Source organism: Delphinapterus leucas, chromosome 2 (genome assembly GCF_059928025.1).
Source record: "Delphinapterus leucas isolate spDelLeu-1000000601 "Yukka" chromosome 2, BTC_Dleu_Yukka2, whole genome shotgun sequence".
Lineage (NCBI taxonomy): Eukaryota > Metazoa > Chordata > Mammalia > Artiodactyla > Monodontidae > Delphinapterus > Delphinapterus leucas.
Genome location: NC_143130.1, coordinates 64,414,817 through 64,556,515, shown reverse-complemented (window position 1 = coordinate 64,556,515; position 141,699 = coordinate 64,414,817). Strand labels below are relative to the sequence as shown.

The 141,699-nt window shown below is 47.5% G+C and overlaps 3 protein-coding genes, 1 long non-coding RNA gene and 1 pseudogene across 10 annotated transcripts; 3 read left to right on the top strand and 2 right to left on the bottom strand.

Annotated features, from left to right (window-relative positions):
* Window positions 1-5,492: 5,492 nt before the first annotated feature.
* LOC111177813 (ubiquitin-like protein 7) lies at window positions 5,493-19,570 on the bottom strand. 4 transcript variants are annotated; one of them, XM_089907015.1, is made up of 11 exons: window positions 19,203-19,570; window positions 17,272-17,480; window positions 15,644-15,763; window positions 12,112-12,194; window positions 11,022-11,106; window positions 10,410-10,467; window positions 9,551-9,684; window positions 9,242-9,291; window positions 8,828-8,995; window positions 8,123-8,245; window positions 5,493-5,737 (listed from the first exon to the last, which is right to left on the bottom strand). In XM_089907015.1, the coding sequence occupies exons 1-11, from the start codon at window positions 19,328-19,330 to the stop codon at window positions 5,600-5,602; spliced, it is 1,296 nt and encodes a 431-aa protein (XP_089763141.1). In that variant the 5' UTR covers window positions 19,331-19,570; the 3' UTR covers window positions 5,493-5,599. The 4 variants fall into 4 exon arrangements, with proteins under 4 accessions (XP_089763141.1, XP_022435721.2, XP_022435722.1 ...); XM_022580013.3 differs by having other exon boundaries at window positions 17,272-17,484; window positions 19,291-19,561; XM_022580014.3 differs by having other exon boundaries at window positions 17,272-17,484; window positions 19,241-19,336.
* Window positions 19,571-27,636: 8,066 nt separating this feature from the next.
* LOC111177605 (ubiquitin-like protein 7) lies at window positions 27,637-29,525 on the top strand. The gene is made up of 4 exons (XM_022579472.2): window positions 27,637-27,704; window positions 27,964-28,013; window positions 28,260-28,427; window positions 29,010-29,525. The coding sequence occupies exons 1-4, from the start codon at window positions 27,674-27,676 to the stop codon at window positions 29,151-29,153; spliced, it is 393 nt and encodes a 130-aa protein (XP_022435180.2). The 5' UTR covers window positions 27,637-27,673; the 3' UTR covers window positions 29,154-29,525.
* Window positions 29,526-56,503: 26,978 nt separating this feature from the next.
* On the bottom strand, window positions 56,504-57,075 carry LOC111177606 (large ribosomal subunit protein uL11 pseudogene; annotated as a pseudogene).
* Window positions 57,076-70,058: 12,983 nt separating this feature from the next.
* Window positions 70,059-123,522, top strand: ARID3B (AT-rich interaction domain 3B). 2 transcript variants are annotated; one of them, XM_022580016.2, is made up of 9 exons: window positions 70,059-70,190; window positions 72,778-73,420; window positions 101,620-101,691; window positions 101,901-101,973; window positions 114,663-114,846; window positions 116,097-116,377; window positions 116,496-116,750; window positions 118,178-118,279; window positions 121,032-123,522. In XM_022580016.2, exons 2-9 carry the CDS (start codon window positions 72,857-72,859, stop codon window positions 121,193-121,195), a joined length of 1,695 nt encoding a protein of 564 aa, XP_022435724.2. In that variant the 5' UTR covers window positions 70,059-70,190; window positions 72,778-72,856; the 3' UTR covers window positions 121,196-123,522. The 2 variants fall into 2 exon arrangements, with proteins under 2 accessions (XP_022435724.2, XP_022435723.2); XM_022580015.2 differs by having other exon boundaries at window positions 70,060-70,190; window positions 118,181-118,279.
* Window positions 123,523-126,203: 2,681 nt separating this feature from the next.
* LOC111177815 (uncharacterized) lies at window positions 126,204-140,126 on the top strand. Of its 3 annotated transcripts, none has more exons than XR_016392049.1 (4): window positions 126,204-126,431; window positions 128,248-128,324; window positions 132,482-132,688; window positions 136,321-140,126. It is a non-coding gene; the product is annotated as an uncharacterized LOC111177815 (long non-coding RNA). The 3 variants fall into 3 exon arrangements; XR_016392047.1 differs by having other exon boundaries at window positions 135,776-140,126; XR_016392048.1 differs by lacking the exon at window positions 128,248-128,324 and having other exon boundaries at window positions 126,205-126,431; window positions 135,776-140,126.
* The last annotated feature ends 1,573 nt before the right edge of the window (window positions 140,127-141,699 follow it).

Genomic DNA, 141,699 nt, shown 5'->3' with positions numbered 1-141,699 from the left:
GGGGTCAGAAGTAACTCTCAGAGGTCATTCAGTCCAACCTGGGAGCCCCTCAAACAGCCCTTTTGGACGTCATGTAGCCTCTGCTAACGTACCTCCAGTGGCGATGAGCTTAGCCACAAGGCAGCCTTGCCCCTCTTGTTTAGCTCTGACACAAAGTCTTCTTCCCCAGTGGAAGACTTCTACCCATCGGTCCTAAACCTATCCTCCAAGGCTACACAGACCACGTCTAATCCCTCTTCCTGGAATAGAGCCCTTCAGGGATTTCAACACAGAGGTCATGTCCTTCTAAATCTACTTCTTTTTCAGGGTAAATAACCCCAGTTCCAACTAGGTCCCTCGTGGGGCTTTGCTTGGTCCCTCTAATCCTGGTTGGTTCCTAGGACATCATCAGCCAGTCATTTAACAAACTTCTGCTGAGACTGTCCTAGGTGCTAGGCAGTCTGGTTTATGACCATCTCCTTCAAAGGTCGGTGTCAGATCAGAACACAGCACTTAGAAGAGAGGTGGAGGAGTAAAGGGCTGGAAAGACTTCTTCGCTCCTATTACAGCCCCTCCAAAGGCACTGCCTCCTTGGGCTGAGACACCGGGCTGTTAAATCCTGTTGATCTTAGCCTAGGGTCATCCTTGAGCCATTCCCATCTACCAGCAGTGGCTTTCTGAGATACTGGCTGAGAAAGATTGAGCGTGAATCTGGGTTCAAGAGGGGAAGAAATGAGACCCCATCCCGCAGAAGAGCAAATGGTTTTCCAGTTCCCACCACAGGACCTCGGTGTCCCTGTTCCTGTCCCTCTTGCTAGGGACGCCTAATTGTCAGGATCCTGACTCTTTCGGTCATCTAGAGCATTCACCAGTCCAGCTCTGAGTGCCTTGGCATCTCAGATATACACGTTGTCAACATCCACTTATATAAATTGAGGAAAAATATCAAACAGGACACAACTGAGGCTCCAAGAGGTTAGGTTCTCTGTGGAAAAGAGACCTACAGCTCAGTCAGTCTGACTTAGAAGCCTGATTTCCCTCCAGGACTCAAGCTGCCACTTCCAGGAAGGATGAGTGGTGAACAGACCCTCAGTCCCTCTGAGTAGCTTCCGACCTGCCAGCCAGGCACAAGGTCCCAGGTGGGTGCACTGATGGAATTGTACTGATACAATCCCACCCAAGTCCTAGAAAGACCAGTTTCCCAGCACAGTCACGTCCGGTTAACAGGAAGCACTCATCTGTAAATGGGGATAATAATGTCTACTTTTCAGGGTTGTTATGAGGATCAACTGAGATGGCATATTGATGCCTAGCTCAATGACTGGCACAGAGAGGGTGCTTGATAAGTGAGCACCATTGCACTGCATTGCTGTGAGCCGCTTTTGCCAAGGTAGAATAGGGCAGTGCCTGGGTCTCTGCAAAATGCATTTCAAGCATAGAGGCCGAATTCTGTCACCAGCAACTGCAGAGGCTACAGGAGCCAAACGCGGCTGGGCCCAGGGAAACCAGGGCCACAGCCAAGCTGACCCGACCCCAGCCCAGGGCCAGAGGGGGTTTGCAGAGGCTGGGTAAGCAGATAGAGGGAAGCCTAAATACCCCATCCCCACCCCCACCAAACATTCACTGCCAAAGTCTGTGGCAGAGGCAACAAGAGGCCACCTCAGGGTAGGACTCAGAGCTTGGTCGGGGGCCCAGGCCATATGGGGCTGAGGCAAGGAGCAGAACCAGGGCCCATGTGCCCAGCAAGCTGTGCCAGCCCAGCCCATGCCAGCCCAGCCAAATTTGAGTTATATCAGGAGAAGGGATCTGTTCAGAAAACTCACCCATCTCTGCATATTTGCATATTCTATTTTGGGGTCTCTTCCTTTTTTTTCCCCTTAGCTTCCTAGAAAAGTTCTCGTGATCAATTCCAACTTCACCTCTGCTGAACTGCAAAAGCTCACTCTCAATCCCATCTCCCCTCCAACTACCCTCTCACTGGAAAGGTACTCCAGAGTTCTCTGCCCTCCCTGCCTCCACTGCTCCCACCTATTCAAGGCCTCAACCCCTGCAACTGAGCTCTGTGATACGTCCCCAAGGTCACCATGGCTAAAGGAGTCAAGTCAAAGGTCAGCCCCTGGTTACGTTTCTCTGTGGCATTCCACACCACTGACCATGCCCCACTGTCCAGTTCTCTGCACTCCGTCAGCTCTGATGACCTCTGCTCTCGCCTTCCCAGAGGCAGCACATCTCCCCCTTCCACGCCCATGCCCATCAGGCACTATCTCCTAGAAAGACCTAACTCCTTAGTGGGCATCCCTTTTCCTCTACCTTTCCCCGGAAAGTTGGATTCCCTTTGCACTTGACACAGGCCCAGCCTTCAACTTGAAAATTCCTGATCATTATCTCCATCCTAGAAACTTCCACCTGTCTACAAGACATCCCCACCTGGCCGTCCCATGGCACCTCAAGCTCAGTATCTCCAAAACTGGTCTTGCACTCCAGATCCCACCCCCACTCCCTCATTCTTGCTGCACCACCATCTACCCACTCACAACCTGCCTGCCCCCCGATCGAGTCCTTCACATCTCACCTCCCTCTCCTCCTCCCAGCTCCCCCACTGCAGCTCTAGTCGAGACCCCCACTGTGTCCCATCCGGAGGCAATGGGCCTCCTAGCTGGTCTCCCACTCCCAATCTCACTTCCTACAAATCCAGCCTCCACGCAGCTGTCAGATTCTCTCACACACGAGTCTGGTCCTCCACTGCCCTGCCTAGAGCCATCCTAGGGGTGCTCTTTGCCTTCAGGATGAAGCCCAAGCTCCTCAGCCTGATGAGACCCACACACCGCCTCCCACTTCTCCACACTCAGAAGGCAGCAGCGGGAAGGGTGCCGCCTCTGGAGTAAGACAGACCTGAGTTTCCAAGGCCGATTTGCCCACTGCCCCACCATGAGACTGTGCACAGTTGATCTCACCTCTCCTCCTTGGTGTCTCCATCGGATAAATGGAGCTAATCATAACACACTCACCTTTCCCAAGATGTGCTATCAACACTAACTCCTGAAGTCTCCCCGCCCCCCAACTCTCCTCCCCAGCTGCCACACTGCCCGTCACACACTGTCAGTTCTAAGAGGATCACAGCTTCCTCGCTGGTCTCCCCTCCTCAAGCTCGCCCCACTCCCCATCTATTCACACACAGCAGCCAGCTGCCTTTCTAAGATGCAAGCCTGACTCTCTCCCCTGATTCAAATTCTCCTGTGACTTCCCACTGTCCTTAGGATAAGTCCAAACTCCTTGCATAGCTGAAAGTGATCTAGCCTCTGCCTACCTTGAAGTCCACCCTCACACACAGGGCTCCAGGAGCTGTGTCCTCTCCTCTCCCAGCCCACTCTGCACGTACACCTCCCTGCCCAATTCCTCCTCACCTCCTGCAGGTCTCAAGTCAGACGCCACCTTCTCCAAGCAGCTCTCCCTCACACACAGCCCCACCCTAACCCAAGTGAGTGCCCCTTCCTATGAGCTCCAAGCCCACAGGACCTGCCTGGCCCACTCTCATCAGGCTTTAGTGTAAACACCTGTTGGTCTGTCTTCCCAATGGCATGGCTCTGTGAGAGCAAGGACCTTGTCATGTTTACCTGGCACAAGGCAGAGACTGAATGAATGTTTGTTGAAAGGGTAAAGCAGACAATGGCAAGGAAGGAGTCCTTGGCCCATGGAAAGCCCCAGGCTCGGTGGAGGAACTTACCAGACTCAACATATATTATTTAAAACATGGCTACAGGAAGCAAAGCCAACATGCCAAGACCCTGGAGGAAAAAGCTGACAAAGAAGGGAAAGGGAAATCGTGGGGACCGTTCAATTCTGGGAAACAGTATAACTGGTATTTGGGAGTCAGTTCCAGGGACAGGGCAAGGTCACCCAAGAGTTTCGCAGCATAATGGGCCGGGGGAGTTAAGGAGCCCCAGCACAGTCCCTGGGGGCAGGGTACAAGTTGCCACAGAATGGAAATCAGCCCTAGGCAGGCTGTATCACGGGGACGGGAAGGGCTGTGTCAGCCCCATTTGACCACGGCAGGCCTGTGAGGATGGAACTAGCCTTTGTTTCCATCACAAACCAGAGACATCAGGTTCAAAGACAGAGCTTCCTGGTCTTTGCTCCTGACCACGAAGAGGCAGCTGGGTTCCAGGCAGACCACTGAGACACAAAGAGACCTGGCACCAAGAAGCCTGGTGAGCTCTGAGTCTTTTCAGCCAATTCAAACACCCCTCAACGTTAACTCTAGGATGGAGAGGGAAATGTGGAGACTTCACATTTTCTGGCAGGCCACTATTCCAGATATGGCCTGCGGTTCAGGCCATATCTGGAATAGTGGGGCGTCCCAAGTACCTCTCTTTAAGAGTATCACTGATAGATTGGTGGTCATCCAGAGAGAGAAACAGGACGTGCTGGGGACCAAAACCAGGAGGACAGGTCAAAGGGCAAATGAATTGCTACCACTCTCCTGAACTCACGGAGCCCAGCTCACAGAGCAGAGGGAGCAGGCCTGTTCTGTGTGGTCCCTCAAGACAGAAAGGGGGCCAAGGGGTAAACGCTCTGGGGAACAAAGGACAGAGTAGGCAGTCCTTATCAGTGGTAAAACTTTTGTCCCAGGGGGTGACAAGCAGAAGACGAATGACCGTGATTGTGGATGCTGTGGATGAAACCTCTGGCAAAGGGACACAGCAGGAGCAGACCTCTGAGCAACTTCCCACCGAGACACCAGCTGAAGGATTTTTTTCCTGACAAAGTAGTCAAAGCACATGAAACCCACTCGCTCAACTTGGACATGTCTGCGACGTGCCAGGGAACACTGTGCCAGGGGAATGAGAGCTCGGGCAGATGGAGCAGCAGCTTGGGGGTTCGTGCCCTCTCTTCAGTATGAAAGCTGGGCCCTGTTTGTGTTGGTGTTGTTGTTTAGTATTGTTATTTAACTGCTCTTGTATTTACATCTTCAGGAGAGAGAAGAGGGCCCTGCCTCCTGGTATGGCTCTGAGGCCTGGATTCTGGCATCATTACAGAACAGGCCATCAAAGAGTGCCTGGTGAGACTAGGCCAGGGGAGGGACAAGAAATCTTTTGAAAGCCTTTGGGAGAGGGAGTGATGTGGAGGGTGAGCTTCCCCGACCTGCTGCCCCGGAAGTCCACCTGGCCCCTCCTGAGACCGGTCACCTCAGAAGCACAGCCTCTTCTGGCCACAGCTGTAACACAGCAGCCACATGGAGACTGGGCAGCAGTCCTTGGGCACATCCTGAGGATGCCACACCCAAAGCACCAAAGGCTCTGGGGGCTACCACTGGAAACTTCTGCCAAAAAACCAGTGTGGGCATCACGCAGCATATCAGGATGTGGATCTAAAATTCTCCACCCAGGGCCCAGAAGCAGGGACCAGCTGTGCTCCCTGATGCCACGGCACCAAAACCTGCACACCATGCTTGCCCCACTGCCTCTACCAGCTCAGATCAGCCAGAAAGGCCAAGCACTGGGCAAAGCAGAAGGTCGACCATCAGGTGTATTGGGGAGAGGAGGGATGGGGCACCTTCAAGAGTGCTTCCCATGGGCAGCGGCCTTGGCAGTTTGCTGGGGGCTCAGGAGGAGCAGGGAGTTCATGGGGCTCCTCCGGCAAAGATGAGCTCCAGAGCCGCTTGGATGTCCCCCCCAGTGGCTTGCAGGGCCCGCAGGCTCAGCTCATCATCCTGGATGCCCATGTCACGCAGCTGCTGCAGCTGGGGCTGCCACTGGCTCTGTAGAAAGACAGGACAGGCAGAAGCTGTTAGTTAGGCTCCTACAGTGACTTGCTTATGTCTGTCCTTTCAGGGGGAGAGAGAAAGGTGGGTTCCCTCAGTAAAGGTGCTGATGTGAAGTTCCATACAACACAGCGCTTCTAGGAGAACTACAAGAGAGGCTGAGGGTTTAGAGAACAAGTTACAGTAAAAGTCTTTCCAATAAAAAAGGGGAAAATGTAACATAAGGATCAAAAGAGAAAGTACTCAATGTCTAAATTTCAAAAGATTCTTTCTCCTGCTGTATGTATAGACACACACACAAGCACACACAAACGGGTGGGGGGGTACATTTTTAAATTAACTTCGCTTTTTACTATGATACACAGTGAAAAGTCTCGCTCTCATCTACTCCCCTCCCCACCCCGATAACGTATTTTATTTTCTTTGAAGAAATATGAATATATATTCCTATATTTACCCTTTCCTTACACCCCTCCTTTTTTTCCCCCAACATATTAACGTATCCTAGAGAGCTCCCTATGCCAATACATAAAGAACTTTTTAATAACTGTATAACATTCCAACTTGTGGATGTCCTGAAATGTACAACTGGGCTGTTCCCAGTCTTTGCCATTACAAACAACACTGCAGTGACTGATTGTGTACAAATCTCATCCTCTACATGCACATACATCTTCAGGATAAATTTCGAGAAATGGGACTGCAAGGAATTACACAGCTTTAAGGGCCATCTGTACTTCCTTCTTCATGAATAGTCTGTTCATGTCTTTTGCCCATTTTTCTACGGCGTTCTTGGTCCTAAACCACAAGAACTTCTATAGTTCAAGGAGGTTTTGCCCTTTGTCTGATACGTGCAGATTTCTTGCCCAGTTTGTTATTAGCTTTCAGACTTCGCTTGTTTTTTTTGGTTGGTTGGTTGGTTGGTTGGGTTTGATTTGCTATGCAGCAACGTTCACATTTATTAACTCAAAATATCTTTTACTCTTTATACAATGGTTCCTCGATTTTGACTTTCAGCTACGAAAGTCCTTCTCTACCATAAGAGTTTAAAGAAATTTCATATTTTCAAAGCTTCATCTATCTCTATCCCACGCAGAAGGAAGTGCACACCTGAGGGAAAAGGCTGTGTTCACGCTATGGGAAGGAGAAGGCAGTGGGGATGAAATGCAAATTCAGAGAAGTAGGCAGGCAAGGGTGAGGATGTGCTGGGCTTTTAAAAAACCGCACAAACCAACTCAAACTCATGTTACAGGCCAGGGAGACACATGAAAGCTTCTGAGCTGGAGAGCAGAGTGAACAGGCATCAGGATGGGGAAGATGAAGGAACGGAAAAGGCCAGCTGTCCACGGGTCCTGCTCCCGTTCCCCTCACTGTCCACCAGGGCCATGTGGGCTGCCGAAAACCACACGGGCCTGACCCTGTCTCTATCACTTAATGGCTTGATGACCGTGGACAAGTTCCAGAAATGACTTTCATGCCCCAGGCTTAGGAGCAAAGGAAAGAGAGTGAAGCAAACAGCCTGTGCACGGAGGCATGCGGTAGAATGTGAACCCCTCGGGTCACGCACTCAGCCTCTAGCTAAGCTTCCACATTCCGCGAGGCAGGGGAGATGGCGTCACTCGCCGCTCAACACCTTCCATGGCTCCCTGGTGAGCACAGGACAAGACTAATCTCCTCACGCAGGCCCCCAGTGAGGCCCTCACACTCAGGCTCCTGCTCTCCTTTACTCTGGCTCCATCTCAGGATCTTCCCCACAAGGACACCGCCTTCTGGGCTTGCCTATTTGAGTTTTGTCACCTGTACCTCCACATTCACTCAAACAGCTGGCTGGGTCTACCTGGACACCATGTCCCCTCAACCAAACACCCCTTCCCTGCCTGGCTAACCTCTAACTAATTCTTTGACAGTCAGTCCAAACACCCCTTCCTCAGAAAAGGTTTCCCTGACCTAGGCCCTCACCTCAAGCCTGGGCTGGGCTTCTCGCCCTGTTGCTCCCTCACTGCAGTAACTGCCTGGCACCCCTCCATGGCAGGGATGAGCACTGGCTCGTCTCTACCCCAGGAGCTGGACCCAGGCCCGGTATATACGTGCTCAAGGCTCAGTCACCGCTCACAGAATGGATGAGTTGTCTCTTCAATTAAACTGCCACAAGGATTCAAGCCAGGTGGTCAGCGGCGCCAGGCCGTGGTCACTGGGTGCAGGAGTGGAAGCCACAGGGACAACTGCCCGTGCTGGGAGCATCCTCTCCTGTCACACTGCCACGCCCCAGCTGTTCCTGGAGCAAAGCAGGCCAAGTGGGAAGGGCCTCCAGAGAGCAGAAGAAAGCTCAGTGTCCAAAGTAACTAAGAAGCCATGTGAACATCAGGAGTGGGGAAGACTGACCTGAAGGCTGGGCTGCCCGGAGGCCTGCAGCGCATGCTGTAGAGCTTGGCTGAAGAGATCATTGGTGATGGGCGTCCCTGACTGGACGCCGGATGACACCGGGGAGGTCCCTGACGAATGACCCTAGAGACAAACCAGGGTCAGCGCCACGCTCAGAGACACCTCAGTCTCCCAGCACATACCCACTGCTGTCACATCACCCAGGGTGCCCCTGGGTGCCCCACGACTGCCTCCCGGCAGGGGCCTGCATGAGACAACCACACAGAGGTACCCAAAAGCTCTCTATGTGGGCGGGAAAGGTTCTGTTCTCTTTTGCTCCAGGGAGATGGAATGGAGCCCCCGACCTAGCCTAGGACCCAGCACTGGGAGAGATGGCCTTGCAAGCTGGAGTGACCGTCACCAGGAATGCTTAAGCCTGTGATGTCTGGCCACTTTCAGGGACAAGTAAGGGTGTCTTATGTGACAGAAGGTTCTTCCAAAGTGCTGGCAGGAGTTAATCAGGCCCGTGATGAACCCCAGACTTCTAAGCCCTAAAGGCTGGTGACGGGAGGTCGCCTGAGCTGCAGCGGGAAACCCACCAGGGCTCCAGGTAGAGTTCGGCTCAAAGCAGATCCAGCACCAGGATCAGCAAAGGTAAATCCGTTCTACCACTGGGACCTTCTGCCTTAGGGGCCTGGCCTTGATCTTCCCGCCCTCTCTCCATACCTGGGTGCCAGGAGTTGGCGTGTGAGAGCTGCTCTCCGGAGTGCTGGCCAGGGCCAGGGCCGTGGCCAGCTCGCTCTGGGTGATAGGCCGGGGCCCGGCAGCTCCACTGTACCCCAGGGAAGCTGGGCGGGAGCTGGGTGTGCTGCTCGAGGGCGTGGACCTGGCGCTCTGAACAAGAGAGGCACCAAGAATCAGGGAAGCAGCCCTGTGACGTTCTCAGATGAAGCCCACCCCTGCTCCAGGAACAGTTCTTGGGGAACCTCCCCAAGCTGCCAGGTTCAGACAGCAATAGTATGACATAGCTGGGTCACCAAAGGGTCTCCGATCACCTCCCAGCTGGGGCGTGCCAGGTCCCAGGGAGGGGTGCATCCCCAGCGCCATCTCCCCCAAATGGCAGGCAGCCAGGCCACTTACCGGGTGAAAGTCATCCTCATCATCAGAGAGCCCTTCAAACAGGAAGCCACCTGGAGGAGGGAGAACAGATTTCAGGAGGAAGAACAGAGGCACAGGCGCAGCTCCAGAATCTCAGCTCTAGTTACTCTCCAAATTCATATTTTCATCTCTCCCCTTGGAAAATTACAGGACAGATGCACTCCTTGACTCAAATTGAGAGTTCCCAAGGAACGCCCTCTGCCAGCACTATACATAGCTGCCGAGTAAAGCAAACCCCTGGACCACTGCCCGCTCCCGAGGGGGCCTGCGTTCCACTGTCCTGGGGCTCACCTGGCATATCCCGGTACGAGCTGGAGGGCATGCCCCGGGAAGAGGAGTCGGCCCCCGGCAGTGGGGTGCTGCCTGCCACCGAGTGCAGAACCAAGACAATGGCATTGACCAGAGCTGGGTGAGCAGGCACTAACCTGAGATGGGGCAGGAAGAAACCCAAGTGTGACTAAGAAGGAAAAAGCACCCTTGGCCATGACAGGGATTCTGGGTGCCCCTAACAACAATCAAGTCACCCACGCCTGCCCTTCAATTTCCCAGTCTTCAGCACCTCCCTCCAGTCGGCTTGTGCTCCTGCTGCTCTGTCCCCAGGAACAGCAAGGCCTTCACCCCTGGGTCCCCCTGCAGATGCTTCACCTTCCCCTCTGGCAATGCATGATGGGACATGCACAGCCCAGGAGGCTCAGGGGTCAGTTTCTGGTCTGGACTCCACCACTACTTCACTGGGCAATCTTTGACAGGTCCCTCATCATTCCAGGCTTTGGCTGTTTTCTTCACTTGCAAATAAGGGGACACAACCTCTACTATCCCTTCCAGCTCTAAAATTTTGGGATGTATGCACCTGTGTCTTTCCCAGCTTAAAATCCTTCAAAGGCTCCCTAATATCTACTGAATGAGATCTAAAGTGAGCATGGCCTGCAAAGCCACTTCCCTCAGAACCTGCTTCATCCCAACATCTCTGCATGCCCCTGCCCTTGGGCTTGTTACTCCCCCCATAGCCCTTGCTCCTTCTCACCTCCTGACACATTTAGAAGACAGATTTGGGGGATGGGCTGCAAGAGCAGAATCCAGGGCAACGATTAGGTTTCTGGCCCGACCATGAGGAGAGATAGGGTCCCCTTAATAAGATGGGTATACTTACGTATCAAGCATGTTGGGATCAGCAAAGACAGAGAAGAGGTCCTTGTCCTGGAGAACCCCTGAAGGAGAACAGGGCTCACCTCAGAGACTGGAAATTTAGTCAGATCCAGTGGGGAGAAGAGACTTTCAGGCCTCAGAGCAACCGGCTTAACAGGGACGCAAGACTACAAAGCAGCCCTCACGAGAAGAGGGGGAAACAAAGCCCCAGCAGCACAACCACATGCTCTCCATCTTGCTCCCTACTTGCCCCCCGCACTTAGGTTACATGCTGTGTACCACTACACCAGCCTCTTTTCCCCTTATCTCTGGGTTCTTCCCTTATCCATCAAGGGGTGCAGGAAGTCTTCCCTGATGGCTGTGGTTTGGGCTAACAGCTGCCCTCACATGGCTTCCTCATAGTCTCATTTCTGATGTTAGTCAGGCCATATTTTCACTGTGGGACTGACAACTCTCGGAGGGCTGGGTGTATGGAATACATCTGGATTATTCCCCCTCCAGCCACAAGACCAGTGATTCTTCACAAGATGGTCAAATGTTCTTTAAGGTCATTGCCTCCTCCTGGTTTCTCCTTCTCCAACAGCTCCTATTTCCTTAAGCTCAGCCTTGCACTTACCAAGAGCAATGGGGTCACTGCTGAGGCCTGGGGTGGCCACAATGATCTGATCCAGAGATTCCTTATTGCTGAGCATCTTAAAGACCTGCAAGAGAAGTGGGGAGGGCTGAGCACTCCAACTAGCTCAATGCACTCAGCAAATACCCACACTCTGCTGAAGTACTTCCTCCCTCTAAGTGCTTGCACATACACCACCGCAATGGGACAGTAGCCCCAGGAAACAGATGAACCTCTTTTTTTCTCTGAGATCATGGCTTACTGTAGGGGAAACAAACAATGTAAAAGCAAGAGCACAATAAACCTTCAATCTCTGGTCTTTTCCCCCATTTACAGTTCTAGTGCTTCTAAAATAAAAGCTCTCATTAAAAGCCCAATAACAAAGGTTTCTCTAGATCCCAAAAGTCCTTTTCAATCTCCACACAATTACCATTTCACATTTATATATATTGGGAAGTTTGCAGCTGTATTAATCTTTTTTATTTATTTATTTTTTGCGGTACGCGGGCCTCTCACTGTTGTGGCCTCTCCCGTTGCGGAGCACAGGCTCCGGACACGCAGGCTCAGCGGCCATGGCTCACGGGCCTAGCCGCTCCCCAGCATGTGGGATCTTCCCAGACCGGGGCACGAACCCGTGTCCCCTGCATCGGCAGGCGGACTCTCAACCACTGAACCACCAGGGAAGCCCTGCAGCTGTATTAATCTTGATTATCGACTCTCCTATAGAAAGACATCAGTGCATTTTCCCAGTGAGGAAATCCTGGTAAGGAGTGAGGGGCAGGCAGTTCAGCCAAAGTCAAAGAATGAGGCCCAGCAGAAACAGTATATGCACCCTTTGCTGTAACCATATTCATTCCATGAGGCCAATGTCAGGAGAGGTTGTATCATTATCATTAGAGGGAGTCAACAATGCCTAGCTGAGAGCCTCTCTGGGGGAAGATAGGGCTCTACTGAGACCCACAGACATGGCAAAAACTCCCCAAGGAACTCTTGGGAGCCTTGGCAACCGGCTTCCAGCTCCCTCTCTACACCACTTCAACCCCTCTCCAGCAGGCCTGGCAAGCATCTCGCAGGGGGCTCGGCACATACTCACCGCCTCCCTGTAGGAGGAGCTGCTGTGCAGGGCAGTGTGCAGCACCCGGAACTCCCGCAGGGCAGCCACTTTGTCCACAGGTTCTGGGGACAAGACACTCAGTTACCCTACAACCCGGCCCTGCCCCTGCTGCAGATGCACAACATCACTTCAGCAAGTGCCCAGATGCAGGTTCCCTTCCCTCATCACCCCACTAAAAATGGGCACCCGATCAGAAAAAAACATTTATGCCATAGATGTGAAAACTGCACTCTCTTTTAAGTATCTTCAGTAGATAAACAAATTCAAGTTCCAGCAGAGGGGAATCTTACCACATGAAAGAGACTGTTCTGATCAATATCCCACTGCAGGAGTTCTAGGCTTTTCACATTTGAAAAGGAGGAGGGTATAAGGAACTCAGCAGACTTTTGTGCAATGATTTAAAATAAGTGCTGCAAGCCATCTGAACAATATGGAGCTATGTTGACACAATATGTTAAGAGAAAGAAATAGAACATAGTTGTATGCGCATTCTCTAGTAAAACTTTGTGATGTGTGTCAGTGTGCACGTGGGCCAAGGCTGGAAGGGAACAAGCTAGGGTGACAGGATCAGGGGTAACTCTTTTCTTTTGGATATTTTCTTTCAGGCCTCTGTAATATTATTTTGATTAAAAAAAACAAATACAACAATGACCAAGAAAACACTGTACTTCTAGGGTTCTTAACAAACTCATCACATGTCCAAAAACAAGCATGTCACTGGGACTCAAAGCTCCTTTTTGATCTTTGGACACAATGACTCATATACATGGGAACGTTTAGCAGTTGTCTTAGTTTTACTTGGTCACTTTACTATTTAGGACATCAGCCCATCTCACAGGTAAAGAAATTTGGGTAAAAGAAGGGGGAGTAGGCAGGAAGTCCACCCTGGGTCACACTTTTAAAAGTGTGGTGACCCTCACCCAAAATGGCTACTTGTGATTATATGGACTGTGTACTGCCCAAATCCAGCCGCACCATTCCCAGAGCAAGGTGAACAGCATCCCTAGGGTTCAGTGTGGCAACCACATCCTTACCTATAGCTCTAATCATGAGGGTTGTCTCTTTTGAAAAATATTCACCTCAAGTAAATTACCTAATTTATTCATTCAACAAACCTGTGCTAAGCATTTACTCCATGGTTTTGGAGTAAATCTTGTTTTGTGCAAGGCACAGGAATACAAAAAGTGAGAGTCCCTGCCATCAAGGAACTTAACAGTAGGAGAAATGAGACCGAATTAAACACACACACACAATTACAAAATACCATGCTGAGGACTTCAACAGAGGCACGGACCACAGCGAGGGCATTCGGAACATGGAGGCAGACAGCCATTACTGAGAGGGAGGCCCACACAGAGCTGCCTCCCAGAAGAGAACGTTTGAGAGGGATTATTTAAGGCAAAGCAGATGTTTACTGGGAAGAGAAGGTATTCCAGGCCTAAGTGAGAACGAGTGCAAAGGCATGGAAGAATATAAGAGGTGCTTCGAAGGAACAGTAAGTCGTTCTTGGCGGCTGGAGCCCGGGGTACACACCCCTGCTCAAACAGCAGGCCTAAGTGAGATCCTAAAGGAATTTGTAACCCTCTGCGGAGAACCACCAAAAGGATCCAGGTGGGAAGGAAGAAACTGACACCTTTTCCTCCTACAGGATCTAATCTGGTGGGAGATAAAAGAAATGTGCTTCCTTTTGGAAGAACACTCAAGGATAAAACACCCAAAATGCTGTCACAAAAGTTTATTTTCAAATCTAAAAGTTTATTTTCACCTCCCAATAAAAAGTCCGTTTGTTTCAAAAATAAATCTCCAGGCAGAAGGAGGGATGAAAAGGACTCAAAATCTTAAGCCCACAATCAGCTAAGATATGCTTGTCTCTTTAACATCTCTGAGCTAGTTTCACCCTTTGGAAGTGAGAGGCAGCCAGCTCAGTGGAAAGAACATGGGCTCTTGAGCCAGGAAAACCTGGATTCACATCCCAGCTCTTACATTCATTTTCTAAGCAGGTGACCTTGAATAAATACCTTTCTAACCCTCTTTTTCTTGTCTATAAAATGCTAATGCTGTTACCCTACCCTGCTGAGCCACTGTAATGATTAAATGAGATATCAAAGAGAAACAATCTGGCTGGAAGAAGCAACAAATGCTACTTTCCTTCTGTCAATCCCCTCCAGCCAAAGATCAGAGGGGTACACCTACAGTTGAGCAAGTTGCGTTTACTGCTCTTACAGAGAGAATGCCACCACGAGAACCATGGGGCATCTCAATAAGAGGGAGTCAGAAAGAACTTATAGGATTTGGGCTTTGGTTGGGTGACTTGGCGGGTGAAGTTTAAGAAAGCAGGGTTTTGCTCTGGATTAGAGGCTGTCAGGAAGTGGGGGTGATTTTATGATCACGTATCTTAATAATTCTTATCTAGAAGGAAGGAAAACTAGCGCAAGATGAAAGCTGTAATTGGTAAAGAAGCAGCAGTCACTCATAATTGCCAGGATAGAGGGATATTTGGTCATTTTTGTGGTTTGGACAATGTTCATGTTTTTGTCTCTGTTCAGAAATGAGAAGAATCTTGTTTTTGTCTTGATCCATTACAGTCCCAGAGTGAGTGGCCTTGTAGATGTTGGTGACCTGTGAAATTGTTCATGTTTCAAGGCCTAGCTGAAGGCCAGGCCAGCCCCCAAATGTCAGAGACTGCCTTTCTCTTTCTCACTTCCCATCAGGGTACAAAAGAAGATCTTTTTGTCCTTTATGTTTAGAATTGAAAAGAGGAAAAATTTCAAGCTAATAACCAGTCAAAGCAATCGTGAACATTATTAAAATATGTCAAACTGCCCGTTTTTAACAAAGCTAATCTCTTATACAGCTTAGCTTTATCTTTGGGGAGGCTTTTAAAACACAGATGCAAAATTTAAATTCCAAGCAGCACCTTTTATTAATAAGTCAAAAAAGCATTAGAGGCTTTGTATGTTTTCTCCAAGAGCTACTTTCATACCACTCAAATATTTTCAAACTTCAGGAAAATAAATTATCAGTATAGCAGGAGTGAGGTGACTGAACAAATCACCGCCTGCAACAGTTTGTGCGAAGATTTGCTAACATGAGAGCACACTACAGCATTTAGAGGAAAGCAGGGAGTTTCCAGCTTTTTTCTAATGAGAACAACAATAACAAAAATACAAAGTTCACTCCCTAAAGGAATTTAAATAGACACATCCTCCCCACCCCATTAAAACAGTGGGTAATGAACTTAAAAGTAGAGAAACAAATCCCTTTCTGTTAGTGGCATTGGCAGCAAGATCAAAATTGTACTCTGTTAATCAATGTGGTCTAATCCAATAAGTAATAAAGATATCCTCTATTATCATCTCAGTAAATCACCCCTTTGTTCCACCCAGGCCCTTGCCTCAAGAACACACACAGACCCTCCTTCCAGGCCCTTGCCTCAAGGACACACACAGACCCTCCTTCCCTTGTAGATATTACAGAAGCCCTGCCTGTCTAACAGACAGCACTCTCTCACCTGGTTTCTGATCAGGCTCAGGCCAGGACTTGCGCAGAACATGGACTGTGGACCCAGGCTGAATGCCATAGAAGTCAAGGGTCTGATCATCTTTTAGCTTCCGGCCACAGTAGATCAGATCTAAAAAAAAAAAAGAACTGTTCATTTATATTTTGCTCCTCAAAACAATTTAAATGATTTTTGTCCCCTAAGAACCTTATCTTGATTGGACAGATAGCTAGAGAATGATATATGCTTTTAAAAGTACTCTTACTTAATAAATACATTTTTAAGTTTTTTTATTTGGCTGTGTTGGGTCTTCGTTGCTGCACGCAGGCTCTAATTGTGGCGAGCGGGGGCTACTCTTCGTTGCGGTGCGCAGGCTTCTCATTGCGGTGGCTTCTCTTGTTGCGGAGCATGGGCTCTAGGTGCGCGGGCTTCAGTTGCTGTGGCATGTGGACTCAGTAGTTGTGGCACACAAGCTTAGTTGCTCCGTGGCATGTGGGATCTTCCCGGACCAGAGCTCAAACCCGTGTCCCCTGCATTGGCAGGCGGATTCTTAACCACTGAGCCACCAGGGAAACCCAATAAATACATTTTAATAACAACTGTTAGCGAGCACAAACTGATAAAACACAGAATCTATGCAGGAAAACTCTAGAGCTTAACACCATGGAGACTGCTCAATTTAAATGAATGGGAAAATGCAACAATAAAAAAGGATGAACCCCATATTTTTATGACTGAAAACACTTTTTGCCAGCTTATACCATTTTGTCAGTTTATATGACATTGAGTTTATAATATAATTTAATTATATTCACTTTCACTGCCGGGGCCTGGGTTCAATCCCTGGTAGGGGAACTAAGATCCCGCAAGCCACGCAGGGAGGGGAAGGAAGGGAGAGAGGGAGGGAAGGAGGAAGGGAGGGAGGGAGGGAAGAAGGAAGGAAGGAAGGAAGGAAGAAATTATATTTAAATTCCTTCTTCCTCCACTTAGAATGCCCTTGCCATCTGTCCTTTTTCACTGCCTTCCCTCTAACCAACCAACCAACCAAAAATCCTTCTAACCACCCCTTAATACCCAGCTCAAATGCCATATACTGAGGGGCTTTCCCTAGCCAGTTCCTCCTTCCTAACCTAAATTCTTTTCTTTTTTTTTCTTTCTTTTGGCTGTGCCGGGTCTTAGTTGCAGCGCGCAGGCTTCTTAGTTGGGGCATGCGAATTCTCAGTTGCAGCACGCATGCAGGATCTAGTTCCCCGACCAGGGATTGAACCCAGGCGCCCTGGATTGGGAGCACGGAGTCTTACCCATTGGACCACCAAGGAAGTCTCCCTATCCCAAACTCTTGCTCTATCAGAGAAATAATTCAACAATGTCATAGTTAAGGAATGTTGTGATAAAGTAGCTCAGTATAACGAAGGACTAAAATGGCAACAACAGTTTCATTATGATTTGTGTTTCTATTCACCCAACAACAATCACTTCCATTATGATTTGTGTTTCTATTCACCCAACAACAATCAACTCCCTGGAGTGTTAACATTAGGAGACAAATCCCAAACTTTTAATTTACCCTTTAATTCCAGAATTATTCTCCCCCAAAAGAGATCAGAGCAGCAGCCCATCCTTAGTCCACAGAGACTCACCGATCAGTTCGGGGTCTGGAACAGACTCCTGGAGTTTGCCAGCAATGAGCTGCTTCAGAAATGAAATACTATAGCCTCCCAGTGAGTATTCTCCGAGCTCTGTCTCTGGCAACCGAAGAATAGATTTGGGGGCAAGTGGCTGGTCAGCCAGCTTCACCGCCAGGTGCCAATCTGAGAGAGACATCCTCTCTCTTTCGCGCTCTCTCTTTCTCCCTGTAAGGAACAAAGCCTTAGTGGTTAAAGGACAGACCACCACCCTACACCGCCCCCACCCCACCAGGGGGCTGAATGAGAGGTAATTCAGGGTGACAATTGGAAAAGCGCAAGATGCAGCATCAGGAGGCCAGAACTAGAACCTGGGGTCCTCTCTTCACTCATCCTATGACAGACAGCAAGGGACTTCAGCTCTCTAAGCCTCAGTTTCTTCAGCTTTAAAGTGGACATAAAAATGTCATGCCAGGGGCTTCCCTGGTGGCGCAGTGGTTGAGAGTCCGCCTGCCGATGCAGGGGACGCGGGTTCGTGCCCCGGTTCGGGAAGATCCCACATGCCGCAGAGCGGCTGGGCCCGTGAGCCATGGCCGCTGAGCCTGCGCGTCCGGAGCCTGTGCTCCACAACGGGAGAGCCCACAACAGTGAGAGGCCCGCGTACCGCAAAAAAAAAAAAAAAAATGTATTGCCAGCTAATAGGCATGTTGTGAGGTTCAAATGAGATCATCCAACACTCTCCCTTATGTACACTCCGTGTTTCTTCATCAACTCTTGCTATAACTACCACACAGCTTTACAACAAGCTCCCTGCCTCTGGCCTCTCCCTACCAAATATCCATGCTGCCACCCAAGCCATCATTTTATTTTTTATTTATTTATTTTCGGTACGCGGGCCTCTCACTGTTGTGGCCTCTCCCGTTGCGGAGCACAGGCTCCGAACGCGCAGGCTCAGCGGCCATGGCTCACGGGCCCAGCCGCTCCGCGGCATGTGGGATCCTCCCGGACCGGGGCACGAACCCGCGTCCCCTGCATCGGCAGGCGGACTCTCAACCACTGCGCCACCAGGGAAGCCCCCAAGCCATCATTTTAAAACACAGATCTGATCAAGTCACTCCTCTGCTTAGAATCCCTCCAATGACTCCAGACCACCTCTATGAATAAGTCTAAACGTCATAGCCTGGCTTTAAAAAACATTCACAACTGTTCTCTCTGCCAGCCTTCCTCTTCAAGAGCTCTGGGCTGCCCCACCCTCCCCAAGCCTGGATTCAAAACAAAGCTCTCCCCCACTTTATACCTCCGCTCATCTGCTAACTCTGCATGTAACTCCTCTTCTCTCTTCCATCTCTAAGCAAACTCCCATCACGACCAACCCAAATACAACCTCTCCTGTCCCCTCTCTTCCCTCTATTGTTGTCATATTCCTTCATGGCAAAGGGTTACAAATATCTATTTACTTCTCAATCTCCCCCGCATCCCATTCTTAGAGGCTCTTGAAAGCAAAGACCAGAATTTTTGGTCGCTACTGTCCCAATGCGCAGTACTTATGGGTGCCCAGAAAACGAATCAAAAACCTGAGGGAAGAACCCTGTAAGGCAAGATAAGCCCTTGCTATCATCATTATTGCTTCCAAAGTGGCTTCTTTGTTAAGAGGAAAGAAAAGGCTTCAGAGGCTGCCCAGCAGACCCTAAGGCATCCTCAAACCGTCCATCTCCAGGTTTATGGCAGGGAAGGAAATGGGGCTTTTAATCTACCATATCTCATTTAATCCTCACAACTGTTCCCTGAAACAGGAATTCTCATTTACATACTACAGACAAAGGAACCGAGACTCAGAAAGGTGAAGTCAGTGGCCCAAGGTCACTGATAGTTTATATTGGGACAGGGACACTACCTTTTGGGTAACGACCCCACCGCTCCCACGGGACCAGCTAACTAGTCAACACACGTCGAGCCCGCACGACCCAGGACCCAGCGCCCTCACCCGTCCCGCGGAAGGAACCCGGCCGCAGGGCCGCCGGTGTAAACACTCACTCAGGTCCTCTCGCCGGAAACAGGAAGCTTCGCGCTGCATTCTGGGAGTTGCAGTTCCTACTGTGGTCCCCGCCCCTTTATAAATAGCCAGCCTGCAAGTGGCACTAGTTGTAAAGCTTCCGGTTCCAGGGAGGGCGTGGTTCCTCCGCGGTTTGAAAGTTCCGGCGCGAGAGCGTCTTCGTGCTTTCGTCTGAGAGGAGTCTAGAGCTGTCAGTGTTCCAAGGCGCGGGTCACGAGAGCGGGGCTTGGCGTGAGGTTTACAGCCCTGCGATTCCCCCACTGTCCTGGGACGCATGCAGAGTCCTTCGGTTACTCCGGGTCCTTACAGCGCTGCAGGTGGGAACTCCCACTGCCGGGCTCTTGGGCACATCGCGGACCCCGGATCCCCTCCCGCCTCGACCCTTCGCTCCCAGAGGGCCCTTTCCCGAGCGGCCTCTTCAGACACGCCTCAACCTTGCAGCCCTCACCAGAAAACGGCCTGCCTTCGGGTGAAGTCAGCCTCTTCTGTGCTTCTCGCCTCTGGCTTCTCGTGGCGACCCTACCTTTGAGGGCATACCAGGAACCCAGCGATGACTTCCTCCAAAAGTTGGTTCGTAGAGAGAAGTTACCAAGCCGGGTTCCTCTTACGCCCCAGCATGCAATGGTGGGAATCAATTCGGGGAGGGCAATTTCCGCTGAATTCTTAGAGAAACGGCATACAGTAGTCCCTTGGTATCCGCGGAGGCTTTCTCCCAGGACCGCCACCCCCCACGCCGTGGATACCAAAACCCGCGGATACTTAAATCCCTTATATAAAATGGCATAGCACAGTCGGCCCTCCGTATCCTCGGATGCGGAGCCCGCCGGTACCGAGGGCTGACTGTTAGATGCGCGATTAGAATAGATGGTGTTTGCACAGAGGTTAGGATTAGCCAACTATTCTGATTGGACTCTACTCGAGGAATTAATTCAAGGACTAAGGAAAGCAAAAAAACAAAAAAAAAAACACAGGTGAATAAAAAAAATAATGAGGTTGGTCCTAGCAACTAAAGGCTGATCCGGTGTGCAGAAACGTAAAAGGATGACTCTGCAACGTCCCAATGTACAGCCTGGGGCAGCAACTGTGAGCAGGATAGCTTGACTGAGGAGAGCAGATAAACTGCAGGGTTTTGAAGGGCCTGACACTGGAGGCTAGTCACTCCTCTGCTCTTCTAATACGGGAGATTTTCACGAAAGTCTGTCACTGTCTTCTTGCTGAACCCTAGGTTCCTCATAGTTGTCCCCAAAGTAGCCTCTCCCCCATCCTACCCATTTTTAGATATAACCTCTCTTTCAGAAATCCTTCCTAACTATCCAGCCCTCTTTAAGCTCCTTCTTCTCTTATCTACTAAGGTACTTGCACCTGAACCACATACTTTAGTGTTTTATTAAACTTTGTTCAATACTGTGCCTTGACTGCCTGCCGGAGAAGACAGGGACCCTGTCTTCATCTGGTTTTCCTCATAGCAGAACTGAATATACTAGGTGCTTATGAGTTTCTTGTTTTGATTCATTTCATTATAAGCTCCATAGGAGAATAAGCAATGACTATCTTACCCTCCACTTTATCTTCAGCAGTTGACCAGGACCTGGCACATAGTAGGTGAGCAATAAATATGTGTTGAATAAAGAATTCATCTACCAAATGTGGCTGTCTTGCTGTAGCTTGTTGCCCCCTGGAAAGGAGGTACGCCTCTCTGAGTTCTGAATTGTACATTGTAATGATAAATTATTAAATGAGTAAATGAATGAAGGAATAACCCAGGACCGAACAGGTTCTTTGGGAACCAATTTACCAAATAGGTGCAGTGGCCAGATGCAAGGGTCAGGTTCTAGATAAAATTAGAAGTCTGGACACAGGACAAATGACCAGACATGGTAAAAAAGAAAGTGTCCAGGCCCAGTCCTTCCGTCAATCCATATTTGGAGACTTATACCCTCATTAGCTTTCTCTGAGAAAGTGGTGGACAATTTCTCATTAAACCTTCAAGAGACTATTTGCCCAATCATTTGCTATTGGAAAACAAATTATGAGAGTGCACATTTGGGCTTCCCTGGTGGCGCAGTGGTTAAGAATCTGCCTGCCAATGCAGGGGACACGGGTTCAAGCACTGGCCCGGGAGGATCCCACATGCCGCGGAGCAACTAAGCCCATGTGCCACAACTACTGAGCCTGCGCTCTAGAGCCCACGAGCCACAACTACTGAGCCCAAGCACCACAGCTACTGAAGCCTGCGTGCCTAGAGCCTGTGCTCCGCAACAAGAGAAGCCACGACAATAAGGAGCCCGCGCACCACAACGAAGAGTAGCCCACACTCACAACTAGAGAAAGCCCGCGCACAGCAAGGATGACCCAACACGGCCAAAAATAAAAGCAAACATAAATAAATTTATTAAAATTTTAAAAAGGGTGTACATTTGCATTTTTAAAATAACTATAAAATTAATATGGGGATTTCTGGGTCTGGCAAGACAGCAAATGAAAATCATCTGTAAGTACTCCTGCTACAAACAAAAATGTATAAAATAATACATCTTAAAAATCATGTAACTGTGGTCACAGGAGAAATAGGAAATCCTCAGATGCTAGAAATGAAGAGGTAACTGGAAAAAAGCAGTGAGCTTTGGAAGCTGATGAGCACCTTTCCAGAGAGAATAGTGGCCCTGGAAGCCTTGCTTGGAGATTTTTCTTTTAACACCAAAACATTGGGCTGGGCCCTTGAGCAACTGAAACTGATACCACTACATAAAGTTGAAACCTTTAAAAGATTTGCATGGTGGTCCAGTGGGTAAGACTGCACTCCCAATGCAGGGGGCCCAGGTTCGATCCCTGGTCAGGGAACTAGATCCCACATGCCGCAACTAAAGATTCCACATGTCACAATGAAGATCCTGCGTGCCGCAACTAAGACCCAATGCAGCCAAATAAATAAATATTTTTTAAAAACTAAAAGATTTGCCTCCTAAGTAAAAGGGCAGAGTACAAAATACCAAAAACCCAAACCCATGCATCAGCACTAAGAGAAGAAAAGTTCTCTGCTTGCTATGAAGGCAGGTCAGTGAAAGGGGAGTTGATGTGTGAAAGAACAGTCTTCCCTGAGAATTTGAAACCCTAGACCTGTACTTTGTGTAAGTTTGTGGCCAAACTTTCCCAGAAATGTCCAAAATTGGTCCCTGGGTCTGCATTTTAACTAGGGCATTGTATTAGATTAAAGATTAAAGATTCAGTGGCAGGAGGAAATGTGTAGTCAGTGACTTTTGGGTGAGTGAAGTTGACTAGCTGGCCTGCTTTTTTATTAAGGGAGAAAAAGGCAAATAACATGTCACTTGAGGTCTACAATTTAAAATTTTTAATCCAGTTCATTCTTTTACAGAAAGCAACAAAAACCAGATCTGTATGAATAAAAAATATAAAAACTAAAGACATGAAAATAAAATAAGTTAGCATGCTGAAAGTGTTATCTTTATTTTGTTTTGGCCATGGTATGTGGCATATAGAATCTTACTTCACCAAACAGGGATCAAACCCGTGCCCCCTACAGTGAAAGCGTGGAGTCTTAAGCACTAGACTGCCAGGGATGTCCCTCAAAATGTTATCTTAGGTATTTTCTCAAGTTTTGTTAAGTCAACTTTATTTAGAAATAATTTACATACAATAAAATGTATGCTTGGGACTTCCCTGGTGGCGCAGTGGTTAAGAATCCACCTACCAAAGCAGGGGACTTAGGTTCAAGCCCTGGTCTGGGAAGATCCCACATCATGTGGAGCAACTAAGCCCATGTGCCACAACTACTGAGCCTGTGCTCTACAGCCCGTGAGCCACAACTACTGAGCCCACAACTGCAACTACTGAAGCCCACATGCCTAGAGCCCATGCTCCACAACAAAGAGAAGCCACCGCAGTGAGAAGCCTGCACACTTGCAACGAAGAGTAGCCCCCGCTTGCTGCAACTAGAGAAAGCCTGTGCGCAGCAACGAAGACCCAATGCAGCCTAAATAAATAAATAAAATAAATTTATCTTTTAAAAAAGTATGCTTAAAAGGAATTGGTCCTGGGGTTCTTGGTAAAGCAAATATAAATCCTTTTTGGAGCAACACTACCAAAACTCATGCCATCCAACAGGAAAGAAGAAAGCTAAACTGAAGATTTCACAAAAAGAATTAACAAATATTCATGGAAGAGAGAGCAGAACAAACAAGTCACAACACCAAAAATGTTAGATATTAGGGAGTCAATTAAAAAAGATGTAAAATAAGAATGAAAAAATTTATTAAAGTCACTGAAGAAGCTATCAGGACTTTAAGAAAGAATAACACATGATAAAAAAAAGAACAGGCAGATTTGAGAAGAACCAAAAAGAACTTTTAGAAATAAGAAGTACTGTCACTAAAATTAAGAACTTAACAGATGTAGGTCCTTGTCAAAAATGTATATTGTGAATATCTTCTCTCAGTTCGTGGCTTGTATTTTTATTCTCTTAATGGGATTTTTAAAAAATTTCTTGAAAGTCTAATTTATGAAATTTTATTTTGATGGGTAGAGCTTTTTGTGTCCTATTTTTAAAATCTCTGCCCTAGGGCTTCCCTGGTGGCGCAGTGGTTGAGAGTCTGCCTGCCGATGCAGGGGACACGGGTTCGTGCCCCGGTCCGGGAAGATCCCACATGCCACGGAGCGGCTGGGCCCGTGAGCCATGGCCGCTGAGCGTGCGCGCCTGGAGCCTGTTGCTCCGCAACGGGAGAGGCCACAACAGTGAGAGGCCCACGTATCGCAAAAAGAAAAAGAAAAAAATCTCTGCCCTAATTATGAAGATATTTTCCTATGCTTTCTTCTGTAAATTTTATCTTTCACATTTAGGTCTATGATTAATCTCATATTAATTTTTATGTATAAAGTGAGAAAGGAATCAAGATTCTTATTTTCCATAGGGTATCAATTGATGAGAACTACTTTTTTTTTAATCCCATCCCCACTGAATTTTACTGGCAGCTTTGTCATAAATAAGGTGACTGTTATCTATTCGTCCATTTCTGACTCTATTCTGTCCCACTAATGTATTTTTATATCCTTATGCTACTAACTGTGCAACTTGATTTCTGTAGCTTTAGAGTAGGTCTTGGCATCTGGTAGCATAAGCCCTCCAAATTTATTTTGCTTTAACATGGCTCTATCACTAATAGAGGACAATTGTTAACTTTTTTAATGTTTCTAAAAATATAATTTTATTGAATTAAATAAATTTTGTATTCAACAAAATTTAGATTATACTGCATATGTTAGTAAACTGCATAATTCACTTAACTTGAATATTTCCCCATGTGCTCAAGTTGTCTTTGAGAATGTGATATTTTAAAATACTTTTATTTTAAAGTAGTTTCAAGTTTACAATAAAGTTGCAAAAATAGTATGAAATAATTCCCTCTTAACCACCCAAAGTCCCCAACTGTTAACATTTTATAACATTTACCTTATCATTTTTTCTCACCCTCTCTCTGCATATATTATTCTCCCACCCCCATCCCCAAGCTGTTTGAAAGCAAGTTGTAGATATGATGCCCCATTACCCTTAAATATTTCAGTGGCTATTTCCTGAAAACAAGGACACACTCTCCTACCTACCACAGTACAACCCATTAGAATCAAGAAATTAATACAGTTCTACCATCTAATCCACAGATGTAATTTAAATGTCATCAACTGTCCCAGGTAGGTGGAGACTGATCACCTCACTGCTGTTTTCATAAATTATTTGCGAGATTTTCACAAAGTTTGTCATATCAGTCATTAATCCAAACAGTTTTGGTTTCTTTTAGTGGTGAATAGTATTTAGAATCCAAGTCTGGGTGTGTTTATTGTCCCTGAGATGTCATTATTTCCAGTTCCTCTCAGTGGATAGACCTATGAAATACATATTTACGCACACAAACCCATTCATCTATATTTCTGTTTCATATATATGTTACATATATGAAATAATATGTATATGTTCTTTTTTTCATTAATTTTGGTTGGAGTATAGTTTATTATATATGTTCTAATACCAATACTTCAAATTCCAATTCAACCCTACATAGTCTTTTCTAGTCTTCCCCTCCTCTATAATTTTACCTTTCTTCTCCAAAATGGCTCCCATTTTCCACAATATATTTACCTGCATTTGCTTATATTGAAATCCATGGTAACCATAACAGTGGAGCCTCTTCAACTTGTGGCTGAGTCATTTTAACACTTAACCTAAAATTTTCTAATCATTGCCTTACTATCTGGCATGACAAGGGTTCCAGGCTCATCTTTACATTTCCTGCCCCAAACACAACAATGAGCCATTTCTTCAAAAAGCTCAGATAGGGACTTCCCCAGTGGCGAAATGGATAAGAATCCGCCTGCCAATGCAGGGGACACAGGTTCGATCCCTGGTCCAGGAAGATCCCATATGCCGTGGAGCAACTAAGCCCACGAGCCACAACTACTGAGCCCACGAGCCACAGCTACTGAGCCTGCGTGCCACAACTACTGAAGCCCGCGCACCTAGAGCCCATCCTCCACAACAAGAGAAGCCACCACGAGGAGAAGCCTGTGCACCGCAAGGAAGAGTAGCCTCCACTCGCCACAACTAGAGAAAGACTTCACACAGCAACGAAAACCCAACACAGCCAAAAATGAATAAAATTAAATCTTTATAAAAATAAATAAATAAATAAAGCAACTATAGGGCTTCCCTGGTGCCACGTGGTTAAGAATCCCCTGCCAACGCTGGGGACACGGGTTCGAGCCCTGGTCCGGGAAGATCCCACATGCCGCAGAGCAACTAAGCCCATGTACCACAACTACTGAGCCTGTGCTCTAGAGCCCATGAGCCACAACTATTGAAGCCCGCGCGCCTAGAGCCCGTGCTCCACAACAATAGAAGCCACCGCAGTGAGAAGGCCACGCACTCCAAGGAAGAGTAGCCCCTGCTCACCGCAACTAGAGAAAGCCTGCGCAGCAACGAAGACCCAACGCAGCCAAAAATAAATAAATAAAATAAATAAATTTATAAAAAATAAATGAAGCAACTATACACCAATTTTTTTTATACCCCAATTTAAAAAAAAATTTTTTAAAGGGTACAGTACACTAAGAGGTCCGAACTGAATTGCATTTCCAGGTTCACATGTGAACAAACCTTCACCCCTCAGTGAACCAGAGATTCTAGGGATCCAACAGGCTGAGGTTAACCCAGGGCCAAATTGAACTTTCAGGGCAGTTCGCGAAGTATTGAGCTTCATAGCCTGAGCATACATCTCTACACGTGGATTAGAGCCTGATCAGCTCTAAAGGGGACGGGGGGTGGGGGGAATAAAAAAAAATAAAAAAATTTAAAAGCTCAGATGGGTTTTAGTGGGAAATTGAATTTCAAGACCACAATCTGGGCACAAGGGATGCTTATTTCTACTGGATTGGTCATTATTTCTAAGCTGCTTCAGTGGAGAGAGCTAGGGAGAGAGCTATATCTATATCTATATATAGATCTATGCTTATAAAGATAGAAATAGAGGGCTTCCCTGGTGGCGCAGTGGTTGGGAGGCCACCTGCCGATGCGGGGGGCGCGGGTTCGTGCCCCGATCTGGGGGGATCCCGCGTGCCGCGGAGTGGCTGGGCCCGTGAGCCATGGCCGCCGGGTCTGCGCGTCCGGAGCCCGTGCTCCGCGGTGGAAGGGGCCGCAGCGGTGAGGGGCCCGCGTACCGCAAATATGTAACCTTTTGTATATTACATGTTTCTTTCCTTTTCCACACTGAGAATCCTAGTTCTCAAGAAAATAGGGGATTCCCACTAGCTATTTTACACATGGTAGTATATTTATGTCAAACCTAATCTCCCAATTCGTCCCACCCTCCCCTTCCCCCACTGTGTCCACATGTCCATTCTCTACGTCTACGTCTCTATTACTGCCTTACAAAAAGTTTCATCTGTACCATATTTCTAGATTCCACATATACGTGTTAATATACGATATTTGTTTTTCTCTTTCTGGCTTACTTCACTCTGTATGACAGTCTCTAGGTCCATCCACGTCTCTGCAAATTGATATTTTGTGTACCAAATTATAAATATATTTTATACTCTGCTATCTGGAAAGGTAGGAAGCATGGCGCAAGTGGCGGGGCGCAAGATTAGATGCTGCCTGGGTGAGTGAGGAGTGTGCGGCGCCGCAGGAAGTGCGTGCAAATGGCTCTGCGGGCCCCGGGCTGTCCCTACAGGGACGGGAGCGTGTGGGTCTGGGTGAGTGTGTGAGTGTGCAAGCTGCCACGCCAGAGAGAGCTGTAAGGCTCAAAGTATGCCGGCAGCCAGTAGTCACAGAACAGGGGTGACTCCTCTTCCCGGGGCATGCCCTCCAGCTCGTACCGGGATATGCCAGGTGAGCCCCAGGACAGTGGAACGCAGGCCCCCTCGGGAGCGGGCAGTGGTCCAGGGGTTTGCTTTACTCGGCAGCTATGTATAGTGCTGGCAGAGGGCGTTCCTTGGGAACTCTCAATTTGAGTCAAGGAGTGCATCTGTCCTGTAATTTTCCAAGGGGAGAGATGAAAATATGAATTTGGAGAGTAACTAGAGCTGAGATTCTGGAGCTGCGCCTGTGCCTCTGTTCTTCCTCCTGAAATCTGTTCTCCCTCCTCCAGGTGGCTTCCTGTTTGAAGGGCTCTCTGATGATGAGGATGACTTTCACCCGGTAAGTGGCCTGGCTGCCTGCCATTTGGGGGAGATGGCGCTGGGGATGCACCCCTCCCTGGGACCTGGCACGCCCCAGCTGGGAGGTGATCGGAGACCCTTTGGTGACCCAGCTATGTCATACTATTGCTGTCTGAACCTGGCAGCTTGGGGAGGTTCCCCAAGAACTGTTCCTGGAGCAGGGGTGGGCTTCATCTGAGAACGTCACAGGGCTGCTTCCCTGATTCTTGGTGCCTCTCTTGTTCAGAGCGCCAGGTCCACGCCCTCGAGCAGCACACCCAGCTCCCGCCCAGCTTCCCTGGGGTACAGTGGACCTGCCGGGCCCCGGCCTATCACCCAGAGCGAGCTGGCCACGGCCCTGGCCCTGGCCAGCACTCCGGAGAGCAGCTCTCACACGCCAACTCCTGGCACCCAGGTATGGAGAGAGGGCGGGAAGATCAAGGCCAGGCCCCTAAGGCAGAAGGTCCCAGTGGTAGAACGGATTTACCTTTGCTGATCCTGGTGCTGGATCTGCTTTGAGCCGAACTCTACCTGGAGCCCTGGTGGGTTTCCCGCTGCAGCTCAGGCGACCTCCCGTCACCAGCCTTTAGGGCTTAGAAGTCTGGGGTTCATCACGGGCCTGATTAACTCCTGCCAGCACTTTGGAAGAACCTTCTGTCACATAAGACACCCTTACTTGTCCCTGAAAGTGGCCAGACATCACAGGCTTAAGCATTCCTGGTGACGGTCACTCCAGCTTGCAAGGCCATCTCTCCCAGTGCTGGGTCCTAGGCTAGGTCGGGGGCTCCATTCCATCTCCCTGGAGCAAAAGAGAACAGAACCTTTCCCGCCCACATAGAGAGCTTTTGGGTACCTCTGTGTGGTTGTCTCATGCAGGCCCCTGCCGGGAGGCAGTCGTGGGGCACCCAGGGGCACCCTGGGTGATGTGACAGCAGTGGGTATGTGCTGGGAGACTGAGGTGTCTCTGAGCGTGGCGCTGACCCTGGTTTGTCTCTAGGGTCATTCGTCAGGGACCTCCCCGGTGTCATCCGGCGTCCAGTCAGGGACGCCCATCACCAATGATCTCTTCAGCCAAGCTCTACAGCATGCGCTGCAGGCCTCCGGGCAGCCCAGCCTTCAGGTCAGTCTTCCCCACTCCTGATGTTCACATGGCTTCTTAGTTACTTTGGACACTGAGCTTTCTTCTGCTCTCTGGAGGCCCTTCCCACTTGGCCTGCTTTGCTCCAGGAACAGCTGGGGCGTGGCAGTGTGACAGGAGAGGATGCTCCCAGCACGGGCAGTTGTCCCTGTGGCTTCCACTCCTGCACCCAGTGACCACGGCCTGGCGCCGCTGACCACCTGGCTTGAATCCTTGTGGCAGTTTAATTGAAGAGACAACTCATCCATTCTGTGAGCGGTGACTGAGCCTTGAGCACGTATATACCGGGCCTGGGTCCAGCTCCTGGGGTAGAGACGAGCCAGTGCTCATCCCTGCCATGGAGGGGTGCCAGGCAGTTGCTGCAGTGAGGGAGCAACAGGGCGAGAAGCCCAGCCCAGGCTTGAGGTGAGGGCCTAGGTCAGGGAAACCTTTTCTGAGGAAGGGGTGTTTGGACTGACTGTCAAAGAATTAGTTAGAGGTTAGCCAGGCAGGGAAGGGGTGTTTGGTTGAGGGGGCATGGTGTCCAGGCAGAGGCAGCCAACCTTAGAAATGGCCTATGTCAGTCCACCTATGACATTCCACCCCTGAGACTAGTTTGAAATCATGGTGTCTGCCACACTCTGGATATTGTTGATGGGGTTAATAATGAAGCTTGGCTTAATGTCTCATCCTATACCTAAATTCTCAGCCAGATTTATCACCCTCAGAAAAGTAATTTTTTTTTTTTTAAATTTTGGCTGTGCTGGCACGCGAGCTTTGTTGCCCCGCGGCCTGTGGGATCTTAGTTCCCCAACCGGGAATGGAACCTGCGTCCGCTGCATTGGAAGGTAGATTCTTAACCACTGGACCACCAGGGAAGTCCCCTCAGAAAAGTAATCCTTATCTTCTTCCTGGTATCATTATCAGAAAACTCTGGTGAAAGTTAATCAGGCCATGAGTCTTAGCTATATGGTCCTAATGTAGCTATGATTTATCTCACTCTCTTTTTTTTTTTGGCTGCGTTGGGTCTTTGTTGCTGTGCCCGGGTGGGGACTACTCTGCGTTGCAGGGCGTGGGCTTCTCTTGTTGCGGAGCACAGGCTCAAGGCACCTGGGCTTCAGTAGTTGCAGCTCTCAGTCTCGGTAGTTGCAGTGCAGGCTCTAGGGTGCAAGGGCTTCAGTAGTTGCAGTGCATGCGCTCAGTAGTTGTGGCTCGCAGGCTCAGTAGTTGTGGCACACGGGCTTCAATAGTTGTGGCTTGTGGGCTCTAGAGCGCAGGCTCAGTGGTTGTGGCGCACGGGCTTAGTTGCTCTGCAGCATGTGGGATCTTCCCGGACCAGAGGTTGAACCTGAGTCCCCAGCATTGGCAGGTGGATTCTTAACCACTGCGCCACCAGGGAAGTCCCTCATCTCACTTTCAGATTGAGTGTTGAGGTACTTTCCACCCCAGAATTCCATACTTGGGTGGCATTTGCTTTGCACATTACTTCTCAATAGCCAAAAGGTAGAAGCAGCCCTAGTGTCCATCAATAGATGAATGGGTAAACAAAATGTGGTATATACATACAATGGAGTATCATTCAACCTTAAAAAGGAAGAAAATTCTGCCACATGCTACAACATGGATGAACATTGAAGACATTATGCTAAGTGAAATTAGCCAGTCACAAAAAGACTGTATGATTCCACTTCTATGAGGCACCTAGAGTAGTCCAGTTCATAGAGACAGAATGTACAATGGTGGTTGCCAGGGACTGGGGAGCAGGGAGAATGGGGAGTTGTTGTTTAATGGATACAGAATTTCAGTTTGGGAGGATAAAATAGCCCTTGAGATGGATGGCGGTTGCACAATAATGGGAGTGTACTTAACGCCACTGAACTGTCCACTTAAATGGTTAAGATGGTAAATTTCATGTTATGTATATTTAACTGCAATATTAAAAAATACATAGAAGACACCCAACCACCACCAGAAAAAGGGACACATCAAAATTTGAATGATTCCACCCATCTCTCTGCTGGAACTCCTCCAACCCTTCGCTTGAGTGGAGCCTATTCTGTAATGGAGATTATGAGTTCACTAAAATGGTTGTAAAATATAAAAATATGTCTTGCTGCATATGTGGGTCTCTTTCTTCTCCTAGAGCCTGAAATAAAAATGGGCGAAGAAGAAATTACTACCTTTATGGCTGAACATTTATTTCACAAATGTTCAAGTGCCTGCTTTATGCCAGGAGCTGTGGAAGGTGTGAAAATGAAGCATATACGAGAAGTTCATGGTCTAGAAGGGGAAATGTCCATGCATAAATTTTTCCGTGAATAATTTTAATATCAGATAAAATATAAAATGTGCCCCTTTCTGCGCCCTTAAATCACCCTGTACTTCTCTCAATTATCATATATGTTTCACTATATTGTCATTAACTTCATTTTTCTTTCTCCCACAAGTTGTAGATTGTGTTGATGGCCCAATTCGTCATCCTCCCTAGATCCATGCCCTTTACCACATAACTGCAGCGCCCGTGAGCGGAGTAACCTGCCTTCCCCTTGACTCTAGCTTTCACCACATGACTTGCTTTGGCTAATGGAATGTTAGCAAGTATGATGAAAGCAGAGGCTTGAAATGGACTTGAACATTGGGAGCTGTCCTTTTGCACCACTGCCATCACCAGGAGAACAGGCCTGGGCTACCCTGCTGGAGGACATGTTGCAGAGCTGAGTCTCCTAAACTGCTCTAGAAGAGGCCAGCCTAGGTTAGCTGTCTATCAGACGACCTATAGACATGTCACTCAGCCCAGCCAAGAAAAGTGTAAAAATTATCATTTGTATAACCAGATGAATTTTTTACAGAGTGTGCACATCTATATAATCACTACCCAAAACAAAAATGAGAATTTAGCAGCACTCAGAAGCAGCTCACAGGCTCCTTCCCAGTCATTACCCACCTCCTCCTCCAGAGGTAACCATTACCTTGACATCTAACCATAGATTAGCTTCTGCCTGGTCTTGAACTTCTTCTAAATGGAATCATCCCATATATAGTCTTTCGTGTCTGGCTTCTTCCATTTAACAGCATATTAATGAGATTCTTCCAGTTTGCTGTGAATAGCAGTAGTAGTTCCTTCATTTTCATTGCTTTATAGTATAACGTGGTTTGGATATAACACAATGTATTTATTAATTCTACTGTTGATGTACTTTTGGATTATTTTCCAGTTAGAACTATTAGGAATAATGCTGCAATGACTATTCTTACATATGTCTTTTGGTGAGCATATGTATGCATTTCTGTTCCATACATAGTTAAGAGTAGAATTGCCAGGATATAGGATAAATGTATGTTCAGCTTAATATATATTGCCAAACAGACTTCCCAGATAGCTGTACCACTTTACACTCCCAGCAGAAATGTTGAGTCCCACTTTCTCCACATCCTTGCCAACACTGGGTATTGTCAAGGCTTTAAAAATATTTTTTGGAACTTCCCTGGTGGCGCAGTGGTTAAGAATCCACCTGCCAAGGCAGGGGACAGGGGTTCGAGCCCTGGTCCGGGAAGATCCCACATGCCGCGGAGCAACTAAGCCCTTGTGCCACGACTACTGAGCCTGCGCTCTAGAGGCCACGAACCACAACTACTGAAGTCTGCATGCCTATAGCCTGTGCTCTGCAACAAGAGAAGACACTGCAATGAGAAGCCCACGCACCACAACAAATAGTAGCCCCCGCTTGCTGCAACTAGAGAAAGCCCGCGCGCAGCAACAAAGACCCAATGCAGCCAAAAATAAATAAATAATTAAATTTAATTAAATTAAAAAAAAATTTTTATTTTTGGCCACACCGTGTGGCTCGTGGGATCTTAGTTCCCCGACCAGCGATTGAACCCAGATCCTCAACAATGAGACTGCAGAGTCCTACCACTGAACTGCCATGGAATTCCCAAGTCTTTTTAATCTTAGCCATTCGGATGGGTATGTAGTAATATCTCATTTTGATTTTAATTTACATATCCCTTATGACTAATGAGCATGAGTATATTTTCATATGAACATTTGAATATCCTCTTGTGTGAACTGTCTGTTCATGTAAGATTCAAGTTTGTACTGCATAGACTCTTCAACTGTAGGATCAAAAGGGCAGCTAGGCGGGTCATGAGGCTCACAGCAAGAGATCCTGAAGATGAAAAAGAACTTTGCATCTGCTCTAACCCAGCCTTTGCATCATTCCAGCATCAGGAATGATACAGTGGGATTCCTGCATAAGACCCTGAACTCTAGGAAACCTCAAACCAGTACGCAAGAAGTAGACAATGGGTTGGACACATGCAATGTGGGGATCTTCAAGGAAAACCCATTGGCTTGTTGCTAATAGACTCACAAGTTGTCAGATGTTCTGGAAACACCAGGACTTCGGGATCTGGTCCTCAGCCACACAGGCTCAGAAAAGAGCTTTTGCTGACACAGTGAGTCAGCAATTAATGAAAAAATCAGAATGCTGAGGAATTCCCTGGCGGTCCAGTGGTTAGGACTCTATGCTTACACTGCCGAGGGCCCAGGTTCAATCCCTGGTTGGGGAACTAAGATCCCACAAGCCGCACAGTGCGGCCAAAAAAAAAAAAAGCAAATTTAAAAATCAGAATGCTGATGTATTAATTCCCATCATGAACCAGAATTGCCAAGCATTCCAGTCTCTGATTAAGATACTCATTCCCTGTAAGAAAACAACTTGGGAAGTCAAATATAATCAGAAGGCTGCATGGTGAGCTGGAGCCAGAGCACCAAGAATGGGAGTGGGGGGCCGAGAAGAGCAGGAGTGTGCTTCCAAGACCCTCACAGTAAAAATGGATCTGCCACTGGAACTGGACAGGATATGACCTTGGATGAGACTTCCCTGTCCCCAGCCAATGCTCAGATGAACACTGACAATGTCGCTTCAGAGACCCTCCTTTTTTTCAGTGTTTCCACTGTTAACTAATCCCCCTTCTGACTGACTCCTTCTTCTTTAGCTACCCTAAGGACATATGTTGGTTGTCTTCTTATTATCCATTTCCCCACCTCCTTCCCCAGAGGTCCCTGGCCCCTTTTCCACAGACCATACTTTTCATTGGGGAATCTGATCCTTGCAGTTCCTGCAATGGTTCCATCCTAGATGTAAGTTTGGAGCTCACCACCTAGGCCAAGCCAATCCGTGCATTCCATCCTCTGAGCTCAGTGATGGGCTGAGCATGTCAGCTACAGATGCTGGGATGCTGATAGTCTATATTTCCCACTGGGCATCAATGAGAAAGCTTGTGGCCTTGGGAGCCATCTGAGGACCACAAGGGGAATCAACCTCAGTTCATTCTGACATGGAGGAAGGCAGAGTGGAGAGCTGAAGAGAAACCGGAGTCTTAGTGATTTTCTTAAGCCATTGGATCAAGCAAGCACAGCTTCCGGACTTTTTAGTTACTTGAGCCAAGATATTCCTTTTCTTGTGTAAAACAGTTTGCATTGGTCTGGCAGAACTAACTGATTATCCAATATCTAGTTTCTCTCTCTCTTTTTTTTTTTTTTAAATATATCTATTTATTTATTCATTTATTTATGGCTGCATTGGGTCTTTTTTGCTGCACGCGGGCTTTCTGTAGTTGCAGCGAGCAGGGGCTACTCTTCCATGCGATGTGCAGGGTTCTCATTGCGGTGGCTTCTCTTGTTGCAGAGCACAGGCTCTAGGCGCACGGGCTTCAGTAGTTGTGGCTCGCGGGCTCAGCAATTGTGGCTTGCGGGCTCTAGAGCGCAGGTTCAGTAGTTGTGGGGCACAGACTTAGTTGCTCCGTGACGTGTGGGATCTTCCCGGACCGGGGCTCGAACCTGTGTCACCTGCAGGGGACAGGCGGATTGGCAGGCGGATTCTTAACCACTGCGCCACCAGGGAAGTCCCTAGTCTCTTCTTCTTTACTTACAGAACCCCCTTTTTATTCATAGTTTAAAAATATTTGTCTCCCCTACTTCCCTGGAGCTAAGCGTGGCAATGTGGCCAAGAAGATACTACTGAAAGTCCCTGGTAATACTTCTGGAAAAGTGATTTATGTCCTGATTAAAAAAGAAAGAGGGCAGATTCAACTGGCACATGCATTGTGCCTTTCCCAAGCCCCTTTTTCCTGCCTTCAAAGCAGGAAGAGTAACAGCCAAATTATGATCTTGAAGCCGAAAGACACACACTAAGGATGGCAGAAGAAGATAGAAGGAGCCTGATTCCTTGAGCAGCTGTACCAGTTCCCAGACTGCCTATACCAGACTCCTTGCAACATGAGAATAGTAAACCCCTTATAGGTTTAGCCACTTTGTTGGGTTTCTGTTAAATGCAGCCAAATGCATACTGACTTAGAGAAGTCAGTACACTGAAGTGGGATGCTGCAAGTAATATAATCTGAAACGTGGATTTGTTGAGTGGTAGAGATGGGCTTTTGGGTTCTGAGTGTACATGCGTTACAGACTGGAATGCCAGTGACCTTGTTAGGCAGTGGTGGAACATTTGGTCAATTTGTTCTTCTATGGGAGATACCCCACGTGCCAATCAAGTCTGTTGTGTTGGGGAAAATAGCTGGAATGATTCAGAATGTTGGCACGTGCTGGTGACTTCGTTCTATTTTCAACAAAGTCCTGAGAGAGACCAATGAGCTAGAGTTATGCAGCCTGAATAAAAAAGGTAAGGAAGTACCGCTTCACTAAGGAAGGCTCTCTGGCTAGGGCCTGCAAATTTCCTTTGAGTGAACATCTCGTAATTTGGAGACTTGCAGGGCTGAAAAAGATCATTGCTTCTGTTCTCCAAATAGAAGATGAGACTGGTATCCTGGGCCTTCCCTAAGCACCTTCCTTTAAGAATCACCACTCCACAGAGGAAGTGGGCTCTGCAAAGTGTTCTTCTCCTCCTAGAGGCTTTTGTTTCCAGTTGTCTCAAGTCAGTGAGCATTAGGTTGAAGGCTAGAAGGATAAGCAGAGCACGGAGGCCAACACGCAATAGAGGAGGGTTTTCAGGTTTACAGACTATGGCTACATAGGAGCTTCCGCTGTGGTTACTCACACATAGGATTGAAGAAGAAGCAAATAGACTGGAAGCCTACAACATTTTTGAGGGAATCATATCACCAGAAATGAAAATTTAAGGACCTGACCCGCAAAACCTTATCATTTTTCAACCCCAGGCCCCCGAACACACACAACAGAAAGGGCATCCACCCCAAAGTTACACTTCAGATATAGTTAAAGTGGATAATGCACAAGAAGTCATCTCAAAAGCAGATGGAACTTGGACCATGGAGCACAATCGAAAAAGTTCCACCCAGAGAGTAGGTTGGCTGAGTAAGGAAATTACTGTCCGGCAGGGAGTCCTGGCTGCTCCTGTCTAGCAGAATCCGGTATTTGCCCATAGCTCTAATATTTGCAGTAGCTTTGATGTGTTTCCCATTCTTCCCTTTCCCATGTGGGAGTTTAATTTTGTTCCTTCTCCAATATTATATATGGGATATGTTGGGGGAAGATAACTTGGCTTTTAGTTTGTAGGTTACTGGACTTTGTATAAGGATTCACATCAGGGCTAAGTGGAGAAAACTGCATATGGGATAGAGACTCTGGTTTTTGAGATGGATGCAGTGTCTGGCTGAGACTTTGGAACTGTCCACATCAGGGAGGGAGCATGTTCTGTATATGGAAGGATGGATACCCTAAAGGGTGGACTGTGGCAGTCACTGCTTTCTTTCTACCCAGTAAGCATTCTCCAAGTCTTCTTTACCATCAGAACCCTGAATTTGTTTAGGAAAGCAACGTGCCCATCTAAAAATCACATCAAAGTTTTCTGACCATTGAGACATAAGCAAAACTCTCCCAAAGATATCTCGAAAAGCTTTGCTTTCTGGTTATAAGTATCACTACTTCTCTCCTTTTCACTTATTTCTCCTTTTCTTGCCTGGAACCAGATGGAAACTTTAATCTTCAGGAAAGAATGCAGAGCATCGGAAATGGTAAATATGTGGATAAACGTCAAAGACTACTCTTCCCTCTTGATTTCTTTAAATTGCATGTGGCTATTTAAAAATAAGGTGGGAGTTTCTTTTTTCTATGCTCTGGAACTTTTTAAGTAGCTTTGAAGGTTTGGTAGATTCTCCTATGAATTCTTCTGGGCCTTGTGAATTTTTGAGGAGTAATTATTTAATTTGTTTAAATTTTTTATGTTTATTAGGGTCAATTTTGGTAAACAATATTTTCCTAGGAAGTTATCTATTTAATCTACATTTTCAGATGTCTTTGTCTAGACTCGTGAAAAGTAGTATCTTAAGATTTTAAATTTTTCTTCTCTTTCAATGGTTATTTCCTCCTTGTCATTTCTTACCTTGCATACTCATGCTCCTTCCCTTTTTTACCTGATTAAGTTAGCTAGTAGTTTGTCCATTTGACTGATTTTTCTTTTTTTTCTAAGAACCAGCATTTGGATTTATTTATTCTTTTTATTTTATTTTTCTGTTTTCAAACTCATTAATTTCTGCTTATATCTTTAATAGTTCCTTCATTCTGCTTTCTTGTGGTTTGCTTTGCTTTTATTTTTGTAGCCTTTAAATTGATGTTTAATTCTACCTAGATATTTAGTGTAATAGTCTTCTAACAACTACTTTTGCAGCATCACATGGATTCAGATAAGCTGTGTTTCCATTATTGCTATTTTATAAAATTCTGCAATTTTGGTTTGTATTATCTTATTAAACCAAGAGTTGCTTAAGACAGAGTTTTAAAATTTTCTAGGTGAAAGTTTCTTTTTACTTTTAATTTTGTTATTAATTTATACTTTTATTGCATTGTGATTGGAGAATGCTGTTTATATTATTGCTCTTTTTAAAGTTATTGAGGGCTCTTCCCTGGTGGCGCAGTGGTTGAGAATCCGCCTGCCAATGCAGGGGACACAGGCCTATCCCGGATCCGGGAAAATCCCCCTTGACGAGGAGCAGTTAAGCCCCTGTGCCACAACTACTGAGCCTGCGCTCTAGAGCCTGCGAGTCACAACTACAGAGCCCACGTGCTGCAACCACTGAAACCCACGCGCCTAGAGCCTGTGTTCCGCAACAAGAGAAGCCACTGCAGTAAGAAGCCCGCGCACTGCAGCGAAGAGTAGCCCCCGCTCGCCGCAACTAGAGAAAGCCGGCGCGCAGCAACGAAGACCCAATGCAGCCAAAAGTAAAATATAAATAAAAATAAATAAATAAATAAATTTACTGAGATTTTCTTTTGTGACCTAATATGTCATCAATTTTCACGAATGTTCTTTTCGATTACCCATTAGCCAGTGCTCTGATCCAGCGAGTCTCAGACCTGACCTCAGTGTTTCCCCTCTCACAATAGGATTTTCTCCCTCTGGGATAATTCTAGCTGATGTTGTGGCTCTGCTGGTTTCAGATATTTCTGTCTCCATTTACATGTAAATTGGGGCTCAAGGTACTCTCCCTCTCCTAGGATGCTGTAGGTGAGGGCTGGGGTGATATAATTTGCTTTCCTTGTTGATCTGTGTGGGTTTTGGAAGATTGTGAAGGGATTTAGGCATCTGCCATTTTTCTACAGGAATCAGGAAGTTCTTTTTTATCATATCTCTGCTGCTTTCTCTTCATTCCTGCCTTCCACTGGCTGAAATTTTCTCTTTTGCCCTTCCCTTCTCATTGACATTGAAGTCACAGTTCTATTTCTGTTCTCTTAGTGGTAACCCTGAAAAATGTAGCGTGCACATTTAGCTTAGCAAAGTCTAAAATTAATCAATATGCTACCTTCCTTCCAAACAATATAAAGACCTTAGAATGCTTTAACTCCCATCAGCGCCCTCTCATGTTATTATTCATTCACCAAACAATTTTGAGTTCCTACCGTGTGCCAGGTTGATATAATAATGAACAAAAAGGTATGTGTCTGGCAGGTGTGGGGCACAGGGGTCCCTTTTCTAATGGGTTTATATTTTAGCGGGGAGACAAACAAGATACAAATTAAAAATATAGTATGTAGTATAGCAAAAACTACTACAGTAGAAGCAAAAAATAAAGCAAGGTAGGGGTATATAAAGTCTCGTGTGTGTGTGTGTGTGTGTGTGTGTGTGTAGCTAGTCATGCAGATATCTTGGGGAAAGAACATTCTAGGCAAAGTGAATAGCAAGTACAAAAACCCTAAAGGACTTCGTGACATGTTTAAGGAATAGCAAGAAGGAGTGTGAGAGGCTTCCCTGGTGGCACAGTGGTTGATGAGAGTCCGCCTGCCGATGCAGGGGACACAGGTTCGTGCCCTGGTCCAGGAAGATCCCACATGCCGCGGAGCGGCTAGGCCCATGAGCCATGGCCGCTGAGCCTGGGCGTCTGGAGCCTGTGCTCTGCAACGGGAGAGGCCACAACAGTGAGAGGCCCGCGTACCACAAAAAAAAAAAGAAAAAGAAAGAAAGAAAGAGTGTGAGGCTACAGTGAAGTGAAAGAGGGGACAAGTGGTAGGATTTGAAGGTCACATGCAGAGCTAATAAGGAAACCAAAGCAGAACCTTACAAGGACTACAATGTGGCCTACAGTACATATTAAGGATTTTGGCTTTTATTCTAAGTTGGGCAGCCATTAAGGGGTGACAGAGGAATGACGTGGTCTGGCATATGTTGTATCAGGATCACTCTGGTTGCTGTATTGAGAACAGATTGCTGAAGGCAGGCCAGTTAGGAGGTTACTGCGCTAACCACATGAGAGATGACGATGGCCGGCCCAAGATACAGCAGAGGTGGTGATGGGAAGTGGTTGAATTCTGAGTGTGTTTTGGAAGTTGAGCTGATAGAATTTGATCACTGACCAGTGAGATTTGAGGAAAAGCAAGAGAACAAGCATGACACCCAAAATGTTGTCCTGGGCCTAATTCTTAGAACGTCCCAAACGCCCCTTGCCCTGGTATAATCCCCTTTGAATGAGCTCACTCCTGTGATTATGTTATGTTATACGGCAAAAGGAAGACTATCTAGGTGGACCTAATCTAATCACAAGCCCTTTAAAGGCACGGGTTTTTCCAACTGGTGGGCAGAAGGGGGAGTCAGAGAGATTCAAAGCGTGAGGAGTTTGGGGGCACACGAAAAGGAGTCCAGGCAGCCTGTAGGAACAGAGAGCAGCTCCCAGCTCCCAGTCAGCCCAGAAACAGGACCTCGGAGTCGTAGCCACAAGAAACTGGATTCTGTCAACAACCTGAATGAGTTTAGAAGCAGCTTCTTCCCAAGAGCCTCCAGGTAAGAGCCCAGCCCAGTGGACACCTTAATTTCAGCCTTGTGGAACCCTGAGCAGAAAACCCAGCCAAGCCCAGGCTTCTGACCTACAGAGCTCTGAGATAATGAGTGGGTGTTTTACGTTGCTAAGTGTGTGGTAGCTCGTTACACTGCAATAGAAAATGAATACACACACAACTCTCAAGGAGGCTGGGAAATGGTGTCTGCGGCGGGACATCCATGTGCATTGTTAAACTTCGGAGGGAGGGAGGGGGCGGGTTTACAGTGAAAGAAAGAGAAAAATGAGTACTGGGGAGATGATAAGATGTCTTTCCACACACTGAAAACCTACACTATCCAATACAGTGGATACTAGCCTCATGTGGGTATTGAGCACTTGGAATGTGGCCAGTCCAAATTGAGACCTGCTGTAAATGTAAAATACCCACTAGATTTTGGAGACCTAGTATGAAAAAAGGTATGTAAAATATCTCATTAAGTATACTTTATATTGTTTACATTTTGAAATGATAATATTTTTGATATATTGGATTAAGTAAAATACGTTATTAAACTTAATTTCAAACTATTTTTTTACTTTTAAAAATTTGCTTATATGTGTAAGTTAAAATTTAATTACATATGTGGCTCCCATTAGAGTGTTATTGGACGGTGCTGCTGTAAACTCTTTTGTCTCAATTTTTCTTTACATGTACATAAATTTTTAAAAACATTATTTCGTTTTCTTTTCAACAGTATAGGTTTAAAGAGGCAATGTTCCCAAAAGAAATAATGGCAAAGAAGGGAGTTCCTAGTCACAGCCAGTGAATCTGTTCTCCCAGATGCCTTAATAAACTAGTTGATGCATGTACGTGTATAGGAGAGGTTGATAGAGGGAGGGTCTTGGAAAGAAAAGAAGGTTATGACATTAGATAACAGCATCATGGAGATGGAAATGGTGCTTATACCATCATGACTCATCCTTTGAGGCTGGGCACTCCACAGTCTCGAATAAAATCAAAAGGGGAGGGGTAGCTGTTATGTAGGTAGATACCACAACCTATCATTATGGGAGGGTGAAGGAAGGACCGGCTGTCACAGCTCCGCCTCACCAGGACACGCATGTAGTGCCCTCTGGTGGACTATGGCGGCACTTGAGTCAGACGGGTCAGAATCGCCCACTTTTTTTTTTTTCTTTTTAGGTTGGCGCTACGCGGCTTGTGGGATCTTAGCTCCCCGACCAGGGATCAAACCTGCGCCCTCGGGACTGAAAGCTCAGAGTCTTAACCACTGGACCGTCAGGGAATTCCCCAGAATCCCCCATTTCTTGCCACCTCTGTCACCCTCGTCCAAGTCACCATCATCTCGAGTGAGAATTATCCTAAGAGATTCCTAATTGGTCTCCTTCCTTCCACTCCTGTCCACCAGAATGATCTTTTATTACCTTCATCAGATCATGTTACTCCTTTGCTCAAAACTCAGGAATCACTTTTCTTCTCACTCACAGTTAAAACCAAAGTCCTCACTATGCCCCAACACAGCTACCCCTTACTCACTCACTGGGCTTCTTGCTCTTCCTCTGATCATATAACACACCAAGCATGCTCCTGCCCTTACGTTTGCTATCTCCTCGGACTGGAATGCATGGATCCCTCCTCACAGCGATACTCAAATGTCACCACATCACCTTATCACCCTAAATAGAAAAGCAACCCTCCTCCCAGCATTCTATATCCCTCTCAACTGGATTCTTTTTTTTTTTTTTTTGGCGATAGCATTTAACACCATCTGATATATTACATATTTACTTGTGTTATGTATTATATGTTTATTACCTGTCTCCCCCTACTAGAATGCAAACTGCAAAAGGCAAGGACCTTGTCTGTTTTGTTCACAGTTTTATCCCCAGCATCTAGAACAGTGCTTAGCATGTGGTAGGTGGTCAACAAAAGTATATGTTGGATAAAGAAATGAAACAAGATCTGAACAATGAACAGGCATTGAATGCCTTCATTGTTTCATTCTTGGGTATGTCACACAAAGGTCAACTTTACAAATTTATGTAAAATTAATAAAATTCCTATATAATCCCCACATATTTCTTTTTAATTGGATTAAATTATCCTAAAATTCATTTGGAAAGAATAAAGTACCTGTGAATAGCCATTAAATGTAGGAAGAAGTACACTAAAGGTGCACTTGGCTTACCAGATATCAGAAGACACTATAAAGTTACCATAAAAAAATCCATATGATAGGGATAGACAAATGAACCAGTGTAACAGACTAGAAAATCCAGGAACAGATATCTGATTATAAGAATATAACATATGAAAGATGAATTTTTAATTCAGTGACAAAATGATGATTAAATAATAAACAGTGCTGGGCTTCCCTGGTGGCGCAGTGGTTGAGAGTCCGCCTGCCAATGCAGGGGACACGGGTTCATGCCCCGGTCCGGGAAGATCCCACATGCCGTGGAGCGGCTGGGCCCGTGAGCCATGGCCATTGAGCCTGCGCGTCCGGAGCCTGTGCTCCGCAACGGGAGAGGCCACAGCAGTGAGAGGCCCACGTACCGCAAAAAAAAAATAATAATAAACAGTGCTGATACTATTTACCAGCAAAAAAAACTAGACCCCCATTTTATACCATTTACAAAAATAAGTGTCAAGTAGAGTGTAAGAGCTCAAGCAGAGTGAAGGGAGAGCCCATGGTGGGGAGAGGAATATCAGACATAGTCAAGAGTGAGGTACTGGAGTCCAAGCATGAGGAAGGTTTCTACAGGGCAATGGGGATGTGGCAGCAGCCCAGCTGGGAATGTCAGAGTCCAAGCCAGGTGAGGAGAGAGCTCATGAAGGGGCTGGACGGTGGTGACACAGAAGATACAAAGGGATTGATCAAATAAGTAAATGTCTTTAGGATAATGGGAACCACTATCAAAAATGAAAGGACAAACAATAAAGTCCTACTGTATAGCACAGGGAACTATACTAAATATCCTGTGATAAACCGTAATAGAGAAGAATATAAAAAAGAATGTATATTTATGTATAACTGAGCCACTTTGCTGTACAGCAGAAATTAACACATTGTAAATCAAATATACTTCAATAAAATTTTTTTTAATGAAAGGACAAATATTTTAATGGAGAAACTAGAAAAACCCTGTGGTATTGGATTGGAATTGGAATGGTTTTCATTTAATACAAATAGGTAACAATGTATGTGTATGTATGTGTATATAAAACATTTTCCCTAGGTTTATCCACAGAGAGGGACTGGGGGTGGCAACGTCCCAAAGCAAGGAGCCCACTTAGCAACCAGATCTTAGATTCTGAGTGCTAAGAAATTTGGCGGAGACCATCATCATAAAATGAATCAAGTAAACAAAGTTAACATCACAAGGAATGCAACACATTGAAATTGTGCACCCCCCGATAGGATGCAGTAGGAAGAGCACAGCATCCCTTGCACGATATTCTTGCCAAAATGCATCACTTGAATCTAGACATCAGACAAACCCCGATCAAGGGCCATTCTACAAAATAACTGGCCTGTTATCATCAAAAGTGGTCACGAAGGTCAAGGAAAGACTGAGGAAATGTTCCAGACTAAAGGTAACTAAAGAGGGATGAAAAATCAAAAGCAAGTTATGATCCTGGGTTGGATTCTTTTGCAAGGACATTGTTGGGACAATTGTCAAAACTTGAATGGGCTCTGTAGGTTAGATTGTAGTGAAGTATCATTGTCAATGTGCCGGTTCGAATGGTTGTGTTGTACTTCTTGCAATAGAATATTGTGGTTTGTAGGAAATACACACCATAAAGTACAGGGCATATTGCTGGCAACATACTCTTAAATAGCTCAGGACAAACAAAGCTCTGTGTGCTAGTCTTGTAATTTTTCTGTCAGTTTAAAATTAGTTCAAAATTAAAAGAAAGGAAAAATATCTTGTTTTAACCCCTGATCCAATGGGGGGTAAAGAGAAACGTAAAACAAAACTGCACAGGGGACTTCCCTAGTGGCGCAGTGGTTGAGAGTCTGCCTGCCAGTGCAGGGGACACGGGTTCGTGCCCCGGTCCGGGAGGATCCCACATGCTGCGGAGCAGCTGGGCCCGTGAGCCCGTGGGCCGTGGCTGCTGGGCCTGCGCGTCCAGAGCCTGTGCTCCACAGCGGGAGGGGCCACAACGGTGAGAGGCCCGCGTACCGCAAAAACAAAAACAAAACTGCACAGGTACAATTTTTAAAAAATATTTATTTATTTATTTGGTTGCACCCAGTCTTGGTTGCAGCAGGCAGGCTCCTTAGTTGTGACATGCAAACTCTTGGTTGCAACATGCATGTGGGATCTAGTTCCCTGACAAGAGATCGAACGTGGGCCCCCTGCCTTGGGAGCGCGGGGCCCTAACCACTGCGCCACCAGGGAAGTCCCCAAGGTACAATCTGAATTTACATTTTTGTGTACCTGTATACATACTTCAATACAAAATAATTGTAAACTAGAAAGAATGATTTGATGTATTTCTAGAAAGAAAGGAGTGTTGGGCATGGAGAGTCAATCTGTGATCACCAATACCCATGATCTAGATTATCCATTCTAGCAGAATCCCAAACACCTGTGGCACACCACTGTTATATTGATCCAATGCACGTTCTGCATCCCGGAGAGCAGCACCCCATCTTTGCAGAGTATTGCCTCTGCTCCAGCTGTGCCTTCAGCGGTCTGCCCCAAGCATCTTCTTGCATCAGGCACAGCGTAGGACATGACCATTAATACCACGGTCATGGGCTAACCCTCACAGCTCCTTTGCTGTCACGTGGGCCCTGATCTGATACAGTTATGTGGGATCCTAGGACAGTGGATCAAATCCTCGATAAGCCCTGGTTAGTGGCGCTGGCTGAGACCCTGTGGGAAGTGAAGGCAAACCCATACCTGGAATACATGTCTGTTCCTGTGAGGATGAGCCACTGGCCCTTCTGGGATGGACGGGATGCAATGTGCTCTGGGCCTGCTTTGCGCCTCACTCAAAGCTGTCTGCCTTTTTTTTTTTTTTTACCATTGACTGGAGCTGTATCCCTGGGTGTATATTGTGCTGACACTAAAACCTGAAGAGGCCCACCAGGCGGTGTGCTTCCTTCTGTGGTACATGTAAGATGGCAATAATTTGTCTTTTATTTTGGAGGAGAGTCATCACGCCCTTGATGACTGGATTCTTAAAAATTTTATACACGTAGAAGACCGTGAATCTTCACAGCTCCCTCTGGAGTGCATGTGTCTTACCAAGGCCTCCAGGGTACCATCCACTCTTGTTCATCTGGCCTATCATAATGCCATAATGTGATGCATCTGTGTGATGCTCTGCAGTATCTCCTGATATTCGAATCTCTTCAGGCTATATTATAACATAGGGTAAGAGACATAACCCTGGAGGAAAACACTAAGTGTATATACTTGTCCATTCCATATAAATGCAATTGTTTTGTCTTTTTTTTTTTTCTGATTGGCCAGATCAGCGGTTGCATAGCACACACCTGAGGCCAATGTAATATGCTCTAGTAAATTTACCACCTCTGGTACAGCAGCTGCAATCAGGGCTGTAGTACCTGGTTGAGTTCGTGGTAGTCTATAGTCACCCTCTAGGATTCCTCTAGGCTCTGCAGGCGTAAGAATGGTGAATTAAACAGATATGATGGAAAACCAGCATCCCTGCATCCTTTGTATGCTTAAGAATGGAACTAATCCCCACTCATCACTCTTCTGTGTTGACCCTCAGGAGAACGCCAGTCTCAACTATACACACAGGGAAATGACCCTTGAGTGGGTCCAAGAACCCAGTAGACCCAATGTAAGTCAAACCTAAGACAGGATGTCACTTATTACCTGGCCTCTATGTGCCTCCCCAGCCCTAATGGGGAGGGGGAAGATAATACTTGAGATCTCCATTATCAATGTGAACACAGACCCTGTGTCCAACAGACCTTGATATGCTGTATTCCCCCTTTCCCAGTGCAGTTACACAAGTAAATGGCCATAGGTCTCTTTGGGAAAAGACTGGTGGAATCATGTATTCTTGCTACAGTGTTGAGGGTCCTTCCTCCTAGGGACTCACTACCTCTTCAGTCATGGTCTGAAAATTGGCTCAAGTCTGGACACTGGGCAAGGGATTGCAACTTTTTCTTGTGGCTATTGCCTTTAGTCTTCCAGCCATCTCTCCTTAATTTCTTCAGCTGGTATAAGCTGGTGCAGGAGGTAGTACCCTTGAAAATTGCCCATCTATTCTGCCTCTAGGGATGCTTTGCTCTATTAACCATCTCCATAACTCTCTGGGCCAGGTTCTCCTGACTGCCACTCCAATCTTACCAGCCATTATGATAATTGCTATTCCCTAGTTTCTGGAAGTTAAGCACTGTTGCTTGGCCTTTATTGTTTCAGGGTCCAATGATTCCCATTGCTATCGGTGAACCAAGTTCTGTAACAATACCTTTGGGACTTCCCTGGTGGTGCAGTGGTTGAGAGTCCGCCTGCCGGTGCAGGGGACACGGGTTCGTGCCCCGGTCTGGGAAGATCCCACATGCCGTGGAGCGGCTGGGCCCGTGAGCCATGGCCACTGAGCCTGCGCGTCCGGAGCCTGTGCTCCGCAACGGGAGAGGCCACAACAGTGAGAGGCCCGTATACCGCAAAAAAAAAAAAGAAAAGAATCCGCCTGCCATTGTAGGGGACATGGGTTCGAGCCCTGGTCTAGGAAGATCCCACATGCTGCGGAGCAGCTAAGTCCGTGCGCCACAACTGCTGAGCCTGCACGCCTAGAGCCCGTGGTCTGCAACAAGAGAAGGCACCGCAATGAGAAGCCCACGCACCGCAACGAAGAGTAGCCCCTGCTCATGGCAACTAGAGAAAGCCCGCGCACAGCAATGAAGACCCAGTGCAGCCAAAAATAAATAAATTAAGAAACAAACCAGGGCTTCCCTGGTGGCGCTGTGGTTGAGAGTCCGCCTGCCGATGCAGGGGACGCGGGTTCGTGTCCCGGTCTACGAAGATATCACATGCCGCGAAGCATCTAGGCCTGTGAGCCATGGCCACTGAGCCTGCGCGTCTGGAGCCTGTGCCCCGCAACGAGAGGGGCCACAACAGTGAGAGTCCCGCGTGATGCAAAAAAAAAAAAAACAAAAAACCAATTTCTTCTTTCCTCAGCCCTGGTATACAGAGGAGAGCTACCACTTAACTTTTTAAGAGATTCTGGTAGCCTCTCACCAGCAAATTTTTTATGGCCTTGGTAAATAGTGTGTCTTTGGGTTCTTTTCATAGAACATAATTATCTGGCAGGTCTAGTTATCCATAGTCTATTCAGCATTCTCACTTAACTGAGCCTTTTAACCCCACCTCCATCAACTTCCACAGCACCCCTAACTTTAAGCTTCCTTTAGCATGGGTCATCGCTTTTTCCATGCTTCTAGGATCCATCCTAGTGGTGAGTTTGCACCATCTCCTGGTTTTTGCCAGGACATTGAATCTTGCAACTCAAGAGAGGGATCCCAGGTCAATAAACTCTTCCATTTCCAATTTTATGTTGCTTCCCCCTTCATCAAGTACCCTCAGAATCCAGTTCCATATCTATCCTCTCTGGCTCCTGGGTACATGCTAGCTAGACCTTGCTGTTCCTATGGGTCACGATTCCTTTCTTCCCTTATCAGACTCAGCACTTCCACAGCTCGGTTATGCTGCAGCTAACCTAGTATAGGCCAAGTGGCTAGGAAGGGAGTAGGGGCAGATCATGACAGGGGTACTTGTTGCTTTGTGAGGGAGGGGCATCTGCACTGTCTCTCAGCAGAAAGGGAATGTTGGCTCTTACTAGAGAGAAGTGGGCCACTTCTGCAGGCTCAGAAGATTCAAAGGAATTCGCGGAGTTAAAATCTTTAGGGACATCCACCTTGATATCTCCATTCCATGTGCCAGAATTTCAGGCTTTTCCAACCAGGACCCTGACTTTAGCATGAGATGTGCACATCCAGTTGGATTAGCAATAGCCATCCAATCCATCATCCATATAGCACTATTCCCTCCACACATCTCAAGCATCTGGTACATTGTGCCCTCTATTCCATTGGATAGAGCATTCCATTCTATCATTTCACCCTCCCAATTCACCCCTGGTTGTGCTCCACCTACCTCCAGTAATGGGGTCCTCCTTGTCAGATGGGTGGTCATCAGTTTCCAAAGCCCCATCTTATCAACAGCTTTTTCATCCACTTCTGGTACCAACTGTCAAAGGTCAAGTTCTCAAGAAGGAGATGCTGAGATAGAGTTTGGGGTGTAAAATGCTTATTAGAGATCTACACCTGTGAAAGGAAGGGAGTGAGAGCAGGATTGGCAGAGGGAAAGTCAACCTGTGCTGCAGACTCAGAAGAGTCTCAGCCAATCAGCAGCTCACTCTGGAGTGAGAAATCCCATCAGATTTGTCTAGCATCAAGTCTGAATGGTTGGACCTTTATACCCCTACTTTGCTCAGTCACCAGACTCAGGCTGCCCAGGAAGGGGGTGACCTCAGGCAAGGCGGCCGTCTGTAGGCTCTGAGAGAATTAACAGCTGGAGACTCTCTGCTGACCACTCTCGCTGCAGCTGGGCAGCAGGTCCTTCCTCGCAGGGCGATCTGGACAACACACCACCATGCATGCCACAATAATATACATACATAAAAGTGCATAATTCCCAAGTGAACTCACCCAGGTGACCATCACCCAGCTCAAGAAACAGAAATTACCAGCACAACAGAAGCCCCATTTATCTCTCCTTTCAGTCAGTCTCTCCCCCAAGGTAGCCACTGTCCTTCTATCACCATAGGCTCATTTATCTGCCTTTTGTTTTTTTAACTGTGGTCAAATACACGTAACATAAAATTTACCATCCTAACCATTTTTAAGTGTATAGTTCAGTAGGGTTCAGTACATTCACAGTCTTGTGCAACCAATCTCCAGAACTCTTCATCTTCCCGAACTAAAACAACCGATTAAACAACTCCCCATTCCTCCCTCCCCCGCAGCCCCTGGCAACCACCATTCTACTTACTGCTTCAATGACTTTAACTACTTTAGACCTCATGTAAGTGGAATCATATAGTATTTGTCTTTTTGTGATTGGCTTATTTCACTTAGCATAATATCCTCAAAGTTCATCCATGCTGTAGCATATGTCAGAATTTCCTTCCTTTTTAAGCCTGAGCGATTTCATTGTATGTGTACGCCACATTTTGTTTATCCATTTCTCTGTTGCTAGACCCTTGGGTTGCTTCCACCTTTTGGCTGTCGTGAATAACACTGCTATGAGTATGAGTGTGCTCATTTACCTGTGTTTGAGCTTTATATAAATGCAATGAGTTACAGCATGTGTATTCTTTTGTGGCTGGTTTCTTTCTCTTGACATTATGTGTGTGAAGTTCATCTATTTTGTTGTGTATAGTAATAATTTCTTCTCTCTCATTGATATATAGTATTTTGTTGTACGATCACAACTCAATTTTCTTATCCATTCTACCATTGATGGACACTTCCAGGTCTTAGCTATTATGAAAAGCACTGCTATTCACGTTCTCATTCGTGTCTTCTGCTGTACACGTGTATGCCTGTCTGAGGACACATACCTAAGAGTTAAGTTGCCGAGTCATAGACATATTTAGTTTTACTAGGTACTGCCAAATAGTTTTCCAAGTGGCTGTGCCAGTTTACCCTTTTCGAAGCTCTGAATGAGTGTTCCACTTGTTTCACATCCTCAGCGGCACTTGATATCATCAGTCATTTTAATTTTAGCCATTCTCATTGGCATAAAGTGGTATCTCATTGTGGTTTTAATTTGCATTTCCCTGATGACTAATGAGGCTGAAAACTTTTCATGTTTGTCAGTCAATTGCATATCCTCATTTGTGAAGTATTCTTGTACTTTGCCCTTTTCTTAATCGAGTCGTCTAGTTTTCCTCTTATTGATTTTTTGTATTGTAGCATGTGTGTATATTTTTCAAAGGGTGTTTAATTCTCCACTGCAGATGGCATGGGTTTGCTCTAGAACCCCGAGGACCCTTCTTGGCTTGCCACAAATTACACGATTACAGCATCTTCTCCCATCTTCCCCCCACCCCCACCCCATGCATGTATACGTATTGGGGGGTGTGTGTGTGTGTGTATGCACGTGCCCTTGGTGTCTGTTGTCAGATATATGTATTGCATATACATATATGCAATATATGGCTTGCCTTTTTGCTCACTTAATGGAGTCTTTGATGAACAATAATTCTTCATTTTAATAAGTTTGAATTATCAGTTTTTTCTTTATGCTTAGTGGTCTCTGTGTTCCTCTTACAATTTATTTTTTAAATATATACATAAGAATAAACATGTCTTTACTGAAATAAAAATATACTTTTGTGACCCACCTAAGGTTAAATTGTGTAACATCATTCCTTCTCACACAGCATGACGTTGCTAACCCACCACCCTGCCTTTGTATCAGCAGTTCTGGAATCAGCAGCGTGTCAGGGACCAATGCAAAAACTCCTTCTCCTCTTTCCCACCAGAGCCCTGATTTTGTTCAGGTGCCGCCTCCCTCCATGTAGCCCTGTGCTTCAAGGGAAGATGGCCCCACTCCGAGCTCCAGGAGGGGCATCGTGATTGCTTAATCAAATCATGGCTCCACATACCTCCTGCCATGGACATGGGACCCAATTCTGGCTAAGGAAATGTGAGGGGCTCCTGGGAAAGTAATTTTTGCTCCCTTCAGAGAGAACAGGAGAAGTTGGCCCATTTCATACATTGGCTGTTATGGAGCCTGAGGGCAAATCCCATACACTGAGCATAGAGATTTGCCTCAACGAACCCGGGCCTTTGATGACTTCAAGTGCCATTGTTCATGCTATGCCTGAAGAACAACCTGCCATCTACATTTCCTTATGACTGAAGCCATTTTGAGTCAGGGTTCCAGGCCCTTTCAACTGAAAGTACCTAGTGACCTTGGGTGAATGACGGAATGTGGACATCCTTGGTGGATTGTGTGTGCAGGGCCAGCTTCGTGGGTTAGTGGCTTGTGCTGTCACGTGAAGCCCCATGCTCAGTAGGATCCCCTGCTTGGTATAATGTTCTGCTGTTACTGTTTTGAAATTCTTAATAACTTATGAACAAGGGGCCCTGAATTTTCTTTTCACAATGGGCCCCCCAAATTATGTAGCTGGTCCTGGTAATGTGACATTTCTCATCTCTTTGTTTTTCTTTATTTGCCCTCTCAATCTTTGAATCTTCATAGCTTCATCTTCAAGACTCTAGTCTAGATACCTCATCTGCATAACCCACCAGCTTAACCAAAATGAGGAGGTTGGACCGTTCATCAGCTGATCCCTAAGGAGACTACCGGCACTGCTAAGAATTCAGCTTCCCCCATCCCATTTTTGTAAGCAACGACTTTTCAGTAGCCCAAAAGTGACTTTTACAAGGCAAAATCCAAGCCCCCTTGCCTGGCATTCCGTATCTTTTTCTTTTCTTTAAATTTAATTTTATGTATCTATTTATTTATTTGTATTTTTTTTTGGCTGTGCCATGTGGCTTGTGGGATCCTAGTTCCCCGACCAGGGATCGAACCCAGGTCCCCTGCAGTGGAAGCTCGGAGTCCTAATCACTGGACCGCCAGGGAAGTCTCATCGGTACCTTTTTCAAAATCAAAAGATTTTGTCTTTTTCTCGTGTCACTCTTTCAACCTCAACCTCTATTACTCTCCAGTAGGAATCACCCACTTCAGCCAAAATGAAAATAATAATAATAATGAAAATAACGTATTCACACATAAACAATGCAATAATGACAACAGACTGTATTTATACGTATTACAACATTTGATCCTCACCATAAGTCTGTGAGATATAATTTTGAAATAATTACTCTGCACCTTTATTCTATTACAAATACAATTTGATGATCAGCACTATATTTAGAAGTCACAAACTTAATAAGTGTAGTTAGTTACTGGTCACTTTTACAAACGTTTTATTTTTAAAGAATTTCAGACTTACAGAATGGATGCATGAAATGTACAAAGACCTCCCATATACCTTTTATTCAGATTCTCAAAATGTTAACGTTTTACCACATTTGCTTTATTGTTCTTTCTTTCTTTCTCTCTCTCACATATATATGTATGTACGTTTATGTGTATATAAGTATATACATAGATATATATAATATATAACTACTTCCTGAACCATTTGACCATTTGAGAGTAAATTGCAGATATGATGCCCTTTCACCCCTAAACACTTGAGTGTATGTTTCCTAAAACAAGGACATTCTCTTATATAACAATAGCACAATTATAAAATCATAAAAATATCATTGTTACAATAATACCATCTAACCTACAGACTTTATTCAGGTATCATTAATTGTCTCAATAATGTCCTTTGTAGCAACGAGGAAAATAGTATTTTTCTGGTTCAGAATCCAATCCAGGGTTACATATTGCATTTAGTTGACTAGTCTCTTTAGTTCCTTCAGTCTAGATTCATTCCTCAGTCTTTCTTTGCCTTTCATTACCTTGTCACTTGAAGAATACAGGCAAGATATTTTGTATAAAGTCCTTCAATTTAAGTTTATCTGTTTTTTCCTCATGATTAAGTTCAGGCTATGCATTTTTGGCAGGAATATCACAAAAATGATGCTGTGTTTTTCTCAGTTCATTAAATCAGGAGGCACAAGATATCTATTTGTCCCATTACTGGTGATGTTATTTAACTTTTGATCCCTAAGTTAAGGTGGTGTCTGTCGGGTTTTCCATTGTAAACTTATTCTTTGTCCATTTGTAATTAATAAGTATCATGTGGGGAGATATTTTTATACTATACCTTATTCCTCATAAAACTAGTTTCGGTATCCCTTGATGCTAAAGTTAATAATTCCTTGCGTTGAAAAAGTATACATGACCCAATGGTTAAAAAAAATCCAAATAACATACATACTTAATATACAGTGAATATAGTAAATAGTACTGTGAAAAGTAAGTCTTCTGATTTCAGATCCTCAGATTCCCTCCTCCTGTTACCTTTTTGTGTATGTGTCCTGTGGCAGAGACAATGTCAACATGACATTGAAACCCATTTTATTTTCTTCTTCCTGGGCGTGAAGAATGACAATATTTCCTACCCTGCCTTGTAGTGAGGCAGGGCTCATGAGACTAGTTCTACTTCAAGAACTATAAACAGAAGTGATATGTGCCCTGCTGAGCCAAAGCATTTAGTGCCAATGTGTGACTCTCCAGCTCTCTCTCCCCATGCTGCAGCAATTGTGGAGGCCATGCCTTTAGGTGAGGAAGCCACAAGATGGAAACAGCCTGGATCCCTGAGTTACCACATGGGGAACGGCTGCCCTAAAAGAGTTGCCTGTCTCTCAATGGACACGTGTATGCACCAGAAATATAAACCTTTCCTGTGGTAAACAACTGAGATTTCAAGTTTAACATGTTGCTACAACATAATTTAGTCTATTCCAATAAAATTACTCTGGAAATGTTTCTCATGTATTAAAAAACATGTAATTATGTGTAATTTTATTGTATGTAAATAGGTACATTATGAAATGTTCTGTATCTTCCTTAAAAACATCTTTGAGATATTTCTACATCAGAATTTTTAGCTCATTCTTCTTAAGAGTTGGAAAGTGCTCTATTGCAGGAATGTACTTCAATATACACTTAGAAGATTAATTTCTTAAATAGGTACTACATATACATATATAGTTTAAAATTAAAACAGTTGAAAGAGTATATGTGAAAAATTCTCCCTCCCACAGCTTCCCTGTGCCAACAAATTTCCCTCCAAAGGTAACGAATATTTTCTGTTCCATCTGTATACTTCCAGAGATATGTATAGATAAGATGCTTAAATGAACCTCACTTAGTCTCAGATTTGGCTGAGACCCCAAAACAATAAGGTCATATTCAAAGTTAGATGCAAATTCACCAACACAGGATTTGCAGAGGGAGAGTGTAGAAAACCAGTTTTTTACTCTTAGTTCACCACCTACCTCCAGCTTACAAAAGGCATTGGAGAGGCTGAAAAAAAAGATAGGAGAGTCAAGGCTTTTAGAGGAAGCTGTTGTACTTTGTACTGAGTCATTGCCACCATCCTCAACCTCATCCTGAGGTGTGTATGCCCTTTGCCTCACTCACACTGATGTAAGGAATTTTGCTGGGAACACACAGCAATATGTAATATTGCTTCCAATCTGAGAGACATGGTGGCTGATGTCTGAGTTACATTTGGGATATATAAAAGGTAAAGGACTGGCTCAGGCATCCTGTGGGGTAGAGATGAGGCTATGGTTTGGAATATAACAGAACTGCCAACAATAGGTCAAGTGAGCATGTTTTCTCAGTCCAAATGTGGTACATACATGCAAGAGTTCTGGAGAAGCATTGTCTTGGATCCTGCTCAAGAAAGCTGCCAAAAGAAGTGAGTGGACTTCAGCAGAAGGAAGGTGCAGTCGTATCACCAGATGCCTGGGGTCTCAAGAAAGAATTGTAAACAAACAACCACAAAAGCAATGTACTCATCTATGCAAAAGAAAGTACAGAGATGAGATCCCCAAAGATGGAATGATGGAGCTTTAAAGAACTCAGACATACAACCTGCAAAAAAAAAGAGTAAGCCTTAGACCTCTGTGAACCCCAGAGAATGTAGATGCCACTCATGACAGTACTGGTCAAGTACAAACATTACAGTCTCCCTTGTGACTTCCTCCATATGTTCCAACCTTAACAGGCTTCATGGTTGTGTAAGTTATTCGTTGAAAATGGCACCTGACTGTAGGTGCTAATGGGGGCTGAAATCCAGCCTGCTTTCCACTCTCCAAACCATATGCCCTGGCACGGGGTTGTGTCTACTTGGAGGAAGAGTTGCCTTTTTCTACTTCACACAGAGGTGCAGTTCTCTCACCATGGGGTTGCATTCACCCAGAAGGGGGAACATTTTCTAATCTATCCAAAGACACCAGACGAACTAGCAGCCACCCAGCTTGGAAGGATTAGAGACAGTAGCAACAAGATGAGGAAAGTGGAAGCATTGAATGAAGAAAGAATGAAACTGATCGCACACTCCTTCTCCACAGGAGGTGACTCACATCCTAGAGGCCCACGCTGGGAGAGAGGAAGAAGCCTCAGTCTTAAATCAGTTTTAGAGTGATGACTATTAGAGGGGGCTGGGCATTTCTGTTACTTAACTGATGTTGTTTGGGAGACTAGCATTTCAGGAGGAATTTTAATACATAAGAGTAATTAGCAAAGTTGATGGATTTGACCAAGGTGAAAGGGGCAAGGGAAAACCAGCCATAGAGAATAAACTAAAGGGCCAGTGGAAGACAAAAATTAAGATGCTTTCTGATTTACACCCTGTAATGGAGACCTCTAGCTCCCTACTTATATACATTCTGTCCTTTACAATTTGATATAACCTCTAGACTAAATTCTCTGTAATGGGATGTAAGATGGATTAAGGTGTAATCGATGGGTGCCACTTCCAGGACTGCTCCCCCCATACCCACACACAATGAAACTCTTTCTTTCCTCTCCTCCCAGCTGGATGCAAGTGGTAACAGAGCCATGAAAGATGACAGACAGAAGGAATCTTGGTCCATGAATGACAGGGAGGGTGAGAGCTGCCCCACCAAGCTGAACACCTGTTCAAGACTGCTAGGTGAGCAGAATCTAAACTTCTATTTTGTTAATTCGTTGCATTTTAGGTTTGCTTGTATTAAAGGAATCACAATTCTTTCAAATCTAGAAAGAAAAACAAACACACAAAATTATTTATTTAAGAAATTATTTGTTTCCAGGCAAGGGAGAACTGTAAGGAGACAGATAATCTCTGTGAACAAAGTAAAAGATAGGGTTTATATAGGGCTTGGGGGAAATGTGGGGTTTAGGTTAAATATGAATGATTGGCTATGACTGGCTCAAAATGGAGTGGGGTTAGTCGTTGATTAGGTGGATTTCAAGAGCAGACCTATTGTAGCAGGGTTTGATTGTCTGTGGGTGATTCAGCCCAAGACTGATATTGAATGGTCTTTCCTTTTCCCGTTTAAATACTTGAGGACATGAGTAACGTTCTTCAGGCAAGAGTAGAATTTTCTTTTTTTTGGTTGTCAAATAACCCTTTATTTTTCTTTGCAGTTCTTAACTAGTTGGGCATTCCACTGCACCACTGTTGATGTCATCTATGATGTCGTGAGGGTGGCGGCCATCAACATTGCAGCCCACAGACTGGGTGGCCCCCAGGATCTCTTTAATGGTTCCAGAGAGTTCTCTAGCTAAAGATCGATACCGCATCTGTCAGGCAATGTTGACAATCTCATCAAAAGTGATGTTTCCACTGTGCTTAATGTTTTTCTGCTTCCTTCTGTCTCTTGGCGGTTCCTTGGGGCCTTGATGATCAATCCTCAACCTGGGCTTGTCTGTTCTGAATGGTCAGTTTCACAGTAAGCCTCAGACCCTTCCAATCACCAGTTGCCTTGGCGATGTCATCACCAACCTTTTTTGGAGACAGACCCAGGGGGCCAATCTTGGGGGCCAGGGCAGATGTGGCACCGACTTCCCCGCTGGTGCACCTCAGGTGGACGACTTTGATCTTGTTGGGGTCAAACTTAGGCAACATGGTGGCAGCTGGTGTCGGATGAACCCGGATTCGGGACAACTGAAGAAAGTTGCACCTTGGCCTCCTCTGAGCCAAAAGCTGGAAGTCTTTTTTTTTTTTTTTTTTTAATTTTCTTGAAGTATAGTTGATTTACAATGCTGTGTTAGTTTCAGGTGTACAGCAAAGTGATTCAGTTATACATATACATGTATCCACTCTTTTTTAGATTCTTTTCCGATATCGGCCATTACAGAGTATTGAGTAGGGTTCCCTTGTGCTATAGTAGGTCCTTGTTAGTTATCTATTTTATATATAGCAGTGTGTATATGTCAATCCCAATCTCCCAATTTATCTCTCCCCCCACCCTTACCCTGGGTTAACCATAAGTTTGTTTTCTACATATGTAACACTATTTCTGTTTTGTAGGTAAGTTCATTTGTACCCTTTTTTTAGATTCTACATATAAGTGATATCATATGATATCTGTCTTTCTCTGTCTGACTTACTTCACTCCGTGTGACAATCTCTAGGTCCATGCATGTTGCTGTAAATGGCATTATTTCGTTCTTTTTTATGGCTGAGTAATATTCCATTGTATATATGTACCACATCTTCTATATCCATTCCTCTGTTGATGGACATTTAGGTTGCTTCCATATCCTGGCTATTGTAAATAGTGCTGCAATGAACATTGGGGTGCATGTATCTTTTTGAATTATGGTTTTCTCTGGTTATATGCCCAGAAGTGGGATTGCTGGATCATATGGTAGCTCTATTTTTAGCTTTTTAAGCAACCTCCATACTGTTCTCCACAGTGCTGTACAATTTACGTTCCCATCAAGTGCAGGAGGGTTCCCTATTCTCCACACCCACTCCAGCATTTATTGTTTCTAGACTGATGATGGCCATTCTGACCAGTGTGAGGTGATACCTCATTGCAGTTGTTTTTTTTGTTTGTTTGTTTGTTTTTGGTTTTTTTTGCAGTTGTTTTTTAAAATAAATTTATTTACTTTAGTTTTGGCTGCATTGGGTCTTTGCTGCTGTGCGTGGGCTTTTCTCTAGTTGCGGCTCGCGGGGACTGCTCTTTGTTGTGATGTGCAGGCTTCTCATTGCAGTGGCTTCTCTAGCTGCGGAGCACGGGCTCTAGGCGCACGGGCTTCAGTAGTTGTGGCTTGCGGGCTTATTTGCTCCGCAGCATGTGGGATCTTCCCGCGCCAGGGCTTGAACCAATGTCCCCTGCATTGGCAGGTGGATTCTTAAACACTGCGCCACCAGGGAAGCCCCTCATTGCAGTTTTGATTTGCATTTCTCTAGTAATTAGTGATGTTGAGCATCTTTTCTTGTGCTTTTTAGCCATCTGTACGTCTTCTTTGGAGAAACGCCTATTTAGATCTTCTGCCTATTTTTTGATTGGGTTTCTTTCCTTTCTTTTTTTTTTTTTTTGATATTGAGCTGCATGAGCTCTTCATATATTTTGGAGATTAATCCCTTGTTGGTTGCTTCGTTTGCAAATATTTTCTCCCATTCTGAGTGTTGTCCTTTCGTTTTGCTTATGGTTTCGTTTGCTGTGCAAAAGCTTTTAATTAGTTCCCACTTGTTTAGTTTTGGTTTTATTTTCATTACTCTAGGAGGTAGATTGAAAAAGATCTTGCTATGATTTATGTCAAAGAGTGTTCTGCCTGTGTTTTCCTCTAAGACTTTAATAGTATCCGGCCTTACATTTAGGCCTTTAATCTATTTTGAGTTTATTTTTATGTATGGTGTTAGGGAGTGTTCTAATTTCATTCGTTTACATGTAGCTGCCCAGTTTTCCCAGCACCGCTTAAGAGATGGTCTTTTCTCCATTGCATATTCTTGCCTTCTTTGTCATAGATTAGGTAACCATAGGTTTGTGGGTTTATCTCTGGACTTTCTATCCTGTTCCATTGATCTATATTTCTGCTTTTGTGCCAGTACCATACTGCTTTTTTTTGTTTTGTTTTTTTAATTTTATTTATTTATTTTTGGCTGCGTTGGGTCTTCGTTGCTGTGCGAGCTTTCTCTAGTTGTGGCAAGCAGGGGCTACTCTTCATTGTGGTGCACAGGCTTCTCATTGAGGTGGCTTTTGTTGAGGAGCACAGGCACTAGGCACACGGGCTTCAGTAGTTGTGGCACGTGGACTCAGTAGTTGTGGCTCACGGGCTGTAGAGCGCAGGCTCAGTAGTCGTGGCGCGTGGGCTTAGTTGCTCCGCGGCATGTGGGATCTTCCCGCACCAGGGCTCGAACCCGTATCCCCTGTATTGGCAGGCATATTCTTAACCACTGAGCCACCAGGAAAGCCCCATACTGTTTTGATTACTGTAGCTTTGTAGTGTAAAGAGTGGAATTTTCCAGTCTCATCTCCCTTTTGGTCCTCATTGACAGATCATGGAAGAGGCTATTAAATATTGTGTAGAACAAGAATGGGCAATTTTTTAAAAAGGTACAAATGAACTTATTTACAAAACGGAAAGAGATTCACAGACATAGAAAACAAAAGTATGGTTATCCAAGGGAAAGGGGGGTGGGGAGTGATATATTAAGAGGTTGGGATTAACATACACACACTACTATATATAAAATAGATAACCAACAATGACTTACTGTATAGCACAGGGAACTATACTCAATATTTTGTAAAACTGATAAGAGAAAAGAATCTGAAAAAGAATATACATATATATATGTATAACTGAATCACTGTGCTGTACACCTGAAACTAACACATTGTAAATCAACTATACTTCAATTTTAAAAAAGATATTAAAAAAAGAATGTTAAAATAATATGTGCACAGATATGATAGGACACATTTTATTAAAAATCAGAAAAAAAGAATGGGCAATTATTTTTCCTGCAAAGGACCAGAAGGTAAATATTTTAGGCTTTGCAAGCCATCCGGTCTCTGTTGCAGGTACTCAGCTCTGCTGTTATAGCACAGAAGCATCATGGACAATATGTGAACAAATAAGTGTGGTCATGTTCAAATAAAACTTTATTTACAAAAACAGGTGGTTGGCCAGATTTGATCCACAGGTCATAGTTTGCTGACCCCTAGTCTAGAATTCTAGATCTAATCTATCTAGGTTAGATATGGTTTTGGTTTTCCCTGCTGGGTGAAATGGTGGTTGTAGTGATCATCATGATTTCATTTTGTTTTTGATGCAGGATCATCTGTTGCACTATCTGATGAGGCAGCCACCACATAGTAGAGTTTAATTCTGACACCAACTGCATAGAATACGACTGCAACATAAATAGACAACTAGTAGAATAAGGAGGGACTGGAAAGTTCACCAAAGTCATAATTCACATTTTCACAGATTAAACCGCCAGATAAGATCTTCTTCTTCTTTTTTAAAAAAATATTTATTTATTTTTATTTTGGTTGCGCTGGGTCTTAGTTGTGGCACTCGGGATCTTTGCTGAGGCATGCGGGATCTTTAGTTTTAGCATGTGGGATCTTTCTTTCTTTTTTTTTTTTTTTTAGTTGCGGCATGCAGGCTTCTTAGCTGCAGCATGCATGCGGGATCTAGTTCCCCGACCAGGATAGAACCCAGGCCCCCTGCATTGGGAGCGCAGAGTCTTACTCACTGGACCACCAGAGAAGTCCCAAGATCCGCTTCTTGACCTAAGTTATGGTAATAAGACAAGGAGTATAGACCAGGTTGTTACCTTCTGAAATTTTTTGAAGTTTCTCTCACTTTTTTGATAATGTTAAAACCTGTCTGAGAGAACTTTGGGAATATAAGTTGCTTCAAAGCAAATAGATCTGAAGTTTCTGAGGGAACTGTATTGCCAAAAAACCCCACAAGCCTGGCCTGAATAAATAAGTAAAGCCATAAAACAACACTTGGGTCTCCAACCCTGCACCATCAGGAAGCAGGCTGTCAAAGCCGTATAGTCCCCAAGGAAGGCATGCTCCCACTTCACGTACAGCCAGGGAGAAAAATGGCTGAGGGAGGACTTGCCAGAGGGCAGAACCAGGGTAGAAGGAAAACAATGACAAGAGAATTCTTCTTCAAGAGCAAAATTGGGTCTAATCTGAGAACTTCCTTCACTGCCCAGAAAGGGTGTCTTTTTTTACCCGCCCCCATTTAACTTTCTGTTTTCATTGAAGTATAATTGACCTACAACACTGTGTTAGTTCCAGGTGCACAACATGGTGATTTGATATTTCTATACATTACGAGATGATCACCACAATAAGTCTAGTTACTGTCACCATGCAAAGATATTACATAATTATTGACTATACTCTCCATGCTGTTCATTTTATCTCTGTGACTCATTTATTTTGTAACTGAAAGATTGTACCTCTTAATCTCACCACCCATTTCATTTATTCCCCCCACCCCACCCCCCGGCAACCACCTGTTTGCTCTCAGTATCTATGAGTCTGTTTCCATTTTGTTGTTTGTTCATTTGTTGTGTTTTTTTTTTAGATTCCATATATAAGTGAGATCATACAGTATTTGTCTTCCTCTGACTTATTTCACTTAGCACTATACCCTCTAAGTCCATTCATGCTGTTACAAATGGCAAGATTTCATTATTTTTTAGGCCGACTAACATTACGTTGTGTGTGTGTACGTGGGAGGAGATATAGATAGATAGATAGATAGATAGATAGATAGATAGATATAGACAACTAGATCCAAAACACGACTCAGCAAAATAGTTTATTTCTCGTTCACCTAATAGTCCTGAACAGATATGGTTGATTTACAATGTTGTGTTAGTTGTCTTTTGATAATACCTATTCTGACAGGTATGAGGTGATACCTCAGTGTGGGTTTTTTTTTTTAACTATTAAACTCATGGTGGTTTTGATTTGCATTTCCTTAATGATTGAGCATCTTTTCATGTGTTTCATCCAGGCTAATTAGAAAAGACTGTGATCCAGATATTGATATGAAATTCAATAATTGAATGGGACTTTTGTCTTCTCCCTTGGGGGAAGGGTGAATATATTTGGTGACCAGAGAGGCTGACTGTTACAGAGACCTTGTCTGTCTACCAAAAGCTATTAGTCTCTGGGACTACTAGAGTAGTTTCCCATATTCCCATTCAATTTGGGTGTAGCCATATGACCAAATTTTCTCCAATGTAATGTGAGTGGAAGCAATATCTACCACTTTCTGGGGATGGTAGACCACAAGATGAACAGATCCAAGGACCCTGAATGACAGCAATGTAGGAAAGCTTCCTCCCTGACCTGAATATCTGTCCAGGGCTATTAGGTGAGCAAGAAATAAACTATTTTGCTGAGTCGTGTTTTGGATCTATTTGTTGCAGTAGTTTAGCCTGCATTAACTGATATACACCCCATGAGTCATGCTTGTTCAACATAATGATTATATATATGCATCCTCTTTAAACATAATTATTAATAGTATCAAACTAAGCATCCTGTAACGAGCCTTGCTTTTTTCATTTAATGTCTTGGAAAGTGTTCCATATTAGTACATTAAAAACTTCATTTTTATATTCTTTCCTTTTTGCTTTTTGACAGCTTAAGTACAATGTTACCTAACCAGTTCCCTACTAATGGACATCTAGGCTTTTTCTAATCTATAGCTAGTGCTCTATGTTGCAGTTCTTTCAGCTGGTACTCTGCAAATGCAAGGCACAGTTCAGCTTCAGGTCCAGCAGTGTCTGGTTTTACTCTCTGAATTAGGACTTTACTTAGTTTCTTTTAGACAAATTACAAAGCTAATATTTGACCATATTGATTCTCTGTGGCCTACTATTGTAAAATTCAAATGGTTACAAATTCAAATACTTACATTGATGGGAGGAATATAGCACGGTGGTTAGCAGCACGAATTACAGTCAGACAGCCCTGGGTTCAAATCCCAGCTCTGCTACGTGTAACATGTAACTTAACCTTGGGCAAGTTGCTTAACTACTATAAGCATTAGTTTTCTCACCAGTAAAATGGGGGTTATTTTGAGGATTAAATGATAATGTAAGTGAAGTGCTTAGCGCATGATAACCATCAGTTAATAAGCACTGTAGAATTTTCCTTAATGTACAGTTTTTTTCTAATTACCAAAGAAAGCAAAAATTAAACCTGAGTCTAAGGTTAGGACATGTATCATAACTATCTTTATTGTTGAGATGGGAAATTGTTTTTTAAAAGATTACATCATTTTTTCTTTTTCAAAATGATTTTATTTTACATACTTTTCTGTAACTTGCTAGTCTCTTTTTAAATTCTACAACTGACAACTTCCTATGTCAGTAGAAATGTACTGACTTCACTCTTTTTAAAGACTGTAATTTGGGGGGTGGGGGATGATTCATTTTTATTGAGGAGAGAGCCCTCAAATCTTGTGACTATTCATTTGAATTTTGTATCAAACTGTCAGGGTTAGATTGTATTGGGTCCAGGCTGATTCTATACTGCAGGTTCAGGAAATTCAGTCATTGCAGATGCCATAATTAATGTTAAAGCAAACAACACAGAGGCTTCATTGAGTTGGGGAGTGAGAGGGAAGTAGCTACAGAAAACATACACAAACGTAAATGCCATTCTCCTAGCACTTGAATTCCAGAAGTGAAACTGGAGGGTTCAACTGTCCATATTAGGAAATGACTGGTTGCTTGATGACCACAGTGTTAAGCTAAGTATTTTGCCCTATTTATTGTGAAGGTAGGAGGAGGCATGAAAGGGAATTGGTCAGGAGGACATTATTAGTAAATCAGTTTTCGTAAAACTAACAATTTTATAACCACTCTATTCTCTTCCAACCTAATCTCAGTGCAGTTATAAGCATTATAAAATCAAACTTTCACTTTAAGTGGAGAGACTGAAAACCGAGCTCAGTTCTTTAAGACGAAGTTTCTGAAACAGATTCCCAAATGGGGTTATCTCCTATTCCCTGAAATTGCAGCAGAGTTAAGAACCTGTGTTAAGATTGGTTTGAATCCATCAAAGCCTTCAACATGTGCTCTTGCCATAAAGTAGCAAATGAAGGCATGGAGAACAGACAACCTTTTCAACTTCTCTGGCACTGAATATATTTCACCTTAATAAAATGTCAGGAACTCCCATTAAACTATACTTGGTTTCCTTTAGCTCAGATTCAGGATTAACTAGCATTAAGCTTGCAACAGAAACACAGCTGTGGTGCACGTGCTGTGTGGGAGCAATAAAGACATGATGAACCCGGTGCCCAAACATCACAAAAGCAAGTGCTCCCCTCCCTATATTTGGGAAATTTCTTTTCCACTGAAGTTTCTTCAGTATACCTTGCATCTTCTGAGCTCATGTTTCCAAGATCCTTGCCTAGTCTCCTCCATAACATCTGTACACTTGTCTTGATTTTTTTTCTTTTAACATGGAAAGGACAAGAGTCCTGGCCAACCTCGACAATAGAAAAATGTATATTACTATTCTTGAGAACTCAACCTTCAGTGCAGGTGCTTGGGAGTAAAGATTTTTGATGGATTAAAGCCCCCGGGCATGTGTAGGTGTCTGTGGACACATTTACAGGAACCAGTTGGACCCACAATTCTCCCAGCCAACCAGCCTCACTGGCCTGCCAACTTCAGCTTGGGCACCCTCTCCTCTTAGTCTCACCAGCACTTGATGGTGTCTGGTTTATAACAGCTCTGTCGGATGGGGGGCCACATGGCTCCCAAAGAGCCCTGACGAGAGGCACAGACCTGAGACCAGATGTTTCGTTCTAGGACAGATGGCTTGAATGGCCTCCTGTTCCCTTTTGCTCTGCAAGTCTACAGGACTGCTGAGTGCCAGGGCCACCACAGAAATCTGGGTGGAGCTTTGCAAAGACAGCTTTCAATTCAGCGTCAACAAGAGCGAAATGATCCAATGTTTTCAAAGATGAACCAATTGCCTTAGTGGTCTGACCTCTTCTATTCCCCGGTGAGGGAAAGAACAACATAGTCCAGTTCACCAAAATGTTGGCAAATCCCAGAATCACAGGGTTGGAAAGGACCTTCGTGGTGAGAGCAGGCTGAAAGGGAATGTGGCAAGAGAGCTGCTTCCTGAAGGGGAAGGCTGGCTGCCCCCCGCCAGGAGTCCTCAATAACTAGATGCTGGCAGTTCCTCAGCGTTGCCTGGCTTGTGGAGGCTGACACATCACAACTCGAGACATCAGACACCAAATACCAACCTATCTGGTTTAAAAGATGAACAACAACAAAAATACAAACAGTTCTGTGAAATAAAGGACCCAGGAGTCAGCCTGATGGGCATATGTCCCTCTGTAGGAAAACATATTGGAAGCCCAATCAGGCTGCAGGTAACGTTACTGGTACCTCCACCACCACAACAGCAAGGTCCCCTCATGAGTGTGTGGACTGGATATACCTGCCTTCAGCCCCCTGGCCTTGGACTGTCACATTCTTTCCTTACACACAGTTAATACCATTTACTCATCAGAGGCTTTACATGTGTTAATTGAGGTTCCTGAGGCTATACCTTGATCTCAGAACAAGAAGAATCTTAATCTATCTGTTACATTTTAATTTCCTATTACAGTAAAATGTATAGTAACTGCCTCACTGCCCTTCTGCCTTACCTGAAAAACCTCTTGTAGGGCCAATGCAAGTCGAAAACGTAATCACTGTTAATTTCAATGGGAAAACATTTTATACGTTTCAAGTCCCCAAACTGACATCCATTCATGTGAAAACACCAGATCTCTTTAAGACGGACACAATTACATCAATAATTAACATTGCTTATCATAAACACATAAAGGCATTTTCTCTTCATTAATTATTACTAATTACACTATTATTCTATAATATGGCCATTTACCTGTTGTTTCTTAGCTTTTATGCCCTGTACTATTTAAGACTAAATTTATAACAAAACATACATACAGATGATACCCAATATTTATACAATTCAACTTTTATTTTTAACAAGAGAAATAAAATCAATGAAAACCATGCAAAACCATGCAATGAAAACCATGATATCACCTTTATCGAACAGTTGAAATAAAAGAGACATGATGTAAGATTATCCCTGCTATATTTAAGCAAAACACTAAGAAATGTGATGGGAGAACCTAAGGTAACATGGGCCAGCTATGTGAAGAAGATACACGGTGACTCTCTTCTTCAGCTCTAAGAATTACACCAAGTAAATCCAACCTGATAGATGCAAAGAAATGCCTTGGGTATCAGTTATGTTTTATTGCAAAACAAACCACCTCAAAACTTACTGGTTTAACTTTAAAACAATAAACCTAATTTTTCACTGGTCTATGGGTTTGTCGATGGGCTTCTTCTGGTCTAGACCAACAAAGCTGGGCCCAGATGGTCTACAGTGGCCTGGCTCACATGTCTGATGGTTGGCAGGCTAGTTGGTCTACGGAGCCACACTCATACGTCTGGCAGTTGCTTAGATGTCAGTTGGGGTGATGACCACATGTCTTTCATCATTCATCAGGTTAGCCAGTTCTTCACAAGGTGGTGGAAGAGTTCTCAGCAGCAAGAGAGAGCAAGCTATAATTGTAAGCACTTTTTAAGACTTCTAGTATCAGAAGACTGCTAATATCCCATAAAACAAAGCAAGTCACGTAGCCAAGCCTAGATTCATAAAATGGAGAAACAGACTCCACCTCTCGATGGGAGAAGCTGAAAATACTATGGCTATTCTGTTCAATGTACCACACCTTGGAAGCCAAAGTAGCGAGATTAAATGATATTCCTTGTAACCAGAATGGGTGAATATCTCAGGATTTAAACACATTACTATGAAAGGGGAGGGAGGTGTTTCTGTTTCAACTACTGAGGTTATCTAGTAAGGCTGCCCTCTTGCGTCCTCTACTACATGTGAGGCAAGGAAATAAAACCAAAGAGGTAGGCAGAGGCTAGGGCTCTGCAGGCCACATGATGGAATTTAGGTCTTGATCCCAAGAGTAATGGGAAGCCATAGAGCATTTTAAGGAGAGAGATAAGATCACTTGGGCTGCAATGAGGGCAGTAATTCTAGAAGATTTGCCAGGAAGGGGAATCTTGAGATAAGGCTTTAGTCACAGAATATGGGGTCAAAGGAAAGGGTTTTTTGTTTTGTTTTGTTTTTTTCAAAGCAAAAGATGGTTGAAACTGATGGAAGGATCCAATACTGCAAGAGGTTAAAGGGAGAACCCTGAGAATTGGGAAAGGAAACTTAAGCATGCATGGAAAGTTTGGTTTAAAAAAATTATCATACAATACAATTGACTGTATTTTTCTTATACAGTTCTATGGATTTTAACACATGTATAGACTCATGTAACTACCACCACAGTCAGAATACAGAAGAGTTCCATCACCCCAAAACCCTTCTTTTTGCTATCCCTTTATAGTCACTCCTCCATCCCTAATTCCTGGCAACCACTTATTCTCCATCACTATAGTTTTAATATTTTCAAGATTTTCATTTTGAGACTAGCTTCCTTCATTCAGCATAATGCCTTTATTGTTATGTTGTTATAACGCCAAGTTGTTGGGTGTATCAATACTTCTTTCCTTTTTATTGCTAAGTAGTATTCCATTGGGGTCAGCTTCTGATAGAATTCCCCAGGTAGTAGTGATATCACTATTCTACCAGTTACTTGGGGCAAAAACCTTGATCACCCTTGACTCTCTTCTCTAACCTATACATAATCCATTAGTAAATCCTGTGGCTTTACTTTCAAAATACACCCGAAATCTGACCAGTTCTTCCCACCTCCAATGCTGTCATCTAGTTCAGGCCACCATCACCTTCTGCCAGGACTAGTGCTTCCACTCTTACTTCGCTACCCTCATTGTCTATTCTCCGTACGACAGCTAGAATGAAACTTTTATTTTTTCATTTATTTATTTTTGGCCATGTGGCATGTGGGATCTTAGTTCCCCAACCAGGGATCAAACCCATCCCCCCTGCAGTGGAAGCTCTGAGCCCTAACCACTGGACTGCCAGGGAATTCCCTCAAATGAAACTTTTAGAGACAAATCTGATCAAGTTAGTCTTGTGCTCAAAACTCTTCAGTGGTTTAAGTGGTAATGATCCGAAGTTGCCACCATGGCCTACAAAGTCCCACATGACTGGGCCCCTGCCTACCTCTCTGATGTCATCTCCTACCACTCTCCCCCCACTCACTCTGTATCAGCTATAGTGGTCTCCTTGCTAATTCTATAGCATGTCAAGCACGCTCCTGCCTCAGAGCATTTGAATTTGCTGTCTCCTCTGTCTGGAACATGCTTTCCCTAGTTATCCACATGGCTTACCCCCATCAAGTCAGTTCCAGTTTCTGCTTAAGTGTCCCTTATCAATGAGTCTTTCTCTGACTAATGTCTAAAATGGCAGCCACCTGAGACCAATGTCTAACCCTTACCCTGCTTTGTTCTTCTTAGAATACATATATATATACATATGTATAAAAACAAATATATATGTATTGTTTTTCTGTCTCCCCACATTAGGAAGATCCTTGAAGACAAGGAATGTTTTTGTTTATTGCTGAACAAGCACCTAGGTGAGTACATGAGTGCCTCATCTGGCATACAGTGGGAGTTCAATGAATTTTTTTTTTTTGGCCGCACCGCACAGCATGAAGGATCTTAGTTCCCCGACCAGGGATGGAACCCGTGCCCTCTGCAGTGGAAGCATGGATTCTTAACCACTGGACTGCCAGCGAAGTCCCTCAATGAATAGTTTTGATTGAGTAACTTATAGGAGGAAAGGACAGATGGGAACATATGTAGATTTCTAGATTTTAGGGCATTCTACATTTTCTATTACTTATACAGTAAGATAATCAGGGGAAGGGGTACGGGAAGCATAGGGGATTAGAGACTTGCCGATAGTGGAGAGCAGGTTAACTAGAAAAATATAATGAGATTTCCAGACACTGTTCAAAGCCCATTTAAGGCTAACATTATTATATTTAGTGATGCCAATCTATTCAGCAGGACAATTTACTATGACAAGGTACAGGCATTGAGAAGCATGTTAGTCCACCCGGGGTGGAGGACATAGTTGGGGAAAAGAGGAGTGTTGGGGCAGGCTTAAGAGTAAGTAAGAGGGGGATTGTAATGATGTACCATTGAATCTAAGATGGATAAGGAGGGAACTGAAGAATGAGAATTAAGTAGAAGCTTTCAACAGATTGGAGGTTCTGATAAAGTAAAAAAGACAGTTATGGTGAAGTTCTTAAGCAGTCAAGCTAAAGGTTATCAGGCTGTAGTTGGACAGAGGGATGTTCAAACTACTGATTCATAACAAGATAGGGTTTCTAGGGACAAGGTCCAGGTTTTTGACTGGGATTGGGAGGTTGATGTAAGGGATGAGGCCTGCATGTTAAATGAGTTGTCCACAGTGACTCTGAATTTATCAAGATGGAAGATGGTTAGAGAAGAGAAAGTAAGACAAGGACCTGAATGCACATATTAGCAGATCATCTCTACAGAGGCGGTTAAATGGGCGGCAAAGTCTTACAAGTAAGCGTCAGAGAAGCAAGGGCTTTTACAAGAGGTGACAGTATATGGCACCTTGCCCCCACTTTTGGAACCTGGGAAGCGAGAATACTAACCCATGTGAGGGAGCTCCAGGGGACGCAGCATCCTCAGAGAACAGAGAAAAGCTGATCTGGAAGCGGGAATCTCAGAGGAAGATCGGTTTGAAGGTAGGAGGTTGGGGAGGCGACCGAAGCAGCAGAAAACCCTGACACTCCTTGTCCTTTATTTACCTTCCTCCCAACCTACCGCCCGCCCACGCTACACCAACCTCCCCAACTAGAAAACACTCAGAAAAGAGTGTAAGCACACCAGCTCTTTTCAACTCCCCGCGGAAGTACTCACACCGGAACTCCTCCATGTCTGCGCTTCCCCATTGGCGGAAGCTTCCGCCAGCTTCTACTCACTTCCGCCCACGACTCAGTTGGGCGGGGCTTTCCCTAGAAGTCACTTCCGCCCGACCCCGCCCCTCGTTCCCTTTTTGGCCGTTTCCGGCATCAGGCCCCGCCCCATAGCGTGTGACCCCGCCCCCTTCCCGCCCCGGGCCGGCAACCCGGCCCCGCGGCGCCGCTTCCGGTGCGGGCCCCGCCCCGGCTGTGGCCCCCGGCTGCGGAGAAGTCCGAAACGCAGCTGCCGCGCCGGGGCCTGAGTGGCTGCCTCTTTCACCGCTGGCGGATCCGGAGCGCCCCGTACAGGTAAGCCGCGCGGTGCCCAGCTCCCTCAGCCTTGGCGGGAGCGAGGGCTGTGGCAGGTGGAGGGGACGGCGTAGTAGGAGGAGAGGCAGGTGTGTAGGGGAAGACGTGAAGACGCGGGCCAGTGGAGCACGGGGGCCAAGGAGGAAAAGTGAGAGCGCTGGGAGGAGCCCGGAGGCGCCCTCGCCCATTAGGGTGATATGAGATAAAGGGATGGGAAGAGTGAGGGGCCCCTGGGAACTGAGAGGGCTAGAATAGGTGGGGTTGGGACAATCTAAGAAGAGCCGGCGGATTGGCTGGGAGGGCTCAGTAGAGGTAAAAGTGATAGAGTTGGGTTGTGGGGGTATAAAGAATGGCGGGGGGTGGAGGTGTGGGGCTTAAAGGGGGCTGAGGCCAGAGGGGTCCGGCAGCGAAGGTAGAGGGAATGGTGGGCGAGGCCGGCTTCAAAGCTGCAAGGAGTCCGTTGCGCCGGGCTTAGAGGTTCGGGAACTTTAGGAGAAATGAGGGAGGGAGCCGTGTGAAAAGATGGAGTGGATTTAGATTTCTGAGACCCAAGTTTTCTAAAAGTAGGCAGGTGGTATTGTTGTTTGGATCAACTAGCTGCTTAGGGACAGGGGAAAGATAGGCTCTTTGGGGGAGGGTGTGTGTATCGAGTTGTAGAACTGAGTCATCTCAGTCTTAACTAAAGAGGCTGTGAGACACCACCCCCTCTGCTGGGGACAGCATACAGAGAAGATGGTGCCACAAGATGAGAAGCAGTTGTTCAATGACTGGCAGGACTTGCATGAAAAATTATCCCGCTTGTGATTGATTGATGTTATAATGTTGTAAGGAGAATTAAAATGACCACCGAATTATTTTCTTTATTCTTTGGTTTACTTTTCTTTGATGCAAATTGTTTTTATTTTAAATGAACACTTTTGGCAACTGGATTTAATGTGGGTGTAAATCTTTGCATGCTTTGTCACACTATAAAAAGGGCTATAGCAGAATGAAAGTATTGCTTCCGGCATAACTCACTTTCTAAAGTGCCAAGAGAGGAAGTAAAGGGAGTAAGAGGCAAATTGGAATTTGAATCTTTCACAGAATGCAAAAGACAAAAGCAGTGCTTCTAAGATTAAACAGAAAATGAGAATTTTAAAATTTCTACTTTTTTGCCTAACTTTAAAAGTCCTACCTTTTTTCTCTAACCCGGTTTTTAAAAAATGCCTAAATCCAAACAGTTTTTATTGCTAGGAGTGTGATTACTTCCCCATGAATTTTTGAAGATACCTAGATATTTAAGTTTTGGGGTTTTTTTTTTTTAATTTTTCTACCCAGTCCTAAAACAGTGGAACAACGCAAATATCAAGTCCCAACCTGTGCAGTACAGCTTCTTCTTTCATGTGATGACAACGTTGTACGCCATGTTGCAAGTCCTGTTAACCTAAAATTTGCCCATGCATAGTAATCCATTCAGTTATGGAGACTTGCTGAGGAAGCATAACTCAAGTGAGGTTTGCTGGGGATGGGGGCCTGGAAAGGAGGAAGGGAAGGGGGGTTGGTTAGAGGAGGAGAGGGTGTGAAAGGGGTGTGTGTTTGGAGACTGATTGGTAAGAATGCTGATAAACCTGCCCCCAGAATACTTTTGGCCTGAAAGCCTTTTCTTTTTGTATTCGTCATAGAATGTCATAGAAGTGAATCAGAAAGAAAGGGGATGTGAAGAGATTTACTAGGCTGTTTATAAAAAAGAAGCTTTGCCTCCTTTACACAATATTGATACCTGTTTCCAATTAATTACCTTAAAAATCTCCAGAGGAATTCCCCCTGTTTGTTTTTTGAGTGCCCATTGCAATTTGAAACTCTTGCCTCCTTGCGTGTTTCTTTCTCTCATGTTGTTGAAATTGGATTCTTTTTGAGGCTATAATGTCTGGTTAGCATTGGCTCAGCCCACTCAAAAAGCAGGCTTGGCAGTTTGATCTGGGGAATTTTAAAAGTTTAAACCTAAGAGCAGTTTGCTAGGTTCTGCTTTTCTATGAGAGAAATCTTGCCGTCTGCCTGATAGCTCTGTGTCTTGCTTAGATGGTAATACCTTTCTCTGATGGGCCTGGGGACCTAAGCAATATTCTCTTTCTTGTAGGCAGGCCCTTCTTTCCCTTTTTTTTAATTATGGTTTTCATACTCGCAACCTCTGTACAGCGTAAACCCAGTTGCTTTTTCAGTAATAAACAGATTAATGTTTGATAATGTTGAGGAAGAGAGATCAGAACACAGATGTTTGCAGACTCAATGTCATCTGGATTTACTTCGTTTTAAACCCACAGTAGTCCACCGCAGCTGCGATTCATCCTGTATTTCTCCTCTAAAATCCTGTTCCTCTTCTGCATACTTTTCCTTACCCAACTCCCACCACCCCCTACCCTGCCCTATCCCCACCTCAAACTCCCACCACTTACTCATCTTAAAACTCAGGTTTACGGGCATATGTTTAATGCTCAGAACTCATACCCTTTACTGGAGAAAAGAAAACCTTTTTATACCTGCTTTACATTGTTGGTTTTTTTTTTCCTTTTTCTTTTCTCCTTCTTTGTGGTTTCTATTAATCACTTAGAGGTTTACACCCAGTGTGCCTGCCGGGCTGTGCCCAGGTTCAGAGCCATGCCAATCGGTGGGTGAAGCTTGAGGCAGTGATGGAGCCACTGCAGCCTCAGCAGAAGCAGCCGCCGCCGCCGCCACCGCCACCGCCGCCGCCACCACACCTGGCTCCTCTGCAGATGGATGCCAGAGAGAAGCAGGTTCAGCAGATGAGAGAAACCCCGTTCTTGTATGCCCAGAAGCTGGTCACACAGCAGACTCACCTTTCTGCCACACCTGGGAGGCCTTCTGGCAGCCCTGCCCTGGGTCCCTTAGCCAGAGTTCCACCAGCCCCAGGAGTGGCCCGAGTGTTTGAACGGAGCAAGGTGAACTCAGAGCCTGAGGAAGAGGAAGGAGGTTTGGAAGATGAGGATGGGGTTGATGAAGTTGCAGAGGTGGCTGAGAAAGAGACCCAGGCTGCTTCCAAATATTTTCACGTGCAGAAGGTGGCTCGCCAAGACCCCAGAGCCGCACCCGTATCTGGTCTGCTTCCAGCACCAGAGCTCCCACCACATGGACAGCAAGCTAAAGAAGACCATACCAAAGATGCTCCTAAGGCCTCAGCTTCAGTCTCCACAGCAGGGCAGCCGGGCTGGAATCTGGATGAGCAGCTCAAGCAGGTCAGTCTTTCTGGTATGGGGGCATTATTTGTTCTCCCTAAAGACTAGCCAGGGAGAGGTACTGGACTGCCAGGGTCTGTGCCAGTCTGTGCCTTCTCAGCCTACTTCAGTGACCAGCAGCCTAGACGTGAATAGACTGAGTTTTTTCCTCATAGTTGTTTTCTTGATTAGAGCAGTGAAATGTGTAAGCTACTCCTAATATAGATTGTTCCAAGTTTAATATGGAAGACCAAGTACAGTCTTCTTTTGTTTAAAGGAAGAATGAGATTGCAACAGTGTTATGAGGGATATCTAAAAATGAGATGTGTGGCTCTAATTTCAGTTTTTCTAATAGAAGTTTGATAAGAGAACAGTCTTGCCTAACACAGTGTCTTAGCTCCAGGCTAACCCAGGATCATGCTTTTTAAGGTCAGTTTTGTTGTTTTGCTCCTAAACATAACTGATGAGAACCTTTTGCGTTGTGTATATTTTCCAGCAAAGAGTCTTTAGACATGATTTCATTTCACCCTTATATCACCTCCTTTGAAACAGGGCAGGGTAGACCTCACAATTCCCTTTTTATTTTTTTACTTTTTTTTTGCTGTGCTGTGCGGCTTGCAGGATCTTAGTTCCCTGACCAGGGATTGAACCCAGGCAGTGAAAGTGCAGACTCCTAACCACTAGACCTCCAGGGAATCCCTCACAATTCCCTTTTGAGCCAAGGCAAGCTTCAGTGATTCCCAAACATGGCAGAGCATCAGAGTCATCTAGGGAGTTTTTAAAAATATAGATTCCAGGGTCCTAATGAATTATCCTAGGGGGTAGAGCCTAAGGAATCTGTGCTCTTTGCCTTCTAATTCTTCTTGTGTTTCTGACTTGCCATGCCGCTTTTCTTCACCCAAAGAATGGGACTGATGATCAGTTCTTCCAGGCTAAGTGACTTGTTGGTGATTAGGCAGGGAGTTCATAATAAAGCCGGTAATATTTGGGTACTCCCCATAAGCACATACACTCCATGTGGTCCAGTGGTGCTGTTGAGAAATTAGTTGTGAAGGGCTATGGATTTACACAGGGCATCCGAGAAGTCATATGAGAAAGGTCCTTTGCAAACTGAAAACTCAGCATCTTTCTATCAAGGCGCCCTGCCTATGCAGTTGATCTGAGTTTCGCAGTAGCAGTGTTTGTAGTAGATCCCAGAGCCAGCAAGGTGGGGTTCAAATCCCATCTCTTCCATCTATTACCCTTGTGATCCTTTGGTAGGGCTCAATTCCTTTGAGCCCTCTGTGAAATCAAGATAACGAAGCCTACCTCCAAGGATGTTGTGAGGATTAACAGAACCAGCATGTGGTGGGTAGTAGTGCTCCAGGTGCTCTTTCATGCAAACAGTGCCATCCTCTGCTGCATCCACACAGACATGCTCGGAAGCGGGGGAGACGCTGAGATGCACAGAGGTTTTCCCTCAGATCACCAGGGAGGTAGTGGCAGAGCTCGGACTAGGATCAGAGAATGCCAGCTTCCCCGACAGCAGCAGCTTGGCCGCCAGCCCAGATCCGCCTCCCGGCTGATTGCTTTGGTTTAGCAAAACATCTGTGACTTGCCGGCAGCCCCCGCACTGCTGTGTGGTTGGCAGAGTTCCATGCTGGCCGCTGAGTCAGCTCCTAGTGGGATCCCGCCCTGACAGCACTGGGAAAGTTCAGGCCCGAGGTGGCTGGGCTGCCCCCGCCTTGGCAGCTGGCCAGCCTCTGCGTGTGTGCGGTCGTTCCTAGAAAGTACAGCCTCGTGCGAGGAACAAGTGGAGCTCCAGAGCCTGTCTGTCTTCAGGAAGTGCAGCAGGTGTTGAGGTCAAGCCATTAGAGCTTTGAAAAAAGACACTCTGCAGAAGTGGCGTGTGTGTGCACACACGTGTGCGCCATGCAGGCACCCAACACTGGTTCTAGACAGCATCAGCCCCGTGGCTACACAGCTCAGTGCTTGGGAGGCTGGCTGTTGGCTTCTGAAACCCTTTGAGTTCATTTTAAGTTTCCGAGGCATACTCACTAATTATAGACTGCCTGGCAGAGCACCTGCCAGAATGTTTTTAAATGCCAGCATAGCTGAGGCCTAATCTCGCACCCTAAATTTACCCTCCCCCTGGATTTGGAGATCAAGAGCTGGGTTAGGGGGTCACTGGGTAACGATGACTTTAAACCTTAGATGTGTACCTTCTTTTCTCCTTTTGAATTTAATTTTTCAAGATTGATTTGGTCTGTGCCCTCCTCCTTTATCTAATCCTTCTCCTAACAGTGGTAAATAATGTGCTTGGGGATTTTTTAAATGTTTTAGTTGTGCTTTGGAAGGGAGACTAAAAAAAATATATCCTAACGGAGAGCCTTTAGAAACTACTACAAACTGTGAGACTAGCTTTTCTTAAAAATTATTCAAAGTCTTTTGTTTCTTATGCAGTTAACTTCCAGAGAGCAGAAAAAGATCTTATTAATGGGTGACGGTGTCCATTTTGTTCTTTTACATAACAAACTTTTATCGAGGCTTCTTTAGGCCAGGCCTCTGCTCCAGGGGCTAAGGCATGCTTCTCCCTTGAAGAGCTCACCAGCTAGGTTTAGCAGAGGCAGTGTGGGAACTCAAGGGGGATTGAGTCTTGGGTTGCAACAATTCTGCTCTGTCCTGACTCAGTTAAAGCCCAACTGTCCAGTCTGAGCTATGCTGCAGATGTTTTAAAACAGAGTTTTGTTTCAGATATTCATACACCAAGATGAAGTTGATTTTGTCTACAGCATAGCTAACATAGCTTGGTAAATCAACAGAAATACTCAAAAGTATTTACAAGATTGGGGCTGGTGTGGGGGCCGCAGCGGGCATCTGCCAACTGCAAAGCAAAATTTGGAACGCTTAAGGGCTCCACAGATTATCTTTTGTTTCTGATATCACACTCTTATAACATGTAAAGTCAAAATTATTTCATGTTTTCTCCTTGAAGAAACTCTTAGAAAGTAATTTGCTTCTCAAGGCCTGGATTGTTAGAAAGAGTGTGGCATCCTCTGACACCAGAGCGATGGGAAGATGGATAATGCCATTGAGCCAAGCTTCTAAAACCCATCAGATTTCGATGGGCAGAGTAAGTAATTGTAAAACAAGACAGCAGAGAGCTGAGTGTCCCTTCTCTCAAGGGAGATCAGTAGAAGCCTGTCAACATACAACCAGCTAGGGGTGTTGCTGGCCTGTTAGGGGTGGTCTTCTGTCCTTCTGGAAAGAGAGCAGTTCAGGCAGTGCAGGCCTTGTCTGTCTTGAGCCCATTAATGGAGCCAGTTTTCCAGAAGGGCATAGACTCCTTCCCATAGGATAGGAAGGAAGATGAATGATGGCTTAATGGGCATATGAGAGCCAGAGAGTGTGTCTGATTTTCTGTATATGTTGGCAGTCTCTTGGATTACTGAGTGTGAGAAGGAGGAAGGTTGACTGACTGCTTGGTCTCCAGAATCCATTACCAAGAGTTCCTCTAAGTAGTGAGGTGTGGTCTCTCGGGCTAGGCCTACTTTTCTGGGTACGCACTGCATGTCTTTGGAACATTTGATGCTTTTAGTAAGGATTGTGCAGACTATTACCTGAAAATAAATAAGATCATGAGCTTTCTCCACTTTCTTTGTAGGTCACTTTGCATGGCCTTAGCTCCGATATTCATAGTGGAATCCATCTAGATCAGTGTTTCTCAATTGGAGGTGATCTCCCCAACCCCTCCTTCTCCCAAGGGATGTTTGGCAAAGTCGAGAGATATGTTTAGTTGTCATGACTGGGGCAGGTGGAGCTGTACTGCTGACATCGCGTGGGTGGAGGCCAGGGATACTACTAAACGTCCTGCAATGCACAGGACAGTCCCCCACAACAAAGAATTATCTGGCCCCCAAATGTCAGTAGCGCCAAGGTTGAGAAACCCTGCTTTAGACTGTGTAATTAGAACGAGAACATATGCTGTGCTTTCAGACACTGCCCTAGACTCTTCCTTTGTGTTTTGGTCCTGGAAACTGAAGTGTTTGGCAACCTTGAGTTTTCTTCACTTCTGTTTTCAGTATCCGTGCTGAGTTTGTGTCTTCTGTCGTCATCTGGGTGAGCAGACTGTCCATCACTTGGGGGAGGATTGGGACCTAGAACTTGCGCTCTCTTATTTGGCTCTGTCAGTGGCTCTTCAGCCTGGTGTTCCATGATATCTAAGATGTCGGTGGTGATTTGTGAGAGCGCTCGGTCGCCCTTCTAGACTTTAACCCCCAAAAGGTCAAGGCATAAATACTCAGCAAACTTGTTGTGTAGTAAAAGATGTAATTATTAAGTCAGCATTGGTTTTGGAGCCAAAAGATGTGGATTTAGATCCTAACTCCACCACTTGCTTGCTATAGTGCTTGGCACAGATGTCCTACCCTACCTTTCTGAACCCATGCATACATCTCTCCCAGAGGATGATAATCCTCTCTTGCCATCCTCAGGGAGCAATTTTAAAGATATTACAAAGATGGAAGAAGAAAATAAGTGTGAAAGATCTTTGTAAAATTTATACCATTAGGCAAAGATTAGGTTGAATTGTCATTAGCACCTAAATACTTTTTGTAGCTGTAATTTTTCAATTTTTACTATCTTTGTAGGGTAAGATGTTCCATAAATCTTAGTGCTCTAAAGCAACTCCTTTTCAAATTTTCTAGAACTGTGACCAAACTCTAGTATTCTAGGGTTCTCTGAAGCATTTCAGGATTATGTGAGTTAAAGCCATTGCACTCTTGAAGCTGCTTCTTTCCATATTAAAATAGGGATATTTCTCCTTTAGGTAGAAGTAAGCTTTGTTTATGTTGAATTCTTATAAATACATGATTAGGGACTTAACTTGGGTCTTTATCTTTCTTAGCAAAGACTAATCCCTCCATGTGTGTCCCAGATCCCATCCCCTCCTAATTTTCAGGGGCCTGCTTCATCAGTGAACCCATTTCCCTGACTCTTGGAACTCTCTTCTGAAGTTTATTCCACACTAACACATGTTCTACTATCCCCAAATTAAAAAAAAAAGTCTCCTTTTAATCAGTAAATCTGCCTGATTTGATTGCTACCAGGAAATGAGAAGTCACTTTTTATTTTTTTAATTTTATTTTTTTTGGCCATGACACTTGGCTTGTGGGATCTTAGTTCCCTGACCAGGGATCAAACCTGGACCTTCTGCAGTGAAAGTGTGGAGTCCTAACCACTGGACTGCCAGGAAATTCCCGAGAAATCAGTTTTTAAAAATTTTCCCTTGACTGCACATCTCTTTCCAACATGTTCTGTAGTCCTGACTATCCACGCACTTACCACAACAAAACCTCTCGGAAATCGTTTGCACTCCGTACCTCCACTTTGTCACCTTCTCCTCACCCTCAACACACTTCAGTCTGGCCTCTCTCTCTTCCATATCCCTGAAGTTCCTCTTGGTAAGGCCTCCTAGTGATCACCATGTTTCCAAGCCCCGCCTGCTCTCACCTCATTTGATTTCTCTGTAGTATTGAATTCAGTAGACACCTCTCCTTGAAACATTTCCGTTTCTTCCTTTCTGTAGCCTCTCCATTGGCTTATTTTCTTTAACCTCTTTCTCTTCTTCTATCTAACCTCTAGAACTCCACGTTCCCCAGGGCTCAGTTTTAAACCCTCTTCTTTATATGCTTTCCCTGGGCAATTTCTTTTACTTTCATGGCTTTAAGTACTATCCACAAGCCACTGACTCAGTGTGCGTTGTTTGAGCCCATGTTTCCATTCTGAGTTCAATGGATATATTCCCAGCTACCTTCTTGGGATGTTTTACTTAGATGTTTTACTGGCACCTCACGTTTAATACATGTAACTCTTAATTTCCAACCTACTCCCACGCAATTATTTCCTCTATTTTCCTTCTCTGTAAAGGGCATTTCTACCCACTTGGTCATTCATATCAGAAACCTTAGAGCTGACTATCTTTGTATACCTCCTACTCTGTCACTCCATCTGGTAATGCCCAGTTTATCACCAATTCTTATCAGTTCTCCCATCTAAATATCTAGAACCCTGCTACTTGTCTTCTCCACCATCACCTACTTGACCCACGCTTCTTACCTACTGTTGTAACTATATCAACAAGTTTCTGTGTCTTCGCTCCTCCATTCTCATTCTCCACACAGCAGCTAGAGTGCTCTTCTAAAAACCAAATCAGATTATGTCACGACTTTAATGCCCTCGAAGCTTGTCATCAGTTGCTCTAATTGTAAAACCCCAAATCTGCATAATCTGATCCCTGCCTGCTTCTCCAGCCTTATTTTTGCCAGTATCCTGACCTATCACTGTACTCCAGTCACCCTGGCCTTTGCAATGCTAGTCGTTCTGCCTAAAACACTCCTTCAGGCTCTTACCCCAGCTTCCGTTTTCACCTTAAACATCACTTTCTCAGAGTCACTGTCTTAATCTTTAGTGTAGGTCGTGTTACAGGCATACCTTGGAGATATGGCGGATTCGGTTGTGTATATCACAATAAAGTAAGTCACATGAATTTTTTGGTTTCCCAGTGCATATAAAAGTTATGTTTACATTATACTGTAGTCTAGTAAGTGTGCAATAGCATTATATCTAGAAAAACAAGTGTACATACCTTAATTTAAAAATGCTTTATTGATAAAGCATACTAACCATTATCTGAGCCTTCAGCAAATTGTAATCTTTTTGTGATAGTAACATCAAAGATCACTGATCACAGATCACCATAACAAATATAATAATAATGAAAAAGTTTGAAATATTTCAAGAATCACCAAAATGTGACACAGAGACATGAAAGTGAGCAGATGCTACTGGAAAAATAGCACCAATAGGTGTGCTCCAGGGAGGTCCGCTCGGTGCTTTGTGACGGCCTAGAGGGGTGGGACACGGAGGGTGGGAGGGAGGCTCAAGAGGGAGGGGATGTGGGGATGTATGTATACTTATAGCTGATTCACTTCGTTGTACAGCAGAAACTAACACAATATTGTAAAACAAGTATACTCCAATAAAGATAAAAATTTTAAAAACTGGTGTGCTCAACGCAGGGTTATCACAAACCTTCAGTTTCTAAAAACAATGGAGCACCTGCAAAGCGCAGTAAAGCAAAGCACAATAAAATGAGGTATGCCTGTATATGTTGTCACTGAACATTATACTTTGTGTGGTTTGTCTGTTATGAGTCCTGTAATAGATGGTAAGCTCTAAGAGGATGGGGACCTTGTCTGTTTTGCTTATCATTGTGTCCCAGCACCCAGCAGAATAATGTCAGATAATAGGCGCTGCATAAATATTTGTTTCCTCTGCTTTCTTTTAATTTGCCCTGGTTGGTTTTTTTTTTATGTGAAGAGCACCATTTCATTTCTTTAAAAAAATGCTTTTTTATTTTAAGAGCAGTTTTAGGTCACAGCAAAATTGAGCAGAAACTGCAGTGATTTCCCATATACTCTCTGCCCACACACATGCACCGCCTCCCCACTATCAAAATCCACCAGAGTGCTGCATTTGTTATAGTCGATGAACCAACACTGAACCATCATTATCACCCAAAGTCCATAGTTTACATTGGGTTTCACTCTGTGGGTTTTGACAAATGTATAATGACATGAATCTACCGTTATAGTAACATACAGAGCAGTTTGGTTGCCCTAAAAATCCTCTGTGCTCCAGCTATTCATACCAACCTTTTCAGATTGGCTTCTTTCACTTAGTAATATGCACTTCAGTTTCCTCCATGTCTTTTCATGGCTTGATAGCTCATTTCTTTTTAGCACCAAATAATATTCCGTTGTCTGGATGTGCCACAGTCTGTTTATCCATTCAGCTACTGAAGGACATTTTGGTTGCTTCTAAGTTTTGGCATGTATGAATAAAGCTACCATAAACATCTGTGTACAGGTTTTTGTTAGACATAAGTTTTGAACCCATTTGTGTAAATAACAAGGAACATGATTTCTGGATTGTATTCAAAGAGTATGTTTAGTTTTATAAGAAACTGTCAAACTGTCTTCCAGAGTGGCTGTACCATTTTGCATTCCTACCAACAGTGAATGAGAGTTCCTGTTACTCCACATCCTTGCCAGCATGTCGTGGTGTTAGTGTTGGGGATTTTGGTCATTTTGTTTAAATTGAATTTTCATTGAGATAATTGTATATTCACGTGCAGTTCTAGAAATAATTTAGAGAGATTCCTGTACACTTTGTCCAGTTTTCCCCCAATGGTAACATTTCATAAAACTGTAGTATACTGTGACAGCCTGGATATTGACATTGATATGATCCACTGATCTTATTTAGATTTCCTAAGTTTTACTTGTACTCTGTGTGTCTGTCCTGTTTTTAAGCCTATTTAGTTGTATGTTTAACACATCTGAAATTCTTTTTACTTAACAAATGCGTTTGAAGCTGCAGATTTCCCTCAAAGTTGCTCTTTTGCTGTATCCCACAAGTTTTGATATGCAGTGCTTCCATTGGTTAGTACTAAACGTTTCAAAATTTCAGTTGTGATTGATTCTTTAACCCATGAGTTGTTCGAAAGTATTTTTTAGTTTTCAAATACGTAGGTTTTATCTTTTTAAAAAACATTATGGCTTATAATTAAGCTCTAACCATCGTTGTTAGAGAACTGGTGCGTTATCAGTTTTCTGGGATTTGTTGTGATATCCTTTGTGTTGGCCTTGTGTATGATCAGTTTCTATAAATTCTTCATATGTGCTTGGAAAGAATGTATATTCTATATTTAATAGAGGTGGGGTTGTATAGCTGTATGTTGGATCAAGCTTTTTAATTGTGTTATTCAGATCTTCCTTATCCTTACTAAGTTTGTGTGATCACTTTCAGAAAGAGGTGAATTTAAATATTCCGGTGTAAGACTGGCTTTCTTTCTTTCTTTTTTTTTTTTTTTTTTTTTTTTTGCGTACGCGGGCCTCTCACTGTTGTGGCCTCTCCCGTTGCGGAGCACAGGCTCCGGATGCACAGGCTCAGCGGCCATGGCTCACGGGCCCAGCCGCTCCACGGCATGTGGGATCTTCCCGGACTGGGGCACAAACCCGTGTCCCCTGCATCGGCAGGTGGACTCTCAACCACTGCGCCACCAGGGAAGCCCATGACTGGCTTTCTTTTGATTAGTATTAGTGCATTTTTTCCTTGTACATTCCAGTCTTTGTATTTTGAGACCACATACAAAAGACCTATAAGCTGTCTTTTTTATTAGGTTAATTTAATTTAATCCATGTAGTTATTAGAACTGGTGATACATTTGGACCTATTTCTGCCCTCTAACTTTGGATTTCCAGTTTAACCATACTTTTTCTTTGCTTCTTGTTTTCTCCTTTCCTGTCTTTTGTTCGTTTGATTGAACATTCTTTTCTTTTTATTTTAAATTAATGAATTTATTTATTTTTGGCTGTGTCGGGTCTTCGTTGCCGTGCGCAGGCTTTCTCTAGTTGGGGCGAGCGGGGGCTACTCTTCTTTGTGGTGCACAGGCTTCTCACTGTGGTGGCTTCTCTTGTTGCGGAGCACAGGCTCTAGGTGCACGGGCTTCAGTAGTTGTGGCACGCAGGCTCAGTAGTTGTGGCTCACAGACTCTAGAGTGCAGGCTGAGTTGTTGTGGTGCAGCAGGCTTAGTTGTTCCACAGCATGTGGGATCCTCCTGAACCAGGACTCGAACCCGTGTCCCCTGCATTGGCAGGTGGATTCTTAACCACTGTCTTTTTCTCCTTTACTGGCTTAGAAGTTATGCTTTCTGTTTCTGTTCTTTTGTTGATTAGATTTAGACTTTCATTACTGACTTTTTATACTGCTTTCTTTTTTATTAATTAATTAATTAATTTGGCTGCATGGGGTCTTAATTGTGGCACTCGGGTTCTTTGTTGCTGTGTGTGGGATCTTCGTTATGGCATGTGGAATCTTTAGTTGCGGCACGTAGGATCCAGTTCCCTGACCAGGGATTGAACGCAGGCCCCCTGCTTTGGGAGTGTGGAGTTTTAACCACTGGACCACCAGGGAAGTCCCCTTCACTACTTTTAAACAATATTAGGATCTCAGAAATTCTAATGTAGCTTCTGCCTCTCCACTTCCATCACCCAATATTCCAATTTGTTTTACCCCCACCCCCAAATTAGGGGTTTTTTTTCCCCTACCAGTCAATAGTTACTTAAACTTCCCAACAAGTTTATCCATCTTTTTTTTCACCATTACTTCTTATATCCCATTCTTTCCCTTTGGGTTCAGTCTTCCTTTTTTAGTAACTCTTTTAGCAGAGATTTGTATATAGTAAACTCAGTCTTGGTATGCCTGAAAAATTGTTTTTAAATGTATGTCTTTCTTGGGACTTCCCTGGTGGTGCAATGGTTAAGAATCTGCCTGCCAGTGCAGGGGACACAGGTTCAGTCCCTTGTCTGGGAAGATCCCACATGTCACGGAGCAGTTTAGGCCGTGTGCCACAACTACTGAGCCTGTGCTCTAGAGCCTGCGAGCCACAACTCCTGAGCCCACGTGCCGCAATTACTGAAGCCCATGTGACTAGAGCCCGTGCTCCACAGCAGCAGAAGCCACTGCAATGAGAAGCCCGTGCACCACAACGAAGGGTAGCCCCTGCTTGCCACAACTAGAGAAAGCTCTTGAGCAGCAACAAAGACCCAATGCAGCCAATAAATAAATAAATAAAACTAATAAAAAATAAAAATAAATGTATGTCTTTCTTTATCTTGCCCTTATTCTTGTACGATCGTTCACAGCTTTAGATTCTAGATTGACCATTGTTCATCTTAAAGCTTTGAGGATATGATCCCATTTGTCTCCTAGCAACTATTTTTGCTGTTGAGAAGTCTATTATCAGTTTAATTGTCACTGTTGTGAATCTTTTTTTCCTCTTTCGTGGCTTTAAAATTTTTACCGACTCTGCTATTTTGCACTTGTACTAGTGTTCTGGGTTTGAACATATTTTTATTTACCCCACTTGGGCCTTGATCTGCTCCTTCAACCTGATTTGTGTCATTTTTTTTTCTTGGCTGCTATTTTTCCTTGACCACTATTCCTTTTTCTTTTTCTTTTTAAGAAATATTTATTTATTTGGCTGTGTTGGGTCTTAGTTGCGGCACATGGGCTCTTCATTGCGGCACGCAGGCCTCTCTCTAGTTGTGGTGTGTGCGGTTTCCAGAGTGCGTGGGCTCAGTAGTTGCACCCTGTGGGCTTAGTTGTCCCGCAGCATGTGGGATCTTAGTTCCCTGACCAGGGATCAAACCCATGTCCCCTGCACTAGAAGGCAGACTCTTAACCACTGGACCACCAGGGAAGTCCCTTGACCACTATTGTAATAGAAGTATTTGAACCTTCTCATTTAGCCTTCTTTGTATCCTTTCTTTTATAACCTTATCTCTTTATGTCTTTCTCCTGCATTCTGGAATATTTTCACATTCTGTTTTCCAGTTTCTAATTCTCTCTTCAGCTCTGTCTATACTACTTAATCACTTTAAAAAAAGTTTATCTTAATATTGTGTTTTAATATCAGTTCTTTTTTAGTTTTAAAAAATCTGCCTCTTCTTACCATGTGGTTTCTATTTCTTCCTTTAGCTCTTTGAACATCTTTAACTTTTTTTTTTTTTTTTTTTTTTTTTTTTTGCGATACGCGGGCCTCTCACTGTTGTGGCCCCTCCCGTTGCGGAGCACAGGCTCCGGACGTGCAGGCTCAGTGGGCATGGCCCACGGGCCCAGCCGCTCTGTGGCATGTGGGATCTTCCCGGACTGGGGCACGAACCCGTGTCCCTTGCATCGGCAGGGGGACTCTCAAGCACTGCGCCACCAGGGAAGCCCTGAACATCTTTAACTTTTAAAAAACTTTATATGGACTTGTTAAAACTCTTTATTATGGGAATTTCATATATACAAAAGAAGAGAATGGTAACGAACCACCTGTGTCCTTTGCCCAGCTTTTAGCAGTTACCAACCAACATTCTGCCATTGTTTAAACATGCTTGTTTTTGTTTTTTTTTAATATTTTATTTATCTATTTATTTTTGGCTGTGTTGGGTCTTTGTTGCTGCGCGCGGGCTTTCTCTAGTTGCGGTGAGCAGGGGCTACTCTTCATTGCAGTGCACAGGCTTCTCGTCGTGGTGGCTTCTCTTGTTGCAGAGCACGGGCTCTAGGTGCGTGGGCTTTGGTAGTTGTAGCATGTGGGCTCAGTAGTTATGGCTTGCGGGCTCTAGAGCACAGGCTCTGTAGTTGTGGCACACGGGCTTAGTTGCTCCACGGCATGTCGGATCTTGCCGGACCATGGTTCGAACCTGTGTCCCCTGCATTGGCAGGTGGATTCTTAACCACTGAGCCACCAGGGAAGCCCTAAACATGCTTGTTTTTTATTTCTTTATTTTTTTAATTTTTTGCGGTACACAGGCCTCTCACTGTTGTGGCCTCTCCCGTTGCGGAGCACAGGCTCCAGACGCCCAGGCTCAGCGGCCATGGCTCATGGGCCCAGCCGCTCCGCGACATGTGGGATCCTCCCGGACCGGGGCACGAATCTGTGTCCCCTGCATTGGCAGGTGGACTCTCAACCACTGCGCCACCAGGGAAGCCCCAACATGCGTGTTTTAAAGATGCTTTTAGAATGTCTGTATGTGTATAACTGAGTCACTTTGCTGTACAGTAGAGATTGGCACAACATTGTAAATCAACTATACTTTGATAAAAAAAAAATTAAAGGTGCTTTTCGATTATTTTATTATTACCTCTAATTCTTGGGGTGCAAGTTCTCCTTGTGTCATGTTACTCTCCCCTTTGATGGTTTGTTTCCTCTTGCAGTGGTTTGTTTTTGTTTTTGTTTTTCAGTGTAATCCTATTTTGAGTTGGGATTTGTTTCCATGGGAGTCCCATGTGTTTTGGATTATGGAAGCATTCCTAAGGGGAGCTTTGTTTTCTCCCCTGCTGGGGCCCTACAAGTTTAGCTGGTTGCCATTGGTTTGGGATATGAATTTGGAGTTTACGTTTGTACCTGGTGAGAGCCTGGGTTTCCATTTCTTATGGACCCTCTTTTTCCATGTGGACCCTAGCAGATGGCAATGTTCGTCACTTCTTCTCCAGGTTGGTGGGCAGTTTTTTAGGCCCTAGTTCATGGGAGGGTGAAAGCGTAGTCCTTCCTGGCCTCTGGCTTTATGCATTTATCTCAGCTCTGGTTCCTGGCATGCAGGAGGCCTGCAGCCTGGACTCTTCTCCCATAGGGGTGATTAAATCCCCAGTACTCAGCCCTCAGCTGTTAAAAACTATATCTAGGTCCCTTTTCCCTTGAGCCCTTCAGCTTCGGTGCCTGCTCACTGCTCTCTGATTCCTTCCTTTTTGTTTCTGGCACTGTGCGCTCTTGGTTTCAAGCTTAGCTATGTGTGTAAGGGGTGTGGAGTGTTAAATTTTATCTAGCATGTCTAGTGAGGTTTTCTTTGGAGACGGGGAGGTGGTAGAGTTGCTCCACATCAGACTATCCTCGCTCAGGATTCTGTTTGCTACTTTGGTTTTTTGCTTGTTTGTTTTTGATTTTTAATAGCTTGGACTTTTTAAAATCTCTCCTGTGCTGGATATTTGCCTTATTTCAATGAGTTGTGTGAAGTAAGCCCTGATATTATCCCCCCTTTACATGTTTGTTTTATTTTACAGATGAGGAAAGAAGGGTGAAATGGGCTGCTTGTGGTCTTGGAGTTGGGAAGCTGGGCTATGAACACAGGTGGTCCGACTTCTGCCTCCATGCCTCTCCTCTTCCTATTCCAGAGAGAGCAGGGCAAGGATACTCTTTTCTCAGTGGTTTCATTACTCTAAAAATAACTTTATTTTTTCTGATTTTCCAAGTAATTCAGACTCATTTTAGAGAATATAAAAATTTGTAAAGAAGAAAATATAATCACCACAACCATTATAACTTAGGTATAAATGTAAACATTTTCTTGTATTTCTTTTGTGTTTTGTTTTAAATGCCTATTACAGGCATTTTTTTTGGTTTTATTTTTGTGCCCAACCTTCATTACCTAACAGCCCATGAGCAATTTTTATAAAGTGTTTATTATTTTAAAGTGTTATTTTAAAATAGTTTAATTTTTAAAAAACATATACCGAAGTTATATTGACTCAAATAATTTTTAAAGTACAGAAATGTGTAAAGTAAAAGTCGGCCTTACTTTCCACAGGTCATTGTTGTTAACAGTTTGGCCTATACCTTTTTAGAGCTTTTTCTCTTCACAAATACATTTGCTTGTTTTTAACAACTTACTTTTTATTCAGGAGTTTTACAACTTTTTTACTCAGTATTATGACTGTACTTTGACGCGTGTTTATAAAGATTTATTTATTAATGTTTTTATAATCATATCTCAAAATTATATAAGTAATGTGAATAGATGCTCATGAAAAATTGAAACAATATAGGAAAATACAGAGTGAAAACGTATAGTTTTAAAACATATTGTAGTGTTCTGTTGCCTACTCTGCTCCCTCCCATCCCAGAGAAGGCCACAGTTTGGCATGAATCAGCTTCTGTGGCTGTTTCTGTATATTTACCTATTTAATGTGTAGTCACAGAATGTGTGAGAGTATGTGTGTTTAGTATAAATACAAACTATCTTTGTAGATGCCGTTTGACCCTTTGCCCTTCTGTCTTTATTTCTGTGGTAGGATAGATTATTCTAGAAGTTGAATTTGCTGTATCAGAGGGTATATGTATATTACTATCTTTTCATATGTTTATTTGCCTTTTGTATTTGTTCTGTGACTTACCCTGCTTGTAGCCTTTGCCCATTTTTCTTTCTTTTTTTAACTGTGAAAAGCACATGAGATTTACTCTAACAAACTTTTAAGTGTATAGTTCACAGTATTAACTGTAAGCATAATGTTGTACAGTAGATCTTTAGAACTTTTCCATTTTGCATGACTGAAACTTATACCCATTGAACAGCAGCTTCCCATTTCCCATTCTTCTCCCCTCAGCCCCTGGCAACCACCATTATACTTACTGCTTCAGTGAGTTTAACTACTTTAGATACTTCATGTAAATGGGAGTGGCTTATTTCACTTTATTTACATTTATTTAAATTTTTATTGACATGTTTACATTATTTAGCATAATGCCCTCCAGGTTCATCCATGTTATCACATATTGCAGAATGTCCTTTTTTGTGACTGAATAATATTCCATAGTGTGTATAAACCACGTTTTCTTTATCCATTCATCCATTGATGGACGCTTAAGTTGATTCTATATCTTGATTATTGTGAATGGTGCTGCAATGAGCGTGAGAGTACAGATATCTCTTCAAGATCCTGACTCCAGTTCTTTTGATTAAATACCCAGAAGTGAATATTGCTGTATCATATGGTAGTTCTATTTTTTCAGAAATCTCTATACTCTTTCCCACCGACAGTGTGCAAGGATTCCAGTTTCTCCACATCCTCTTCAATACTTGTTAATTTCTGGCTTTTTGTTTGTTTGTTTTTTATAATGGCCATCCTAGCAGATGCAAGGTGATATCTTGTGCTTTCAATTTGCATTTCCCTGATGATTAGTGATGTTAAGCATCTTTTCATATACATATTGGCTATTTGTGTGTCTTCTCTGGACAAATATCTATTCAAGTCTTTTGCCCACTTTTTACTTGGGTTATTGGTTTTGGAGGAGTTGTCAAGTTGTAGGAGTTCCTTATATCTTTTGGATATTAACCCCTTATCAGATGTATGGTTTGCAGATATTTTATCCCACTCTCTAGGTTTCCTTTTCACTCTATCTCCTTTATCTCCTTTACTGTGCAAAAGCTCTTTACTTTGATGTAGTCCCATTTGTCTATTTTTGCTTTTGTTGGCTGTACTTTTGGTGTCATATCTAAGAGATCACTGCCAAAACTAATGTCATGAAGCTTTCACCCTATATTTTCTTCCAGGAGCTTTACAGTTTCAGGTCTTACATTTAAGTCTTTAATCTTTTTTTTTTTTTTTTTAAGATTTTTTGATGTGGACCATTTTTTAAAGTCTTTATTGAATTTGTTACAATATTGCTTCTGTTTTATATGTTGGTTTTTTGGCCGTGAGGCATGTGGGATCTTAGCTCCCCGACCAGGGATCAAACCCACACCCCACACATTGGAAGGCAAGGTCTTAACCACTGGACCGCCAGGAAAGTCCCAAGTCTTTAATCATTTTGACTTGATTTTTTATGTGTGGTGTAAAATAGGATCCATTTTCATTCTTTGCATGTGGATATCCAGTCTTCCCAACACCATTTGTTGAAGAGACTGTCATTTCCCCATTGCGTATTCTTGGCATCCTGTCAAAGATCAGCTGACTGTATGTACGTAGGTTTATTGCTGGGTTCCGTATGCTATTCCATTGGTCTATTTGTCTTTATGCCAATACCATACTGTTTTGATTACTGTAGCTTTGTAATATGCTTTGAAATCAGAACGTGTGAGGCATCAGATTTGTTCATCTTTCTCAAGATTGTTTTAGCTATTGGGGATCCTTTATGGTTCCATAAGAATTTTGGAATTGTTTTTTCTCTTTCTGTTAAGAAGTGCCCTTGGGATTTTGGTAGGGATTGCATTGAATCTATAGATCAGTTTTGGGTAGCATGTACATTCTAACAATATTCAGTTCCTCCAATCTATGAACACAGGATGTCTTTCCATTTATCTGTATCTTCTTTGTTTTCTTTCAGTAATGTTTTGTAGTTTTCAGTGTACAAATCTTTCATTTCCCAAGTTAGATTTATTCCTGGGTATTTTATTCTATTTGATTCTATTGTAAATGGGATTGTTTTTCCTAATTTTCTTCTCAGGTTGTTTGTTGTTAATGTACAGAAACAAAACTGATTTTTGTATGTTGATTTTGTATTCTGTAACTTTCTGGAATTCGTTTATTAGATCTAACAGTTTGTGTGTATGTTGTGTGTGTGTAATCTTTAAAGTTTTCTACATATAAGAGCATATCATCTGCCAACAGAGGTAATTTTATTTTTTCCTTTCCAGTTTGGATGCTTTTTTACTTCTTTTTTTGCCTAATTGCTCTAGCTAGGGCTTCCAGTACTATGTTGAATAGAAGTGGTAAGAGTAGGCATCCTTGCCTTTTTCCTGTTCTTAGAGGAAGAGCTTTTAGTTTTTCACCATTGAGTATGATGTTAGCTGAAGACTTTTCATATATGGCCTTTAAAATGTTGAGGCCATGCATTCTTTTCCTAGTTTGTTGAGTATTTTTATCATGGAAGGGTGTTAAATTTTGTCAGATTCTTTTTCTGCATCTATTGAGATAATCGTGATTTTTATCCTTTGTTCTGTTAATGTGGTATAGCACATTGATTGATTTTTGTATGTTGAATCATCCTTGCATCCCAGGGATCAATCCTGCTTGGTCACGGTATATGATCCTTTTAATGTGCTCTCAAATGTGGTTTGCTAATAGTTTATTAAGGATTTTACATCTGTATTCATCGGGTAGTTTTCTTGTAGTGGCATTTTTTGGCTTTGGTATCAGGGTAGTGCTGGCCTCATAAAATAAGTTTAGAAGTATTCCCTCCTCTTCAATTTTTGGGAAGAGTTTGGGAAGGATTGGTGTTTTAATTCTTTAAATGTTTGGCAGAATTTACTTGTGAAGCCATCTGTTCCAGGGCTTTTCTTTGTTGTGGGGTTTTTGATTACTGATTCAGTCTCCTTACTAGTTATAGGTCTCTTCAGATTTTCTGTTTCTTCATGATTCGGTCTTGGTAGGTTGTAAGTTTCTGAGAATTATCCATTTCTTCTAGACTATCCAGTTTGCTTGCATATAATTGTTCACAGTAGTCTCTTATAATCCTTTTTATTTCTGTGGCATTGTTGTAATGTTTCCTCTTTCATTTCCGAATTTGTCTTCTCTTTTTTTTCTTAGTTTAGCTAAAGGTTTGTCAATTTTGTTCATCTTTTCAAACAACCAACTGTTAGTTTCGTTGATGTTTTTCTGTTCTCTGTTTTGTTTATTTCTGCTCTAATCTTTATTATTTCCTTCCTTCTGCTAACTTTGGGCTTAGTTTGTTCTTCTTTTTCTAGTTCCTTGAAGTATAGTTAGGTTGTTTATTTGACATCTTTCTTGTTTTTTAATGTAGACTTTTATTACTACTATAAACTTCTCTCCTAATACTGCTTTTGCTGCGTTCCATGAGTTTTGGTATGTTGTGTTTTTGTTGCCTTTACCCGGCTTTCTATTCTGTTATCTTTTTCTTATTGATATGTAGTAGCTCTTTTGCATAGGTCCTTGTCTTTGTGTTTCAAGTATTTTTCACACTTGTTGGTCTTTCAACTTGATTGTAGTTCTTTGATCAGGTAGTTTAAATTTTAAATTTTTTGATGTTGCTAAATCTGTTGATTTTTTTCCCTTGATGGTTTCTGTCATACTTAAAAAGGCCCTGCCATCCCCAATATTATAAAATATATATAGTTATTATTTTATGGTTGTATTTTTTATATGTAGATATTAACTGCATCTTGAATTAATGGGAAGGATGTGAAGTAGGGATCAAACTCCTTTAAAAGGCAGTGTTAAATGGCTGCAGTGTTCTGTCATGTGGATAGCACCTTCATGTGTTGCCTGTGCCCTTATTGTCACACCTTTAGGCTATTGTAATTTTTTCCTGTTAAAAATACAATCGTACTATATTTCTAGTTGCTTCTTTCAGGTAGATTCATAGAACAGAATTACAAGATCAGGAGAGACTAAGAAAGTAAGGCAGTTACAAGCAGGGAGTTGAAGGTGCACTGCCTGCATTTGATTCTCAACTTGACACTCTTGGATCACTTTGCAGCCTTCTTCAAGTCACTTCCTTGTGTGTTCCTTGGTTTTCTCATCTGAAAAATGAGGGTAATAATAGTACCCAGCTCAGAGCATTGTGCTGAGGTTTTAACTGTTTAATGCACATAAAACACGGGATAGGTCCTGGCACGTGGTTATGTGATTTTTTTTTCCCCCCCAAATTCATCAGTCAGCCCGCAGCAGTTCTCCTAAGTTCATTCCTGTGACTTGTTCTTCAGGTACTGATATTTATTTGAGCCCCTACCATCTGCCAGGCCCTGTGCCAGGTGCACAAGCCTCACAGAGGAGTAAGTTACCGCCTCTGTATGAGAGAGACTTAGCCTGGGTGAGGCAGCGGGCAGCACAGGGGCAGCCGGCCTCAGAGTTGGAATGTGTATACCGTAGTGCTGTCCCCCAGGGTGTGGGGCTGTGGGGTTGGGAGAAGCCCTAGGAGATGCTCTCAAAGTTGTAAACGGGGCTGACTCGAAACACAAAGTGCACCTGTGTGTTCTGCCTGAGGAGACCTCTGTGGAATCCCACACTTGAAAAATTTTTTTTACTTTATAAAATAATTCATCATAGCTTTTTTTTTTTTTTCGGTACGTGGGCCTCTCACTGTTGTGGCCTCTCCCGTTGCGGAGCACAGGCTCCGGACGCGCAGGCTCAGCGGCCATGGCTCACGGGCCCAGCCGCTCTGCGGCATGTGGGATCCTCCCGGACCGGGGCACGAACCCGCGTCCCCTGCATCGGCAGGCGGACTCTCAACCGCTGCGCCACCAGGGAAGCCCCATCATAGCATTTTTTAAAAAGGTGTTCCCCAGTCCGGGAGGATCCCACGTGCCGCGGAGTGGCTGGGCCCGTGAGCCATGGCCGCTGAGCCTGCGCGTCCGGAGCCTGTGCTCCGCAACGGGAGAGGCCACAACAGTGAGAGGCCCACGTACCGAAAAAAAAAAAAAAGAAGTGTCCTTCCTATACATTTAAAATATGTAGTTTGAAGAAAAAAGTTTGATGACACTTTTCTGAAGCACCAACTTCGGGCAGGTTTCTTGACTTCTGTTCTCCCACTCAGCTCAGCTGTGGCTGAGCTGAGATCTCCAGCTCTGGCTTTCTGAGCTCTGTGGTGTGAAGTGATGTCAGCAACCATTATGGACGTTCATGTGGTAGGTAGTTCACGGGCTGGAATAAGCAGTGCTGCCAGCTCGAATTCTGCAGATAAAAGGAGCTGGGACTTTCCTCTGTGGCGCTCAGACTTAGACTTGGCTGGGCCACTTCACTCTTTGGCATAGAGGTGTCCTCATCACCAACAGTGCATTTTAGTTTTTCTTCCTCCTTTTGTAGAAACACCCCATTTCTGGGCAGTCTTCTTGATTATTGCATGGAGTGGTTATATGCCTAGATGGAAAGGTTGGACTGCCACCCTCTCTCCCCTCCCCCACCCTTCCTCCTTTCTACTGCTTAATCAGAAAAGTGTCCCTTGGCTCTTTCCAAGCCACCGAGTTTGAATTGATCTTTGTTGCTTGTAAGAGGTGGGGAGGCACTTTCTGGTTCCTGCTAAAGTTACCTGACAGCGGAAGGTGTGCATCTGATAATTATAACTCTAGTGCTTCCAAGGCCTGAGCGATTGAGCTAAGAGCAGTAATCCTGATCTTATCAGGAGGGTTTTGTAGTCCAACAGTGTTGCTTATAACAGTATCTGTTTTACTTCCTGGGGCTCCCCTCTCCTTTTAGGATTCTCCTATAATCCTGCCCATTACCCCCTTGTGCATGTCTCATTACCTCCTGGGATCAGTTAAAACTGGGGGGAGGGCAGAGATGTTTTTCTTTTCTTCCTCCTGAGATCTGGGAATTGGACTTTTAACATTACAACATCATCAACCCGTCCAGTAGTAGGATAGTCACAAATGTGGTATAGATGATACCTACAGAGCCACAGGTGTAGCCAAAGAAAAGGTAGTTTATGTGTTGCTTATTAAAAAAATTATAACCATACTAACAACAGCACTATTCAGCCTGAATGCTTTTGTTACACTTCGTATTTCAAAGTTATTAACTGATATCCATGAGCTTGGGATCAGCCCTTTGAAGTCTGGTGATTTAGCTAATGACTGCTTTGAGGTTCAAGTCCCAGGAATTTGCCCAGATCCGAACCTTGGGTGGGATTCAGAATCTATTAGATTATGGAGAGTAGACGGAAAGGAAACACATGAATGTTTGTGTCTTCAGAGAACACTCAAGAATCTCTATAAAAGTTGTGGTGTGTGTGATGGTGTTCTAAGGATGGGGCAGTTTCTGAGAGGTTTCAGAATATGGGGAGCTCAAGTGAAGAGTTAGTAGCTTAGCCTCTGCACTTTAAACCTGAAGGAAGGGGTTAACTCTTGCCTTGGGGAGGAGTGAGGAATGGGAACTAAAATTGCTTTGGACATCTGAGCTGTGCTTTAATAAGATATTCCAGGTGGTCAAGGAGTAATCCTAAAATAGCCTAGATACTTAATTGCTTTTAAAGTCAGGCGCTCCTGTCTCTGGGGAGGTACAGCTCTAAGGAATGCAGTACTGGCTCCTAAGATCTTAGAGGCGTGGTCTGGTTGGGCTTTTTTTTTCAAATCCCAGTAAAAAAGCCCAAGGTACCTTTCTTGGGTCAGGAGATGCTGGTTAAATGCCTCTCTTCTCACTGGAAGTTTGGCAATAAGCCTTTGGCTCTTGCTGCTGCCAGTTGCCATAACCTGGCGTCCTCCAGGTCTGTGGGATTGTTCTTGTCACCCCCGATGCAACCCCGGAGACAGTGGTCTATTTTCATTAGTGCTCAAAGACCTCCTGCTTGATCCCCTGCCCAGCGTCTCTCCATTTTCATCAGAACATACCTTTCTCACGATAAGATTCAGATTCATCCTTCTCTTTCTCTTTCATCCCCTCAGCCCAGATCCGGTTGATTCTCTGACTTGGCTGCTTCTTAAGACAGTCATTTCTCCCTGGTTCTACTGCTTTCCCCACCCCCAACCCAGATTATCAGAGTGGGCTACTGCATAGCTGGCCAGCCCCAGTTCTGGCTTTCCCTCTCAAATCTTCCATACCGTTTACAAAAGTAATATGTTAACGTTGTAAATCATTACTGAGGAGCATTAAAAATATATTTTATTAAATGAAGAGTCATATTGCTCTCTTATATTGTGATTGTGTCAGTTCATTAAATTATTCTGTAATTTCAGTGTAGTCCGAATTTTCTTTGTTGCAGGGGGTGGGGAAGAAGCCAGTGATGGGTCTTGACAAATGATTCAGACGTTAATCTAGAAAAAATAAACAGTTTTTTAAATCGTCTCTCTCTCCCTCTCCATTAGACTGTAACTTCCAAGAAGTCAGAGGTTCTTATCTGTCTTGTTCTTTTTCCCTCAGAACCTTTCACAGTATCTAGTATATCCTAGTGATCAGATGTTTGTATGTGAATGTATGTAATGAAAAAATTGAAAAGTGAAAATCCCCCATGATTCCAATCCGATTAGGGGCCTATATACATTTGTATGTGTATATTATGTATTTTCCAACAAAAATGGGTCATTAAAATCATCTAAAACACTGATTTAATCATTTATTTTTCTGTTCAGAAAACATCCACCGCCTCCCCCCTCTTCACAGTTCAGAGTTTAAATTTCCTCCTGGTATTCAAGGCATTTCACAGCCTGTTTCCACGTTAACTATTCAGACTTGCATCCTCCCTGCCAAAACATGCCTTGTTTATCCCCCACTCCATGCTCATTGAGACTGTAAATCTCTCAGCCCATTCTTCCAGGCCAGCTTCATCTCCACCTCTGGGCCGCCTCCTTTCTTCCACCTCCTGGGCACTTTGTGTTTTGGTACTTTGACTTGCTCTATCTATTAAGTGCTGTGTGTGTTCAGCTTGTTTTTCCAACTCTGTGGTAAAACTCCTGGTGGTGGGAACCACTTTTTGGGGAGAGTGGGTAATTCTTCTCAGCAGCTTGCACAATGCTCTAACTGGGCTGGGTTCTCAGGAAATCAGCGTTGAATGAATTTGTCCTAGGCTCTTTGCTTCTCAGGACAGAAAGGGCCCCTAGGGGCCCTCTCATCCAGTCCTACCTCATGTTGGAATCCACACCATGACATCCCAGACAGATGGTCATCTAGGGACAGGAAGCTGCCCACCTCCTGCGAAGTCCCACTCCATTATTGGGCAGTTCTGATTGTTAGAAGTCTTTCTTCTAATCGACCTGAAATCTTCTCCCTGTTAAATTTTGCTTAGTGACTCTAGTTCTGCCCTCTGGGGCTTTAGAGAAAAAAGGAAAAGGGGAAAAAAAAAAAAAGACAACCCTGCTTCCTCTTCCACAAGGCAGCCTTTTAGATTTTCAAGGATAGTGACTACATTTCCCCTTCCAGGGTTGAGGTGTTGAGGAAGCACTATTTAAATTTTGAGTAGCAGTCAGATTAGACTTTGATTTGTTGTTTTTTCAAGGCCTTTTATTTGCATGCTGGCCGTGCTAGGTGCCATATTCTTCTAGTCCCCTCAGAGGCATAACCCACTTGTCTGTCTGTCTGTCTGTCTCTCTTCTGAGAGGAATGTGGGGGCTCCTCTTAGCCAGGATGTTCTGTTTTGGAGGTAGTGGTAAAAGGTTAGCAGTTTTTGTTTTTTTTTTTCTTTGCTGTACGCGGACCTCTCACTGTTGTGGCCTCTCCCGTTGCGGAGCACAGGCTCAGTGGCCATGGCTCACGGGCCCAGCCGCTACGCAGCATGTGGGATCTTCCCGGACCGGGGCACAAACCCATGTCCCCTGCATTGGCAGGCGGACTCTCAACCACTACGCCACCAGGGAAGCCCAAAGGTTAGCAGTTCTTATTCCAGTACCCCCAGTAGCCCCAGATAAGTCTCCTGGGCAGATGCTGTGTGAGGGCTGGTTTTCTGTTTGGCTGCACCTCCCAGATGAAGCCAGTGAGAAAAATCAAGGAGCAAAAGAATCTCCCATTGACAGAGCCGTCAAAGGCCAAGACTTGGCATTTGTAGACATTCTGTGTACAGAGGACATTATTCTTCTTTTCCTCCCTTTCTCCCTTCCTGATGTCCCCACCCAGAACACTCTACTGTTCTTTCCACCCACGAGGCAGGGTGGTGTAACAGAGAGCCAGGCAGACCTGGGTTTTAATGCTGACGCTACCACTTGGGAGCTCTGAGACTGTAGGAAAGGTAACTAACCTACTCTTTGAGCCTTTGTTTTCCTATCTCCAAGTAAGCACCTCTACATTGTAGAATTAAGGGAGAAAATGCTTGGGAAGCTCCCAGTCTAGTCCTTGTTACACAGAAGATGCAGAAACACTAGCTTCCTGCTCCGCTTTCTTCTTTCCCCAGCCTTCTTTCACTACCAATTTTGAGATTTACAGGCAAAACACCCGGTGGCCTCCCTGGGGAAAATGAGCTGAATGTGGGTATGGTAGCCAAAGCTAGCCTTGGGTGGGTATTTGGGAACAAACTGTCAGTTTCCTGTGAGCTCCTGGTGAGATCAAAGCCGTTAAATCTAGCTCTCAAGTAGGAGAGGCTGAGAAGGTCGTAAATGGCAGTGAGCGGCCGCTCTGGCTACTGTTGATCCCACACGTTTCTCGGCTGTTGAATGCTGCTGCCTGCTGCCCACAGGGAACAAAGCCTCTTCCCCCGGCTGGTGGACTTGCACGTGGCGACCCTTCAACTGAAACGCTTGTCTTGGGGACCCCCTTGATCTCTAAACTGTTGAGTGGGGTGCGTTTTCCCCACACTTGCTTCTACCACTCCCTCCTTTCCTCCACCACTACAGTCTCAATCAGGCACATTCTACATTCAAGAAATTCAATCATTTCTGAGCTGATAACTTTCTAGCAGGCACACCCACACCCCGCTGATAGGCCAAGAAACCTGCACATAAACTTGAAGTGCATAAGTGAGCTGTGTTTTACAGCAGTTGATCAGGGTTAAGAGCCAAGAAAATAACTGCTGAAGCCTGTAATCCTCCCAATGAAAGGAGGAGGGGAAAATAGGAGTTGTGGGGTTGGAGGTCCCATGGGGGAGCCCATCCCTGTCTCTGAGCAGATGTGTCAGTGCTTTTTGTGTGCTGGGGGCTGGGGATACCCTGACAGGATGCTTACAGACTGGGGACACAAGCAGGGGCACAATAACCAGAACATGAGGTGACACAGCCCAGAGGAGAAAGACACTGGTGGGCAGAGGGGCTGCACGGAGGAAACAGCATTCCAGCTAGACGGTGAAGGGTGCGCAGGGCTTAGGAACTACTCTCACCTCAGCCAGAAAATCCTGTGAATCAGGGTTGAAGTTTAATTGCCTCAAAACAAAGTAATGCAAAGAGAGTGGACATTTCCCCATCAGCCCCATCTGAATGTTTTAAATTGTATAATGGCCCAATTTTGCCTTGGACAAAAGAAAACACCTCCACTCCTGGGCAGCTCTTTTCCTGTGTTTTCTTTAAATAGTAGCTGACACTCCTATCTGTGTAATGGGTCAAACAGTGGGATTGCTCAAAGAATGTAGTGTCCTATTTCCGTCCTGTTCTGACAAGTCTCCCTGTCCTCTGTGGTCACTGACGTAGTGCGTGTCAAGCTAAAATCCTGTCTCTAAGCAGATTTTGAATCTGAGTGGTTCTTACTTAGTGGGCCGTGGCTAGTGCACGGTCTGACCATCCCACTGCTCGGACTCTGCTGAGATTTGGGCAGAGCTGGTGAAAGCCACGGGGCCACGACGACCCCCATCCCCATCCTACAAGGCATTCTCCTCCGTTCCGGAGTTGAGCCCTCACACTCGGGTGTTTATTTTCACACGTAGTCATACCCGTGGTGGCACCGGCACTGGTGTGCTTGTTTTTACACTCCCTTACTGCTGTGGAAAGCCCTGTCTGAGATCCTAGGCTGTGGATTCCATCCTCCCCACCCAACTGAGTGTTAAATAGTTTCTGAGTGAGCATTCAGAATGCCTAGAAGTTACTGTGATTAGGAAAAAACTGTGTTTTCATCCCTCTTGGTGACTGATAAAGAATCCTCCTGTGAACAGAATCAGCTTCAGATCTCCAGCTAGAGAGTTGGGAATTGAGCTGCCACAGTAAACAGCTGACATAACAGAAGCAGCAATGATCCCCCATTAAATGTCTTTCAGCTGATAGGGGCCCCAGGGATAATTGACTTTCCAGCAGGAATTACTGGCTCAAACAAAATCACTGGGCATTAGGGTGACCTACTGCAGCCTTTGAAAGGGGACTGTAACTCTGTCTGGTTTTGCTGAGCTGACAGGCATAATTCATCTTGATTATTCATTGTGCTAGTTGCCAGCAGATGACACCAGATTTCTGTTGACTGTAATTACAACGTGGGGGTGGGTTTTAGCTTTTTTTTTTTTTTTTTTTAAATAGTGTTCCTCCTGCTTGGTTGTTGGCCTCCCTGAGCTGAAGGTGCTATAGGAAGATTTCTACAGCATCTGCCTGGGGAGATGATGTGTGCACAGTCAGATAGCATTTCCTGAGCACTTCCGTACACACGTCTTTTACTAGATAAGCAGGGAAACAATTTGATGTAGCCTGTTTCATGTCAGCTGACAGGGTGTCACTTCTTCTTGGTTATACTTACCTCTGTGTGCGCTAAATTGCTGCTCTCAGAAAGTGGGTCTACATCTCAGAGCCCACTTTGAGTAGGGGAAGCAAAGTATGGCCCCAGAATTTAACTGAACAACCTGAATACCCTCCTGCTTTCAGGCAAGCTTTACTAAAGAGAGAGGATGGAATTAGAGCACGCTTTCATTTACTGGCATGATTTTACGAGATCCTTAAGCAATCCAAAGAATGTCCTCCCAAGAAACCTGCTCCCCAACCCCAGATGTCTCTCCCCAGCCACTTACACGCCCCAGCCAGCTGGGTGGCACACGTGTGTGCTTGTGCCTATGGGCACCTTTGCTCCTGGGGGAGAAATGAGAGAGTGATGGTCTCAGTGTGTCCATTCCCATCCCTGGGTCTTCCACTGACAGGTGGGATGAGGTGAACAGGCGACTTCCGCTCTGACATTTCATACTCCCCACTAGCAGAGGGCCTTTTGGACTCTTCTGTATGATATATATGTCTGTTTTTTGGGGGGGGGGGTTTGTTCTTTTTTGTGGTACGCGGGCCTCTCACTGTTGTGGCCTCTCCCGTTGCGGAGCACGGGCTCCGGACGGGCAGGCTCAGCGGCCATGGCTCACGGGCCTAGCCGCTCTGAGGCATGTGGGATCTTCTCGGACCGGGGCACGAACCCGTATCCCCTGCATCGGCAGGCGGACTCTCAACCACTGCGCCACCAGGGAAGCCCTGTCTGTATATTTTTTGAAGAGCTGCTTAATTGGTTCAAAAAAAAGGTTAATGCCTTTTAACAGTGATTATAGTTCATCAGGTATTCACTGGAGCCTTATAAGTGTCAGGCAGTGTGCTGCGTGCTAAAGGTACAAAGATGAATAAGACGCTGCTCTCAAGGAGCCTACAATATGTGGGGATGACAAATAATTCCAAAATAATATGTGAAATTCTAAGCTCGAAATGTACAGAGAGTCCTTCCAGAGTACTTGTGCAGCTGGGTGTGAAGGGAAGGCTTCCCATAGAAGATGATGCCTGATTTGAGAAATAAGAGTTACCCAACTGAATAAAAGTGGGAAGCAGATTTCAAGAACATAAACGAAAGCATATTTGCCATTTCCTCCTGTTCAGTTGAATGGTGTTGGTTTGACCTAATCAAGTGAATTAGGTTTAGGTTTTCATTACTTCTCTAATGAAAATGAACTTCACCCTAGTGTCACAGAGTCTCTGTGCCTTGGGAATAATCTCAGGCCGTGAGGGCCCTCATATCACTAGGCAGTTCTAATCACTAGAGTTAGGGTTTCTGGTGGTGAGGCTTGGCTGAGAGACCACAGGATCTTCGAGATCTTCGAGATCTTTGTCTTGCTCCCTTTGACCCTTTATCTTCCACTTAGAGTGTTGTGTGGGAGGCCAGGCTAGGTATCTTCACAACATACCGTATAATGTACAAACACATCATAAAACATACAAACATATGCCATATAGAACCTGCAGGAAAGTGGTGCATCTCAGAGTGATGGCTCCCAGAAGATGAGCTAGGTTTGAGCAGGCTCTCAGAAAACTGGGCCTTTGTGTCCTCCTTCTCCAGGATTATCAGGTATAAGTAACACCCACCCCCCTCCAACAAATGGAGATGATTCTTCCACGTGACCCCCTCTGGTTTTGGAACCATAATTGAAAGCATAAAAACAGGATGTCCCTGTTAGGGTGGCAGGGACAGTTACTCGAGCCGCCAGTCTTGCAGTGTGAGCCAGGAGAGCACAGTTGCTAAGGGTCCTCATCTGCTCCCTAAACGATTGCCTTCCCCTCCCTCACTCTCTTCCTACTCCCTTCTGAACGCTGTGCTTTGTTCCCCTTTAGAATGGTGGTTTGGCCTGGAGTGATGATGCAGATGGAGGCCGGGGAAGAGAGATCTCCCGTGATTTTGCCAAGGTCTGTAATGTTTCCTTTGTGATAACGAAAGGGGCAGTTCTGCAGTGGGTCGTTTTATCTGATCCCCAAGGAATAAGGATAGAGGTGGCCTATGAGTCACATTTGTAGTCGTTCAGATGGTTGTGTATCACTGGTGTAAGACTTCCTGCATAAGACGGAATTTTTCACTGTGGTGTTTTTTTTCTCCCCTGGGGGCTTTGGGATTGCAGCTGTATGAACTGGACAGTGATCCAGAAAGGAAAGAGTTCCTGGATGACCTCTTCGTCTTTATGCAGAAGAGAGGTGAGTGTTCAGTCTACTCATCGTTTCAATTCACTGAATATTTATTGAGTGCCTACTGTGTGCAGGTCACTGTTAGCCATCCTCCCTGCAGAGTGCCAGCATCTTATAAGGCCCAGGAGGACGAGAGCCATTTACTGCCAGTTGGTCCCATACTTATCAGAATAATTGACAACCGGGTTGAAGGGGGCAAAGAGGGCCTGGGTAGAAAATGAATGGAATGATCATCCAGATTTGGTCCTGCTTTATTTTTGTCACTGTTCTGATTAACTGGTCTCTGGAGTCATTTCAAATTCAATTATACTTTTTTCTTAGCCTTATAGCAGTCCTGGACATCACTTAAACTGGTATATGGGGCTTCCTGCTGTTGCATCTAGCTTAATAGAGTCTTAGGAGGGCCAGTGAAAGAATAGAGGCCCTTCAGGATTTGTTGGGAGGATCTGAAATGATCCACGAAAAGGAAAAGCTAACTCTTTTTTTCTTATCCATTGGCTCTTTGATTTTTGCATTCACTGGCTTGGTTGGGGTGTTCCTGCAGTTTAAGTATAGGGCACATGGGCATCTGCCTTAAAATGCACCTTCCCACTTCCCTGTCCTTCTCTCCTTCTCGCTCTTACCCACCCACCCACCCCCAGCCATCTTCTCTTTGGACGATGGCATGTCTGAGTCTTGAGCCCAGTGACTCAACTTCCTGGCTTTGTATCCTGTCACAGCAATGGGTTCACCAGCTGGGTCAGCCCTCAGGAAGCATGGGCAGAACCCCAGCCTCTCTAGGAGATGATCCTCTGCAACCTGTGTAGCTCCATCTTCTTCACCTCAGGACAAAGCTGTAAGGGAGAGCTGCTCCAGCCAGCATGTTCCCTGGGATCCTGCCTGATCATGTATCCCTTGGTTTCTATGTCAGCTCCTTTATTGAGACCTGGGAATGAAATCCTCCTCTTTATCCTGGGCTGAGCTATAATGACAGCCCCCAGCAACTAAATATGCTGAGTTAACTCCTCTCCCTCCCTCTTCCTCTCCCCACCAGCCCCATCCCTCTTTCTCTCCCCCTCCTTCCCCTTCCTTTACCTTCCAAAGCCTTATTGCCTTCTTAGTAGCACGCCTATTATTGCTGGTTTGCTTACAAAGGCAATCGAAAGTTTTGAGTCTCCGTTTCCCCCCATCCCCAAGCCTATCAAAGCAGTCTAAGCAGCTCTAATTAGTTTACTCCTCCAACTGTTATCTGGAGCTGCATGTGTCAGTAAAAAACAAGAATATAATCCCGAAAGATAATGTAACTGGCAGCAATGAAACTCCCTGGTTGCCCTGAGAGAGAGAAATCCACTTAATACTTTGGTCTCCCCCTCCAATTACCTTTTAATTATTTACAAGCTCCACAAGCCCAGCTGGTGCAAACCCGGGAGCTGATCTCATCTCAGAGGGGCTGCTATAACAATATAGATTTTAACCAGCAGTGTGGCTCCACTGCTTTATAGTCTATTGATACTTTATTGTTTTTCTCCCTTCCCAAAAGGATTTTTAGTTATATCAGCCTAGCCAAGAGTGAAGATCAGTAATTGTTTGTTTATTTCTATATGTCCCCACTAGACGAGGCGCTCCTTGAGGACAGCCACTTTGTCATTTCTCCAAGTCCCCAGTGCTAGCACAGGGCCAGACCTGGAGGCGGGTGCTTCTCAGGACGTGTTTGCTGTAGGAGCAGTCCTGTTGGTTTTCCTAACTCAGCTGCCCCACAAAGGGAAGCTGAGCTTCCCCTCCCCGCCCCCCACTCCCACCCACAGTTAGACAGCGGCCCGTGATTGGAGGTCAGCAGTAGAGAGCAGTGTGTGCTGAGTGTCCCGCTATTGCACAGCGCTGGGGCTACCGGACTGCCACCTAGTCTATTCCACCCAAAGCAGGAGTAAGAAACTCTCTTTGATCATGTCAGTTTATGGTTATTCAGGCCCTGAGTAAATCTTTTTTCTGTCTTCAGCACTTATGTTAGGTATTTCACTATTTGCTGGCATCAGCAGTAGAAGGGAGACAGTCAAGTCAGTTTTGCTACTTGTTAATTACTCTAGTATAAGGGTTCTCAGCTCCAGCATATTGACTCTGGGGATTGGATAGTCCTTTGTTGGGGGTGGCACCCCCCAGTCTTGATAACCAAAAATGTCTGCAGATATTGTAAATGTCCCCTGGGAGACAAAACTGTCCCCCTGATGAGAACCACTGCCATAGAAGGATAGGAAAGAAGGTGAAGATCAAAAATTTCCTCTGCAGAGAAACTCTTCAGGGAAATCATCTTATCTCCACTCAGGTAGCAATGTTGAGGGCGGCAGGGCCTGTGTCGGGCAATAGGATGAACTCCCCGTCCGTGGCTGAGTGCCAAAGGAATGGGTGCTGGGGCCCCATCCTAGGCTGGAGTGTAGGGACCTGAGAGTTGCTGTAGCTCCAGCATAGGGAGAGTGGAGGCAGAAACGCGGGGCATGCGTGGTGTACGTGGTCCAGGCACGGCTGAAAGAACCCTTGTCTGTGGCCTGGATGAATCAGCTGGCACCAGACTGTGAAGAGCCGTGTTTGGCCAAGAAGTTAGCACTCCTGTCTGTGACATAGCTGAGTTATTGAAGTTAACATATGAGAAGTATCGCCAGAGCTGTGCTTTCAGGAGGTTTGCTGTGGCAAACAGTGTATAGTTGGGCTGAAGAGGGAAGGCTGAGGCAGGGAGACTGTGGAGGTTGTTCCCTTTAAAATCACAGTGTTCTCCTCCCTGGAAAACTCATGGTTGATGGTCTAAATTAGAATGGGCAGTTCAAGGGGACTGGGAGCAGTTTGCGCTTCTAACCATGGGAAGCTTGCTGTCTTTACTCTTCACAGAATGGGGAGACCAAGGGCCCCCGGACATTTGCGACTTATTTGTCGCTCCCAAATTGGAGTGTCTGGGGCATTCAGGAGCCCAATCTTGTTAGCTGGCTGGGTGCAAGGAAAAGCCTCACAGACCCTGGCAGTGGGTCAGCAACTCATCCTCCAGAGCTAGTATGAAGGATAAGCAGTAGATTTCAAAGGAACCACTGAAAGCAACCTGAGTTTGAAAGGCCCGGTGATGCCCACCTGGGCTGTGAGTGGGCTGGGCAGCTTTGACTTGGAAGGCTCCACTGCAGAGGAAGTGGACCGGGCTCCAAGGGTGGCAGGACACAGCAGGCGGCCCCAAATGACTGCAGCTGCAGGTGATAAAACGGCTGTCCAGTGGGAGAGGGGCCCAGCCGTGATCGCTGCTTTGTGCTGGGTCTCTCTGGCTTGTTAACATGTTTGGGTGAATTGACTGCAGCAGATGGGCCTTTCAGCTCGAGGCACCTTGGTTTCTAGGCCAGACCGGGTGACTTGCACCTCGCGACCCCTCCCCCACCAGCAGAACAACCCGGCCCAGAAGGCGCCTGAGAAGAGGCCGAGGCAGTGCCCAGTCGGGCTCCCTGTGTCCTGCCTGCCTCAGGAACGGCTGCTGCAGCCTGTCGGGAGGCATGCGGAGGGGGAAAGAGCTCTGGACTGAGGAGTGTGAAGCCAGTGCTGACATCCCACCCTTCTCCACGATCCTGAGCAAATCCTTCCTCATCTGGGGGCCACAGTTTCCTTATCTATAAAATGCGCAGGTTCAGTTAGAGTCAATCTGGAAGTTTCTTCCAAGTTCTCTGTTCTGTGTTATGTGTCCCTGATTGTGTCTGTTGAGCTACAAAACAGATAATGAGCCACCCTAGATAATCAAAATAGAAGAAAAGCCCCTTGAGCAATTTTCTGTCAAAATAATTGTGTAAAAACTACACCAGGGACCCCCAGAACCAAATGCTTCACTCCTTTCCTTGGTGAATCATGTGTTCCTTTGGCTGACTGAAGCCAAACTGAATTAAACAAGTTTCCTTTGATTGTGCTTCCCCGACAAATGTTTCTGTAGAAAGATGGGTTAGATCTCAGAACACCCATGCCTCTTTTTCCTCACCTTTTGCCATGTGCACGTGCACGTTTTTGCGTGTGTGTGTGTGTGTAAAACACACACACACACACACCTTTCTTTGTCCAAAAAACAAAGCCAAACATTTGTAAATAAAATTCTTTGTCTAATTTAACTCACGGTGGGTGATTCCTGAAGTATCATTCCCTGGTAGATTTTCCAGGGGGTACGGAGAGGGGGTGGTGCTAGTTTGGAAGTCTCATAAGCAAAGGCTTGTAAACAATTCCATTCTTCCTTCATCACTAAGGAAGAAGAGCTTGTTCTCTTGTTCCCCAGGCAGTGAAAGAGAAGTGTGGTTTCATCAAAGAGGAGGGAGATGATTTTGCTGTTAATTTTATTATTGTTACCCCATGTACTTTACAGAACCCTTTCAACCCACTATCTGATCTGCTGCTCCCCACAGCCCCAGCTCTGTGGGGTGGAGAGAGCAAAGGTTATCACGTTAGCCATGAAGAATCAGCCCGCACGTTAAATGACTCACCTGAGGCTACAGAGCCAATTTAGCACTTGGTCTCCTAATCCCCAGGCCAGGACTTTTTCTCCTCGCCTGCACTGCCCTTGAGAAACTTGGCCCCTGGCACCAGCAGCTCCATCACTTCCCACTGGGGCAGTGGACAAGCCTCATCTCTCCTTCAGCCTTCTGAGCCCCAGAGACAGTGGCCCGCCTCCACAGGTCGGTCTCCAGTAGGGTCTGACAGCATCTAACTGATTAACACGAGGTAGAACTCTTCATGCAAGAAGAGTCTTCATCTCAGGGTAAGGCGGCTTATCTCTCAGGGAAGGGCAGATGTGACAGTTCACAGTGGCTGGCACAGAAGCTGCCATCGGTCAAGGCAGGTTGGGGTTGGGGGCATGGGAGACAGAAGCCCTAACGGTAGCATCTTGCGCACACCCGGAGTGCCCACAAGCAAGGATCTCCCCTCCAGCCCCCGTCCCAGCTCGGCACACCAGGCTAAGGACCTGCTTGGTCATGTGGAAGACAAGTTTTGTCAAGACCTCACCGGAGAACTGCCGTCCCTCCCCCACCAGTTCTGTTCAGGGCTGCAAACTGACCTTGGTTTTCCCAAATGGATTGTTGGATCTGTTTTTGATGTGTATATACAAAGAATTTACTGTGGGAAAAGGGCTTGGTCTGCCTCGAAGTGCAATTTGAGTGTTTTTCCTTCTGTTGTGTGCTTATCTATCCATCTCAGGCAAGGAAATGTTCGTGACATATATTGCTTTGCCTTTTGGTGGAGGGAGTTTCTTGTATATTCTTTGTATCTTGCTGTAAATGGTCTGTGCCATGGCCACTCTTCCTGATAGACTAAAATATGTTTGTCTTTGTCAGATAAAATAGGCTTTGGGGCTTCATATTCTAACTTTACCCACAAATGAAAGTCCAAAATGCAAATCTTTGTCTTAGGCCAGATCCTTTTCTCTCCCCAGGTGATCCAACCGCTGTTCAAGTACTGGGGTCCCCCCCCCCACTTTTAATAGTCATTTAAATACCTTATAACTACCCAGTTATCCATGATAATGAGAAGAGACCCTGGTTTTTGAAAGGTGTGATTAATTTGAATAGCTCACTTTTGTCTTTAAATTCACCCTCTTCCCCTTCAAGGTCATTTATTGGTACTTCTAGCACTTCGTAAAATGGGGTTGATAGTTTTGCCTCCTTTTTTCCAAGGTGAGCCAATATTCAATAAATCGTCCTAAGGTTGGCGTAGGGAAAGTTTGAAGGGAGAGTTTGACCCAGTTACACTGTGGGAAAATCTACTAGGTCTTGAGAGGGAGGGGCGTGGATTGGCAATGGAAGCTCAGACACCCATGCACTGCTCAGGCCAGAACACCCCTGAGTTGTTGCACCTCTCCCCGGCCAGCCTTCCACCCCCTCTCCTGGAGACTCGGGCCAGGTCTGTTGACCAGCAGCAGGCGAAGCAGAGATGACCCGACGGTCCTCCTCCTTCTAACTCCTTAGCCTGCTCCTCTGAATGTAGTTTTTATGGAAGGAAACAGCACAGCCATAACCATAATTTTATTTTATTATTGGCCACAGTGCACATACTGTTGAACTTCACCTAAAGCAATTAGTCTGAACTAGAGTATCAAGAAGGGTAATGGGTTTAAAATTAGCCTCTCAGGTTCGGTGCCTCCAGAACTCCCATGCATTGCTGGTGGGAATATAAATGGGCATAACCACTGGAAATCTGTTTGGTAATATTTACTAAAGCTAAACATATGCCAACCCTATTACCCAGCAATTTCCCTTCTAGGTGTATCCCCAGTAGAAATGAGAGCTTACGTTCACTGAAAGACACATGCAAGAATTTTCGTAGCAACACCATTCATTATAGCCAAAGAGTGGAAAGAACTCAAATTTCCATTCATTATAGCCAAAGAGTGGAAAGAACTCAAATTTCCATTGGTAGTAGAATGTATGACTAAATGTTGGCATAGTCCTGTAGTGGAATACCACACAGCGATAACGAAGAATGAATTCTTGCTGTACCCAACTGGGATGACTCTCACAGGCCTAACGTGGAACAAAAGAAGCCAGACACAGAAGACTGTATACTGCATTCTTCCATTTATGTAAAGTTCAAGAAAGTCACCTATAGTGGTACATGTCAGGATAATAGTTACCTCCTGTCGGGGGGGTGGGGATAGGGGATGGATATTGGTTGGGAATGGTAATGGAAGAGTTTTCTGGGGTGCTGGAAGCGTTCTGTATTTTGATCTGAGGAGTGGATACAGGGGTATGCACAGCAGTAAAGACCTGGTGGGCTGTATACTTAAGATTGGTGCACTAGGCTCTGTCAGTTAGACACCCCCTCAGTGGGAAATCGGAGGTAGAGGGCTGAAGCATACGTGTTGGTATTGGGATAATTGCGCATCCTTGCCTCTGCCCTGACCTGTGGAACAGTCATCTACTCACTGCATGGCACACCACCAGAGCCTGCTGCCCAGTTTCCCGGTGGGAGGTATTTTCTACATGAACAAGTCAGGGGGAAAAAAATCACCAGTCATTCCTCTGCTTGTTGCTGGGGAGCAGGACTGGAGCAGGGCGGGAATTAATATGCAGGGGAATAAGCAGGAGGCCTGCCTGCCTGTCTGCCTATGCACATTCCCTGCTTAACGTGGGACTTAACTCTTCTAGGCTCCCTGGTCAGCCGCCCAGCTCTCTTGACAGGCTATGGAAATGATTAATGATCTTGTTCAAAGTCAGGAAAAAGCAGCGAGGGTCCTTGGCAGGGCCACGCCCTGGGTCCTGGGCCCTCACCCCTGACCAGTAGGCAGGAAGGCAGCCATGCGACTCTGTCTTGGGTCCCTGCCCCCTGATTGCTTCTGGTCTTGACTGGAATGTGCCCATTCTCTGTGGTGGGGAGGAAGTGGCCCTCCCCCCAACATTCCTGCCATCTCCCATCTTTGTCTCTAGTGCCAGAGGAGGCTATCTCCCCGCTCTGCCCTCACCCCCACTAAGCTCTGTCTCCACGGTCTGAGTGCTGGGCAGACGAAGACGAGTCAAGTGCCAGGGAGCAGCTTTTGTTCAGCTCCATCTTCTCTGAAAGCTCCCGATCACGGCTTTGGCCTGCGAGCGCCAGTGCCCAGCGGCATTCCCACCTCCAAGGGTTAAAGCCCCAGGAGCCCCCACAGCTTCGCTGGGTCCCGGCCTCATAAAAGCCTTTTCCACATCTCCCTCGGGCTGCCTCAGGCTCCCCCGCTGAAATCTGATAAGGGGCCTCTTTGTTGGAACTGTCAGTCTCCTTTATTGAGGAGGGAACTGGAGACCAGCGGCATTTCTTGGGGTACAGATAAGGCCCTGGATTGCTGTCAGAGGGAGCATGATTAATTACCCTCAATCCTAGCTCCTGCTTTGATAGCAGTGACTGACAGTCCACAGGCTTCCCCATCAGGTGCTCCCGCCCCCTCTGGGAGGTGTGATGGGGGCGGAGATTCGGCCTCCTGCAGGGGCAACACTGGTGACCCACCAAGAGCTCCCTGCAGTGGCTGCTGGCCTCCTTCCTGGTTCTCTGCAGGTTGCATTTGCATTTATTGTGGACTGAGGCCTGTCCCCTCTCAGGTGAAGAGCCTCTTTAGAGGAAGATGTAATCCAGCCCAGAGAATAGGCCAGAGACTCCCCCACTTCCCCACAAGGCTAGAGAAAGAGCCATTGCTTATGGACTTGAACTTCACAGACCTGGTCCTAAGCCACACAGGCGCCCTTCATTGGAGAAGATCCCAAACCATCCATCTCAAGGTCACCTGGCAACATTATTTTGTAATTCAGGCAAGCTCCTAAAATCAAGTTACCTCCCTTGGTAATAGTCACAACTATCAATTTTTTTAAATTAAATTTAATTTAAATTTTTTATACAGCAGGTTCTTATTAGTTGTCCATTTTATACATATTGGTGTATATATGTCCATCCCAATCTCCCAATTCATCACACCACCACCCCCCCCAAACTATCAATTTTTGTTTTTAAGTTTTTATTCATAGACTCATAGGACTTTAGAACTGGAAGTCATCTGGAAGTCATCTGGAAGCATCTTGCTTCAGACTGACAGGGAAACTGAGGCCTGAATATTGTCGATCCCCCCCCATCCCCACCCCCAGCGTGATGTATTGGTTTTCTTTCTTGTTCAGGTAGGGAAACTCAGCTAGAAGGCCTTCTCCCCTTCTCTTCATAGTTGAGTCTCCTTGGGACAAGGGAGGTGGCTACCAGGCCCACTAAGCACAGAGCAGACTGCAGAGAGAGACCAGCCTGAGGACCCTGCCTCTCTCTTAGTTGTCAAAAGAATGGAAGCCAAGGCAGGTTTTGTGTCTGGATTGGCTGCATAATGTGAGAAAACCATGATGTCATCTAGAGCTGGGTCTCAGAATAGCTTCAGCTTTGTTTCTGAGGGTACTGAGGGGCCCGCCTGCACTGGGAGCTACTTTTAGCAGTTTCGTGGAGGGCCAACCATGAGGAAGAAAATGCCCATTCCCCTTACCCACTGATCCTGGAACCGGGGTGCCTGGCCAGGCCATAGGGGCCCTGATGAGAGAAGTTATGACCCCCCACATGCCCAGAGTGGGGCTGGGTTACAGAGCAGCCCTGGCCTGTGTTTTCTCTCCAGCGGTGCTGGGAAGAGGTCACTCTGGGGACTTGAAATGCCACTTTGCTCCTTCCTTGTCTTCTCAGGTCCAGTATCTACCTGTTTCCCTTGCCCCTGAGCAGTTCCCAGCCTAATGCAGCCACTCTCTGTGTGACTATAAAAAAGGCTAATTTTTAATGAAATTTCTACATCTATGACATTGTTGTCTTTGAAAGAAGCCATCTCAAATGACTAGCCATTTAGTCTAGCGACTACTCTGAGCAAATCTATAATTCCTCTCTGGGGAGCTGCCTTCAGAGGCAGTTTGAGCCACACTAGATAATCTGTCATGGTTTATGGCCACACCTCATCTTCACACAAAATCAGTATAAACAGCCTGGTCACTTCATCCTATTTTCCTGGCTTGTTTCCATGAATGACCATTTCTAAAAGTAAAACACACCCTTTACATTTGAAGATTTACCGCCCTTGGAGAGAATCAAGTGAAAATAGCGTAAACTCTGAAAGCTCTTCACAAACGGAGCGGTAGCTGGCTCTCCAAGGTGACAGTTCTGAAGGACAGCACTCCCCCGGCTGGGCATGCCCTGCTTGGCGGTCACTCACTCAGCCACGCCCGTTCTGTGGGCATCACAAACCCAGCCCGCTTGCCCTCTTTAACGCCTGTCTCCCCTTCTCTTTGGCCCCACTGAATGAAGTCATGGTTTCTTTACCTTCTCAGAATCCCCAGCTCTCCATCCATGCCTGTGCTGCCAGTCCTCTTATTGTAGGACTCAGACACAAAGGGCTTAACCACTCTGGGCCTCGGTTCCCCAGTCTGTTTAATAAGGGTTGTGACCCCCCCTAATGAACCTGCCAGGACCTGAGAGGAGAGGGTGACTTCTGTTCAGGGCTGTCAGCAATTAGACGCTTCGAGTTAGTGACAGACCCTGGTGGGCACACCACAGCAGGAAGGAAGGAAATGCGTTTAATATTCCCAGTTGGGTTAACACAGAGCTGGTTGCTTTGACTCTGAGAAGCAGGTTGGTTGGTTGGTTGGTTGAATCTGCATGGTAGTTTAGCTTATTAAACATTCTAATATTCAAGACATGATGAAGGAAAAACAATCCCTGCCTTCATTGAGCTTACAGTCCTCCTGGGATGCCAGACGAACATATGTGAAACAAGTGTAACTGTTTGCCGAACTTGTAGTGGTTATAATAGAAATTCTGAGAGGAAAGAAATCCACGTGAACTGGGGTAGTTGGAAATTTCTTCCTGGAGGGAGTGAACGTTGAAGGCCAGCGTAGAGAGGATTTGAGCGCAGACAGGTCATTTTAGGCTTGATGAGGAGGGACAGTAAAAACAAAAAGTAGAGGAGAGAGGAGCTTGGCTTTAGGGGTGAGGGTGAGAAGACCCAACTGATTGGAGTGAGAGTGAGTTGCTGGGGCATGCTTAAAATACATCGTACGTAGTCTTCCAAGGAGTGTCGGGGAACCCGAGTCATGCGATTGAACATGTGAGGTGGGCGGGGTCGGCAATAAGAGTCATTGTGGGTTTTTAAACCAGGAAGCGAGTAATGGCGTGAAAGTGGTGTTTTCGTTAGGTGGTCTGGCAGCAGCGTGCAGGTTGAGCACGTGGATTCAAAGCTGCTGGGGGCATCTGACGGTGAGCCAGCGAGGGCCTGGCCCGGGGTGGTGGCTGAGGGCCGGAGAGGAAGATGGCTTTGAGAGGGGCCTCAAAGCAGTAATCGGTGAGCCTCCCGACAGCCTAAAGGTGGGTGAGAGAGGAGGGAGAGGAGCCATTGCTGCCTCGGAGGTTCCTACCCAAGACCTCAAAGAATGATGGTGCTGCTGGAAGAAGAGGAAGTGATGGGAAAAGGGAGCTGACCTAGGGGATGAAGGTGAGCTCACTGTGAACATCTGACCTGGAAGTGAACAGGTCACATGTGTAAAGATGTTCTGGAAGCTTCTGGAATTGAGAGCTTCGGGGACTTGTGTGAGGGGGCCTTGGGAGTGGTCCTCCCAGACTCTCCAGGTGATGCCCTGAGGGTATGAACTCGCCAAGGCCATGAGCGTGCTCGGGCAGACAGGCCTGCAAAGAAGGGAGACCTTAGCCCTGTCCTGCCAGGAGACCAGTTCTGCTGCATGAGACTCCTGTGCTTGTGACAGGAATAAGGTCTACTGTCCAGAGCAGCACAGGGAGAAGTAGTTAACCAGCGCGCGAGCTGTTGTGCCAGCAGTCCTCTGATATTTTACCAGTGAATCTTTGAACTTAACTTATGGCCCCTTTGTCCTTGACCCTCCAAAGACCAGCCGGTCAATACAAAGGTCTTCAAGACCTCTAGCTCCCTCCCCACACTGAGAAAAGAGGCCCAGTCCCACCATAGCAGTGCCACGTGTTCGTGCTCACGCTACTTCCTCCTCATAAACGTGGCACCCTTCACTCCACTCTGGCTTGAATTACTCTATAAAAGAGTTGGTGAGGCCAGTGTTCTAGAGCTGAGAAGAAAATGCCATTCCTTTAGGGGAAAGAAGCAGGAGGAGCTGAAACAAACAGCCCTTCTCTAATCAAGCTGGCGTAACTCCACCAGGCAGGCTGTGAGACCTCAACAAGCCTTGGGGGGGGGGGTGCGGCCGCGGCACAGGGGGAGCAGCCTATGTACAGTAAAAGGACTTGCCATCAAAAGGCAACAAGTCTCATACCCTGCCCTGGACGGTGACCCTTCCTGCTGGAATTCTCCCCTCTGACCTCCAGATCATTAATCCCGAGGCTGCCAAATGACAGTCATCCATCACGCCTCCTGACGAGCATCCCAGCCGCCCGAGAAAGGAGCCTGGCCCCGCCCTCCCTGCCGTCCCCCGGTGCTCATTAGTGGGCCTTCCTGCTCGGTGCCAGGTTTCCTAATCAAGTCCCTGGCTCCTCTCACTTCCCTTCGGGGCCAGTGGGCGGAAGCGGCTCTGACCCTCCCTCTTTCAGAGGCCAGGGAGGGGTTGGAGTGAATTGTTGAGTGGCTTTTCATCCCCCTGGAGACCTGTGTGCCCAGCAGCTCCTTTGACATGGTGGGTACACAGGAGAGAAAAATCCATTTCTCTGCCCTGTAGCAGGAGAAGAGATGAAGAGAAAACAGGCAGTATGCAAATAAAAACACGGTTATAAACTGCACTGAGAGCTGCAGAAGAGAAGCCAAGGAAGCTCTCCAGGTGGACAATGGGGCAGGACCTCACCTGTCTTGGGAGTCAGGGAAAGACTTCCCTGAGGAGGCAGCTGAACAGCTTCTGAAGGCTCCAGAGGACTGAGTTGCCAAATCATTAGGAAAGAATCTGGAATCATACTGCTAGCAAAAAAAAAAAAAAAAAAATCTTTGGAGTCATTTAGTCTGGCCCTCTTATTTACAGGTAGGAAACAGACCCAGAGAGGCTGTGTGTTTTACCCAAGGCCACACAGCCTGTGAGTTGGACCTATCTTTCTGTTCTTCCCAAGGAGAACTGGCAGCTAGTCTGATAGCTTCCAGGCTTTGAGAGTTCGAGTCAAATTATACTTGTAAGCAGATTTATGAACATATTTCCAACTCTGCAAAAGGGTGGGCATCCACAGATGTCTTCTTTCTCTGCATGGTAATGATGCAACCCTCTGTTTCTCTCTTTGCACAATCACAGGGACCCCCATCAACCGAATCCCCATCATGGCCAAGCAGATCCTGGACCTGTATATGCTGTATAAGCTGGTGACGGAGAAGGGGGGCCTGGTGGAGATCATCAACAAGAAGATCTGGAGGGAGATCACCAAAGGCCTGAACCTGCCCACGTCCATCACCAGCGCCGCCTTCACCCTGAGGACCCAGTGAGTGGCCAGAGCCTTGGGGAAAGGAAGCTAAGGCTGGAGAAAGGGGATGCTTTAACCTAGAGGAGAGGAAGGAAGGAAATTCCACTGTATAGTGAACAAGATGGGCGGAATTCCTGAAAGGGCCTGGAGCTTTCTGAGATGAATCCCTCCCTAACCTAAGTAATCCTGAGAGCGCCCCTTCCCAAGCATCTCCTGTGTGCTGCTGCTTCACTGTTCTGTTTCATTCAAACCTCACCAGCGACCCCGTCAAGAAGGTTTTTGTCCCTGTTTCCCAGACAACAAGAACTAAGTCTCAGAGGTTAGATCGTTTGGTCAGAGCCATACCAGCTAGTAAGTGGTCAGGCTGAAGAGTCACGCCTGGGCTTCTGTCTCTGAAATCCACGCCTTTTCCAGGACGTCATCTCCCACACAGCACCCCTACCCTAAGCCTGGCCCTTCCTACCTGACAGCTTGCCCAGCAACAGCGGACCCAGAGGAAGGCAGGCACTGGGATCCCACTGGGATCGGCGACCTGTTTTTCTACCCATTTGAGTTAATTATAAGGGTGATAGAAGCAGTGAGAACAGGAGGAGCACTGGCGAATGAGGGCCAGAGGGGAATCTGTTCTTTCGGAACTCTGGACGTTGTTCTGTGAAAAATACGGAAAGATCAGCCATGTATAGGTTAGGTGACATGTTAAGGCCTTGTCGAAACTGTTCCAGGAGAAGTTGGGAACAGAGCAATATCCAGCATAGCAGTCCTTCTCCCAAGGTTCTTGGGTAGCGAATTGCTTCTTGGGGCATCTGACACAAAGAGGGACAGCACTTCTAGGTCCACACACAGTGGGAAGAATTGCTCCTGTCTGACCAGCCTGACTCAGAATGGTTAGGAGATCAAGGAGCCAGAAAGACACTGCAAAACATGGCATTTCTCATTTCTCCCAGGACACTAGAAAGGCGCCACAAAAACGTGAAACGTTAGCGAAAGTATCTGTTTCCCTAATGAACCGTGCCTCCACTTCGAGCTGCGTTTAGAATTGGGTAGCAGTTAGAGGGCCTGGGTTGGGGCATCGCTGTCCGGGAGGTTCCTCTTCCATCTTCTTCTTCCTCATCCTCTTCCATCACAAAGGAGCAGGTTGTGCTCCTTTGTCCTAGAGGACAGAGCCTGCCCCACAGAGCCCGCTTCCAGAGGCCCATCGACCTAAACTGGGCAGCCCTCGTGCCACATTTTGGATGACTCTGGAAGCTTCCTTCCTTCCTTCCCTCCAGGTATATGAAGTATCTCTACGCCTACGAGTGCGAGAAGAAAGCCTTGAGCTCCCCGGCCGAGCTCCAGGCAGCCATTGACGGCAACCGGAGGGAGGGCCGCCGGCCCAGCTACAGCTCCTCCCTCTTTGGCTACTCGCCTGCTGCTGCCTCTGCCGCTGCCGCTGGGGCCCCTGCCCTCCTCTCCCCACCCAAGATCCGCTTCCCCATCCTCGGGCTGGGCTCCGGCAGTGGCACCAATGCCAGTGGCCCTCGGATATCCCCAGCAACCACTCTCAGGAAAGGTCTGCAGGGCCCTTGTGAGGAGGAAGGGCAGGGAGGAAGGGCGCCAAGTTCCCTGGGTCCAAGACCCAGGTGGGAGGGTGGGTTATGGGTTGGGTCCAGCTCTGGTGCCGTTGTCAGGTGATGGAGTCCCAGTGACAACCGTGCCCGTGCCAAATCGCCTGGCTGTGCCCGTGACCTTGGCCAGCCAGCAGGCCGGTACCCGGACGGCCACGCTGGAGCAGCTGCGGGAGCGGCTGGAGTCGGGGGAGCCGCCTGAGAAGAAGGCGTCCAGGCTGTCAGAGGAGGAGCAGCGCCTGGTGCAGCAGGCCTTCCAGCGCAACTTCTTCAGCATGGCACGGCAGCTGCCCATGAAGATCAGGATCAACGGCAGGGGTGAGCGCCAGGCCCGGGCGCCAAACCCCGGCTCCATTCGAGGCCCGTTTACGTCCCGGGGACTGGGGTGGAGCCCCTCCGGGTTCTGCCCCCCTGGCCCCCAGAAGGACCTAGAGGCCAAAGAGCCACCTGAGGCTTTGGTGGCCACGGAGGTCTCAGTTCACCAAAGCTGAAGTCATTTTGCAGGGGACCTGCAGTTGCCTCAGGCGTGCCCTGTTCTCTAGCAAAGAGGAGAAGCAGTTGTTCAAGGAGGAGCAGGAGGCCTTGAGGGACAGCTGCCGTGTCTTCCCTGTCCCCTCCTGCCTTTTGATCTGTCTCAATTAAAGGGCTCGCCCTTCACCCCAGTGCCTCACCATCTGGGAGAAAGACAGCACCTCCTTTCCGGAGGCTCAGTGAGGGGCCAGAGCTGCCTCAGGCCAGGCTGCCAGTGACCCCCGGGAGAGAGGGGAGGAGGAAATACAAGTTTGGCAGCATAACTGGCATCTTTTCCCTTCCCCTCCACATTTTTCAGGTGCCCCACCTTCTCCCCGCCCCCTGCCCCCCCCCCCCCCCCGCCGCAACCACGCACTCCACATCCCTTGTTCCCCTTTTCCCCTTTCCCTCTCACACACATTTTCTTTGCCATTCTTGACTCTATCTCAGAACAAACATGAGCGGGCTCGTGTTGGGAAGAAATCAGGTGTAAAGAGAGCTGTGCGTGTTCCCAGGCAGCCCCTCCCTGTCCCACTCCCCCCTGGCGAGGAGCCGAAGGGAACTGGAGGTGACAGCCCGGACAGCAGGGCTCTGCCCTCTTGACCCACTCAGGCCAGGTGCCCCTGGCCCTGCACAAGCCACAGGCTAATAGATGAGGCAGCTCATCTGGAAGAATTCTTGGCTCTCAACATCATGAAAGGGCAGAGTCTCGGGTGAGCCAGGCAGAGGCCCTGTATGCCAGCGCCTGCAGCCTTCCACAAACCACAGAGGGCTCAGATTGAGAGGGAGTGCCAGGTGCTGGGCAGGTAGACCCTCTCCTTGAGGACCTCCCAGCCTGGTTAAGGGGAGGAGGAGGCAAGGCGAATCCTCAGAGGAAGGGGCTGGGTCTTAGTGACCTCTGATGCCCCACCCGGTGGATAGTGGGTGCTCAGGGTTTGCTGAATCGTGTTGAAAGCATCAGTGCGCAGCTGCGAGCTGAGGTCAGCCTCCTTGCCTATGTGATGCCTCTTCTCTGAGAGCAGAGGGAGTTGGGAAGGTGAAGTGGTTCAGTGGAGAAAGCAAGCCGTAGGACGTTCACCAGCCTGGTTCTCCTGCCACACCTTACACTCGGCAGAAGGTTATCCAGGTGCTTTCTAACTCTGGGAGGCCTCCCTCTGGGAGGGTGGGAGAGCCTTGAAGGGAACGACAGAAATGCCGGAGGGCTTGACCGGGCCTGCTGTCTCCCTTGTCCCCAGCAGAGGACAGAGCAGAGGCCTCGGCTGCAGCAGTGAACCTGACCACGAGCAGCGTTGGGAGCATCAACATGTCTGTGGACATCGACGGCACCACTTATGCAGGTGAGGCTCTTGGGGCTCTGAAGGAGGCGGCAGGGTGGCAGCCAGCCTCAGTACAGCTCCCTGCAAGACCCCCTTGTCACCCTTCTGTCTGAACATCTTCGCAGGGGTGGCTTCCTTTCAAGGTTCCAAAGGTAAAGTTTTTCCGGATGAGGAGGGCTGAGGATGGCTGATAGGATGACAGATCCCCCTCCACCATTTTTTTTTTTTTTTTTTTTTTTTTGCGGTACGCGGGCCTCTCACCGTTGTGGCCTTTGCCGTCGCGGAGCACAGGCTCCGGATTCGCAGGCTCAGCGGCCATGGCTCACGGGCCCAGCCGCTCCGCGGCATGTGGGATCTTCCCGGACCGGGGTACAAACCCGCGTCCCCTGCATCGGCAGGCAGACTCTCAACCACTGTGCCACCAGGGAAGCCCCACCACCACCACCTTTGACAAAGTGATGGAGACCCCTTGTCTAACCCTTTTTCGACCAATGGTTGGCTCGTTATTTGAAAAAGTCATTTAACGTAAAGAATCATACTCAACTCTATGCACACCTTTAACATTGTATTATAAGTTAAATCAGTGTCCACCGTTACAGTCTTTCAGTGCACGTGTCTCCTTTCTTTGACCGGTTCAGCTCTTCTCTTCCTGGACATCATCTGTCATGGTCCAAGAACTGACACAGGCAAAGGAATCTGAGCGCAGCAGAATCAGCCTATATTTTCATGATTTTCCCCCCAGTCTTTTACAATTGTCTCTTCCTAGATCTAATTTGGTTGGTTGGTTGGTTTAGCACCTTTACGAAGACTTTACAAGGTGTTCAACTTAGTTTTCATAGAAACAGCAATCCGTTTCCCACTCCCATTTTGTTAGTGTAGAGATGAGTTTGGGGATAAAGCCAGCTGACTGGTTGTTTTTTTTTTTTTTTTTTTTTTTTTTGGTTGCATTGGGTCTTTGTTGCTGCGCACGGGCTTTCTCTAGTTGCGGCAAGTGGGGGCTACTCTTCGTTGCGGTGCGCGGGCTTCTCGTTGCAGTGGCTTCTCTTGTTGCGGAGCACGGGCTCTAGGCCCGCGGGCTTCAGTAGTTGCAGCGCGTGGGCTTCAGTAGTTGCAGCACACGGGCTTCAGTAGTTGTGGTGTGTGGGCTCAGTAGTTGTGGTGCATGGGCTTAGCTGCTCCACGGCATGTGGGATCTTCCCAGAGTAGGGATTGAACCTGTGTCCCCTGCATTGGCAGGCGGATTCTTGACCACTGTACCACCAGGTAAGTCCCTCCAGCTGACTCTTGTTAAGCACAGCTTGATGAGTGGGGGCCCCAGAGCACGGGCACACTGGCCAGTGGCCTCCTGCTGGGAGCCTGGGCATCAATCACCTGTTTTAGAGGGGGCATGGGGAGGTGCCCAGTGGAGGGGGGTTAGAGCTGCACCTTCTATCAAAACCAGGGGCATTTCCACAGGGCATGCTTTGAGTGCTCCTGCTCTGGGGACTGGGGCCAAGGCCGCTCTGGATCTCTGCCGGGCCACTTGCTGGGGGCATCACGCTTGGGGCCAGGGAAGGGGCAGAGTTCCTGGAAGCAGCCTGCAGAGAAGCAGGGATGCCAAGTTGCCTAGCCACTCACTACAGAGTCAGTGCTTCAGAGACCACGCCACGTTCAAAGGTCTCTGCCTAACACAGACCCCTCAAGGAGACTAGGCGAGCTGGCAGCTGGGGCCTGGATGCCCTTTGCCTTCTGGTGGTGCAGTGTGGTCGAGGAGGTTTGGGGGTTGGGAGTGGGTCTGTGTGGAAAGCAGGGAAGGGGGAGATCAGTGCCTGGCTCTCCATCTCCTCTCATCCTTTCTCAGGAGAGAGGAGGATATGCCTCCTCTCCCTCAGCATGGGGAGCAGTCAGAAGAGAGTTGAAGGCTCCCCAAACCTCACCTGCCTCAATCCTGTCCCACCTGTGTCCTTTCTCAGTGGCTGTGCAGTCACCCAGGCCCGGAGCTTGGAAGTCATTCCTGAGAGCCCCTCAGGCCCATCACCCCCGGAGCTCAGCAGACGCCGCTGCTCTGCTGCGTCCCCGCCGCACAGCCCTGGCTCAGACCTCTCTTCTCCCCTGTTAGAGTCGCTCTGACTTGCAGGCTTCCATCCACCCACATCCTCCCAGCCCCACAGAGAGCTCTGAAATGCCCGTCTCGTGATGGCCGTCCCCTTCTTCCCCTTAAAACTTCAGGGGCTTCACAAGCCCCACAGGGTACGACCCCGGCAGCCTAGAGACACGCAGGCCTCCATTTCCTCGCGCTGCCACCTCTCCAGCCTCCTGTGCCGCACGCCTGCCTTCAGCTCCCCCCGGGCCTACCGCGCTGCTGCACCAGCCTCCAGCACGTTCCCGCCTCTCTCTGTTCTTTGCTCTCTCAGATTTCCTCTGCCTGCCACACCGTCTCCTCCTCGTCGTGTGGCCACTTTTTCTAAAAAGTCCAGGCATGCTCTCCCGCCAGAGCTTCTCCTGACCCACTTTCCCCTGCCCTCCAAAGCCGCCTTTTTTCCCCGCAACACACTGGGTACACTTCACTTAGAGCCTTTGTGACATTTCAGCAAAACGACTCTGTCCGTCCCCCTCACCAGCCTGTAAGCACCTGCAGGCAGGGCAGTGTCGGCACCTAGCGCAGCGTCCAGCATGGAACCTCCTCTCCCAGAGTTAGGCGGCAATAGATAGAGTGGAATGAACTGAACCCCTGAACCTGTCCCTCCTCTCCCAATGTGCTCACACTTGCTTCTCCCCACCCCCACTCGCTCAGGTGTGCTGTTTGCCCAGAAACCTGTGGTCCACCTCATCGCAGGATCCGCTCCCCAGAGCATCGGCAGCAGCGCCAGCAGCAGCAGCAGTTCTCACTGCTCGCCAAGTCCTACCTCGTCCCGGGGCACCCCCAGTGCAGAGCCCTCCACCAGCTGGTCCCTCTGAGGGGCAGGACCCAGCTCCCAACTCTGATGCACAGAATTTACCTCATCTCATGGAGCCCACATCAAACACCATTTGGCCAGATGTTGAGAGTTTGGACCTGTCCGTCTGCCCAGGCTCCATCAGGTCCTGCTGTACTCTAGAGGCAAGGAGAGGCTGGAGGGGCCTGACAGGGCAGCGTTGTCCAATCAGGGATTGTCCTGGAGAACTGGGCGGGGTCTGTGGGCGTCCAGCTTCCTCCAGGGCTCCCAGGCCACCTCCCATCCCGGGCACAGTGTATTGACAATCTGTAAGCTGACACAGGGCTGGAGGCCCTCCACCTCCCTTCCCCTTTAATTTATTTCCCTTCCCCTGCCTTCTGCCGTGACCCCAGGGTCACTGGTCTCTTCCCCTGCTCAGTCCCCCAATCTTTGACTCCAGTGTGGGGCTGCTAGGAGCCAAGAGCATGTCTTTGTGGCCCTTCTCTGCTGAGCATGGCATGGGGTCCTCCCAACCCACCTTGCCTCCCATGTTTGGTTCTTGGGGTGTGGGTCTCTCAAATTCAAGTCTTGAAGCAGTCCTCAGGGCCCCATATCCCCCTTTTAATGGTCCCAAGACAGGGATCATGAGGGCAGTCCTCAGGACCCAGGGCCTGCTGGGCATCTGCTGAGGGAGAGGCAGAGCCTCAGGGGCTGCCCAGGCAGGCCCTGGCACCCACTCCACTGACCCTTTTCTGACCCTGCCAGACCTCACGTCCCCACTCATCCCTGTTGGCCAGCTCTCCCAGGAAACAGCCCACTTGTCCCTTGGGCCCCTCTTCTTCTCGTGGGGCCCAAACCTGCCAATGTCAGGTTCATTGAAATACCTCAGATTTGTAACTGTTGATGTTTGATTCTTCAGGAAGTATTTGCATCTCTGAAATCTTTTTTATATGTGTTTGCTGACTTTTGTGGTTTTTTTTACTTTAAAATTTTTATTGTTGTTATTATAGCACCAAAGAAATGAAAGCAGATCACCCCAAAAGCCGAGCAAATGATTTGGTACCCCAGCCCCTCCGGCCCTTCCCTAAGACCCCAGTGAGGGTGCGAGCGAGGCAGCAGGAGAGATGACTCAGGGATCACAGTGGCAGGAGGAGGTGGAACGGAGAGGCCCGCTCTCACGCAGGTTGGATCGTGAAACCACACCGGTTCTCAAGATGGCCCTTGACCCATTTCCCACCAGAGCAGGGCAGTCCCAAACCCCAGCGCCCAGTTCACCAGGGTGGGGGCAGGGCATCTTCCCTTCACTCAACATTCCCACCTCAGGGCAGGAGTGGGCTGTGGAGGCCATGGACCTTGGAGAAGTTGAGCTGCCCCAGAGGGTGAGGAGATGCTGAAAGAGCTCTGTCTCTCCTCTTGGACCCTGGGGTGGAGTGGGCTGTTCCTGTGTCATAAACAAGAGGTGATTCTCACACAAGGCTCGCCTCTCAATCGAGTAAGCCCTGCAGTGTTCAGTGGAACCCCGCCTGCTGTGACATCATCGCGCTGTGGTGGTGGGAGACCATGGTGGCACAAGCCCACGCACGACCAACGCTCAGTCCATCTAGGAAAGGAAAGGGAAATCGTACGCTTGAGCACAAAACACGTACCTCAGCCCAGTGAGCTGCAGCCGCCCTGACTGCGTCTCCTCTCCCTTCCGTAGCCCTCCACACTGTCTCACACTCACACATACTCACACACAGCCCCATCCATTGGGGGCTGACCCTCTCCTGGCCTCACCAGGCCGGCGCAGGGCCTGGCAGAGAAGGGCGTCTGAGGTCCGTGTCAGGGAGGAGCCCGGCTGGCTGGCGCTGGGCCCACTTGAAGGCGTCGCAGACATTTGGCCAGTGTGTCTTTCTCAGGGCTTTGGTCACAAAGGATGGACTCTTCCCACCTGGAGGACACAGGGGTGGTGCACTGTATCTTCCCGGTTGTTGGATCCTCTCCCTTTCCTCAGGCAGCTTGCCCAGCTTGCCCTCTCAGCAAGCCCTCGCTGCCCTCAAGGGCAACAGCAGGGTCTCAGCCTGAAAGCCCGAGGGTGGGAGCGCCGGCAGGTGCCCCCGGAATGGGGCCCTGGGCCAAGAGGAGCTCTCCTGACGGTGCAGGCCTGAGGTCACATGGCAGCCATTGGCCAGGGCCGCTCCGTCCCCTCCCCCTCCCCATCTTACTTGTATTTAACCAGGAAAAAATGTGATAGCACATGGGTAGCCTAGGCAGTGGATAAATACCTCAGAAGTCCCCTTGCAGCAAGTGTCTGTATATGTTGTGGTCATTTTCTATCTTACATGTTCTCGAATGTTTATATTTCAATAAACCTCTACCTCTTCACACAAACAGGTCTCGCGGGCGCTTTCAGTGACTCTTTCATTAGACAGTACTAGGGAAGAGGCGAGGACCTTCAGAATGAAAGGGGCTAAGTGAACTACTCCTCTGATCCCTTGATTTTTTCCTAACCCTTCTCTTCGCTGCTCACCCATCGTTTTCCCAAAGCGCTTACTCTCAGCCTGTCTTCTGTATTAGCTGGGCACCGCTGATACTGCATGATCACCAAAACCGACTCCCCTGGTGTCACGTCAGAGTCCCAGCAGGCACAGGGCCAGGGGTCTCCTCCATGAGCAAGCCCTCTTTGAGCTCCTGCTGAATAAGTACAGTCCCCACGCTCACAGAGCTCACACTCTTGTCTGGGAGGCACACACGACTCTAGACAAAAACCGAGTCTTTAGAATACAGCATGACTGGGACCAGTGGGGTAGACAAATGCTGGAGCAGCTCACTAGGGAATCTCTGGAAGGCTTCCCAGCAGCGGACATTTCAGCTAGAAGAATGAGGTGGCCAACCGGAGACGTGAGGAAGAGCAGAGGAAGTGATACATGTGGAAGCTCGGTGGCATCAAAGGACCTGGCACTGGGGAACTGTGGGCAGTGCCTAGGGTTGGGGGGTGCTGGAAAAAAGTGTGGCTCGGGCCAGGATGGAGCCCAGGCTAAGGAATTTGGGCACCATCCTCTGAGCATCGGGACCCTGCTGACATGTTTTAAGGAGGACGTAGGCTTAGAAAGAGGCTTTTCTAGAAGGGTGATCTGGAGCTGGGAGACATTCTAGGCATGGACACCCTGGGACACTGCCACTGAAACAGACCTATACCCAGACTGCTCAGCCTTTTTCTCTGCCACGATGCGCATCGTATGGGCACAACCTGGTTTTGGCAAAACCAAAAGAAATGGGCAGAGAGGTAAAGCACTGGGTGGGTTTGTGATTGCCCATCTCCATCCATAACAACATACACCTCGCCTGTCTGCAACCTCTGAGGCACGGGGAGGGGGGTGTCTCTCTGCCATTTTGAAGTGCTAGAAAGTGAGGGTGACACTGGGACAGTCTTGAACCTCTCACTGACTTTTTAAAATCTTTTGAAAGAAATAACCAACCCTTTAGTACTTTCATTACTAACCAATAGTTGGGATCACACGTCACAACCTTCTGTGACACACCAGGAGGCTGCCACATGGAGATTCAGTGGGCCTGGTATGGGAGGAGGCCCAGAGATGAGGAGAAGCAGGGTCCAGAGACATTTGAGTTAGAAGTATGGAGTGGATGTGAGGGGACGCTGAGGGAGAAGTGGCAGCTGGATAAGCCTCCTGATAGAGATGGAGAATCTGAGAAGACCAAGGCACTGAGCCACTGCAATTCCATCCCACTTTAAATTAACAGAAAAAAATACAGGAGAATATCTAAGACCTTGAGAAAAGGAAGAATTCCTCAGACTAGACCCTCCGAGAAAAGTTCATCAAAAGATACCATAAGATAAAAAGACAAACTGGGAGGAGGTGCTTGTAACACACAACTAGTCAGAATTTCTTTTCTTTTTTTTTTAAAATGCTTATTGTTGTTTTTTTTTTTTGCGTTACGCGGGCCTCACTGTTGTGGCCTCTCCCATTGCGGAGCACAGGCTCCGGACGCGCAGGCTCAGCAGCCCTTAAATGCTTATTGTTAAGACAAAAGCAAAAAGAAGGATTGAGGAGAGGGGGCAAAGTCATGAACAGGTGTTTGGCAGAAGAGGAAATAAAATGGTCCTCATTAGTAATCAGGGAAATGCACAAAAATCCATTCCACACCATCAGATTGGCACAAACTGTAGTCTTAAAATACCAGGCCTTGGTGAGGATGGGCAGCAATGGGAACTCTCACAGATTGCTGGGGGGCGGGGGTAAATTAGCCTAACTCTGGAAAACACTTTGGCTGTACCTAGTAAAGTGGAACGTGCCCATGCCCTGGGGCCCAGCAATTCTGCTCCCAGGTTTGTACCCCAGGGGAGCTCTGAACGTGTGCCCCAGGACATGGGATGGCACTGATGGTAATCAGGAGACGGAAATTACCAATTACTGAACACTGGTGTATGCCAGGTGTGGTTTAAGTTCTTTGCATGAATTAACTCGTTTGCTCCTCTACACATTTATGAGTTTGGAGGCGCAGAGAGGTTGAGTAAGTAGCATGAGGTCCCAGAGCTGTGAGAAGAGCAGTCGGTGGCTACGGAGTCCAGAATCTGCCCTAACCACGAGTGAGGCAAAGCACTCTGTACTCAGTGTCTCATTTAACACTGCACCCATAGACCTGTGAGGCAGAGACTTCGTTCATTTTACAGATGAAGAAACTGAAGAGCAGAAATGTGCACGAGGTCACAAACGTAGTGAATGGCAGGGCTGGGAACGGACTCTAATGCAGCTGTCCAACTTCTCCCGCAGATGCCTCTTTTCAATTAGGGCAGGGGTAACCCAGCGCGGTTACGAGAGGGAAGCAGGACGCGGGGAGGGGAGTCTGATTATCCCACGTCTCGGCTCTGGCCCCACCCGACCCCCCAAGCCTCGCACAGCAGGGCGGGGGGTCACCTGAGGGACGTGAGCATCTCCGGGACCAGCTTGCCCAGCCACGAGCCGCAGCTTCCCCCACCTCATTGGCCAGGGCTGGGCATGTGCCCTCCGCGCAGCCAATGGGGCGAGCGGGGGGCGGGGGGGCGGCTGGGAAGGGCCTGGGGCCGCGCGGCGCTTGGAGGGTCGGTCCGGCGCCGGCAGCGTCTCTGCCCGCCTCCCTATGAAATGAAGTGCCGGTTAACGCCCGGAAAGGAGGGGGAGTTGGTGGCTTGGGACTTATGAAAGAGGTGGTTTGTAATCACCACCGGAAGGAAAGGGAGAAGGAACCGACCAGACCAGCAGGACTGAGAAGAGCGGGAGCCCCCGCTGCGCTTGTAGACAGTGAGTACAAACCCCGTCAGCAGCTGGGACACAGGGACACACAAGAAGGCAAAGGGGTGGTGGGGTGGCCTTCTGTGCCAGGGGAACAAACCAGAGCCGGGTCTGAGATAAGCCGGTGGAGGGCAATGCTCCGCCTACCCGGAGGGCCTTTGGGACAGGGTGGGCAGCCATCTGGTTTGGAGGCATTCCCTCGTAAGGGACCCAAATCGCTCAGGCCCATATGAACAGACAGGAGGGGTATTTATTCTCCGACACCAGGGTATGTGGAGGAGCCCAAGGGCAATGGGACCTGGGGCTGGCCTCAGGAAGGGTCTGGAACCCAGAAGCGCTGCCCGTGGAAGGTATTCCTCCCCTCCTGAAGACCAGCTCAGCCTGACGCCTGAGCTACAGAGCAAGGTGAGATGACCATCCCAAAGGTCAAGTTTATGTCTTCTGCATGCATGAGACCCCCTGGGCTGAACCAAAATCTCTCCATCCCAATTTCAGTTTCTGGGAATCGTCAGCTCCATTTACTCTTACTGAAATACACCTTTTTCCGCAGAGAAAAACGGCGGTTGACAGCTCCCCAGTTTTATGTGTCCAGTTTTCAGCCCAGGAAAGATTACTCTTTTGTCCTAAGTCCAGTGACCCCAGGAAGGAGACCATTGGTTCAGTTGGGTTCAGCACCCAGTGCTGAACCAATCAGCTGAGAACTTGGCAGCCCCCACAGTAGCCTGTATATGGCAGGGAGGGCAGAGAACGTTTTGTGGAGGACGATGCTGGAGAAACAATCCCAAAGATGTTCTGTCCCATCGCCCTGCCAGAGTCCCCCTCTGCAAAACCCTGCTTCACTTAAGGCAGTAGATGGGGGGAGCGTTCAGTGACAGCATCAAGGATGGTTCTGGGGGGCATGTGGCCCAGCTGACAGAGCTCTGTAGGGGAAGGAAGCACAGAGGAGGGTGGGGAGGGAAGTTCAGAAAAAGAAAAATGGCCAGTTGACCTTGAGGGGGATGTGAACCCTAAGCAGGCCTGGCCTGTGGCCATTAAAGATGGTCCTGCTATCAAGCTCAGAATAGGCAGTGTGAAATGAGAAACCACCTTTCTGGGACAGGTTAGGGAACCAGGGAGCTTAGCTGCTGTTTTGCTGTGTGACCTAGGGCAAGTTACTGCCCTTCTCTGGGCAGTTTCCTGTCTGTGAAATGGAAACTGTAGAGTGATTTGAATGAAGCACAAGTAAATGAAAACTCACTTTGAAAAGCCTAAAGCCCAGTGCCTAAGGCCTTCACCAGTAAGACAGAGGGTCCCAGCCATCACTCTGCTGGCACTGGGGCAATGAGTGGGCCAACCAAGCCCCACGAGGACCCCAGCATCCCCACTTAGCCACTCCCTGCCCAGCTCTACTCTGAGCCACAGGGTCCCCCTGGGAAAGAGCCAGGTGGCCTCAACCACTGAGAGTCAGGAACCCTGTGCCGGCGTGAGCATTTCAGGCCCCGTGGCAGGTGGGGGACAAGGACAGCCTCTTACTGCAGCCACCTACAATAGGCCTGAGAGACTTTGGCCTTGGGGGCTAAAGGCATAGCTACAGGGGCCTCCCCTCTCCCCAAGAGTCTTTTTCCCCACTTGGTTTCCTGAGGCCTATCGATCCAGGCCCTCTGTGCCAGGACTGCCCGGCTCCCTGGGGCTGGGCCAGGGGCTGACCTCAGTCTCTTGTGCTGCAGAGCGAGGCTGTGACTCTGTTCCCTCGTGGCTCTGGGCCTCAGTCTCCACGCCACCTTTCTTCCCCAGCCTGGGCACTGCCCCTGGCTGCTTCTCAGATGCTCCTTTCCTCTGGTTCCAGGGCTGTGGCTACGATCTGGAAGCAGATGAGGCAGAGGCTGACCCCCACAGAGGGCGCAGAGGCAGGGCAGGTACCAGGTACGCGGTAGCTCCAGCTCTGCTGGGGAAGGGTGGGCAGTTGAGGAATCCAGGAGAACCAGCAAAGGCCCAGGCTGGAGGGACCCTTCGAGCCTCTGTTTCCCCCTCCAACTTGTGGATGGGGAGACGAAGGCAGAGAGAGAAACTGGGCCTGGGTCCCACAGGGAGGCAGGGGTCACTCTGCCTGTCCCTCTGGAGAATCCCCAAATGCTACCTTCAGGAGTTGAGAGGCGGATGGAGGCTCCTGTCCTCCCAGCGCTGGAGCCCTTGATGCTCGGAGCTGCACCAGCTCCTGTTCCCTGTGGACACAGTTCCCAGCCTGAGGGTCCACTGACAGATCTGCCCCACTTCCCTCGGGATCCCCAGAGAGCAGCTGAGGCAAAAGACAGGATCCCCCACCCCGTCCAGCTCCTCCACGCAGGGTCATAAAGATGAGGCCCTTGGTCAGAGTGAAATAGGATCCAAGCACTAACAGTATTCAAGCTCCTGATTGTGGGCATTGTCTATCACTGGTGGCTGCACACTATATCAGATTGTTTCCTGAACTTAATAAGAAGTGTAGACAATGCCTTGTTGGTGGAACAATGGATAGACTTTGTGACTGAAGCCCCATACACAGTTGGTCTTGGGCACATCTCTGTGGTTTTATGGCTTTAATACTGACTCACCCAAACTGGACCCCAGGTATCAGGAAGTTTAGGGGGACTGGAAACAGGCACTGTGCTCCATGCACTGTCTCGTGTAATCCTCACATCGTCCTTTGAGGTAGGCACTGTCAGTACCCCCATTTTGCAGATGAGGAAACTGAGGCTAAGGCTCACCTAGTTGGTTGGTGGAGAAGCTGACTCGAGCACAGGACTTTTCAGCTCTGAAGGCCACTCTCCTTCAATCTCTGACGCCAGGCCCAGGAACCCAGACATCCTGACTCCCTGTGCCCCCAGAACCCACCTAGCCACGCTCCCTCCTGCTTCTTCCCCTAGATTCCCCTCTTCAGAGAGGAGAAGGCAGACAGGGCGATACATCAGGCCCCAGGCCCGTCACTATCCCCCGAGGGGATGAGAGGGCTCACTTAACAGCATGTCCCCAAACGCCCCCTGCCACCTGCCCCAGATTCTCAGGGGCAGGGGAAGAGCTGTGGGGCCTGGTGAACATCTCTGTGAGGGAGGGGGGTTTCTCCCCCAGAGCCCCTCAGATCCGGGTGCCCCTCACCCCCCATGGTCCTCACTTTCCCACCAGCTCCTGCTCCAGCCTCAGCTTCCCAGCAAGGCTCTCTGCCACCTTGAAGGGGAGTGGGGAGAGGCAGTGAGCACATTCGAGGGCTTCAGCCCTGTCGGAAAGGGGGCAGTGAGGGCTTGGGAGGGACTTGACTAGGGAGTCGAGGAAGGGAAAGCCAGTGGCCACAGTGTGACCAGGAATGGGCAGGGGAGACTGTGGGTCCCTCGTTGGGCATGCAGGCCTGGCAGTGGCACAGAGGTGGGGGTGAGTTGAGGCCCTGGTTCTGGGCACCCTCCAGGGCCAGCTGCTGAGCCTCCAGCTCTGAGGCTTGAGCTTTCAGCACGTCCCAGGCTTTCTCGAGCTTAGGCCGCATCTGGGTCAGCTCGGAGCCCACCTCCTGCAGCGAAGTCTGCAGGAACTGGGGGTGGGGGGACGGTCGTTGACTCCTATCTCAATCTGGTGCTTCCCCAAAGACATCACCCCACTCCATTCTCACAGGGGCTGCCTGGGACTACGCCTTGACCCAGAGCAGGGACAGCCGACTATCAGGGAGGAGCAAGATGGCCTCTTTCTTCTCCTCCTAACTTTTAGGTGACTAAAAATTTCCCTCAGTCCAGAAATACTGATGCGTGAAACTCCCTCAGTGCTCCCTGTGTGACTAATTCCTTCCAGCCTGAGAGCTTCCTGAGGGCAGGCCCCGGTCTCCAAATCCCCCTCTGTCTCCAGATCCTCCCCTCTCTCCCTGCACTGGGTCCCTGTGCACCAGGCCGGGCCCACAGAGCCTTGACCGTGATGCACTTGCTTTGTGTTGACTCGTGAGCCCACCCTGCCAAGGAGTGAGCGCCTGGTCCCCACCCAGGGCCACCCCGAGACCATGCAAGAGCAGGGCAGCCTGGGGTCCAGCCTGCAGTGGGTCTAGGCTCAGCTCTCGGCCCTCGGAGGAGACATCCTGCTCCCGATTCACTGGTTCCAACAAGCTTTCCCCTCCCCGCCTCCGGAGTTCACCCTAGCTTCACCTCTCCAGGTGGCCTCGGCCTCAGTTTCCTGGTCACAAGGACCCAGCGTGGTCTTAGAGGGCCCGGTCCACACAGCTGCATCCTCTGCCTTGGAGGCCCTGTCCCCAGCCCTGAGGGAGGGCAGCCAGGACCAACCCAGGCCAGCTCTCACCTCCCAGTGGGGCTGCGGTGACTCTGCCCCTGCCTGCTCCCAAGCTTTCCCCTCTGCCCGTGGGGGGGCCCCCCCTGGACACTCCTTAGGTTTCTCTGCAGGCCTCGGCTCTGGCAGCACCTGGGGCAGGCCTTGCCCACATCCCATTCTGAATGTCATTAGCCCCACCAAGGACAGTGGGCCACTCCACTGGGACACAGGCCCTAAAGATCTGGAGAGTGTGACCCAGGGACAGCAACCTAATGGGTAAACCAAATAGGGTCATAGTATCACTGAGGGTCAAGAACCCCTCCTGAGTCCTGCCGACACCAGTCCCAGTGCACAGATGGGGACCTGAGCCCAGAGTCAGCAGAGGGTTTGTCCAAGGCCACCTGGCCACAACCCCATCTCTGTGTTCTTGGAAACCCTGCTGCCTGGGAGGCCCAGGGAGGATTCCACAGCGGCCTCCCCTGCAGACTGTGGGACTGGAGGCTGAGGGGAGTGGGCTTGACTGGTGCCCACTCAGTAAATGCCAGTCTGGTCCCCAGAGAGAAGCCAAGCTGGGCCCAGACCTCTACAGGGGGCTGGGGATGGGGTGGAGCCCACCTTGCATGCACAGACTCATAGCCTGCCTGGGGTCTCTGCCGGGGCCCACACCTATGGGAAGAGGGCGGGTGCCTAGGACTCGGGAACACCTGGGCGGCTGGCCTTCCTTCTCAGCCGGCTGGACTGTCCAGGTTCTCGTGTCCCTGTCCTGGCGTGTGGGCAGGCCCGGGCCACACTCACCCGAGGGCACCAACCCTTGCCCCTAGTAGCTCACGCTGCAGGTGCCGGTGCCAGCTGCACCCTGAGTCCTGCTCCTGCCCCCAGGCATCCAGCTCAGACTGGAGTGAGAGGCCCTTGTCCATTTGTGGACAGAAGGGCTGCCTTAGCCCAAGAGGCCCCACACCCTGGACCTGAGCCCCCAGGTACTACAGGGGCCAGGACATGGAGTTTGGGACCCATTATACAGACAGGGAAGCTGAGGCCCCATGAGGGGAAGGGGCTAGTGCCTGTGACAGAGCCCGGGCTGCTTACTTTTTTGCACTAGGTCCCTGGTTTCAGGCTTGGGGAAAACTCTAGGGTCATCAGGAAGGGCTTCTGGGGGGGCCTGACCCAAGGTGGGCCCCAACTCCCCCAACCCCAGGCAGCCCCTAGCTCCTCCCACCTTCCACCTCTGGATCCTGGCAGTCATCTGGTTGTTTTTTCTCTCCAGAGCCTGCGTCTTGCTCCTGTCACTGGCCAAAGCCAGGCAGTGAAGCACAGATTGCAGCCCCATCTGTGGGGAGCCCCACCCCCATCCTCTCATGCCCACAGACACCCCCACACAGGCTCTTGAGTCTGGGCAGGGCCCCGCCTGCAGAGAGGAGCCCGATTTCCAGCCTGGACCCCAGTCCGCCTCCCTCACCCGAGGTGCCTGGGGGCTCACTGAGCGGCCCCTCCCGTGGACACTCCAGCCCCTCTGCAGCTGTGCCAGGGTCCTGGGATTAAGGGAGGGGAAAAACAAGACAAAGAACAGCTGGGTCCCCAAGATCCCAAGTCACACCCAACCCACCCAACAAGAAGGTAGCAGGAAGCAAATTGGAGGTTGTTGTGGATTGAACTGTGTCCCCCACAAAAAAGGGTATGTTTGCATTCTAACCTCCCGTACCCCAGAATGGGACTTTATTTGGAGACAGGGTCTTTACAGAAGTAAATTTAAAATGAGCTCATTAGAGTGGGCCTTAATTCAGTATAACTGGTGTCTTTATAAATAGGGGAAACTTGAACACAGAAACATACACACAGGGAGAGTCCTTTGTGAATATGAAGGCAGAGACTGGGGTGATGCAAATGTCCAAGACTGTCAGCAACCACCAGAAGCTGGGGGAGAGGCAGGAACAGATGCTCTCTCACAGCCCTCAGAAGGAACCAACCCTGCCGACATCTTGATCTCGGACTCCAGCCTCCAGAACTTTGAGACAGTAAGTTTCTGTTGGTTAAGCCCCCCATTTTGTGGTCCTTGGTTATGGCAGCCCTAGCAAACTAACACAGAGGGTGAATGAGATCAAACCCCCATGGCAGCTCTTTGGCCCCAAAGGGACCCTGATTCAGAAGGGAGACTTCTGCCTGAAAGCGGCCAGGCCTGCAGCAGCATGAAGTGTGTAACGATAGCAGCTAACATTTCATGACTACGTGCCACGTGTCCAGCACAGCACTGAGCTTCTTACATGCTTGTCCAGTTTAACCCTCACAGCCAGCTGCTGGGGGAGGAAAGCTGTTACTGTTCTTGGTTTTTACAGATGAGGGCCAGAGAAATGGAGTAATTTGCCCAAGGGCACACAGCTAGTGTAATGTGGAGTCAGTGGTCAGGCTCCAGAGCCCACAGTCTTAACCACTATTTTGGGGACAGTGAAGCCCACAGAATCCTGGGATTGAAGAGGAAGAAAGACTGAGGTAGAGACCCAGAGAGGGTCAGGGTGGAAGGAGCCTGAGGTGGGGGATGGGACTAGAGGTGCAGAGTGCTGGAGGCCCTGGGTGCCCCTCACGTCCCCTGCAGCCAGATGTTGATGCAGCATCAGACCCTGTCCAGCTGCTGCCCCCTCTCCCTGCTGTGTTTGGCCCATTGGCTGCTCTACACAGGACCCCTGCCCATGATGTAGGGCCAACTTCTAGGTCACCTTCCCTGGACAAGCACAGGGCCTGGGGCACCCATTCACTCACAGGTGAGTCCTAGTCCTGGGAGGAGCTCCCAGGGACTGGAAAGAGGGAGATAGGGCAGAGCAGTCCCTGAGGGGCACGGAGCTGGGAGACCCTAGAGCTGGGGCTCACATCTGCACTAGTTACGGGCCAACTGCATGGTGTTTGCATAGGGCTCCCCTGGCACCACCTCCTGCCTTCCCGGAGCCTGAATCTGACCAGAGGGCCTGGCCCTTGGTCACTGAGTGCCCTACCTTCTCGCTGACATGGTCCACTGCACACCCCATAAAGAACAGAGTCCCTCCAGGCACCAGGGAGACAATCTCCGACCCTCAAGAGTCTGGGTTGAGAAACAGACAAAAACGAGATTTTTCTGTGCAAATGTGCAGTTGCAGACTGTTACTGCAAATTTGCTTCCTTGAGGAACTAACAGCCCTCTCAGAGCCCAGCTCTGGACCCCAGTTTGAGGTTCACCAGTTTAGACCAACTCCACCTTCTGTGAGGCCTGGGCCAGCTAAGCACTGCTGCTGAGACCCCTCTCCCTGTGCTTCCAGCCATAGCAACAGATCACCTCTGGTTGGGGTCCTGCTGCACAGCGTGGATCCCATCCAGGTCCTTACAGCTCTCCATCACTGTGGCTCTGAGCCATCTCCTCGGTGTCTGTATCTATTTCTCTGTGTCTCTGTGTGGGCACATCTGGGAGCATGTGCACGTGTCTCTGGGTGAGTGTCTGATGTATATCTTGGTGTGTGTGTGTGTCCAACTGTCTGTCTGCCCGTGCACACAGGCATTTGGCCAGGAGACTAAGGGAGGGTGCTGGCCAGCAGAAGGCCTCCTCCAGGAGGAGCTAGAGGTGAAGTCGGGTGGACAGGGCCTGGGACCCCCGAGCCCTTGCTGTGGCCCCCACACTTCACAGCAACCCCTCACCTCCTCCACTTCTCATTTGGGTCAGGGACTATTCACAACACCCCCGCCTCCATGCCTCTCCTCTCTGGGCCTTTGCATGAGCTCTTCCCTCTTGTTGAAATGTCCTCTTTTCTTTTGTTCCTTGAAGATGCCTGTTCATCCCTCAGCGAAAATTTCGAGGCTCAGAAGCCCCCTCTCTGGGGAGGACTCTGCTATCTGCCGCCCCGCCCATAGCTTTTATAGTGCCTCTCCCCTCATTAGGCACATTAAATTATAATTGCCTGCTTGATTCTCCCCCCCCCACCCCCAATACCAGAAGCATTTGGGGACAGGGAGTGGTCAGCTCCTACTTCGGTTCTACTGTGTACAGAAGAGGGCCAGACATGTAGTTGGTGGTTTGTAAATGCATGCTGAATGAATGAATGGAGAATGACGGAGCAGGATGAGGAAGAGGCAGAAGGGAAAGAAGTGGAGGACAAAGCTGGGACATCCTAAGAAGGGGGAAGAGATTCATTGGCATGCAGGAGGAAGGACAGGGCGGTGGGGAAGAGAACGGGGATGGAGAGGAAAGGGGTGGACAGAATGCACTAACTTGGGGAGGTCAGGCCTCATTCTGCTTCTGAAGTCTCTGTAGTTCTTCCTCTGAATTTCAGAGCAACTGCTACCTGGTGCCAGCATGTCTTCCAGTACTCAGCCACCTTCTCATGAAGCCTGGGATGTGATTCTTTCTCCTCCAGCTCTTTCCCGAGGGGCACTGGTACCTCGTGGACCTTGAATGTGCTACTAGAAATGGGGTGGTCTGGGCACAGCATGGACCTCAGATCACCCACACCTTTTTTCATACATTTTCAATGATTCATTTCCAAGTTGCATGGGTGTCCTCACTATGTCCTGATGGCAGGGATGGGGACTGGGAGAGAGGACGCTCCTTCACGGCTCCCTGTACACATAAAACCCTCTGTCCTGAGCACTTCCACTCCCAAGCATCCTGACTTGAGCTCAGCAGCTAAGGTTATCTCACCTCCCCTGAGCCTGGCCCTGGGCCAGCAGGAGGGGCTCAGCCATGTGTCAGGGAGACAGGACTTGTTGAAGCTGACATATTTCCCACATGCTCCCATAAATGAGCCAGAATGTGACAACCAGGCGTGTTGATACCTGGGGAAGGGAGTCTGGCCTTGGCCACATGATTTAGGGATTGGGGTTTTGGGCTCCTCTCCTTTACTGGCTGTGACAGAGGCTGGCCCACCTCCTGCCCACAGGCCATCTCACCCAGTGTGAGAAAGGGACCCCCCCCCCCAGCCCAGCTTGAGCACTGAGGGGTGGGCCCGAGCAGCCATTTACCAGGCCTCCTGGCTCAGGGCTGCCCTCGGTGCTGCTAGCAGCACCGACTTCTCCCCAAGCAGCCAGACACGCTCTGCCTCCAGGGCCTGCACGTGGCACTCCAACACCGTCTTCTCTCCTCGCAGCTGCTCCAAGCAGGCCCCGAGCTGCTGGTGGCTCTGGCCCAGCTCTTCTGAGTCTCTTGTTCACTTGTGAAGACCCCACTCCATCCTGAGTCATGGCTCAGCCTCCCCTGGCTGGGATCTGTCTGCTTGAGCTAGCCCGTGGGTCTTTACCCACGCAGCTCCCTCCTCCCGAGTTCCTGACCTCCGCATCCTCTGAGAGTCAACTCTTCCAGAAGCCCTTCTCTGACCACCCCAGCCCACAGAGGCTTCTCAGAACTCCAGGCTTCAACTCTGGACCAAATGATTTGAGGCTGGACAGTCCCTGGCTTCCCACCAGCAGAGGGTGCTGTTTTGGTGGACAAGGATGTGAACTGTGCTCACTGGAGTTGGGCTGTGTGGGGGCCCTGCTCCAAGCTGTCCCTCCTGGTCGTTCTCTTTTCCATGGTGTCCTTAGGGCCACTCAACCTCAGAATCCCCCGAGGACAGGGCCCAGGTTCCCCTGCTGCTCTGCTCCCTGGCACAGGTGGGCATAGCCTGGCTCATTTGGTACCCTGGGTTCCCTGCAGGACTGACCATTTCCCTGTCTTGACCCACCTGGGTGAGCATCAGCAGCCGTTCCTGCAGGAAGCTTGTATCCTGAGCCTGTGCAGGGGTCTCGGCTACCGCCATCGAGAATCCATCTGGGCCCTGAAGTGCCTGGGCCCTGTTGCCATCCCAACTCTGCTCCTGGCCTTGCAGGCCTGGCACCAGCATCTCCTGCAGGTACACTCAGTCTAGGGGGCTCCTCCTAATCTTCAGACCACACTGTTATGACCCTGAACAAGCTTTTCCCTAACCATCTGGACTGTTTTCCCATCTGAACCGTGAGAGGAGTCAGCTGGATGATCGCAGGGTCTTCCCAAATGTTTGGGAGAGTGGCGTCCCTCTTGGGCGGAACAGAAGCCCCTGCACTGGCCTCCTTCCCCAGCTACTGCTCCAAGAATGAAGACATGGGAGTGAAGTGTAGGGAGGGCCGAATGCGCAGGAGGGCCAGTGTTCAGGGCCCTGTCATGCACCCACGTGGATGGGGGGTTCTGGTCATTCCTACCTCAGGGGGCCCCAGGCTGAGCTCTGGGCCAAGAGACTGTCGGCCCATCTGGTCCAAACACTGCTGGGCCTTTTCCACTTCTGTCTGCAGTAAGTAGCAGGATCATGGGGGCAGAAGGGACTGTCTGCCTGTCCTCTGCCACTCTGCCCCTCCCCCATCTCTAAGCACCCTCACTTGTCTTCTGCGTCCTGGTCTGGCCTCCTCCACTCCTTCTGTCTCTGGGAACCCCACAGCCTCTCCTGCTCCAGGCGGGCCACAGAGCATTTCACCTGCTGGGGGGAGGGCTGAAGGTAGCACAAGCCCCTGGAGAGGGCTGGCCCAGCCTCACGACACACATCCCCCACCCCCGGCAGGGCAGCGTCTGCAGCCCCTGATAAAGCAGGCTCACTCCACAAGGCCCTGCCTGCTCCACCAGCTGTGATAAGCCCAGCTGGGGGCCCAGCATGGACCTGGAGCTGCACAGCTATTATCACTACCGGCTCTAGATGTAAAACCCTCCACCTCCAGTTGGACACAAGACACATCACCTTCTCCAGCCCAGCTCCTGATGGCTTTGGAGCTCCAGCAAGAGTACGGGGGCTGGGACTTCCCTGGTGGCGCAGTGGTTAAGAATCCTCCTGCCAATGCAGGGGACACATGTTCGAGCCCTGGTCCGCGAAGATTCCACATGTCGTGGAGTAACTAAGCCCATGCGCCACAACTACTGAAGCCCGTGTGCCTAGAGCCCATGCTCTGCAGCAAGAGAAGCCACCACGGTGAGAAGTCGGCGCACTGCAACGAAGAGTAGCCCCTGCTCGCCGCAACTAGAGAAAGCCCGCCGGTGGCAACGAAGACCCAACACAGCCAAAAATAAATAAATAAATATATTTTAAAAAAACAAACAAAAAAAAAGAGTACAGGGGCTGCTGCTGTGGAATGCTGGAGAGTGGGCAGGCATGTCAACTGGGTTCCCAGGGTCCTCCCTGGCTGGTAGGGAGCAGTGGCTCTAGGAGGGTCAGCTGTGGGCTGAGACCACCAGGTCACATAAAGGCTTAGGTATCTAGGCCATCACAGGGTGGCACTGTCCACACTCTCACATGCGGCAGGGATGCTGGGTGCCTCCCCTAGAAGCCTCAGTGTGCATAACCCTCCCTCCCTCCCTGGGGACTGAAGCTTCACCAGGGGTGATGGGCTTCTGAGGAAACTCCTCTGTCCGCTGAGCTAAAACCAGCCACCTCCTTCCCTCTTATTCTACCTGGGAGGGGAAGGGCAGAGGTTCCCTGGTCCTTCCTTTGCCTCTATCCACTGCTCCCAGCCACACCAGGCAATGCACTGCACACCTCCAGGGGGTGCCATTCACAGAGATGACACTCTCAACATGGTAGCCCTGTTGGGGACTCACGGGGAGAGGACCAGAGCCTCACTTTCTGCTTCGGAGCCAGCAGCTCACACTGGGTCCTGCCGAGTCCCAGCCTGCGTCCCTGCTTCTGCAGCACCTGTGCTTGCTCAGACAGGGCCTCCAGGGCTGCCCGCAGGCGGCCAGCCAGCTCAGCCCGCTGCTACCTGCTCTCTGCCAGCCACACCCACAGGTTCTTCTCTGACCACTCCCAGCCTCCCTCAGAGGCCCCGTCAGAGCACCTGCCAGGAAAAGGGCAGTCAGGCTTCCGGCCCAGGCCCCAGGGACTGCCAAGCCCAGCTTCCCCACACTCACCTGCATCCTTCAGTGGGGCTCAGTGGGTAAGCAAGTCCAGTAGCTAGGGGTGATGGGAGTGCCGGGAACAGCAGGCAGCACCAGGCGTCAGGCCCGTGGGGCTCTGACTCGGTGGGTCCTGACAGCAGGATAGAGGGGAGACCCTGGAGCTGGGGCACGCCTGCCCTCCCAGAGCACCAGCCTCTGAGGCCTTGCCTCAGATGTGGAAACAGGCCCTGGGGCTGAGTGGGTACTTAAACCCTTCAACCCCAAACTTTTGCCCAGGATTCTCCCTGGTGATTCGGATTTCAAATAAACACCAGCCTCAACCTCGCTAAGCAGTTCTAAGTTCCAACAGATTCCATGATCTGTGGGTGCTATGGCCCAGCTACTTGCTGAACAAACACGGGTTCATTTGATCCTCCCGGGTTTGGGGTGGGGGGACTGAAGTTCAGAGGGGAAATCAGTTGCCCCGAGTCACGCAGGTAGTCAGTCCACTGCAAACTGGGCCCACATTCCTCCATCCTGCTGCTCTCCTTCCCAGTGTGGGAGCCTAGAAATGGCCGGGGCCAGGGAACATCTGGGGAGACGCTGTATTTTAGCTCTGATGTAGGGGGTCAGAAGCCCTCAAATCACATCACTGCTCCAGTACCTCTCTGGCTTTCAGAGCTTCAGCTGTAAGGTGGGGGCCCTGACCCGTAACTGACCTGCCTACTCCTCACATTCCCAGACCCGTCCCTGCTCGGGATTGTAGCACCACCCACCAGGCCCTCTCCCTTCTGGACACCTTGACTCTCTCCTCTGCCCTGACTCCAGGCTCAGGTTACTGTAGCTCCCTCCTGAGCTGTCTCCCTCCATTTTACCAGCACGCAAGGCCTCTCCAAAATGGACCATGAGGACCAGTCCCTGCCCCCCTCCTTCCACACCCTGCATAGCACCCACAATTTCACACTGGCTGGGTGCTCTGTCTTTCCCAATTAGAGGCAGGGGCTCGCTATGGGCAGCCCCCAGCCCTTACTGAGACTCTGAGCTTGCCTGGCTTGGTTTGCGGGGGGCGCTCATGGTCTACCGGAGTGGGGAGTGGTACAGGTCAGGCTGTTGAGCTTGTGGAGCCAGCGCAGAGGGAAGCACAGCCACCAAGTGGCATGGCAGCAGAGAGAAGGGAGTCTGACCCTTCCTTGGGGCTCCCAGAAAGGCTTTCCAGGGTGACCCTTGGGCTAAGGCCTGAAGGTGAGTTAACTGCCCTGGAAAGGGCGAAGATGGATGTGGCAGATAGAAGAGAGCAAGGGCAGGAGGACAAGGAGGGGATCAGAGAAGGTGGGGCCTGGGGGGAGAGGTGAGCTGAGCCAAGAGCACAGGGGGGCAAAAGGGAGATCAAGGGGGCCATAGTTGCTGTGGGGCTCAGGTGGCTGGTGGCAGGGCACAGGGCAGAGGCATCTCCTTGGTGTCCTCAACCAGCACAGAAAAGACTTGGCGGGCACATGGGTTGAGGCCCAGAGAAAGAGCGTGGACCTGAGGGGCGGAGGATGTGAGCAAACCTTCTCTGAAGGTGGTCCAGGCCCTTGACCTCCCCAGCCACCAGTTGCCAAGGTCTCAGCCATCCAGCACTGGAGGAATGAGGGAGGTGGGGTGGGGTGAACTGGGGGTGGGGGAGTTACCCATACTTCACTTTTCTCAAGTGCCTCTCTTCTAGGTGTGAGTTCTTTTAGGAACAAAGAGACAAAAGAATGAGGCTCTAAGGTAGAATTTCAGGCAGGACAGCCGCTGGACTGAAGATTTTAGAGGGGGAGCTGGGAGATGGCGCCTATCCTACTTCTAAAAGAGAAAGCTCTGCTTCTTTACTGGGAGGCGGGGGCTCCTGTGTTCTCGATGCTGGGAGGGCTAGCGGGAAGAGGGCCCGACTTACCCCCTCAGAGCCTGGCGCCCAGGTCAGGGCTAGGGACAGGAGCCTCTCTGAGCTCCTCCACCCTCAGCTGCTGACGCGATCGCGGCTTCCAGGAGCCATGGAAACTGCGGGCAACACCAAGCGGTGGGAGGAGGAGACACCAGAGTCCTCCCACCTCGTCTGAGTGGATGAAACCCATAGATGAAACTCGGCTGGTACGGCTGCGGGCCATAGGCCAAGCTTTCGGGCCCAGGAAAGAATGGCAACTCAGAAGCTCCGACCCTTGAGGCAGGAGCCTAAAGGGGCGGGACCTAGGGGCACAGACAGCCGGGCTCTTGGTCATCAACTCCACACCAGAAGCGGCTGCTGAATTTCTATACTGGGGGGGAATGGGTGCATTTGGTTGGAGGGGGACCGGGAGCCGGTTTTGAGGCTGCAGTAGTGTAGCAAGCATCCCGTTTTTACCTAACTTCTGTTGTTTACTTCCGGTAGGGGTGGTGGAACTAACGGAGATTTCTGGGGAACCAAGCACCCGCTCAAGCCACGCCGTCAGACCCCAGTTTAAGGGGGAGCCAGAGGCTAGAGACTGGAGAGCCCTCCCTAACTCCCGAGGGGGCGGCTCCGCTCCGACAGCGCCTGGGTGGCTGGGAGGTGACGACTCGCAACAGGGGCGTGCCCAGCCTCATTGGGGAGGGGCCGGGGGCGGGGACGGGAAGAGGGATGGCTGGCGGCCAGGCCCCGCGGTGCTGTCCCGGGGAGGGGTGGGGTCTGGAGGGCTGCTCTGTCCCCGGCGTGGCGCGGGGGCAGTTAGAGGACGCTCCCACCCGCTTTGCTGAGCGACGCCAACTAGAGCCCGGGGGCGGGGAGTGTGGGGACCTCACAAACAGTGAAGTCTTCCAAAGGACCCGACCTAGGTTTTCTCATCTGGAAACAGGGCCTCGTTATTCCGCTCTGACCACGCGCGGGGCAAGTAGGTGGGCGGGGCTTTGGTGAGCCCACGCTCGCGGCCCGGGCAAAGGGGTCGCCGAGTGACTCCGGGGAGAAATGGCAGCCGGGTCAGCCCGCGGCGGGGCACAGGGCTTTTGTTTGGCGGGGGTTTACAAACTGAGAAACAATGCTGGTCCGCTTAGTGCCGTCCTCCAAGGATGCTCAAGGGAAAGGAGACACCCCCCCCCCCCGCCCGCCTCTCTTCCGGACCCCATCCCTCCAGAGACCCCGCCTACGTGACTCTCCGGTATCTTCTCAGAAACTGCTGTGCACCTACGGCTTGCCGCCACGGCTTAAAAAAACCTCCACACAAAGAG

Bases quoted from the DNA above. Each gene is read 5' to 3' on its own strand.
- LOC111177813 (XM_089907015.1), bottom strand. From the start codon at position 19,330: ATGCAGCGCGAAGCTTCCTGTTTCCGGCGAGAGGACCTGAGTGAGTGT. The intron at 11,107-12,111 runs GTGAGTATGTGC...CTTCTCTTGCAG, and splicing joins GCTCCTCCTACAGGGAGGCG to GTCTTTAAGATGCTCAGCAA. The intron at 5,738-8,122 runs GTCAGTCTTCCC...GTCTTTCTACAG, and splicing joins CCGGGCAGCCCAGCCTTCAG to AGCCAGTGGCAGCCCCAGCT.
- LOC111177605 (XM_022579472.2), top strand. From the start codon at position 27,674: ATGCCCTCCAGCTCGTACCGGGATATGCCAG. The intron at 27,705-27,963 runs GTGAGCCCCAGG...TCCCTCCTCCAG, and splicing joins CTCGTACCGGGATATGCCAG to GTGGCTTCCTGTTTGAAGGG. The intron at 28,428-29,009 runs GTATGGAGAGAG...GTTTGTCTCTAG, and splicing joins CGCCAACTCCTGGCACCCAG to GGTCATTCGTCAGGGACCTC.
- ARID3B (XM_022580016.2), top strand. From the start codon at position 72,857: ATGGAGCCACTGCAGCCTCAGCAGAAGCAGCCGCCGCCGCCGCCACCG. The intron at 73,421-101,619 runs GTCAGTCTTTCT...GTTCCCCTTTAG, and splicing joins TGGATGAGCAGCTCAAGCAG to AATGGTGGTTTGGCCTGGAG. The intron at 116,378-116,495 runs GTCTGCAGGGCC...TGCCGTTGTCAG, and splicing joins AGCAACCACTCTCAGGAAAG to GTGATGGAGTCCCAGTGACA.